A 110,154-nucleotide genomic window follows, 5' to 3' on the forward strand; every position below is an offset into this window, starting at 1 on the left:
ACCTACCAGACTTAAAACAGCCTCCTTGCAGTTCTCCCCAGCTCTGACTGCTTGAGCAGCACACAAGTCACTGCCAATGGTTGCTGTGACGAGCATATTGTCAAAACTGCTGGGTATTTTAAAGCTTCCCTAACCCCTTTCTTCCATAGGTATTTAATCCTTGCAAGTGGGAGAATTTCTTTGTGAGAGTGCAATGGTATGAGAAGTAGAGAAGCAATGGGATTTCAGCTTATGCAAGGCAAAATCCTGTTACATCTCTGTGTTAGGCTTTGGGACACACTGTAGCTGGCTGCCTTGAGGGGAGAAAAAAAAAAGACAGAAAAAAAAATGGCCACTTGGTGGCCTTAACAAACTGCTACTCAAAACATCAAAAGCCAGATCCTGCTGTTAGGGAGCTTGGGAGGAGTTTCCTCCCCGACATCACTGGGGTAAAGTGTCTGGGCCAGGAGTTGCTCTTTGCAGAGACAAGCAGCTCTCATCCTGCTGAGCTGCCCAAGCAGCCGTGAATTATGAAGTTTCCTTCCCCAGCTGCAAGGCAAGGCCTTTTTAAAATGTTTCTTGAATAGGACAGACAGTAGTATTCAAAAGGGATGTGCACATTTAAAGTAGCATTCAAGAGGGATGTGTGTTTAGATTGGACTTTAGGAAGAACTTTTTCACACAGAAGGTTGTTAAGCAGTGGAAGGGGCTGCCCAGGGAGATGTTGGAGTCACCATCCCTGGAGATATTCAAAAGACACATAGATGAGGTGCTGAGGGACATGGTTTAATGATGGGCTTGGCAGTGTGAGGTTAGTGGTTGGACTCGATGATCTTAAAGGTCTTTTCCAAACATAATGATTCTGTGAACAAAATTCCCTGCTGGCACAGTCCTTCCTGAACAATGGTAAATGCTGCCCATTAAAACTGCATATGTGTCAGGACCCCTGAGGCATCTCTCAGGTGAGGACTTCATTGTCCATTTGAATGCCCACTTGAACCAAGATCTCATAATTTTTGTGCTTCTGAGAGGGCTGAAAAGGATCCTTTTGGGAACACACAATCTACACATTTACACTTTAATTCACATTTCCAGAGCACAGAGGTCATTCAAGGAAGGTCTGCAAGGCAGCACAGGGTGTCCCAGCATGGAGAAGTGATAGACAGTAGCACAGAAGCCTCAGAGTCACCTCCAGTTCATGAATGCACAAAGAAGCTACAGTGCACAGGGTCAACAAGAAGTCCACGTGCCTCCAGTGCCTTGGGATGAGCATAGTTGTTGGTGCCACTAAACAGCACAAGCAAAGGAACCAATGTTATCACCTGCAGAAATCAGAACCATCATTCATCTCGGTGCATGCTTGATTAAAGCTACTCAGAGCTTAAGAGAGCAGAGGTTGTCCATCTGCAACATCATCTTCCAGCTGCATATTTGGCTTTCTTTCATCCCTCCACAAGCCAGGCAGGCCTAGCTTCCCACTGCTCAGGAGAACATCAGATGCCAGCATGGGCTCATGTAGTCCAGGCCTGCAAATCCTAATTTTTCCTCTCTGTTCATGCTGTCTCCTCATGTTCCCACTCCTTACTAGAAGCACCACAGCCATGCTGTAACCATTGCACTGCCAAGTACAGCTCACTAGCAGTTTGTCTGTACACTCTAGACTAAAAGCCACCAGTTTGGTTAGTTGTCATGTCAACCTTACTTTTTTTTGGTTCATTGAGATACAGTAGTCCACCAATGTAATTCTTGAAAGACTCCTTCTCCTTTCATTTTCTATTTACATGCAATATTAGCCATCTTTTCCACTCTCACAGAAAATCAAAACAAAACCTTTACCTCACTGCCTCATTCTCAAGAAACAGATGCAGTTCCTGAAAGTTCCTCCTGCTCCCTGGGACACAGCAGCAGGAAACCAACAGACCAGAATCAGAGCCTTGCTTGGCTTTCCCCTAAAAACATCATTATGCTTTTTTCTTACTGAGCCAGGCTATCACAAACCCCATTAAGATCAGATTATCTTGTTATGGCTGTTAGAATTCTGGGTCTTGACAAGCACTCACCGTGACTTGCCAACGCTCCAACAGTGCAAGAAACTGAGAATCCTTGGTGCAAAGCTCTAGAAGACTGTAGGAAAAAGAGAAATGCAATGACTCAAAATCATGCAATGACTGCAAGCTTTCCTTTTCCATTGCATTTTATGTGTTGCTTTCAAACACGATCACAGGGCACACCTGCACAAGTCAAACAACTGTCATGTTTATTGTATGAACTGTCAGATGGCAGGAGGATTTTAAGCACACCACCTTGCTGGAAGTTCTTTTGAAACCTTAAGATTAGGCTATGCCCCATCACTAATGTGGTTTAAATAAATTACTCCTCTCTAAAATGTGACCCTCACCTAATGATTATTGATAGGAGGAAGGGAACGTTTATCACAACAGAGGTCTTCCTTTTTCTGACTGCTGCGACTTCCCTCTGCGAATGACTCTGCATCTGCAGGGCCTGATAAAAATCACCCCTGAAATGTGACGCTCCTGTTTCCTAAGGCTGCAACAACATATGACAGACTGAGAATATTGATCATTCCACTTTGCAGGGTGTCTAAGAAGCAAAACTGCCCAAAGCGTGGTTGACTTCTGAACACGTGCATTAAAGGCTTATCTTAGGATTGCACTCGATGTTTAGAGTTTCCCCTCCAGGTCTTCAGGCTAATCTTCTCCCAAACAGAGCATTTTCAATATTACCAGTGCACAAGCAGCTCCTACTTGGCTGGGCTACAGCTTATCCAGCTGTCCAAGGAACCATACCATGGGGCGGTGCTCAGTTCAGCCTGAGCTGGGCGAGGCTGTTAGCTGAGCCCTGGCCCAGCTCCATGCATTTTACCCAGCTGCACCCAAGTTCACCAGCCCTCTGGGAAGGCAGGGCATACCCTGTGTGGAACAGCAGAGCCAGCTGAGACCCTCAGGCAGGCAATCCTCATCCTCATCCCCACGCAGGTTTTACTCTATGTGATGTAGACATAACCATATTTGTTGCAGTTCCTGAGGAGATGATCCTTACATGCATCTTCATTGTCATGTATTTCCTTCAGGCATCACTTTGGTAGCTTCTGTTGAGTTTCTAGTGTCTCATCCTGTCCCTTCTCAAACAAGGGAGCTCCTCCACCACTATCCAGCTCCTGCTTGAATTGCAACTCCCTGCTTAGAAACAACTGCTGCCCCTTTGGCCTCCCTCTCCGGTGACACACACACGGTGGAAATTCTCTTGCTCAGAGGTTCACAGAACTTCATGAAACGTGAAATTAGAATACGGCTTGGTTAAAACAACTATTAATGCCTTTCTTCTGCAGCCCACAAAGCATTCTTGTAACCAAAGCCACAAAAAAGGAGGTATTTTTAAAAGAGCTGTGAGGATTGATTCACCGATTACGGTCTCTTCCTCCCTATTATTGTTTCCCATCAGAGGTAGCAAATTACCCTCAGAGCACTCACCAACCATGCTCTCCCTGCTCTTACCTCAACTTTTTCCACAGCCTGGTTCCTCAGATGGGTTATTTTACCATCTATTAGTTTCTAATCACCTCGATATACATGCTTCAAGTTAAAAGTGAATAAAACTGTTTGACTTCGTTGAATGAATGCACAATGCAGAGTTCAGCAACTATCTTTGTTCAGTCTTGAAGGGAGGGAAGCAGGCCTGAAGGGACTAAAACAGTCCTCATCACCCAGCTCAGCACTGGAGGCAACCTTGGAAAGAGCAGGAGACCTTGATCTTTAGACCATCAGTAGAAAGATTTCTCTGATAATGCAGTTTAGATCTACTCTGGTTCAAGGTTGAAGGGAGTTTTCCTTTTTACACGATGTGCCCACCCCAGGCACTGCAAAGTCCCCAACCCTGCTGGAAGTTCAACATATTTCAAGGCAGTGAGGCTCCCAAATCACTCAAACTGAGGGAGGGTCAGTTCTCAAAAAGTGTCACTGACTGCAAGTCACGCAACCACTATGCATTTAGAGAAAAAGTAAAGTCAAGGAGGAGTCTCTTCCTCTTCTGCCTGGAGTTTCCAAGCCATCTGTAGAAATGAAGTCTCCCATGAAACAGTTCCAAAGTAGCAGCAGCACCTTGGCGAACAAGACACTAATTTTGTTCCTCCTCCAGTTCTCAGCTGCCAGAGCAGCTTTCACTAGATATATTCTCCATATGCACTTTCTCTCTAGAACAAGCCTAAGGAAAATCAGGACATCCATTTTTTCCTAGCATTGTAACCATACATCCAAAGCATAGGAAACAGCAAAGATTCCCTCTTTTTCTTTTTTTTTTTTCCCACCTGCAGACTGTTTTCAAGTGCCTGGAACATCTCTCAGCACACACAATCATTATGGTTGGAAAACACCTTTAAGATCATGGAGTCCAATCACTGCCAAGTCCATCACTAAACTAAACCATACCCCTCAGCACCTCATCACGTTTCACAGGTCTTTAGCACACTACCTTTGAGCATTCTGATGCTTTCATTTTCTCTATTTGCTATTCCTCTCCCATTTGCCTCCCATCATTCTTGGCATCACAGGTATGTTCCATATCCATACGATTCAATTTTTACCCTAGATTTCGCGTTCACAGATTCACCTACAAGATGAATTTTGCCTAGGACAGTCACAACCAGAATTGCTCTGGTCTTCTGCTTCCCTCCATCTTTTATAGAAACAATGACATCTGCACTTTATGTAATTCACACTGAAATTCAGCAATTGATACCTGGGAAAGCTGACCTGGATTTTTCCCATCGTCACCCAATCACCACCCTGGGCAACACAGCACTTCCTCCTATAGAGATGGATTGGGGTGTTAAGTAAGAGGTCACCACAGCTCATTTCTCAGCTTCAGAATGTCTCTGTTACACAGGTATTTTAACACTTCTCAGGTAGGAAGCTGATCCCCCATTTGACAATATGCAAGATTGATGCAGTACTTTACACTGAGGGCTTCACAGAGCCATACCAGGGAAAGTTGTAACACTTGTTTCTTCGCCATTTTATTGGGAAAACTAAGCAAACCAGAACTGAAGCAACTTGCCTAGTCACACAGCAGATTGTAGGAGATTTGGGAGCAGAAGCAGAGCTGCTTCTCAGTCCAGCATTTTACAGATTGGACAAAAGGTGTCTGTGTCTCAATATGCCTTCTCCATAAGCCAAAACTACAAGATTTTTGAGTCAAGAAGGACTGTTGAGCTTCCCAGCCTGTCTCACTGCATTCTGGGTGCTCTTGTAACCCTTCCTGTGCCATTTTGGAAATTTATGTGCAGGCCAGGGATAGATGATTCTAAGGGAGAAAAGTCCAGCTGGAAATACACAAGGTCTTGCAAGACAAACACTTCCTCCAGTGCACTTGATGTAACGTGACCCACTCCCAGGAAACCACGGTCAACACTGAACATGTGGAGTCACCATCCCTAGAGTTATTCAAAAGACACATATATGAGGTGCTGAGGGACATGGTTTAGTTTAGTGATGGGCTTGGCAGTGTGAGGTTAGTGGTTGGCCCCAATGATTTTAAAGGTGTTTTCCAGCATAATGATTCTACGTCAGAAGCCTCATCTCAGTCTCTGGAAAATACAGTTAAGGAAGAGGAGTATCTAAGATCCTTCCAGTGACAGCAAAGCCTAAAATGCACTTGCAGTGAATTAGTACATTACTACAATACACCCTGATGGATCTTGTCTTGTGACAAACCTTTTACCAGTCCTCCCCCAAACACTGCTGACAGTTAACTTCAGAGTCATACAGACTGACCCAGCTGAGAGACAAGAGAGCGTAACTTGCACAGCCTCCAGGATTTGCAGACATGCAAGCGATTTTCAGTGTTCTCAAACAGAATAGTCATTTTTTTTTCCCAGGGTAAATGCTAGCACTAGCCCAACCAGCTCACTTGTGAGCAACAGAAGCACCTTCTGCATCTTGCAAATAGGCCCAAGCTTCAGATTTCTGCAAAAATGAGGCTTCACTTGGAGGACACACACCATTGCATGACACACACCACCTTCCAGAGGAATGGAGATCTTTATCAGGTATCAGAAGAACCTCATTGCAAAACAGACATTTTCAAGTGAAGAAGCTACCTAAAACCAGAAGAATCTCATGTCTGAAAGGAGCTGAGGATTTGAACAAAGTTTGCATATCACTCAGGTTTGGGTTTTTTTTCCTTTTCCCCTTCTTTTGAGACAACCAGGGTTTACAGAAGCCATTTAGCTTGGAAATTTCATCCTGCAGACTGACTTGCAGACTTCCAAAACACAGTCCTTGCAAAAACATGTAGTGAGCAAGCATATACACAGCTGTAATTCTGACATCTCAAGCACATACTTTCTCTAAACACTGGGCACATTTTTGCCTGCTCATAAGCTTTCAACAAAGTCCCACCTTGCCTTAAAAAGCAAGGAGTAGAGAAAATCGAGTAAAACACTTGTTTGCAATCAGTAAGCTGCATAGGATGCTGGTCCACAGATCAACATGGCTTTTTGGCATCCAAATAAATGTTAAATATCCCTTTTTAATTTTTCAAATGTCAGGCTCAACACTGTCACGGATCAGTGTCACTCTTCCAAAACATCCAGTGCTGCACAGGAGCCAGAACGCCACAGAAGATGACAGCATCCACAGAAGTCACAGCACGCTTGGCAAACAACCACCACCACCAGACAGATGCACAAGCAGTAGAATTGTGTTTGTTAACACAATCAGAGAAATCAGAACCTTGTAACATAAAAAACCACACATTTACAGAAAATAACTTATCTGCAAGCCACACATTGGCACTCACTTATCCTGACTCAAGAGCTCTGGGATAAACAGCAGTTACTTAAAGAAAAAGAGAGAGAGGGGAAAAAGAGAAAATGTTCAAGAAATTGTAACAAAAATCCCATCCACTCTATCCAGTACATTAAAAAAACCTCACTTTCAGAGAAAGAAGGGAATAAGGGGAATTGGAACTCAGACTTTCAAAGGGTCCATTTGTAAACACAGACCTATAGCTGTGCTTTGCTAATATGCTTGTGTGAACACACAAGACAGCAAACACCACTTTGCACATCAAGCTGTTCGGATGTCTTAGTTATGGTCTCTCTGTCATTATTTCATGTATTCATATTCATAGAATGGTAGGGTTGGAAGGGACCTTTAGAGATCATCTAGTCCAACCCCCCTGCAGAAGCAGGGTCACCTAGATCAGGTCGCATAGGAACATGTCCAGGCGTGTCTTGAAGACCTCCAAGGAAGGAGACTCCACACCCTCCCTGGGCAGCCTGTGCCAGGGCTCCCTCACCTGAACAGTAAAATAGTTTTTCTTATGTTTAAATGGAACTTTTTGTGTTCCAGCTTCATCCCATTACCCCTTGTCCTGTTGCTAGATTAAAGGGTATAAACTAGCACATTCATAATTGCCTCAGCTAAAATGGAAACTGGGTGCAGGTTGGGCTGAAAATCCTATTATTTGAGACTGCTTGCAAGTGAATCTTACTCCCAATTTACTGCAGATATGTTTGGCTCACACAAGCAGAATTGAGTCTCCTCCAAGGACTGAGCTACAAAGTTCACTATCCAAAAGGCACCTCCTCCTTGCACATACATTATTAGATGTTTATTCCTAATAATTACACTAGGAACAACATGGAAACTCCAGGAAGTCATCTTGCTACTCACAAGCTACTCACTTTTAGTAAAATGCATCCTGCACAATTCCCTAGACCAAAACACACATTCAAAGAAGTATAAAGAACAATTTGTTCCCTGGGCAAGGGTGGAAGAGCAATATGGGACAGCAAGTGAACGTAGCAATGGAACAGTTAAACACGCAGGAGCTGGGGCACGTGGAAAACAAGAGCCACCTTTAAAGCTCTGCAAGTGTGAGAATAGCCGTCTCTGTCTCACGCTGTGTGTCTCCAGGGATTTCTACAGAAACATTGTACAGCACAAGACCAGCTTCCTCATGCTGTCTAATAGTTTCTAGAGACCATCATCATTTTTCCTCCACCACTACAACCTTCTGGAAGGAGGTGGAAGGACTTTTGTAACTTGCTGGTGAAGCCCAAACTCCTTCCTGGGTTATAAGCACACCTAAGGACATTCTATTTCCCTCTATTTCCCTGAGTTTACTGCATGGTGGAACAGGACAATGGAAGTCAAGTCAAAACTGTTATTTTACAGACCTCACAACAGTTACATCTAATACTGAATAAAACAAGACAAGAGAGTTGGGAGCAGGAGTATGGCACCATATGGCTGCAGCACTATTTTTACATGCAATTTGAGTTAAAATTGCCCTTGAGAGGTGCTGTGTGGTCAAAAGGAAGAGAAAGCAGTGCTGCATTTTTCATTTGGAAACTGCTGTTTTCCTCTGGGGGCAGGGGGAAGCCACTTCTAGAATTTCAGAGAAGTTCCTAGTTCATAAGGGATTATATTTTACACGTTCTCTGTCCCACCAGTGCTATAGCACATACACCTACAACACTGCTGTGGATAACAGGAGAAAGGAGGTAATTACTAACTGAAGCCTCACATAGCAAGCAGCACTGAATTTAAAGTCTGCTTCATAGAAAAATAGGAAGAGGCCTGAAAGACACATTAATAAAATCAGAGCCATCCTGCTTACACTGAAGATGAGCTCAAACCTATGAACAAGGTGCATTCTAGCACACTCAAAGCCACCCACACACACGTTAACTTTTTTCTACGGAGGATGTTATTAATTAGCTGAATTCCTGAGGTCCCATTAGGAAACATCCACACATTCCCAGCAGTCTATAAACTAACAAGTGCTGGAAGAGAGGAGGATAGGGCAAAAAGAGAAGCCCTCAAACCCATGTCTGACCATCTACCTTTGCCTTCATGATGAGAGTCCCACTGCACAAGCAGCTCAGCCTTCTGCAGCAGCTGAAGTGGCCATGAGATCTGGCTATTTAGGCATGACTGGCTATATTTTCAGCAGGTTGGAGGGGTTTTTGGTTTTGATGTGGGATCTGGGGTGGTTTTTTTTTGATTGTTCTAACACCAGAATTACCCTCTTAGCAGACAGTGTCAAACCAGAAAGTCAGTACGTTATCTGTGGGAATTTAAATGGGGCTTTTCCTTACACACACACACGCTAAGTTTGTAATCTTCTTGCCCCCAAGAATCATCATCTATCACTTACATCAGCTTCCTCTGACAACCCCCTGATGAAGGCCTGGAGTCTTGTCAGTCTGTAAACCACTGAAGTTTTACAGCTAACTAAGCCCTAAACCAGTCTGCTGTGGAAAAGAAGGTATTTCAAAGAAATAAAGAGCTATGGATTCACCACATGCCCTGTCATAACGACGGGCCAGGAACAGTAAATTAGAGAGCAACAACCAATATCCTCTTGTGGGACTGCTGTCAAGAGGTGTTTGTGCTGCAGATTTGGGAACTCACCTGGAAGAACGTGGTGAAGAGAGTGGAAGTCTCAAGAAGGCTGTGTACAGGAGGGAAAAAAAGTAATGTAAATACCAAAACGAGTCAGTCTTGCACTTTTACTATACCCATAGGGATTATAAACAGTGAGTAAAAGTCTTCCAGACACTATTACTGATGTCAAGAAACACACAAGCAGATCAGGTGTTAACATTTACTTTTATTTGTAAAAAAATTGTAGAACATATTAAATACAAACATTTGGAAAAAGCAATCAAGGCTTCACTAAGATGCCCAGGAAAAGGAAGACAGAGAATCAAGAAGCTTACCAGGCTTAGAGTTTTTAAACTAGCTGAAGTAATTACTATAATTTTTCACTGACTCCTTTATAGGCAGTGGCCATTATAGCAAACAATGTTATTACTGTCCTTTTTTAAAAAACAGAGATATGATTTGCCATATCTTCCCACTCAACCACAAAATGTAAGGAAGCAACTCTTTCCAGGTTAAAAATCAGAGTAATAAATACTAATTACCTACATTGTGTAACACTAAACATCTGCTTATTACCATACATGGATATCGAATTTAGCCCCCCCCCCCCAAATCATTTATACATTTCAAATCTGGATATCCAATAAGGTATTATAAACTTTATACATTTTCCAGTGAACACCAAAATGAGAACAGTGTTTTAAAGTACAGAAACAAAATAACTGAATGCATCAGCTACACTACAAAGGCCAACTACTAAGAGGTCGACTGGGGTCTGGCCATGTTCCAGATGGCTGGAAAGTCCTACAAACTGCCCCTGAAAGGCCAGTTGGAAGACAAATCTTGTCACATTCTCAGCCTGTGGTAGCTCCTCTCCCTTTATAAAAGGTCCAAAGGTGACATCCTTTGCTAGCTACTCTTTCTTCTGCATCTTGTGGTAAGAAAGAAGTAAGCTACCATTCTGCCCTCTACACTGATAAACTAGACTCAAGTTTCCTTAGATTTCTCTTGCTCTTTTACCACTCCTAAATCCAGTTTATAGACAGCACAAAACAAGATGTAGAAGCAAGAGACTACAGAAAATACCTTTTCTGTGTTTTTTTCGTTCAAAGAGAGCAGCACTTCCACTTGCTGACAATATGGCACTCCCTCCATCTTCCTGCGTTACCCTGTATCTGCTTTTGAGCTGCAGCATAACATACATTGATGTGACTATATGGCCCTAAAGACAAATACAGTTCTAAAAAAGTCCTATTTGTGAGACTGGCTTTTTGGGGATAACAAAACCAGTAAAAAAAAAAACCCAGTACAGAAAACTCTTGGACACATGAATCTTAACAGATATCTCCCATTCTGCCTTGTACTTGTCAGAACAAAGAATTGCCAACTTCCCAGCACTCACAGGGTTACTGCCACAGGGAGGAGAGTGCCAAAAGCATGATGGGGTACTTGGCAGCAGGCTACAGGATGGACTCATTGCGTAACTGCACCAGCACTGGCAGAATGGCTCCACAAAGCTGCCCTTTGGTGATAGGTGAAGTGGCACTACACATCCTATGATAAGTTGAAGAACCAACAGGCATCCTGAACCCGTGTCAGACCCTGTTACCCAGAGCACAGTGGGGACTGCTTACATGGGCACTACTGTGCCCCAGCTCCTAAACAGCCAATTATTTGCAGGTTGAAATCTTCAAGAAGAGCTAAATAGTTCCCTTACCAGGCAAACACAGAACAGTTGCTGGATATACCAAACAGGTAGTAGTGGTTCATTCAGCTACAAACTGGAAAATAAAGTCAATGCTAGCACATTTCACAAATCCAACAGCATCCCTTACTGCAACACAGACATGATTATCCTGCTCTCACTGTGCTCAGTACACTTCAAGCACTTAGTGCAATAAGAACCCTGATGAAGGCTTGGACTCAGATGAAACAGCCAGGCCAGTTACACTCCATTCCCTTTTTTTGCAATTATTGATATGCAAGATTCATCACAAGCCATAAAATTTTTTTGAAGGTGCTTAACAACAGATATTTAGCAGCCAGAGCTCACCTCACCCCAAAAGCCTTGCTCCCATCCCAAAGAATTCACTGCCACCCACAGCAAGCAGGAAATGGCAAGAAGAGGAATCTTGCGAGGGGACAGGAGGTCAGAGCACCAGAGAAATCAAAAGAGACAACAGTTTACTTAGTAGGCTGACTGCTCTCACTCAGTGCTCAGCTTTTAGCACGATACACACCACGTTTGGAAAAGAAAAATGCAGGGTTTGGGTTTTGTTTTTCTACACTGGCTGTTTGGGAGGTATTTATTTTCTGGAATCTTCAAGAAAAAAATAGGCCTGCCTTCCTCTGAGCCAATGATGAGAAATCACAACTGTGGTATTAGTGCCACCTCCCATTACACCACTGGAAACCAACACACTGCCCAGCATCCTTGGTGACATATTTGAAGTTACATTCTTAGAATACACTTGAGCCAGGGTCCATTCCAGAAACACACAACATCAGGTAGAGCGCAGCACGGCCCCTCGTTTTAACGTAGCTTAAAATCTTACAAACGCGTTCCTAAAAATCCCATCACAGCAAAATACACAGTGGTTTCAAAGTGGCAGAAAGCTGAATTCAAACAACTTGGGTTTTAAACCAGTGAGAAACATGGGTGATTCTAAAAGAAAACAACGAGCTTCTCAAGCACAGACATTTGTGAAGCACTCATGCACACACGCACCCTCACGCACACACGCACCCGCTCACTTCATTCGGTGTCAGATTAAGGTTACACAAGGCAATTTTCAAGGTTGCATTTACAACCACAATGACAAGAAGAGCATTTTTTGAGGTAGCTGAAGTCAAAGAGCAAACCACAGCACAAGCAAAGAAACAGGTGCCGGCACTCCATCCGAGCCCACTCTTTGGAGACACGGCATATCGTGTGCACATGGGCATGTGTGGAAGAGGCACGTGTTCCACGGGGAATGAAGTGACCTGATAAACTATTCTTCAGAGAACCTTATGTTGAGGAGAGCAGATGCACCATAGAGGGACTAGACCACAGCTTAAATCACTGCACTTCAGCTGAGCCGTGGTAACAGCCTCGGTGCTCTTGGTCTATGGCGGTTCTACCGACAGCTCTGTCTCACGTGCACTGAGGCAAGTACAACTGTGGCAGTTGAAGATGTTATTACTCAGAGCTGTCTGTCTCACTTCTCTGCTAGATGCTGCTGTTGGTAGAAAGGTCCATGTACCCATATCTCACCTGCTCCAGTTCACAGCCTATAGCGCTTAGGGTCAAGCCCACTGTCATGGGATTACTCACCAATGGACTGTGAGGAGCAGCAGCAGAGATAACAGACTCAAGTCCCTTCTTCAGGTGCTATCACATCTTTGCCACATTAACAGCACAGAGATGTCAAACTGCCACAGCTTGAATCACCAGACTTCATCTCTCAGAGCCCTTTGCTCGCTTACAGAAAAGGAGTGGAGCTAACCTCACAGCAAATGCCAGGCAATGTGGGCATAATGGGATAGGTAGCTGTGGCTGGCTGGCTGACAAACTGGCTCAACCACACTAACTGGATCCTGTCTCTGGGCATACAGAGAGCTTGATCCTGCCCAAATTACAAAACTGTGTGAAACACACTCATACACACACACGTAACGTAGGATTTTCATCAAGAAGCTTTCTACAAATCAATTGTTTGCATGATTACTGCTGAGAGTCTTGAAGATGGGATGGAATTTATGGCAAGATGTTTTTCAAAGGTAGAAAGAAAAAAATAATCAACCTCCTACGATTAGGTCTCTGTTGTGTAGTTGCTGTACGAGAGGGATGGCACAGATGAGAAGTTGTTATTCCACTGTCTTCCTCCAGTATTCTGCTGCAACTCTGCCTGCTCTTTATATTTGCTCAGAAGATTTTTGGCTTCTTGCAGATCCTGAGAAGAGTTTTCCCCATATTCTTCCTTCAGCCACTGCCTGAACTGCAGAAATTGAATATACATATGCAATATGATGAGACCATAACATGAGATTGATACAATACCTTACCTCCCCTAAAAGAACACATTGCGTAACAGCTTGGCTGACTGGAGTAATACAGGGACACTCACTGGGCAAGAACATTCTGGACTTGAAAGCACCCACTCCTATTGCATACCCAACCAGTAAGATAAATCAGTGTGGAAGCCAAGCTGCTCAAGTGACAACAGACTGCAAGAATGTTCAAGATCAGAAAACAAAACACTCATACAAGTTCTTTATCTTGAGCCCACAAACATCAAGTAGTAAAAGAAATGTACTGTAGGTATCAGCAAGGGTATCTTCTAGGAAGAAAAAGTTCTGGAGCTTTAAAAGCTATAGATCAGCAATATGTATATTACTGACATGAATGACTGGATATGGCACATAGTAATAGATGTACCAGGACCAGTTGAAGGTCGGTCCAGCTCTGTATCCTGGTACGAGATTAGCCCAATGTAAATGCCAATCAGGCAATGGCAGGGCAATAACGTTGGGACCTTTTCCCTGGTCATTTCCTCAGCTTCCAGCAATTTTCAGCTCAGGTACTTTTGGAGGCTGGGATGGTATCTTTCTTTCATAGCAACAAATAAGTTTTTCTGCTGAGATCACTTTTTGAATCCACACATTTTTACCCCAAGACATCTGGATGCCAATGAGCTCCATAAGTTCATATTGTATAAAAGTCCCTGCTTTTCCTTGACTGGGACCAGACAATCAATAGCTTCATCTCACACAACAGGGAAGCAGGGAAAAATCACACTCATTCACTTTCTCTATTCCATTCAACTTTACAGACCTTTACCATATCCTTCTCTGCCATTTCTTTGACCAAGTGTGAAGAATTTGAGTCCACTTAGTCACTCCTGACACTTGCTGCTCTTCTCTGCAGGAGCAGCAAGCTGACACAGACCCCAACTGCTGTGTCCCAGTAATAATAATTTTTCAAGCCTTAACTTTCAGAGGTTTGTCCTGCTTGGGGCTCATAGACAGCTTTATCCATAAAGATCATTTCCTAGGACACTGAGAGACAAGACCTCACTGTAGTTACTCCCTTTCATTCCTAAAAGATTGTAAGGTACTGAGTCATATCTGAAGCCTCAGAGATGGAAGTTTGGAATTAGTGCAAACCACGTTGTGACCTTAGTGAGGAAACTTCTTCCTGTAAGACTGAGATCTGAAGGACTCCATTCCAGAAATCTCACAGGATACCACCCTATAATGGCAGAGCAAAACACCCTTTCTGAAATCAGAAAACAGTTCACACCCTTGGCAGATGGCATTATTCCACTGAAATCAGGTGTGTAAACAGACACCTGCTAAGGATGTGGTTGCTGTTAAGAGACAGTAGGAAACTACAGCCCAGCCAGTGACTACAGGTGGATATTTCTTTTTGCAACCTACTGCCTCCCCCTCAGAGAAAAAAAGGCCGAATGTGCCGTCCATGGTGGATGAAAAAAGAGAGACGTTACTGTCTTTGTCAGGCTATTTGCATATAGCCTTAATTGTCATTGCTGTTAGCCCAGACCAATTAGAGTAGAAATGACTGTAAGGGAGGAAGGAGACAAGTCTGGAAAGTCCCCCTTGACTTTTGTCTCTTAAAAATCAGTTACTTTACCTTTACACCCGTCCAAAACGATCCAGGAAACATTCAGTTAAATATTTTAAAAAGCAAATATTTACAGTTGCAAACTGCATCATGCAAAACAAATGGCAATTTCTAAACTCTGAGCTTCCCACAGCAGGATGACAGGGATGGAAGGGGAAAACAAACAAACAAACAAAACACATCCATCCTTTGCCTCCTGTATTTTGCTCTCCAATTTTGATTAGCCTCTGTTGTTGTTGTTGATTTTTAATAAGCACAATAGGTCCAAAAACCCAGAGAACTGCAACGTGCTGAGCAATGGAAAAAGGAGGGGAGGGCTGGAGCAGGTTGTTAACATAAGTGGAAGTCACTGATCACCCACGGGGTGCAGGTCTTTTGCGTGGGATGGTTCTTTTTAAGGGTAAGAAACTAATTCTTGTTTTATGAAAACCACTTTGTAGTCTTGCTGTTCCCTCAATTCTCCCAGTCCTACAAAGCCTTCAAAGGCTAAGAAGAAAAAAAAAAAAGGGTCAGATTTGAGATTGTTTTACACATCAAAAAAATTCTGAAGTCTCAGAACGAGATTGTTCCTCCAGGTAGCGGGAACACGATACAAAAGTCATAATGAGAACCTAGTTTAACTCCTGGATAGCAAAGATTTCTGTTTATCATTTCTCTCCTGCTTACTACTCCAAATAAATGTGTTGGAGGGAAACCCACTGTTTTTATGCAACCAGTACTTAGAGGTTGGTCTTTCTGCTGTGCTTTGGGCAATTCACTCATTAGGTTTTACCCCTCCAGAAGTGTCAGTCTTGTATTGTGATTTAGCACACATGAAGCAATCACTGGATTGAGAGCACAGCTGGGCAGGGGGTGTTTAGGTACTGTGCTTCATCTCTTCTCCCATCCAACCTTCCCTAATACCTTCAGTTCTATCTACAGCTCTCCAGTGGAGCAGGCTTGGCCAAGAAGCTGCTCCCTCAAAGCAAAACCAGGGCATTAGATAAACCACCTGGGACACAAAATTATGAGGAGGAGCCCACAATCTCAGACTCGGGGCTGTGTTTTGCAGCTTATTTGTCTGTAGTTAATTTACCTGATCAACATCATGTTTTTCAAAGTCTTGTAGCTGCCTCTGGAAGCCCATGTTCGGATTGGCACAGGACCTCGCTGCGCGGACAACAGACAGTGCGTCTTCCCAGCCAAAGTCTGTGATGGTCATGATGTAGGCAACCACCAGCGTTACACTCCTGGAGACACCTGCAAGGCTGCATAAAAAAGGAGGTGCAAAAAACTGAAGTAGTGCTGTACTTCATCTGTGACAGTTAAAAGCATCACTTCCCAACCTTACAGCAGACTGCTTGCATTGCAAGCCACCAGTAAGAAACACAACAAGTTAAAATGGTTTGGTGCTGCTTTTTCAAATGCATCAGAACAAATCTATGACCAGATCAAGAAAGTGGGTTGTGAATGGTAATTTCTGAGATTGGGAAGGAATAAATAAGTGTTAAGTCTTCACAAAACCAGGGGACAGTGCACATGTTACATTTGAGTGTTAACAAGCTAGCAATAAGTCACCCACTTTCTTCTGCCTATATAGATCAGAGCAGTGAAATAAGATCATTCCTTCTCCATCAAGAATACAGGCTTCAGCTTCACGGGCTGAAATGAACTGTAACTGAACTATTCAAGCATGTATGTCTGGTTGTTTGAGCTCTTTTCCTCTTTTTGCTATCCATGCACTGGGCAACTTCAACTCTCAAAACTGAAATGCTGGGATAAAGTAAGAATTGGTCACTATTACTGGTTTGATAGCACTGGACAAACACCCCCAAATGTGGCTATTATGTTTGAGTTACATTTGTCCTAGACTCTTTCACTTGGCAACTTGAGAACATCTTATGTTTTTGAAATGCTTCGCAAGTTTAAATATGTGGAGTTTCAAAGCTCTACAGAATTCAGACAAGTTAGCCCTGTTTTAAATACATGGAGACTAACCAAATGACTCGTGCACAGCCCTATCGTGAGTCAGCAGCAGTTATGCTTAGGGCCTGTGTACAAGTCCAGTGCTCAAATCATGAAATTACTCTGATTCCAGATATAGATTCAGATATGTCACTTGGACATACAGCAGAAAGCCTACAACCAATAGCAGAGAGTAAGAAAAAACCCAGGGTGGGATTTCCTTTTCTGCCCTCTACAGTCCCTGGAGCACTTCTCCAATCAGAGCCTTGCTAGTAACAAATGTGACGTTTGAATGCTTCAGCAGTTTAAAGAAAAAAAGATCCCTTTCTGTTCAGAGGAAATTTCTTTTAACAACTCTGAAATCACCAAAATAGCTGTTATGGAAACTAAGCAAATTGTTAGGATAATCTTTAGAAATACAGCAAGTAAAATAATGGGAAATAAATAATATATCCCTAGTCAATACGCATCTCTAGTCAAAAAGGTTTGATAAGAAGGTTTGACAAAAAGGTCTGATAAGAACAGAGCATCCAGAACAACTTCTTGGGCTCCTTTTACCTCCACGCAGCTGCCTACCCCAGTGACTCCAAAGTCCTTGCACGAGGCTTTAATAGTATCTATAAATCTTCTGTGGCTCTTCAAATAAAGGGAGCATTTCAGTCCAAGAGAATTTAGTTTTCAAGCGTAGATGAACACTAAATTATCATTAAAATGCCAAACATTCAAATCAAGGCAGAAAAATCCTTAGGAAGTTTTTTTGAAGTGGCATACATACCAGTGAACTAGGCAGCCTTGGCCCGTAAGCCGGCACTCGTGGATAAATTTGATGCTCTCTCTGAAATGCCTTGCCCTGAAAACAGAAGCAGAAGGGGGATGAAGAAAGTGCTCTATTTAGTAAAATCATTACTTAGAAAGAGAGAAATTTATCCGAAAGCTCACTTCACAGTTTCTAGAATTTAGAACGGAATACAGGTCTTACAAGTTTTACAAGTTAGTGTCTGCCAACAGAACACAACACTAACTGGCAAAGCTGTTCTTCACTCTACCTGCTGAAGAAACTGATGTCTTGGGTAATTCAGTGTGATAAACATTAACAAATGCTTTCTTCTGATGACTCTCAAGTCTCTATTTAAGTTTGTGCTTTATTCCTCTTTAAACCAGTAACTTGATCTCGCATGTCCTTGCATGCTCAGATGTCAGAGCAAACTCAGCAGAACTACATGAACAGTTCTCAAGCACATTGTTTCTCACAAAGGGGCATCCACTACCTGCTGCTTAAACTTCGCTTAACTTTGACTTCACTTGTTCCTTCAAACCATATAGAATCATAGAATGGTCAGGGTTAGAAGGCACCCATAGAGATCACCTAGTCCAACCCCCTGCTAAAAGCAGGTTCATCCAGATCAGGTCACACAGGAACATGTCCCGGGAGGGTTTTGAAAACCTCCAGAGAAGGAGACTCCACACCCTCCCTGGGCAGCCTGTGCCAGGGCTCCCTCATTCCCACAGGAAATAAATTTCTCCCTGTGTTTAAACAGAAACTTTTGTGCTCCAGCTTGTGCCCATTACCCCTTGTCCTTTCACTGGGTGCTACAGAAAAAAGTGTCACTTCATCCTCTTGACCTCTGCCCTTTAGGTACTTATAAGTGTTGATGAGGTCCCCCTTCAGTCTTTTCTTCTCCAGACTAAACAGCCTCAGGTCCCACAGTCTTTCCTCATAAGAAAGATGCTCCAGTCCTCTGATCACCTTTGTAGTCCTCCAGAAGTGACATACAGTCCCAGCTATATGCTAGGACGTGTGTAGATGTTATGACTTCCTTCTTTGCAAAATGAAGTGTTTCCTTTTTGTCCCTGCTATGAAAAAAATCCTCAATTCAAGCCCTGGCTTCTTCCCCTCCTTCCAGTCTCCTCCCCTCAGCATGCAGTATCCCCTCTGACTGCTCTTTTTCAGGGTGTTAAGCCACCCCTGCCTACACCCTACCTTTTTTAAAGAAGTGTGTGTGTGTAGGAGAGAACGTGGAGAAAATAACAATTCGGTTTACAAACTTTAAGGTTTGTGCTCTCATTATCCTTTACATATGTCTCTTCATTGTAAGTGGGGCAAGTCTGAAGGAAAGTAACTGGACAGTTGTCATTCATGGTGAATCTGCAGCATTGCCTCTGCACCTCAGTCCTGAGATGCCCACTCTGCCTCTCCCTTTCAGACTGCAAAGCCTTTGGGGCTGCTTGCAATTTATCACAGGTGCAAGCAGCACCCCTTAGTTCAATAGAGCTGCAGCTCACTGCAGCCTTTGTGTGTTCTTGCAATTTAAGCTTACAAGCAGCAGCAGTGTGTGCAACTCAGAGGGGAGAGCTGCTTAAGGGGCTTTTGGGTTATTGGCAAAGATGAACCTGAAAGCACAATGCGCTCAACACCCATGAAACACAACGTCCTGTATTCAAGATGTTTCCCCTCTCAGGGTGAATATTATACCACAAGGGGGAAAGAAAAAAACCTCAGCCCAGCACCAGCAGCCACACAAAAATTAGGAATACCCACATAAAAAGAAGCTTCCCTTTCTGCCCAGCAGTGCAGCTGCTGAGATGATAAACACTTAAGACCCGGCGGAGGAGAACAGTGATGCAATAGAGTGACCGCGCCTGTGGAACTTGCAAAGGGAATGATGTTCAAACTGAAATATCGAAAAAGAAGGGTCCCAAAGCCCAAGATCCTCTCTCCAAGGCAGCTCTTGCATCATGGATACAACATGGAGAATATAGCTAAAGAAGACATGAGTGACTGAGTTGGAGAATCTCAAGGCATGAGGCAAACCCAACTTTTAGGGCAGCACATCAGCTCTGGATTTTTTATTTCTCAAGAAACCAATCAAGTATGTGGGATAAGGGAAGAAGAGGAATGAAGCCTTACAAATTCCTTTCTACTCAGACTTCCATTCCAACACATTTTCACTTGCCACATTCTAACAAACAGTGGCACTCGGGTCTGCCTGGGGGGAGCACAATCAACTTCACATAAATGAACTCAGATGACAAATGAGATGTTGGGCTATGTGTGCAAGAGGCATTGCTACTGCACAATGGAGGAGCACTTATCCCAGATTGAATGGCTTCATTCAGCTGAAACTTGCTTAGGCCTGGGTTGACAACATCCCAATCCTCGCATACACCCATCTTTTTTGCTCCAAAAATCTGGCCAACAGCACAGTTCCTAAACCACTCAATTCACTTTAATGGTCTAGCTCAAGTTTTGGTTAAACACTTCAATGCTTTGGTTTGAAAAATATCTGCAAATGAGCATAACACCTTTGCAAGGTACTAAATAAAGCTAGCAGTGAACTCTATCCACTCAGTTTTATTTGCCCTTCCTTCTTGCTGACACTCAGTCTGCTGAAAGACCATCAAGTGTAAATGTTTACAGACATTCATGAGATGAGAAGAGAAACTGCCAAGCTTAGACAGAATTAGTGCTGCTCTGTAGAACCATGGCCCCTCCTCGGCTTGAGTCAGAGAAAAGGAGAAACGTACTCCCTCGCAGCTCTGTGGTATCTGGCTCCAGCAGGCAGAGTTGCCTAAACTCATTTTTGAATTTATAGTATAAGCCATACTTGTGCCAGACAAAAAGAAGAGTGGCAAATCTTACATTAACCACAAAACAGTTGATTAACATCTACAACAGGAAAGCACTTGACAAATGCGGTGATCTGCAGCCTGTTTGTTGGACTGAACACTTACTCCATGACAGTTTATTACATGATATCTAGCTTTTACATCTCCCAGTCTAAATCTGGGTCCTGAACTGCCTCATCTTCACAGTGGGAAAACACCACAGGAAGAACCACTGGTACAGTGTTTTTGCCAATATGTTGTAAAAGTTATCTGAACTTACTAGCAAGCTGGATAGTCCAAAAGTAGGCTGAGGGCAGTTATGATACCAGATCTATATATTCATTTGTTGCTAGTCAGACTTCTAAGAACATTATAAAGGTTAAAAAGAAAGCATCCAAATCAGATAAGAAAAAGCATCTTGATGTTCCTTGGCAATGTAAATGCAAAGATCCACCTACGTTTCTTTTTTTAATAGGTTATCTGGCTTCTGTATTATCACCACTAACAGTCTGTCCACTGGAGGTTAGTTCCTTAGAAACACATAGTCTAAGGCAATTAGCTGGAAAGGGACGGGAAGAGAAGATTTGATTTCTAGCTAATTAACTTTTTAGCAACAGGTTCTATAGGAGGCAACGATTCTGGAGAAGTCAATCACCCACAGTAACATTCTTATTACAGCCCAGTGAAAACATTTAACACTCAAGCAGCACCCCAAGTCTTGAAAGCAACTGCTTGATTCCTATGCTTGGTAAAGGTAGAATATGTGAGTGCAGAAGCAAGCTTTTGAGACACTTCAATGCACACCCACATGTTAACAGGGGAATCCCTGCTGTATTTCCCTGGAAATTCATTCCTCTGAGGAAGAGAGCTCCGCTAAACAAGCTTACTAGAGCTAAATGTCAACTACACACATAAGAAACAAGAAGTTTCTCCTCTCAAGAACTGAGCTGAAGTGAATTGAGGGCTCACAGTTCCACAATTCAGTGGGTAAACGCTTTCAGCTGGACAAGCAGCAGCAAAGCTTCTGACAAATTTAATGTTGGGAGAGACAGGTAAGACAGTAGTGTCTATCTGGTCAGTTGTGTCTATCACCCATTGCTAAGAAAACACAACGACCTGCAACACAGGATGCTTAGCTTTTTTTTCCCTTCCTGATGCCACCAGAATCCCTCTTTGGAAAGAAGAGGGTCAAGACCCAAAGATGTTGCAGAGGGACCAATTCTCTTTCCGATTCCCCAGCCATCCTTCTCTCTGTAGAAGGCACAGGCAGGAAACAGCTCCTAGATAAGATTCTATCAAATCCTCACAGACTGAACAAAGACAGCTTCCTCTTGCTCTCAGAGGAGTGTACGTGCAATGCAAGCAACATGGCTATTTGCAAGCATCATGACTTGCTTTTACTTGAAGATCTGGACTGTATGAAGCAAAAAAGAAAAATCGGTTACTCATCAAGTTTTATTTTAAGTGATAAAATGTATCAGTATTAGAAGTAATGACGTTTGCTTGCAACCACCTGATACCAAAAGCAAGTATTTTAGATGCTTGCAGCATAACAGAAACAATACTCATGCAAATATTGTTTCTTCTTACTGAAGCTTTAAGAGCTTTGGTACTGCGCCAGACAGCTCAAGCGCTGGAGGTGGTTTTTCAGTATAACTCCTTGATATTAAACAGTGAGGGAGAGGCTGAACTGTACATCGATTAACGTTCATCACAAACGCCATCCTTTCTCTTCCCATTCCCACTCAATCCAGATCTCCATTAACAAAAGGAAGCAGATTTGCAAAACATTTTCAGAAATGCCAACAATTAATGTAACATGTGAATTTTTTCCTCTAATTTCATTTTTTTCCCTTTCCCAAAAGGATTTTTTTTACATTTATTTATATTTTTAAGTAATAAGGTCACAAAAGTTGTCCAATGCAAAGGCAATTAGTTGTCTGCCTTCTCATTACAGATTTATCTTGAAATTTAAGGGTTTGGGGTGTTTTTTGATGTGGGTTGGGGACAGTGGGTGTTTGTGTGTGTGTGGTGGGTTTTTTCCCCCCTTCTCCCAACAATCAAAATAGAAATGCAGAACAAAAAGGCAAATCACCACACATCAAATGCCACACTGGAATCTTTCTAGGGTACAAGAAACACATGGTCTAAAAATATCTGTCGAAAGCATGAGACAGAATATTGCTGTGATGCGAGAGAAATGCAGTGCTACATTTCCTTCCGTAGCTACCAAGCCTCTTTCAAGTACTTGTTTCTCTACAAAACTTGGTAGCAGGATGTGGCTGAAACCCCCCTCACCTCTCCCCAACATAAACAGTGAACTCTAGAAGAAAGAGTTGGTCACTATCCAAGTTCTCTTATAAAACCTGTTTTGATTTCTCTTTGGAATCAAGATTTGCTATGCTCAATGGTTCAAAACATTAAAACCAAGGGCAAGTCAATTAGTGTTTTATGAGGGTTAGTGGAGATGAGAAAGAGTGAGGCTGGGATACCCTGGTTTCAGTAAATACATGCTCAAGGCAATAGTCACTGCAAGGCAGAAACTCTCTGCCATGCCAGACTACTACCAAGAGCATCTGGGCCTTCGGAGGCAGGTTCATGAAGTCCAGAGTAGACATTTGCAGTGGTAGGTTGCACATTGGGACCTTATCTTGAAGGCCCACTGTGAGGAATTTATTTCAACCCTTGAAGCACAAGGCTGCATACCTCTTTCAAATATTTTCTTTTTGCTAATGGCTGGAGATAGCACTAAGAAAAAAAAAAACAGCCAGGCAAACCATTTACAAAAATGATGGCTAGAATAAACTGGGACTAAGTTATTAGCAGACTTGTTAAGGAAATCCTGAAATATAAGGCCACAAATGAAGAGTATTTACATACTGACCCTTCCACAAACCCTTATACACAAAAAGCAGGATCTGAACCAAAGTGGCTGGAATCAAGTGTTACTGTGTTTTCTTAATGGATCAAAAAACCACGTTTGTGTAATACTTGAGAGACATTAGAATCAGATCTTTCAGCTTGTTGTAAAACAGGAATTATGGTACTGAGAGACTTTGTGATTTATTTTTAAAACAAACTTACAAGTTCTGCGAGGGTGAGTCAGCAGCAGGAATACACAGATACTTCACTCCCTGTGTAAAGAAGCACAAAGAAATTGTAATATCCAAGTTAAATACATTTTAAATACATTTATCTGGCACTGCACAAGTCATGCTCTAGACTGGCACAGTTTTACTGACTTTGAGGGAGGCACATCATCATTCAGAGAAGCAGAGATCATCTCTATGCAGACAGATTTTAAAACAGTTTTTATATCTGCTTTGATGCTAAGACATCAGCAGACAGCTTAGTCATACATATCCCAAGTGATATCCAATAGTGCAAAACAGAAGCATCTTTACTAAAAAAGTGTAAACTTGTTTTTCAAAACCTCATTCTTCTTACATTTCTAGAAAAACTAAGTTGCACCTTCTCCTGCCCTTCCCCTTAACAGAAGCTACAACGTAAAAACTATGATAAGCTATCTCTTTTGATCCCATGAAATCATTTTTACTTATCTAGTTGAGAAACCAAACAAAATGCATTTCAGAAAAGAAATACGTTTGTGGTATGAGTTTTGCTCTTTATTTTTGGGAAACTTCAAGAAATACAATCATAAAATTCCTACTTTTCTTCCACAAAAATAGCCTCCTTTTCTTAGCCAGCTATCCTATAAGTTACAAGATCAATTAGTGAAGTTAGATAACCATTTCTGATGCATTAAAAATGTTACCAGGTATATTAAAACAACACTAAAATCATACACTACTGCTTTGCATTGTCAACGCTCATTTCAACTGTCATTCTATTTTCAAAGCTTGTCACCCCTCTGACTGTTAAGAAAAAGAACACTTCTCAAATAGGACTTCCAAGAACACAGGCTGCAGATCAGACACACATGAACTAAATCATTTACTCGAAGTCTTTTCACACCTCAGATGCAGAGTTATCAATTTTTCAGATGTAAAGATAAGGATTCACAGCAAAAGGCCCACCACAAAACCCACCTTAGGTTATCCTTCTGTAACAACACAAATGCCTGGAAAAATACTGTATGTTTACTGCAACACACGAAAGTCACACATTATCTGTAAGAGACCCTTTGCCAAGAAGGTGAAACACAACATGCATCTACCTGGCATTTCATTCGCCAGTTTACTGCTCAATTGTGGTAACTACCTAAGGCAGTACCTTCTCCCCATCACCTTTGCTTTGCTGGCCCAGAAACACCTTTTTAGTTTCCTCTACATAGACTTTGTAACTTTGCTTCCCACCTCACACCAAAGAGCAATCCTTTTTGCAAGAGGTCCTGACACTGGTACCATGACACACCATCCTGCTAATCCTCTACAAGATGCATGAACTTCACCACTGTGTTAGAAAGGATGCGGTGATACCTCACCCCAACCTCTTCACCTCTACTTACACATGGCACTAGCCATTTTCTCAACCCACCAGAATCTTCTCCACAGCCACACAGAGAGCCTGCCCTGTCTCCACCACGCTTTATCAGACTTCCTCACTCCGACAGACCATCTCCAGCATGCCACAATCAGAGCGGAGATGCTGCTGTCTGGGGCCTTCTGGTTTGGGGAAAGCAGAGTCAAGAGCAGGGAAGGCTCTGAAGACAGTGCTAAGTCTGGAGCTGGAGATGTGGCAGTGCCTGACAGGGAGAAGGCACCATCAGGACCACATCAGGCCAGTGACAGCACATGGCATTTTGTGCAAGAGCTGCATGGCAAAATGCAGCTGAGGGAAGAGAGAATGAGAACAAAGTCAGCTTGCAAAGCAAAGCAGCTTGCCAGAGGCAATGGCATCAACAAGGAACAGTCCTTCCTGCCTTGTATCAGGAGATGGGATGCCTGCTGGGGGAAGAGAGGATGACTCCACAGCCATGAGCTGATCCACAACAGCTTGCACAGATATACTCTTTTAGAAAGACAATATAGCAGTAATATATATATTGGTAGGCTGCTGAGACAAGGATAATTATATTGGGACAGATTAGTTATGATAATAAGCATCTTGTGTGACACATCTGCGAGGTTTATCTGGGACACTAGTATAACTTCAAGTGAATCACTCCAGTAGAACAAGGGCCTGTGACCTGAAAATAAGTTTATATGCTATTATTTTCCCCATACCTCCAGACAACTCCATACCACTAACTGCATCACCAAGGGAAAAAATAGGAAGAAAACTGAAGGCAGGAGATGGGTTAACTCTATGCCAGCAGGTTCAGCTCCTCCAGCACGCACTGACGCAAGCCATCCCGCAGATATCAGAAGCTATAGCACATGCCGAGTGCATTTCACAGGCTGAGTGCAGAGGGGCTTTCAGATCATGTTCACTTTAAAAGCAGAAGTAGCACCAGCACAAGTTTAAGACCCACAATGTTCTTTCTTTTTGTCATGGCTGGCTAGTTCCCGCTACCGCAAGCAAGCGCGAAACTAGGCTGTGAGAGACCGCACGTGGCATTGAACAGCTCCTCCAGAGCCTGATCCTGAGGGCTTCAGCACTTACAACTTTCCAGTGAAGCCCACAGCACACTTTTCACTAGTGCACTCACAAATGCTTGGCATCAGCTTTTTAGCCTTATCAACAGAGCTTCTCGGACAGGAGATGGTTAAAGCTACTGGAATTCTGTATTTTGACTTGTGTATGTGTCACTTGTACAGCATTTTTGGAAGGCTGTGGTGATGGACTCCTCCCTGTGAGGAAATAATCACATACTCAACTCAGAAATAGTTAGAGGTGGGATTTCAAAAGTACTGTGCAGTGACCTAACCCGTCTCCCACAAAAATCAACAATGAAACTCTCAGTGACTTCGACTCTAATGCAGTTTGGCCAGACTCGGTACTTCTTGAGGATCCCACCCTACCATCACATTTTGCCTCTCTTGATTGAAATAATAACAGGATCAAATCTCATTCATCATAATTGGATATCTGAAGTATAACAACAACATAAGATTGTATGGGACAGGTATTCATAAATGAGACTCGAGGGATTTTCTGTGTAGATATTCATGTCAATTGCTGGAATTAGCTTTCCTCACTTGTGCTGGGCAGACTCTTATTTTTAAACATGTTTGCAATAGGAAGATACTTAATGGCTGAACTCTGCTAACTTTTTTAAAAAAACAACCTGAGATCATAATGTTATTTGTATATTTGTGTCTCAAGATGCTGCTGTCCTTCCTGTGCACATACCTTGCAGAGATATCTAAGAACTGTCCCAAAGGGACCTTTCAAAGCAGAACAGTTAATGCCAACTGAACAAATAAATACCTACAGTGTTTTAGATGGGGTAACTAGCATGCAAAAGAGAGAGACATCACTATTTTATTACCCAGCAGTTTGTTTGCCACTCTGAAACTGCAAAGCGTAAGAGGTAAGAAGGCAACAATCACTGAAACAGCAACTAAACCAGAGTAAGCTAAATCAAAAGATTACTGAAGAGCAAAGCAGAACAGTTCGTAGTGAAAATTTCAACAGGCTCCAAACCAGTACCTAGACTGCAGTTTCACTAAATAAACTTCAAGAAAGAGGCAATATCTAAATTGGAATCAAAATTGCTTATTAATAGAGATCAGAAGATACATTTCATGTCACCCATATGGAAGTCTTTAATTTATTAATTTCTTCTGAAAGTAACTCTTTTGTTCCCTAGGACTGACAATTCTCTAAATTATTCAGTGGAGGAAAGACAGAACAACTCAAAATAGGTATCGTATCACTTAATGTATATGCACTGAATTAGATGCCACAGAATGGCAAGTCATCTCATAACATGCCATTTGTTCAAAGCAAACAGAAAAGCCTGCAGTTATAAGAACTGATAAAAAGATAAATATTATTTGAAACCCTACATGAAGCAATACATCCACTTTATTTATTGAATACTTCTGCTTACATATTGTCATTCAAACATTTCTTCAGTTGACAGCTGCATCAGTCATGGCTTCTCTCCAAGTAAACATTTTCACAGATTATCCATTAAAAAAAAAGCAACCCAACCTTTTTAATTAAACAGGTTATGTATGTTCATTTAATATATATGGAATGTGTACAAATCCAAACTCCTAAGTTGATGAGATGCTGAACACAGATTTCTTCTGCTCACCTTGATTCACTACTACTTCCCACTCATTAATTCTAAATTATAGCTTGCTTTCCTTCATCAATGACTTTTATACCTCCAAACACCCCTACCCTCCACCACTCACTCCTCTAGATGCTTTTCCTTATTCACAAGATGATCCTAACCAATGCCGTCAAATAAAAGCAACATTCCCATTTCTTTTGGTGTATTTAACTTGTTAAGATTACCCCCAAAAAGTCTGTAAAAAGATATTTACTTTTCTGTTTTCTGTTTCAGTAGACAACCACCAAAACTAGATTTCTGTCTCTCTTAGGCCCTGAAACTAAATGCTGCAGTTAAACCGATACAGTGAGAGCTAACAAAACTAGAGCAAGTATTCCGATTTCAAGATTGTCAAAGTTGAAACAAGCGAGAGTTAAGTAAAATTTCTAAAATTCACTCTTATTTGACAATGACAACAACACTTGCACCATTTCATCACAGACTCTGGAACCAAGCTCTACTGCAGTGAATATTGAGGTATTAAAACCCAAAAGGTTTAGGCGTGTGCATATATGCAAAGGTTTTACACTACAGCTAACAACATCTACATGGAATTGCAGCCACTTTCAAATTACTAATTATTTTACAGGTCTATCTACTAGGATTGGAACCTGAAGAGTTATATCACACTTGGAAAAGAGACTATAGAATACCTTCCTACTCTTATTAACTTTTTTTTTTAAGGTAATTAAGTCTTTATTATTAAATCCAGTATTTCACAAAGTGCTCAGGAAACATACAAGTCCAGTTGAAGGAACACGCTGTTTCTATTCTACTTACCTATAATCTGTGTCAAAAAACTCTAGCTTCATTTTAACTAAATTTGTAAAAACTTGCATTTGGGTATTTTTGGTAGAACATGTAGAATTTTGCAGTAGTGAAATGACACAGCTACAACTGCTACATGTCAGATAATGGGTTAGTGACTGAGAATAGGATGGCTGAAGCACACGCACAAGTTTAATCACACAATACCAAGAATACTCCGAACAGGATAAGCTGTAAAAAGTACTGAGACACCAACACAGCACCTATATGGATCTTTGTTCCTTTGTCATGATCAAAAAAACGTTCTGAAGTCATTAAGAATGATGCTCAGTTTGATTATACCCTAAATCATACTAATGTACAATTTATCCGTGAAAGAAAACCGTCTGTCGATTTTTATATGAGACTGAGTACTCTTAGCAAGGCAGCATGCATGAGAATAAAAAGGGCTAAAACATTACCCATTTTTTCATGCTCAGTGGCTCTTCCACATAATGTGGGAGTTGATTTTTTTTTACAGATGTTCTTCAGAACATCATCCTCGCCATTGCTGTATATACAGTATTTCTGAGGATCCAGTTAGTACTGGAAACATGAATACAGAACTTCAAGTGTTAAAAGGAGAGGAGATGGGGAAAGAACCTCAGATTACAGAAGTTCTGTTCTCCAAGAGCAAGGAGTGGGGGGAAGGGTTTGTGAAAAAAAAAAAGAGGTTTTAAAAGAGCAGGATTGTATTTTTGGCATTACACCTCTCAATTTAAATTTATGTAAAGATGTCATCAACGACTTCCAAGAAATTTTTTTTAAACCTCAACCCCTAAACTTAAATTTGTGAACCCAGATGCAAATAGAAAACCTCCAGCACCTGGCAAGTTCTTTCAGGTTAGTCAAAAACCATGTGTTAATTTGAGTCGTCGCATCAACAGATGAGGGCAGGAGGACTTATTTTTGTTTAGGGGCATTTCAGCAAAAAAGCTAAAGTGGGAAACAGCCAACATGAAGCTTCCTCATGCCAAACCAACAAGAGTTTTGTCCAGTAATGCACTCAACAGCCTGCCAAACTGAAAACCGTTCAACCGTTTGTTTGTCCTTTCAGTTACTTTCTGTAGCAATCACCATTGGTAGAGATTTTATTAATGACTCAGAAAATGTATTTGTGTTTCAGCAAAAAACAACCACCGATTGACTTTAGTGAACACCACACTCGGGTTTGGTTTTGAAAAGTATTCTAAATGAAATAGAAATGACATGAATTATATGATTGCCATAGAGCAGGATGCTCCTGTAATGGGGTTTATACATTTAGATCACATTGTCTTGAATAATACAATTGTTTTTACAAGTCATGGGGTTTTTTTGCAACATTTGTTCATGGTTCTCTTAGGAAGTAGTCTCAGTGACATTTTTGGAAAATCCATATAATTAAGGCTGGAACATGCCAATCACTAATATGAAGTGTCTTGTTAAAGTCCTCCTTCCTTCATCTCTCCTTCCTATCATCCCTTCAAGAACTATACAAGGGAAATGTTGAAGAGTTAAGGACTTTAATTCACTTTGACAAAAAGCTGCACACATTTCTAACCATGAATTCCAAGTCTAAGCCGGGTCATCCGAAGGCATGCAGAGTGGGAGAAAAAACACTAATGAATTAATACTAAATTATGGTTTCTCTCCTTTAGGACACACCAAAAATAACTACAGAGCTACAGACTTCAGATGAGAGGAAGGACCTTGTTGGTCTGTCTTGACTCTATGGCATCTTCAAACTCCCAGGCACGTCAGAGCATACCTAACATCTGGGCAATACCTGTCACAGTTGGTCCCTGAACCCTCAAGGGGATCTCCAAGTACCACAGTAAAATAATATATCCCCCTTGCTCCTTTCTTTCAGGGAAGATCGAACGTGATCAACCACACCTCTGAAACACGCTCAGGTCACAAACATGGATTAACATTCTCCATACCTCCTCTGCACACAGAGTCAGGGCATTTGCTCTATTCTAGCCAACACTGTAACCAAGCAAGGACAAACACCAGGCATTTACTGGTCTATGCATCTCTTGTGCAAACTGCTCACTACTGAGAGCTTCAAAAAGTCCTCATCCACACCTCCCTGTCATCTGCCACTACAGGAACGTGCTTCCCCTGACACAGTGAGTGTGTGCTGAGCAATTCAAACACTGAACTACTTCAGTTCAGTGCATCACCACAACAGCCTCTGCCAAGGGTACCTCTCATGAGACTGGCCCAGATGACACACTTTAAAAGTCACTTTGTGGAAGTCTCTTGGAGGCTTCTTAGTGGGCTACCGATGACTATTTTTTGCAAAATTAGTCAGAGATCCCAACTTTACAAGCAGACCCAATCCCAGACAGGGCATTTACTTCAAACTAGAGAGAATTGTCTGCTATAGCTACACCTGAAAGAAAAAGGGTAGCTATTTTGCTCAATGTGGTCTTCTGAAACATCTCATGAGGGGAAACCCTTACCATGAAAAGACAGTGAAACATCATAGAAGAAAGTTAAGTTTTTTATTAGAAGAACCGTGCTCGTACACTTCCTCTCAATAGTAGCATAAAGACTGAAAATCAACAGTGTCCAGCACTGGTGATACAAGAGCTTAGTCCTATAGATGGAAAGGCAACAGTCTGACTAAATTAACAATTTGCAGAGCTGACCTTTATACAACAGCAGTGACCTTGCTATATGATATTAGTAACTCTGATTTTGAAGCCTGTCTTGCCATCACTCTCTTTAATAGTTCCCATAAGTCTTTGAGCTGGACCAAAGATTTCAGAGAACTTTTTGCCTAGCCATAACTAGCATCACACCATCAAGAGGCAATTTTCATATATGAATAGCTTCCTAAAGTTCAAGACTCCTGTGTGCTACCCAACATCCTAACACAGTTTTAATAGACTTGTGGTTCTCATTTGCTGAGCAGCATCCATGAAGAATTAGCATATGCTTTTTTCTTTAAAAAAGCAGGGCTGATTGGTTTCCCAATATTTCCCTATTTAGTTATCTCATGTTGAGCAGAAATATGCTCTTGTGTTCAGACAAATGCCTTCTGGACTGGCACATCTGTGAGGATATTCCTTCAGATTACAGAGCCAAAGAAAGCACTAAGGTAGCTTTCAGCACTTCCAGAGTTATCAGCTAGGAGCACAACACAGGATTTTTCTTCTTTTGTTTTAGCCTGGGGTAATCCCTGTTACACAAAAAACGTCAGTCCAGAATGCCTATGAGAGAAAGAAGTTTCCCTAAACTGGTGATGGAAATAAAGAATCTAAAAGGATCTCAGTCTAAAAGAAACTAAAAGGAGATGAGGCTATTCCCTTTCAAAGCTTCAATAAAAACTTCCCCGTAATAAACCTCTTCACATTAAATGGTAACATCAGACATAATAGGTTTCTATAGCAAATCCCAAAATAACTGCAAAAATACTATCCACAAACTATGCTAAGCAGGTTACTTGCATTGTGCTAGAGCTGCTAGCTCAATTCCTCTGTAGCTTAGCTTGCTTTCCTTTTCTAAAAAACTGCACATGTATAGTCTAAAGTTCATCTGTAAACATGAGAGACTATCATGGCCAGCTAAAACTGCAGCAAGATTTACAACATTCAGACAGGCTTTAAAAAATATGAAACAAGATTCCAGATCCTAATGTAAACTGATATGAATGCAATATCTACACTAGGTCTACAGGCTGTGACCATTTCATTTCAGAAACATTTCTCAGTTTTTAATAGGTGCTCAGTCAGCTTTTCATATTCCTTCAAAGGTCTGGACTTACCAGCCAGTCACACACTTTTTTTTTAATTCATAAACTTGATGCAGTACTTCCTATTGCTGTTTCTCCAGCTGCAACTTTCTCATCCTTAACACCTTATAAAATAGGTATATCACAGCATTCAACAGAGAAAACTGGTGCAGAGAACTTACACAGTTTCTCCATAGCATCCTTATTTTTTCTAGAACTATTTCTCACACTTACTGGTTCTGTCCTACTTACAGTATCTTTTTGTGGCCAGTATTCCATTAATGCATTTGACTGTTTACTCAGGGAGTATGAAAGATTATTCTAAAATGATCAGCACAGATTTCTTTTAACCATCCTCTTCCTTTTCAGTTCAGCTTCTTATACACTGAGTATTTGAAACCCTATTTCTACCCTAATTATTTTTTTTTAAATTTGCAAGGAAAACAAAAACCCAAAATTTTTTATAAGATAATCTGGCCTGTAAAGTTTTTCATTTTCAAAGTAACAGTCCATTGAAGCTGTGCTGGCTGCACAAGCTAAGAGACTAGACAAGAAAGACATTTAGTTCGGTCAACAATTAGCTCTTCTCTAGCTCACTCATCTACCAGATCAACACTTATTTAGGGAGTCATCAATTCAAGGAAAAGGGAAGGAAAACCACAGCTCTGGAGATAGCGTGTACCAGATTAAGATGATCTTGTTAATGGCATTAGAATACAAAGAAAAAAAGAAATAAATAACTGTCCTCCATGGGTGCTCTGATTAACTATGCAGAATGGAGGGTAGGAAAAAAACCCATAACCTACAAAGCTAGTATGTTAAGAATGTTAGAGAAATAGAAGACCAAATTTCATAGGCATCACAGAACATTTTCTCAACAACCAAAAAACATTCTTGCAAAACTCAAAAAAAAAAAATCCAAGCAGTACTTTAAGATCACTTTTTGTTTGGAGAAGATGTCCCACCAACAGTAAGATGAGAAACAATCATCTGGTACACGAGGATCACAGGGACACAGGTCAGCTATTTACATGAAGTGGAGATGCCTAAAACTTGTGACACCTTTGGTACTGAGCAGAAACAGATGACAATAACCTCCAAAAACGTGTGTGTTGTTGGGATTTTGTTTACTTATGCTTTACCTAAATGACTTTAATTGAAACTCTCACATACACTGATGTACTCTTCCCTCATCTGAAAAAAAAATAACACTAGAAGAAAAAACAAAACAAATACGCTATAGCAACAGAAAACAAAGAAAGAAGACTGGTATGCAGACAGAAGCAGCACACATGCAAAAGCCTACTCTTAGTGCAACTTGTCATCAATAGTGAACAACAGAAAGCTTTTGTGGCAGATGACAGTACAGGAATGCCCAGGTAAGCTCTATAGATTTAAGATCTACATTACTGTGATCATATGATGTGTCCAAGATGAGTGCAGCATTTAGAGCTTCCTGCAAGGCACCAGCAGACAGTCTGACAATGATAACACCATAAATAAATCAATGCCAAAGGACTCCACAACCACAGGTGATTGGTAAGAGGATTCACACATTTACTAGATCAAACCTCTGATGTGGGGCAAAGGCAACAGCAAAATTACCAGTAACTGACAAATGTGTGGTGGATCGTGTGAAAGAAGCTGGTGGTTTCAGTCCATTTCCTGATTAATGGACAGGTGTCTACAATTCACACAGTAGTCATCACAACCGACACCTCAAAGCATCTCAGAGGGATCAAGGACTGTGAAATGCTCTGTTTATAAAGTGCAAAGCTCAAAGACTTCTGCCTTACCTGAATCAATTTCCACACAAAAAAGCAGAGCATGGGAGAAAATCTACTGCCTCTGGCAACATATTCCAGTGATTACCCTCATGGTTAAAAAGTCTTGCTTACTTCCAGCCTGAATCTGTGTGACATCATCGGCCAGCCACACATTTCATGCTGTTCTCTGAGATGCGTTCTCTGCGTGGAGACCCACAGAATGTCTATTCATCTCTGTCTCTCTCTGCAGATAATCCTTCTCCAGGACAAGGCCTGAGAGACTGTCAGACCTGTACCCCTTCCTCCCCCTGGACTCATGCTACACTCAGTAATCACTGACAAATGCAACAAGGAAGCATTCTTGCTTTTGCTGGTGTTTAAGTGAGTGCGGTTAGGAGAACAGCAGGAGAAATGTTGAAAGGAGTAAGGATACTGCAAGTTCAGCTGCTTGGACCCAACTGTCCATCACAGGATGCACTTTCAGAATGAGATGCAGCTGTTTTCAATCAGCTGCACAATCCACATCAACGTCTTATTTGGTTTGGGCCCAAATTTGTCTCCATGTAACATCCCCCAGTAGAGGGCCAAACACCTGGAAAATCTACAAACATAGCTTCCATAGACCTACAACTAGATTCTTCTGCCAAGATTAACAAGATTTGCCTTTACTTACTTCACTTAGATCAACTGGCACAAAGTTTGTTATGGCCTCAGATCTAATGCAGTAGAGTAACACCTAGCTAGCATCCTCTGAAGCAACATGGGAAAGAATTGCTCAGGATTCATTAAGAATGCTTCCCCATTCTTACTGTAGGTTCTGACTGACTGCACCAGCTTGCTTAGGACATACAAATACCACAAGTCAGACCTTTGGCCTTTTGCTCTCCAATCTCAACAGCTGTTTGTCCTAGTTTTAAAAAAAGTTCTACCAAGAGATCATAGACTCATAGAACAGTTGGAGTTGGAAGGGACCTTCTAGGTCATCTAGGTCAAACTCCTATGCAATGAGCAAGGACACCTTCAAGTAGACCAGGTTCTGCAGAGGCCCATCCAACACGACCTTGAATGTTCCCACAGATGGGGCATCTACCTGGGCAATCCATTCCACTGCTTCATCACCCTCATCATAAAAAAAAAATATAAATCTTCATTTTATCTAGCCTAAACCTACCATCTTTTAGTTTAAAACTATTATGTCTTGTCCTGTTCCAATAGGCCTTGCTAAAAAGTCTGTCCTTGTTCTTCTTACAGGCCCCCTTGAAGTATTCAAAGACTGCTATAAAGTCTCCCTGGACCCTTCTCTTCTCCAGGCTGAACAACCTCAACTTTCCCATCCTGCCTCCACAGCAGAAATGTTCTGTTCCTCTGATCATTTTTTGTGGCACTTCCCTGGACTCACTTCAAAAGGTCCATATCTGACCTGTGCTAAGGACTGCAGGTGGGATCTCACCAGAGGAGAGTCAAGGGGCAAAATCCCCTCCCTTGACCTGCTGGCCACACTTTTGATGCAGCCCACAATACAGTTGGCTTTCTGGCTTGCAAGTGCACACTACCAGCTCATGTCCAGTTTTTTATCCACCAGTACCTCCAAGTCCTCTGCAGGACTGCTCTCAATTCCTTCATTACCCGGCCTGCATCAGGGGTTGCCCTGACCCAGGTGCAGGGCCTTTTACTTGTCCTTGTTAAACCTCATGAAGGCCCAATTCTTGAGCTTGTTCAGGCCCCTCTGGATGGCATCCCATCCCCTGGGCATGTCAACAGCACCACTCAGAATGGTATCTTGTAAACTTGTTGAGGGTGCACTCGATCCCACTGCCTATGTCATTGATGAAAACATTAAACAGTACTGGTCCCAATATAGACCCCCAGAGGACCCCACTCATCACTGATGTCCATCTGGTCATTAAGCCATTGACCACTACCCTCAGGATACAACCAACCAACCATCCTTATCAATGACAGTCTACCCATCAATCTGTATATCTCCAATTTAGAGAGAAAGATGTTGTAGGGGACCATGTCAAAGGCCTTACAAAAGTACAGATAGATGACAACCTGTTGGAAAGATCCAACAGGTCACTGCCAGATACACTATTTTTTTAAAGCAATATGTTTACCCATCCACCTTTCAGTGTCTCTCACATTCTGAACACAGATTATAAAACCTGGACTGGCTGAAAAATAGATTAGAAAGCAGGTGGCAACAAACCTAATTATTCTCCTCTGCATGTAGCTTTTGTGTGGATTTATAAAACATCTGTGAGTGTTCCATGGGCAGCCATCCAAAGTACTCTGGAGGAGCCAACTTGATTCAGAGGCACAGAAGCTATTGCCATTATTGCTATTGCCTCTATAGGAACACACATGATGCTGTTGGACACTGCTCTTCTTCAGAAGATGACTTCTGTGCATCTGAAATGACAAACTTTGCTCCATACAGCATGCATTTCTTTCTCTTGGACACATCACCAGTTATCTACAGTTTTTTGTGATGGAATTATAAGCCTTTATCTTTAAAATACAAAATGCTTACCTAAGTGATTAAGATCCTGTATAACAATAGTGTACCTTACTGCCTCAGGATGTTCTCTAAACAGGAATTAATTTCAGGATTGCCTTTACAAGAGGATAAAATTCCTTGAAAGAGTTTACACAAAAAGAAGGGATAATATTGCAAAACAGTTCATGACAGATTTGGGAAAATTCCTTCCACACTAAAATCACTGGAAGTCTTAGAAAAAAATATCATGTCTTGTACTTAAAGCAGACTGCCAATGTCTAAAGGTATAAAAAGTCTTAGAATGCAATCAATTTTTAAACCTACTTTTTCCTTATTATTCCAGCTTGGAAATACACAATAATTTCCTAAGGCCAAACTTTGATTATGAACCAGCCGTAAATCAGACATCCACGAGGGTTTGTAAACAATCATTGAGATCATATATGAAACCAAATTTCAGTAAGAAAGCTGTTCTAAACTTCATTAGGTTTATTTAAATTCCTTTCTCAACAGGCACACACTATGTAACCTAAACCAGTATCATACTTTCTTGTGAAAGTCTCCAATTGTTTTGCAATAGCTTACTCACTTTAGAGGAACTAAAGCAACATATATATGTGGAGTCTTCTTCTCTGGGGATATTCAAAACTCATCTGGACGAGTTCCTGTGTGACCTACTCTAGGTGGTCCTGCTCTGGCAGAGGGGTTGGATTAGATGATCTTTCAAAGGTCCTTTCCAACCCTTAAGATTCTGTGATTATATGACGTAACCAAATACTGCAGTATATAAAGCAGAGAGGAAAGCACACTTTGTAAAAGGTTCTGTATTTTAAATAATCAAGTAAAAAATGGTCTGTAACATCAGAGGGGTAATGCTGTAAGGTACTGTACTGGAAAATGATTTTACTATCTGTAGCAAGTTGTTGTTCACCACATACAATGACACTTGCTTTTATTTCTTGAGTATTGTGACCGTGACAACAAAGTCAGATCGGTCATTTTCGTTCTCTACCCACCATTATCAGCTTTAAGTGCTGTATCAGAAGTATTATTGCATCAAAACAGCCATCACTGAAACATCAAAATCTGACATGCTAGATGTGGATAATTTGTGACCTCTTTGAGAGCTAAGGTATGCATCCATACTTGCTTTTTTCCACGGTAAAGAGGCAAAACTCTCTTTGATAATGTTAATAGAACACTACTGAGTTCTCAACATCTAAAACCACTTACCTTCCACAGGTTGCACAGAAAGATTTGTTTAATTTTTTGTGGTATTTACTACAGGTTGACTAGCAAATACTTGCGATAAAATACTGTCAGCAAAAGACAAATGCAACTACTGTAGACCAAGAAAAGGCAGCTTTTTACAGATGGTCAGTGTTCACATTAATACACAAAAAACAGGGAATCTCAAGGCAAACAAAAGATTTTTAATATCACTGTCATTCCACACTTAAAGATCTGAATAACTTCAGGTGGATTTCTGAACACCAATGTAAGCCTTCACTTTCCACAAGTGAAATCTGGAGGAAAAGGTGAAGAGAGAGACACATAGTGAAAGCATTCCCATTTGACTTCAGTACATGCCCCAAGCACAATATGGATACACAAGCTGTAAACAAACCTACCTACAACCTGGCAAAGAAGTATATAACAAAGGAAGTAACACAGTTGATACTTTCTAGGCCCTTGTTCCCAAGACCATGAATCATAAAGTAATTAAAAATCACCTCAGCTCCCAAACAAGTGTAACTTGCAATCCTTCTACTACTTTAACAACTGGGGAGAAGTTCTAACAGTTGTTTTCCAGACAGCACATAAAGGAATGTATCGTAAGCCAAGAAGGCACAGTTCAATGAACATTTCTGTTGGAAATAAGGGGGAATAAAGCAAGTCCATCCTCAACCAGACACTCCTTGTTCACATACCATTGTAACTTTTGACATACTATTTTTACCCAGATGAGGAATATATCTGAGTAAATGCAATTCTTCATGTATTTTGAGGGGTAGCTAGAGAAAGAAATGGTGACTCGGTTATATTTAACCCACAAAAGCTCCCAGATCTATTTACCGTACAACCTCATAAACAGATGCACTACCACAAGTGAGATGGTAGTGCGTGGGCTGCCGAAACTACCACCACCAGAAGAAACACTGGCCTGAGGCTGCAGCTGATCTGTGCTGTAATTAGTCTTCCTATTTTTCTAATTGTGACAGTAAGCCAAAGCAATCCTCTATTCATTTTAGAGCACAGCACCCTAGAGGAAACAACACATCTTCCTCACTCAGTACTCTTGTTTATCTCTTCAACTATAAGCACCCTTGACATCCAGTATGTTTCAGGCTTAAGCATCAAACATAACAGAAGTCAAATGGACAGTATAATAAAGGCAACAGTTAAAGCTCTGCTTCAGCTCACTTGTAAGTTCAAGATCAACCCTGTCAACCATAGTCAACCATTCAATGTTCACCACTGAATTTCTTTTAGTTTTAAATGTGACATAGCAGGGACATCTTTTGTTCAGTTTATCTCTCAACTTGCCTGTGAGAGATGGAAATTCTGTAGCTCTGAATTGTACTGAACAAGGACTGAATTCACTAGAGACATTTAACACGAAAAGAATGAAAAGCAGACATTCCCAGCAACTGCCTTACCTACCCTTTTGCCCTATTTCAGGAAAAGTGAAATGCAGGGAAAGAACAAACAAATTTAAGGGGATAACAGCATAAATCAAATAGCAGGATTCTAAGGTGTAGCAAAGCCCAGTCAATCTGCCCTCTTTCCAAGGTAAACTGGCATAAAGAAGCAAGCACAATAATCCAAAACAGAAGACCTGTAGCCTGGTCTCAGCTCTTTCACTGCTCAAGATGACACAGCAAGTCAAGTAATTACAGCTCTTCATATCAGCTTCCCTTCAGAAAATTGTGGAATGGTATTTCATGTTAAAGTGTTAGAGATCTACAGATGTTCTGCTATATTGGATGTATTGTATGGGGAAGCACTGGTTCCTCCCACACTTCAAGCCTAAATAAGGCTATTTTACACAGAAAGGGACTGGAAACCTTACACAACCATCTCCTATAAAGATTCAAGAAACAGGCCCAAGTACAAAGGAGGGATGGCAGGGGTAAAGGGGCAAAAGGAATGATGTTTATGTGATGCTTGAACTCCACACAGAAGGAAACTTACCTTCACTGTTACATGAATATCACAATCTCTTTATTGTTGTATTGATTGACACTATAATTGTCTCTTCCTTTGTCAGTTAGATTACTTGTTGTTGTAACAGCAGCAAAATCTGTGACTGGATCCCAAAACTACAGCTGTCGAACGTTTTCGGAAGAAAATCAGTCTCAAAATGCCAATTGTACAGAACAAGAAATTAACCCCAAGATGACTGTAACAGTCAACTGCAAAGTAAGGATTTACCGTGGAGCCCCCCACACCTCTTACCTCAAGCATAGGGCGGGCACTGTCATGGATTGAAAGAATATGCGTAATGTTATTCTTACTCAACTGCTCTACATCTCGGGCATCTGCAATAAACAGAAGAAAAAGGAAGAGAATTTCTTTAATTTCTTGAAATAGTCCACTCCCTTTTCCATTGTACATGTTTAAAATCACTTATCACCGGTATTGAAGCAAAACCCCAAATGCAGCTGTTCTAGAACACCATCATCAGTGTGGGTAACGGGAAGACACACTTCTAACTCCAAAACAAATTATATGCTATATAAAGAACATGCTTAAGTGACTCAGGAATGTGTTCTTAAGTCAGAAGTTTCATGTATTTTGCATCTGAAATATAAGTCGTGTACGCCTGTGTGCAGGTGATGGCCATCTGAACAAGCAGAGTACAAGCTTAGCTTACCTCCTCTCTACCCACAAATGTCCCTTCAGATGATGTATTTTCACACGGGAGATAGACCTTGTGATAATCAGGTCAGAGATGTGAAGTCAGTTGTATCACTTGAATTGAGACATTAACAGGCAAGCCAACATAACCATATTCTTACTTCCTGGGGACTTGTAGGGAAAAATGTGGATTTAGAGAACACATACATTAAGTCTGAAGAGAGTTCAAGATAATAAGGATATCGAACTTATGAAAAAGCAAAATGCTACAGCAAGGAAAAGGAAAAGCAGTTGTGAAAAGGTGGTTCCTAGACCTGTAACCAAGGGGTTTCAAACATTCAAAACTGGAAAGTAAACTAGGGCGACTGAAAATTTGATGCTAGATATTACAAAAGCATAGGTTTGTTTCTATGAGAAAGAAGGTAAAATAGATTATCTGTCATCAGTGTGCAACTTTCCCCACACTAAACCATCAGCACGTCAGAAAATGACCTCAAAGGACCACTAATACAAGGAAAAGTTATTGTCCATTTACTTTTGACCTTTTTGCTCAAGCACGGCACAGCACACCATGGCAATTACAGCAGTGGTTTTGTGATGTGAACACCTGCCCTCCAAATCTGCCCATACAATCTGTTCACATTAGCCTGGTTGCACACAAAAAAAGGGTGCTGACCACAAAGGTTTCAAACCGGCTCTCTCTAGGTACAAAAATAACAATAGCATCACCTGTACGTTCTTTATGTACGTGCAAGAGTTCAATTAGCATCCCTTGCTTCATCTTACTTTGCTCTATGATAAAGTTTCAATGCCTTTTCTACATCACAAAGAGGAACTGGGCATTTAATTATACTGCCCTGAAGATCAGATCCACGTGAACACAATAAAAGGTGATAAAATTTAAACCTAATTCAATTATGAAAGTTTCTCTAAGGCTAATAAAAGGGAGAGAAGAGTCAAAACTGCATTGATTTCATTTGCTACTGGTCAAGCCTGCACGGTCAACACTGATGACTAATCATTCAGGAGAGAATAGACACAAGTTCCATCTGAAAGAGAATCACAGTCTGGCTTCACAGAACAATTACCATTTCCTAAAAATCTCAGAGTGAGCATTTCAATGAAGAAAGCCTGATGTTTGCAAGGAGAGGTCTTCCATCCCACCTGACCTTCATTTTTTTATTTTTTGTAACACTTTATAGGACAGTCTCGATTCCTCAGTGACTACCAAAGCTGGCAAGGGTTTGGAAGCCCAGAAGTCAGTCTAAGTGTCCCTAAAAATCACTGCTTTCTGTTCTGCAAAGGCTAAGGGCAGATTTCAGAGCCTGCTGTCTGGAACTCACAGTACTAATGCATACCTAAGACAGAGAGACCCCAATCTCTAGTTATCACTGTGATGCATGTGGTAAGAAATGGCTTGCCACACAAAGCAAACAGCTTTAGAAGGAGATATGTTCCAATTTAAACACTGACTGCTTTGAAACGGTGTGTCAGGCCTAATGGACACAGTAAAACTCAAAAAGACTGAAAGATATTTGCTCTTCTGTTAACCAAGGACTTAGGCTAAAGGAATTCCAAGAAATCAATAAGAGAGTAAGATCTCAGATATTCCTAAAAACAAGTTGCAAAAGTCTATCCCAAACCTACATCCTAGGGCAACCAGCAGGTCCTCAATATATTTAGGAAACAACCACTCAAATCTTAAAAGTAGAGGAGAAAAAGCTTCCTAGGCAATGCCTGCATTATCTGGATCTAACCTTAAAACAGTTCAAAAAGGGGAAATTCCCTTGGTTGCCCCTGGCAGCTGCCCTAGGTCTCTACAGACATTTAAATAGCAGTACAAATAAAATATCTTGTCGCTTCCCATCTCATACCATAAAGGGCTTATGTAAATGTCCACCAAGAGCCAAAAGAAACACCATTACCCCAGCCATTCTAACTTCACTACTGTAGCACAGTGCTGTACAACCACATAGAAACATAGAATCATAGAATGGTAGGGGTTGGAAGGAACCTTTAGAGATCATCTAGTCCAGCCCCCCTGCAGAAGCAGGTTCACCTAGATCAGGTCGCATAGGAACACGTTCAGGCAGGTCTTGAAGACCTCCAAGGAAGGAGACTGCACAACCCCTCTGGGCAGCCTGTGCCAGGGCTCCCTCACCTGAACAGGGAAATAGTTTTTTCTTATGTTTAAATGGAATTATATGTGTTCCAGCTTCATCCCATTACTCCTTGTCCTGCTGCTAGCTACTATAGAAAAAAGGGATGTTCCAATCTCCTGACACCCACCATTTAGATATTTATAAATGCTAATAAGATCCCCCCTCAGTCTCCTCTTCTCCAGACTAAACAGTCCCAGTTCCCGCAGCCTTTCCTCATATGAAAGATGTTCCAGTCCCCTGATCATCTTGGTGGCCCTGTGCTGGACTCTCTCCAGCACTTCCCTGTCCCTCTTGAGCTGAGGAGCCCAGAAATGGACACAGGACTCCAGATGAAGCCTCACCAGGGCAGAGTAGAGGGGGAGAAGAACCTCCCTTGACCTGCTGGTCATGTTTTGAAATCGCAGAGTGAAACACCTGATTTGCAAATTTAAAGATTAAATAAACATATCAAAGTCCATCATGTCCATCCTAAAGGGTCTCTCAAAACATGGTCTTATTCTTCCAGTAGGTTATCTAATATTCTGTTTCATACAGCAAAACATCTCTTAGCTGACACACAATTTTGAGTAATGCCCTCAAGAAACAATTTGCTCACACAGGAGGACACAATTCACACTGAGGAAGTCTTCCTCTCTCCCTCCCACATCCATATTTAGCTTCTTTTCCCTCAATTTCATTCTGACTCCTAGCTTAACCTCTACTCACATGCAGAGAGCAGCAAACAATTATAAAAGCAATAGCAAATTCATCACAGTGGGATGGGGTGCAAGGAGTGGTGTCAGAATTTGTTTCCTTGCAGCTCTGGGGAGCTGAGGAGCAAATCACCTAACATACTGTGTTTCCATCTCCCAGATGCAAAAGTGAGACAGTACAGCTCCAATCATCTCCATTAATATTCATATTTACAAATCTCTAAAGGGTGAGTGTCAGGAGATTGGGACATCCCTTTTTTCTATGGTATCTAGCAACAGGACAAGGGGTAATGGGATGAAGCTGGAACACAAAAAAGTTCTATTTAAACATAAGAAAAAACTGAGGGTGATGTAGCCCCGGAACAGGCTGCCCACAGAGTTTGTGGAGTCTCCTTCCTTGGGGGTCTTCCAGACCCACCTGGACACGTTTCTGTGTGACATGATCGAGGTGGACCTGATTTAGCAGGAGGGTTGGACTGGATGATCTCTAAAGGTCCCTTCCAACCCCTAGCATTCCATGATTCTATGATTAAGACACATCAGTGCCTCAAGGACTCCAGTACTAGGATGATGATGTCTCAAATGTACATACAGCCATTCTTACTTTAGTATTTCAGTACCTCCATAGAGATGCAAGGTGAGGAATAAAGATTCCTCCCTTTGTATATTTAGGAAGAAACAATTGTAGAGTCTTTTCCACCTCTGCTGCTAACAACAAAATACAAAAGTGTCTTGCCAGGAAGAGAGGGGGGAAAAAACCCATTACAGTGATATGGGTCTGATCTGCAACATTTAACTGCAACTTGTTTCTGAATTTAGATGATTCAATGTCTCCACAAAAGAAAGGATTTGTTTATTTCCATTTTGTCACCTTTCCTCCCATTTAGCCAGCTATCCCAAGCTACAGACATCATCCCTTCTTCCTCCTCCAAAGCCTGCATTTGGTTGTTAGTCTGCAAAGTCACACATGGTTCTAGAACACAGTAAGCTAGGAAGTTCTCAGTATAAAATTTTAGGTAATGTATACAAAAACAAGTGCTTAGAGAAGGAAAGCCAGTCCAGTACTTAAAACAGCATTAGGTCTCAATCCACAGATGCATAGAGACTACAGTTTCAGCATCATCAGATGATTTCTTTAATAAAGTAACTTCTTGTCTATACTTTACTTTCTGCTTTGGAAACAACTAGAGTTAGGCACCTAAAGGAGAAACTCCTCTCCAGTGGTTGAGAGCGCTATTACTAAGAATGGCTTCCCATCAGCAGAGCTTTGTTCCAAAGTCTAGTGACCTGCATTTACAGAGACACACAGAAAAATTAAGCACGGGAACCAAAGATCTGTATCTCCTGTCCTCACTTCACACTATGTTCTAATATGTATTTTGTCACAGCTTCTCCAAAGGATTTTTCAGGGCAGTAAGACAGGTGTGGAAAAGGGCCCAGTACTCTGTTTAATAGGAGCACCTATAATATGCCTTCCTTCAAAAGATGAACCTGAAAAGGGGAATGGTATCATCACTCTCTCCCGTGTTCAGTACCTGAAATAAAGCCTCAGAAAGGGGAACTTTTCCAAAAAAAAAAAACCAAACCAAACCAAAGCAGCTGATAACAGGAATTAATTGGATCTAGAAACAGCAGAACCACTCAGCAGGCATTGCCTTTTTATACATTTAGTAACAGGAAGGGCAGAAACTTTCCCAAGACTCTCTAGCTCATCCACAGCAACACTGGACTCTTCAGGGGGAATTAAACCTCATATTGTGGCTTTCCCCTTCAAATCAAAAAGCCCCCAAATATTCCATTGGAAAAACTTGAATCTTCCAAATATGATTACAAGCAAGGAAGGGCACAAGCTCTTTAATATCCAAGGTAGAAACACTCATCAGTCTCTGGTGCTCACTACTGCTACACCCTTCGTATTGGAACCAAACACCCATTTAGAATTCCCTGTCAAGGAGAAATTGTGGTTTTTCTATCTGCAGAGAAATAGGGTAAAAAGCCCTGTTGTATCAGTCTCTTTGGGAACAAAGTACTTATTTTCATCATAAGCACAGGTGCCTTTCAAGGGACATCAAGTTTCCAGTGCAGAAGACACATGGGCATAAAATAAATTCTTTGTCTCTAGAGGATTGCATTTCATTTGTAAGTACAACTGGAACAACCCAAAATTTCCCCCCAAGTTAGAGGTGGGAAGAAGAGTCAACTTCCTCTTTCTCTTCCTTCATTTTTCTTTCTTAGCCCCACATCCTCCCATTTGCAAAGAAATAACTCCATTGTAACTTTCACCAAAGACGCCCAAGAGCCCTGTTTCCTTCTGGGCTTTCAGGCTAAACTCACTCTCAGGATTTTGTATGGACATCTGTGGTTCTTCTTGATTTTTTCTGCCCTCTAGCTGTAAAATCTCAAATGCACTCTCTCAGGAATACACCGCAATTTAACGTGCTACTGCTGAGCAGAGTCATGCTTATAGATCTTGTAAGATAACAGCACTTAGACACATGATGAGATCTATGCCTTTTCAGGAAAGTTTTCCAGAGATATACTCAAGTCCTGTGGACTTAGGGGGATTTCAGCACGTTTTAGTGCTTTCCACAATTGGGATCACACATAACTTTCTACCCAAAAGGTCTAAAGGTGGTTCCACAAAGCGCTCTCATTCTATGTGCAGACAAACCAGAAGCAGTGAGCTCAGCTCTTCTTTCTGCCACAGATTTGTTTCACAATTCTTTTCTTGGGCCTCAGTTTATCTTCCAGTCAAATACAGAAGAGTTTGCACTTCCTCTGTCATGGACTGCTTTTAAGTTGATTAGGCCTAAAAAGACAGTAAGAAATCCTATACATAAAGCAGAAATATAAAGGAATATTGAATAATAATTTCCCAATCAGAAAAACTGCTGAATGCCTTCTCCAGCTCACCAGGATTAGTGTTTAACATTGTTACCAACCTGCTTTTGCTCAGTGGGAAGGCTTCCATCTGAAACAACTGTGCCTTTTCCCAGTCTGTCACTCTCCCCAGAGGTGTCTCTGGCAGCAGGGAGGCCAGAGCATGCGTAGAAGCTGTGGAAGCCCTGCCTGTCCAGGCTCCCTGGAGGCCCTGGGAAGGCCATCCTCTGGAGGGCACATCAGAGTCATTCAGAGATTCCCCTGACTCACCTTCTGGACAATCTCCCTCTTCTCTACCCCCTGCTCAGAGACTGAGAGGATGCCATAAAGCCTCAGCCTTGCGCCCAGGCAAGATGCACACCACCAAGGACTCAGTGCTACTCCTCTTATTGAGAAGACAAAACTTTATCCAAGTCAAGTTGTTGGTCCCAAGCTGAAGAAATAGGAGACTGCTCAAAAGTGTATTACAGGAAATTATTTTTTAAACCTGTGTCTTTAAAAGTATTGGGCAATTTCAGCTGCCCAAATCAGGATACTTTAACCAATCCCAACTATATGGGTTGCTGAGCGTCTCAGTCAATGAACCCCTTAAAGGCCACAAAAGAGTGCCACAAATCACAACATGCCCCAAAAACATGGTAATCAAACTCCTCCAGAAAGCTACACCAGTGATTAACCAACAAGCCTGTTCCTGCATGGGATGACTTCGCTGCACAGACAGCTCACTGCATTTACTCTTAAGCAGTGAAGCAGGGAGGGTATTGAGGGGTGGGACATGCAGAAAAAGATGGAAATTTGAGATTGCTCTTGTATCAGTGACATACTGTAACACCAATCTTCTCTCTTCCTCTCCAGGTATGGTAGTTGATTTGAGATTGTAACAACAAATACTCATAATAGTAAAATGTAATCATTAAATGCAGTGGGAGCAAAGGTCATAGCAATAAACACACAAACATTTGGCTTGTGTTTTTAATCACTTTAAAAAACAGACTCCATGAGGCAAAAACTGAGATTAAAGCCAACCCATCCTCACTCTCATTTATGAAGTAGCTGAAGCATTTCAGTCTCTGCTTTTTTTCAGTTAGATTCCCAGAAACACTGCCCACTCATACCACTTGCACACCTCTACATGTAGAAACGACCTGTCATTTCAGGGCCATTTTGCAAGGTGCAGAGCCCAGTGGCCAGAGCAGCAAAAGGGTCAAAGGCCCTGGCATGGGCAGAGATGCTGACTCACTCTGCAACCTTGGCCAGCTCCCCTTAGTTGGTCAAACTGCTCATCAGTTGAAAACAGAAGTGCACCGAGAAACAGATGCTCTGGCTGAGTTTCACTCCCCCGGGTGCACCATCAAGAGCTTACCAGCAGGACAGCCACACTGAGAGACAGACAAATTGAGAGCCTCACTCTCTGGACCCATCTTGCCCAACAGCATGAAACCTAAAGGACTCCACTGTCAAATATCCTTCCATCCCATCCCTCTCCTAGAGTACTTGAAGGGAAAGGAAAAAAAAGATGAAAACAAAAAGAGGAAGCAAGATGGCTGTGACCAAGTTAGTTTTGTCACAGGCCTATGAAATTGTCCATCCAAAGAGTTTTTAAAACTATCCTCTTCCCCTTATTTTCCTTTCTTCCCAATCCCTTTTTCCTCCTTCTCTTTACTCTTTTTATTAAATAACCTACTTCCATCAGCATAAACTCACCTCCATCCTCCCATTTTCCTTACCACAATTAACTCTCTTTCACTCCCTAGCTGTTGTACTTGTATTTGTAAAAGGCAGATTTTAACTCCACATTTCCCCTGGGCTGCCTCTACAGCTCTGCTTCCAGGGTCAAGTAAATCAGGCAAAACCCCAGGAACTCACAGGTTTCAGGATGGGGGTAGGGAAGGAAGGGTGGGCATGAGGCAGAGAGGAGGTGCAGCATCATCTAAGTCCACTGAAGATGTTGTCCAATCTTAACAGACTAGCTGTGATATCAGACAGACCAGAAAGCACATGATATCAGAGTAGCTCCTGTGAGTCCTGCTTTGCTGTTGTACCCTAGTATAGCAGATATAGGGTCTACATCTATCAAAACAACTACACAGGCACAACTGGCTTACTTCTGAGCAGGAACAGTCAGCTGGAACTGCTGCTAACAGAATGCTTTGAGAACAGGTCATTTATTCGAATGTCTACATAAAGTTTCCTGTGTTCTCAAAGTATGGTTCTGTCTTTCTGTGCACAAAATAAAAAAAACTCATGCAAGAAGCAAAAAAAGATCCAGAGAATCTTACACCTGTGACACAGACAGCACGAGTATCAGTGGTCAGACAGCAATCTGCAGACCTATCAGTCTCACAAGCAGTGATAACAGAACTCTTTAGCAGTTGTTATAAATAACCAAAATAATAAAAGCAACAAGCAGGAGGCATACTAAGCTTTTACTTATAAGGAGGGCTTGAAGCAAGCCTTACAAAGAATCTGCCTGGCTCACAGGCTTGCCTGCCAAGCACAGGAATTGTTAAAAGCAGGCCAATGTTTAGGAATTCCAGCTGAAGCACTCTCCAAGGAGATGGTGTTCATTTTTCTCTTCTTCAAGTACTTGCAGCACAGCACAAAGATGAGAGAGCACACAAGTTCTTCAAGTGCAACCAGGTGAATCCAGTAATGGAGCAAGAGGGGGGTTAAAGAAGCAGCAGCGATGTCAGAATTCCGCAGGCCTGCGAAAAAACACCTGAAGAACCCTGCTAAGTAATCCTAGAGATAGATAATGATAAAACTAATCTTACCTTTAAAGTTGCCAATGAACAAGCCAGGCAGAATCTGTGAGAAAGAAATATAGTATCAAATATAGATATCTTGTGGTAAGACAATTTGACAAAGTTCAATTTGCATACAGGATGGAACATACTACTTTAGCAGACTATTGTCAAGTGCAATCTAAAAAGCTGGCAACATTTTGTGACTCTTTGCAGCCTCCTTCAAATAGCTCTAGGTACGTTTTTAAAGCACTCCTTGAGAGCGAGGGGAAGGGAGTGTTTATCATCTAGACTCTCACATAATGGAGGCTCTCCAAGGATAGCTAAAGTGGTTTACAAATACCAAGAGGGTCTTCACAGCGCACCCCTCCCCCTGTTCCCCCACTGCAGGATAAGAGTCTTCCTCATTTAACTAATGATGAAACTTCACACAGAAAAGGTGATTTGCCTAAAGTTGCTAAGCAAGCTGAACAAAGCACTGCAAAACGACATCCTGCAAATCTTTTGCAGTCCACTGCCTTGCAAGTCAGGACTGCAGCACTGCGGGGCTCTCTAATAGAGGAAATCACTGCGAAGAAAAAGTTGTGTATTCACAGAGAAAGGGAATTAATGAAAGTCCACGAGTTGTGTGTTTCTCTCCCAGATCTACCCACTCACCCCAAAACACTCCCAGAAGCCTGCACAGGTCTCAGTTACAGGACTTTCTCAGTTACAGATGAGTTACAGGAGTTTCAAGGTCAGACTGAGGACATGTGCGTACACACACAGAGGCAGGTGACACTGCTGCGCTACCCCTCTCAATCCCCCCCCCAACTTGGGAACAGCAGCAAGGACGTAAAAAAAAAAAAAACAGCCACATCAAACACATGTTTTCTGGCCAAGAATTTAATTCCCTGCCACCTAAAGTCTCTGACCCACACCCACATCCTTCAAAGGGACCAGAACTGTGGTGGTTGAGACCAGACGGTACAATCCATTTTTCTTTGGTGCATGCAGAGCATACCACCAATACAGATATGTCAGCACTGACTTCCTAACGCCTTAGCAACACCCAAGTGTCACCACAACAGCAGCAACAGTCTCTCGGGCGCAACTATTTAAAGGGAAAACTCCACCCATTTTGCTCAGTCCGGCAGCCGCAAAGTTCCGAAAGTCATGAAGGACTTTTCGTCGGGGATTATCGCCCCGGCCTCCTGCTCCCCTGCAGCCTTCCCGCTGAAAGGCAGCACAGCTTACCACACAAAGGTTAGCAGCCTGACAGAAGGGCCTGCAAAATAGCTTCTGACCTGCCTTAACTCCATGGCTCTCATCCGATAAAAACGTCGTGTTCGCTGTTATTATCCAGCCTCACAGAAAACAGAAAGGCTGCAGAGCACGTCTCACACTCCCTGAAGCTTTGGTTTGTGCAAACATTCCTCTCCCTCAGCTTTGCTGGCTGATCTCTCTCCCTGCCATGTCATACCAGCTTCAGTAGCAGGGCTCAGTCTGCCACCCATATAGAAAGACTGCTTCTCTGGGACTTTTGCTGTACCCTGGACTGCTTAAAAATTCCAGGCTGCATGACACCAGCAGCAAGACAAGAACACAGTTCTTTAGTCTAACACAAACAGGTACCTCTAAAGTTTGAACCAATAAGCTCAGGCAGCGCTCTCCCCTTTCCCTGCCTCTTCATCTTTCATTTGTAAAAATCCAACGTTCACACAAAGGCAGCAAAAAACCCACAGTGGGGCAATTGTCAAGACCAGGATTTCAAGTAGGAAAACGATCCCCCACAACAGTCTGCCTTCCCTTTCTGCATGCACAAGACTCATGGCTTCATTAGTTATCTTAAGCACAGTTGATGACTGTGCTAGAAGCACGGCCCAAAGGCTGTCATCCCAGGCTAGGGATCAGAAGCCAGTAGCTGCTCCAGAGAGCAGAATACTCGAGGCCCATTGCTAAAGGCCGAATTCAAAAAACATGCTCTAAAGCAAAAGAGAGTCAAGTTATGAATGAATGTCACCAACCAGACCACCCCAAACAGCTCCCTCAGCTCATGTTGAAAAAAGGGGGGGGAAAAAAAAAAAAAGGAGAAAAGCCTTTCTGCTATTTTTAAATAGCTGTCTACTGTTTCCTATCTGCAGCACAGATCTCAAATCACACCACCACTACCATAGACTACAGCATTTTAGACTCCAGGACATTATTTCTGCATTAAATACTCAGTCAAGAGAGAGGATAAAAGCTTATATTCCAGTCACAGTCATTAGGTTAGACATTATAAATTAAAGATACCAAGAAACACTCAGAGGCTGCAAAAATGAGGCTTCTTAAGATTGCTGTTGGCAAAGGAGGAAAAATCCAGAAGTTTGCATTTGTGCATCACGAAGCAATGCTGCTAGATAGGAAATTAGAACACTGTGCAACCCAGGACAGATGTTACCCCTGTTGTCCTAGTCATTCTAGAAGCAAGAAACATTACTATGGGTGAAAGCTACCTGGAAAGAAGTGAATCTTCATGTCGTGCTGACTAATACTTCGGCACTAGACTACGGCTGGGAACTTTCAGCTGTGTCATCTCACACTGCCTTCAGTAACTGCAACTCTAGGCCACACAAAATGAAGGCTGATGGCTGCCAGGGGCGTGTGAGAGAGAAGGGTTGGGAGTCAGAAGAGGAGAAAAATAAGGTGGTTGTTTTTGTGACCTTTTCAACCCCTGCTTATGAATAAAAACAGTAGCCTCTTTATATCATTCAAAACATTGAGAAAATGACCATGGACTAAATAACAGCTGTAAAAGAGTGCACAAAACCAAGTGACAGGGATGGCAATGCCTGTCTTCGTTTCTATCCAGCATGAGAACAGTTTTGCTCCACCTTGCACAAAGACAGACCCCTGCAGTGGGCAGTTAACGCCTCACATCAGTCCTCCTGAAAATAGATCTCTCTGGAAAACAGTTTGAAGGGCTACTTGGCTGCTGTAGAAAATACACGGGTACATGCTTATAATAAAGTGCCTAATTCCTTGCCTGATGCTGCTTCTAGATGCGCTGGTACCGATGGGTGCTCCGGCCAAGTTCATGGTGCTTCCTACAGAGAGAGCCAGGAGGTGTGGAAGAAGCAGAGGAGCCCACCTCATTCAGCTGTACAGGAGAGTGGCAGGGCTCAAGGGGAGGAATTTGCCACCTCCATGAAGTGGTGCAGCATTACTGGCTTCCACAGAATGGGTTGCATCAGCTCTAACTACCCAGAGATTTACGTGTCTTATGAAAAAGCATGGCTGATCTGCCCTTTTTGCAGAGATAATGCTCAACTCATCCTTTCAGAAGAGTCTGCATGAATAAGGGGCAGTTAACTGTGAGAGGATGAACAATAAGTAAAACCCAGGAAAAACTCTTCACTAAGCACATCCTGTTCACAGATTACCAAAGTACCACAATCTCTTGTCACCATCTCAGCCACTAGACTTCAGGTCCTGGAAAACATCTTTAATTTTCAACCACAGACTTAAACTTTGAATACAAGGCAGAGTTAGGCGTTAGGTATGAAGAGAAATCAGGCCACCCAGACAATTTCCTAAGTCACACCTTTCACTCATCCTGTTCTTAAAAGATGTTAAAAAAAGGAAAGCACTGAAAATTAAAAGTAGCTAAGTTAATGCACATACGCTAGCCAATTCTCCTTCTCTGAGCAGAGTAAGAAGGGTATTCATGAACCAATACTTTCAGTTTAATTTGGAAAAAGTAAGGAGGCTTGGGTGGGCTTCAGGAAAAAACTAAGCATGGCTAATTTTAGAGAGAAAACTAGCAACAAAGACAAAACCCACCTAAAAAAGACTACCAGGCTTCCAGCCCTTGATCAGCACTAATGGCCACATTCAGACAGATGCAATTGCTATTTGCTATGAAATACATCAATATCACGTGACAGAAAAATAGGAGGGGACCATGTCACTGAGAAAGGCTCAGCATTCAAGAGCAGCAACAGCAGCTGTAGCAATCTCTGGAGCTTTTGCTTACCATACCCATTTCAGGTCACCACTAATCCCCCTCCCCTGGCATCAGTACAAAGAGATTCCCTAAATGAAATAATGCACCATCGGATAAGTTGCTTATTTTCTCCTACAGTCCACATATAGCTCTAGCACAAAAAAACCCCCACACTTGAGTTGGAAACTAAGGCAATTTGTAGTGACAGTCTACACAGAGTCAAGCAAATATCTCCCAACATCGTCACTGATGACTCCTGGTCTTCCCTTGCCCCTCCAGTATTCAGTGACTCACAAGATCAAAAGGAACAGATGATCCAGGGGCACATTCTGAAGGTGGCAAGTACCAGACCTATGTGTGAGACCCCTACAAAAATAAATCCTGATGGCTAGTACCCAACATGGTGGTTGCCTACTTAAAGGAGCCAGCTCCTTCGAAACCACTGAACATTTCACCCCCTTGGATAGAAGCATAAGAAGGGAGGAGAAAAATTAAAGTAGCGCTAGGGTTGTTTCAAAAGCTCCAGCTGGTACGTGTCAGGGCAACACTTAACAGAATTAAAGTGACCAAACTGCCCGCAGTCACAGACTGACAGCCAATTCCTGCCCACACAGTACCATACCAAGATAAAGACTGCTAAGCTTCAAAGAGTTGAGAATTGTCCTTTCCCCTCCCCAGACTGCAACTTTAGCATCCCATATCCTATCCCCAAATGTTTTGATCATTTCAAACATTCCCAGAAAAATACTACAAACATACCAGCAGTCTAAAAGAAGTCTATCCAGCTGTGTTTATTCCTAACTGGCTGCTCCTAGAAGGTACCTGCAAGGAGTGGCTACGGATCACAACCTTAACCCAACTTTGAAACCTAAAAAGGAGAGAAGGACCACGGAAGGCCCTACCTTCTACCCGCTAAGTTGGACTAACCAGGCAGATCCTTCCCCTGCCTTAAGTTTCTATTTCAATGTCTCTATGCATAGAACGAAAAGGCTTCACCTCCCAGATAGCACGTTAAGCACCCTACACTGTTGCCAGTCTGACTTCCAGAAGCAAGGATGTTGAGCTCAGGAAATTTATAAGGACTTATTTCTAGCTCTTCTCCTCCACTTTATCGGAGGCCATGCTCTCAGCAAAGCTACTCCCAAAGCACTCAAAGCAGGATGTTATACAGAAGAGATGACTCAACTTCTGTTCCTCATAGTAAGCTATATATAAAAGGCTAGTTACCACCACACTTTCAACCCTGGGTTTAAAACAGAGGTGGAGATACTGAGAAAAATCACAGTTGTCCCTCGACAACCACTACAACATGCCTGGCGAATCGGCACTTACAATAAGCCCCCACTGCCAAGAAGCCAACACCCTTTGCAAAACAGATCCATCTTCCTTCCTCGCTGCCATCTCCACTGGGGCCAAACGCTTTCCTGTCACACCAGCACTGGAGCCAGCCCTCCAGCGACTACCCGTACCCACCGGCCCCGGGGACCTAAGGCAGACCCTCACCATCCTGTTTAGGGGATGCAGAAGTTAAAAATTATTTGGTCCCGTGCTCGTTCGCTTCGCCGAGCTGACAAGCTCCAGGTCCCGCCACATGTCAAGGGGTGCCGGCTCAGCTCCCGAGCCCTCCCGGCGGCGGAGGGAGCCGGAGCCGGCCCCGTGCCGCGGCGGGCCGCGGCTGACTGAAGCCCGGCAGCGGGGGGCACGGCGGCCGTTGGCGACCGCTGGGAACGCGGGGCTCGCTTGGGAAGGGGAAGCCCAGGCGAGCATCACCGAAACCAACCCCCCCTCCCAGCCTCCTCCCTGCCCGCGCTGCGGCGGGGACGGAGGCGCGCCCGGAGGGAGCGGCGCGGCCACGATCTCCTTCCCTCCCCCCCTCGCCCCGGGGCGGAGGGAGAACCCCCAAAGTTGAAGGGGAAAGCCTCCGCTACCCTGGCCTTTGTTCCGTCAGTGGGCTGCAGCGGGCACCCAGGGGCGAGACAAAGGAGAGGACAGGGCGGCAGAGCCCGCGGCGAGGGACCGCCGCCCCGGCCACCGCTGCGCCTCGCCCCGCGCACATGCACTCACACACAGCAACAACGACGAGCGACCGGCGTTACCTTGTTCATCCCATTCCCCATGGCTCAAGCGACCCGCACGCCAGCACCGCGGGAGGAGCCGTGGGCTGCCGGCTAGCGAGCTGCCGGCGGCGGGTCAGCGTGCATGGGACAGTGTTTGCCGGGGGTGACTGGGGACGAGCTAATTGTTAATTAAGGACGGCCGCGGTTTGCCGCTGTTGGGAAGGGTGAGGCGCATCTCCCCCCGACCCTGGCCGGGGTGTTTTCTGCTGGAGGCGGGTTTCCGCTCGGCCGCCCCCGGGAGCGGCAAGCGGCGGGACCACACCACCAGGAACTGCCTCCCGCCGCCCCCACGCGCGGTTAAAGCCCCGGCACGCCGGCCGCGGGCCGCCCTGGGCCTTGTAGTCTGCGCCGCCGCGCCGCCCCGCCGCCTCCCGCCCGACGGAACTACAACTCCCAGCGCCACCCGCGCCGCCGACCTGCCCCACCTGTAGTGGCCGGCGGCACCCCGCGGGCGCCCGGCGCGGCCTCGCCCCATTCCTAAGGGCGTTTGCGGCGGCGACGGGTGGGGTGGTGTATCGCACGGGTCCGACTCCCGCAGATTCCGCGGCACAGACCGCCTGCCACCGCTGCGCCCGGGCCGGGCAGGTGCTCCCTGCCTGCCTCGGCGCAACCGATACCACTTGTGTTTCCCCCTCTGACGGGCCGGGCCGGGCCGGGCGCGCCGGGGCTGCCGCCGCAGCCTCTCGCTTGCCGGGCCGCGCCTCGCTGGTGCGAATTGTGCCCTTTCACAGCGCTGCCTTGGCCTCCTGCTCTTTGATCCCAGGCACGGCGTGTTGGCAAGTACGCAGAGGACATTCGTGTTCTTAGCTGAGACAGAGAAAGCAAGTAGTTTGAAGCAAACATGGCTGAGCCGGGAAGGGCCCTTTGGAGGTCACCTGGTCCAGCCCACCACTTAAAGGAGGGAAGGATGCTCATTGCAGCGTCTTGGCAGGCATAGCCTCTCAAAGCCATGCTTCCTGCTTCCACGCCTTGCTTCTTCCAAATCCATGCCTTGCTCCTTAATTAAACATGACATGATAGAGCCATGTACCTCCAGCCATGGCTTTGTGTTTGAAAGAGGTTTGGTGATGTGAGATTTAGAGGTTAGTAGAGGAAATTTACAGTGAAGGGTTGATATGCAGCGAAATACAGACAAAGGATAAATGCAGGGACAGGATACTACAACACAAGATCTTTCCCATTAACCAGCGCAGTCAACACTCTCCAAAAAACCTGAAATCCTTAATGGCTAAAATTCAAAATGAAGGGTGCTGCTGGGTAGCCACCATCAGGTTCCCAGTGCAGTTATGTGTGCATCAATGTGAAATGTGCATTAAAATGTCAAGATGGGCATACTTAGGTAGGATGGGACAGGTCAGGGCCATCTGCAGCCCAGGGAAGGCAGTGGAACCTGAGAGGCAGCAAAGCTAGGTGTCAGCTGATGGATGAGCTCTCGAATGATGCATGGATCACAGAATCACAGAATGGTAGGGGTTGGAAGGGACCTCCAGAGATCATCTAGTCCAACCCCCCTGCAAAAGCAGGGTCACCTAGATCAGGTCACATAGGAACATGTCCAGGTGGGTCTTGAAGACCTCCAAGGAAGGAGACTCCACAACCCCTCTGGGCAGCCTGTGCCAGGGCTCCATCACCTCAACAGTGAAATAGGTTTTTCTTATGTTTAAGTGGAACTTCTTGTGTTCCAGCTTCATCCCATTACCCCTTGTCCTGTGGCTTGCTCCTATAGATAAAAAGGATGCCCCAGCCTCCTGACACCCACCATTTAGATATTTGTAAATGCTAATAAGATCACCTCTCAGTCTCCTCCAGACTAAACAGCCCCAGTTCCCGCAGCCTTTCCTCATATGAAAGATGTTCCAGTCCCCTGATCATCTTGGTGGCCCTGCACTGGACTCTCTCCAGAAGTTCCCTGTCCCTCTTGAGCTAAGGAGCCCAGAACTGGACACAAGACTCCAGATGAGGCCTCACTGGGGCAGAGAAGAGGAGGAGCAGAACATCCCTTAACCTGCTGGCCACACTCTTCTTGATGGATCCCAGGATGCCATTGGCCTTCTTGGTCACGAGGGCACATTGCTGGCTCATGTTTAGCTTATGCATGTGTATAGGGGTGGTTGCCAGTACAAGCACGCTCTAAGGGAATGATTTCACACTCTCCAGTTGCAATCATTGTCTGTTGCCAAAGAGGCAGTTGCACATCCCCCACGCTACCCTCTGTGCCCCTTTCTGTGAGCAACCTTGACACTTGTCTGACCCAACACCAAGCTTGTTATGAAAGCAAATCCTGTAGAAAGCTTGGAGGTGCCAGTCCAGCCCCATGGGGACAGACCAGCACACACACACAGTCAAGGAGGAGTAGGATTAGACTTCTCAGCAATGGCTTGGCCTTGGATCGCCACATCTTCAGCAACTGGTGCTGTTCCCACAGAAGCCAACAATGCGCTTGAAAGCCAAGAGAAGTTAAGCTGTCAGTTTAACTGCCTATAAATCTGGAAAACCCTTGCCTTGTAAGAGTCTTGTTATCACCACAGATGCTTCAGTTTCAGGGGGAGAGAAGCAGGTCTGCTGGAGGAGCAGCGTGGGGCGACTGTGGAAGGATGGGCTTGTGGGCACTCTGTGTCCGGTGGGCAGTGTAGCACCAGCTTCTGTGACAGTGGTGTCCCAAGTGACCAGCAAGGAGGCAGGGTGCTGGCAAGAGGTTTGCTGAGTAATCTTATCCTGACGTAAGAGGAAAGCAAGCAGCATGAACTGTTGAGGTTAGGCCACTTCTGCTCTACCTGAACTGGGTGGTCCCGGGAGCACTGCCAGAACTACACCTCATCCCAGGTTAGAGGAGACTTGGTGTGAGCTGGCCCCCTCCTTCCTGCCTAACTGGATCTCCCCCATGTTGTGTTGTGCCAGAAGGGCAGGAGGAAGCCAACACATGCTTCAACATGGTATCATTTGGGACCAGGACCTTGGTTTTTCCCTATGACACCCTCCATCTGCCTCTTGGACTTAGCAATATGCCTGGTCCTACCTCAGCTCACAGCAGAATACAGGAACACCAGAGAGATTCTGCTTTTGAATTGTTCCTGAACCTCCTCCATCCTGAGTCTCCACAGAGTTTGACATGTCATCGGAGACCATGAAAACAGCAGAGCCATCTCTCTGTAGGACCAAGAAGGATAGCCACCTGACTGGCTTTCATGTTTCATTGGCAGAACATAATTTACTTTATTCTCATGCCATGCAAAATATGAGGTCCAAAAGGTCCGAATCACAGCTTGCCATACTAGCTACTAAACATATTCTGTCCCCAAAATGAAAGGATTCCTTGTCAGCAACTCTGACGAGTAGATTCCTTTTGAGATCAACAATCCATAATATCCCAGATAACCACAGGGATCTGTGTTGTATTAAAATGTCCACCTTGACTGAAAAGCCTTGCAGTTAGTGTGCTGGAAGTCTGGGCTGGCCAATTCAGTTCTGCATAAGTCAGTTTGTAAAATGCACATAACATTTCTGACCTTTGCAAAGAGCCTTGAAAAGTACTGTGTATGGGCAAGTCACGTGAAATTGTTACACAGACGGAATTGTTGCACTACAGACAGAATACAAGTATATCTAGAACTGAGTCATCTGGCATTTTTTTGAATGGCAAGTGTCAGGCATCCCCATTGCTCTGAATGGGAAGCGTGATTCTCTGTTTTATTCTTGAGCCTCGGGACTCCCTTTGGGATGCCTACTGCAGCCTGCAGTGCTTTCACTGATCAGAATTTTATTGCATGCATGCAGCTGCTTAGAGTGAAAGCATGAAACTTAAAGTAGGAGAGTGTAACATACCAAGATCAAAAAGCAGTGAGGGGAAATCCACTTCTTTCTTAAAATATTTACCATGCTGTACAATGTCTCCCTTTCCTCCTCACAGGTCTACAGAAGGAATCCTGATACTGTTGCCAGACCCGTCTCTCTTGCCAGTTATTCCATGACCTGATTTTTTTAGTTCTTCATCTGTTGTTTAATAAACTAACATGTGATGCGGGTCTTTAGCAAGCATCGGGCTTGTTTTCTAACTGTGCAAAAAGGGAGGTCAATGAAAGGGAAAGAACTTGGGAGGATTCATTGCCCTTTCTTTTAACATTTCCACTGGGTAATAAACATTGCTAAAGCATGTCAAAGCCTGTTTTATGGACAGAATAGCTAGCACCTTGGTTTACCACCATATATCCATAGAGCAGAATTCATTTATCATTTGTCTTAAGGCCAAATTTGTCTTTTATTATGTCACTGTCAATCTGCAGTAACTTCACCAAACTTAATGTTGCAGTGGGCTTTAAGTCCCAAAACTGAAGGGAGTTATCACTGTGGTTTACTTCAGCAAAAAAACAGCTTTCAAGAAGCTGCTGTCAACAGGCAGAGTAGCTGAAGACCATCATCTCCTTCTGCCTGTACTCTCTTGCTTCCCCTTCTATTAACGGATAATATCAGCAGAATAGGGAAGTACACCAGGATGAAAGGGCTGAGCCAGCAGAAGAAGCCAAAGTAGCACAAAGGAGGGCTTTGCAGGAGGCGGTTCCCAAAAAAAGAAAGGAACCGACAATTCAGACAGGAGGAACAATGCTAGAGAATGGCTGAGAAAAGCCTAAAGAATAATTTAGATGTAGGTTAGCTGCCATGGCAACCGTGTACCAAATCACTGCACTTCTGTGTCTCTAAACCTGCCAGCAGCTACTTTTGTTTGGATATACTTCAGGCTCTAAAAAAAAAAAGAGAGAATTTGTGTTATGGAGGGTTGCAAATGAAATGCAGATACTGGGATTGCTGTGGGGTGCTTGGTTTAAACTGTTTAGAAAATAAGAGACAGAAAAAATAATAGGCCTTAAAAATTCTGATTTTACTAAGTGGTTAAAAAATAACACATTAATGTTTCTAGCAGTCAGCTCTAACCCTTAATTTATACTGCTTTCACTTGCACATATTTACTAGGTCTACCTGACACTTTTACCTCCAGTTCATATGTAAGAAAGAAATTGGTCCTAGCAGCAGCTCTATTCATTTTTTACTGTGAGAAACTGTCATGTTATAAAAAGAGTAAGGCATTTTCTTTTAATGCAGGATTCTTTGGAAACATGGTAAAATATTAGATCCCTAAAGAATAGAAAGGAGGCTATCAAAAAGCATGCTGCAAGGCACATGCATATTATTAGTTACTATGAATAGTCTATCGCTGAGTGCAACTGAAAATATCCAAACACGTTCCCTTGATAAGCTGGGTATGTATTCCTTTCTCTGGGCACGCATCAAAGTGTCCTCAAATGGAAAAAACAATGTTCCCATAACCTAACCTCTGCTTGCAGTTCAGATACAGGTAATCCCAGGGGAACACAGCCTTCACAGCACCTCTCTGCCGGAAGCCAATAGACCGTAATATCTATTGGACTTCTCTTGTAGGGTCCATAAAAACTCTTCAGAGATCAGTTTTGAAATTCCCAGTGAAACTTGGTGAATGTTATTGAGATGTTTGGCCATCAGTTGAGAGCCATTAAGGTGCAACCCACCAAAGTCAGTAGGAATCTTTGAATCAGCTGTGCCAGGAGGTAGTTCTCCATCCCTCCACCATCCCACAACACTCAGTGGAGGCTGTGGTATTCACTCATCACTCCCTGCCTCCAACCCACAATGCTGAGCAGCAGTCTTTATTTTGATGATGTTGTCCATAGCTTCTGCTTAATGGGACATGTCATAAGACTTCTTGTGTTTGGAAAACTGAAAACAGTTAAAGCTATGGTTCTCTAGTCCCTGTTTTGTTTTCTCAGACAAAATCTAACATAGTAGCCCTTAAATAGCACTTGTGAAAAACACATTCCAAATGCATTTCCAGCATATTCACTACTATCTCCAAGAACATTCAGCTCCTCTTGGGGCCCTTGCACTGTTGCTTGTACTGCTCTTGGTAGAACAATATTGTCATCCACACTTAGTTATGTAATTTTCCTTGCGAGTTTTCACTTGGTTTGGTTATTTTGGCCTGTTGCATTTACCTATCTGACCATGGCAATAGATTCCCTCCAGAGTTGCTTCCAAGCTGGCTGGTTACCTAGAAAGTCTGGCAGCATGTCTCCAGTGCACCTGGGCTCTGCATGTGGGGACACTTGAGCAAGCAGGCTGTCTGTGGGACAGCTGAGAATGGGAGATGCATGGGAAGCAGAGCGTAGAGCATGCTTACAGCCAAGAAACATGCCTGTTGGTGTATAGATGTAAGTCACTACAACATTCTCAAGTCAAGCAGCAGACTCAGTGCCCCTTGCCTGTCTTTCTTCTGCAAGTTATAATAAAAAAATGTGGTTTCTCTCTTAAGTGTAAGGCCACCTGAGGCACCCCTGATCAGTGTGATTGCAACAACTCTCAGCAAGCGTTTAGTACTTTTGGGGATGTGAATCATGTTAAGATCAGGAAGCAGTAATAACACCAAGACTTCAGATTCTACTGCCTCTATATCTATCTTTCTGTACTTCTGCAAATCCCTGTTCTTCTAATGTCATCTCCTAATGAGCACTGTGCCTGCTGAGCAAATATCAACTGTTGACAAACTGTTCCACTGAGGTGGCCCAGCGAAGAACAGATGGAACGCCTGACGTTGATTTGTAAACCTGTACTCCACTGCACAAGGTGTAAATTCAGGATCAGCAACCTAAAGGCATTTGGAGACATTGTAATATCCTGTATACTTTACCTACCACAACAGGCACAGTCACCAGTAATGTTATGTCACAGTAGAAGTACCAGACTGGGATGGGTCCTGTTTGCTTTCAGTTTGACAGCTTATTGTTGTTCTTTGCAACCAGTGTCTTTTTCCATGGGAAGAACTACTGTAACTGCTGATATTGTCTTTCTTGTATATACTCTGTTCACTAAGCTGTTGTCTTTTTCTTTCTTCACCTCCTGGACACCTTGCAGCTGCAGGACTTACTGCTTACATCTGTCTCTGAGCTCTTCAAGGGTTTCTGTGATGTTTTATTGTGGTGTTTTGGAGTCTCGGTCAATCCCTGCACTAAAGCACTAGCAACACCCAGCGAGCTTCTTACCTCTCAAGGGTTAATTCAAAGCCTCCTTGTGATTTCTTCTGAGGCTTTTTTGTTTGTGCTGATCCTTTGTTCCTTTGTCTGGGATTCATTACATGCAAGACTTGAGACATTGGTTCTCAGGTTGTATACTTCTCTATAGTTTCACTTTCCTTTGTGACTCCAGGTTAGATCTGCTCTCTCAAACAGTCTGTTTTACATAAGGATGTAAGAGCAGCTGTTCTAGGTCATAGCAAAGATCACTACAGCTCCACATCTTCTCCTATGAGTGGCAAGTAGTGTATGGACATCTGTGAGAAACAGGGTGAGTACAGAGGGTTCCTTCCCCTTTTATATCTTTAAGTGTCTGGCAACCAGCAGGTCAGGTTTGTGAGCCAAGGGCACACCCAGTTGCAGGTCTGAACATTAAGCTGGTGTTTTTATGTTAACGTTTACAGCAACTCCAAAATCTCTTTATTGAGTGACAACTGCTCATTCAGAACTGTTTGTATTTCTTAGGGCTGCATTTTTCCTATATGCACTTTTTTGTATTTTACCAGCACTGTGTTTTCTCTGGCAGTTGATAATGTGAGATCTCTGTGCTACTTTCTCAGGCAGCTTTTGTTTTTTATTGTTGGAAACTACTTTGTCTCATCAGCCACCTTGGCTATCCACCACCTCTTCCAGCCCATTTGTGAATGTGTTGACAATGCAGGACCTGGCACGGTCTCCTTCCCTGCCTTCCTCTTGCAACTTCCTTTAATTGTGAAAAATGATCAGTAGCTCCCACCTTTGCTTTTCATCCTCTAACCAGTTACTAAACTACAAAAGGACCTTCCTTCAAACTAAGGCTTTTTAAGGAGCCTTTTAGAGTTTGAGGAATCCTGTGAAATGAGTTCTGAAAAATACCATTATACAAGTGCTGGGGGAACTTGGAATGGGGCTGAGGATGGGAAGCGCAGCAATGTGTTTGTTCCTGAGACCAGAAAGTGTTCAGTCTTCCTTATGCCTAAGCTTCCACTTGACCTGAGAAAGAAACTGTGTAGTTTGCCAGAGCACTGCTTGTGAAAAAAGCAGTATATTTCCACTGAAATCCATCTGGCAATGCTGATGACACAGGCAGAATGTTCTGCTTATCAGTAGACTTACTTAGTTTTGTTTCATCAGTTCATGTCTTTGAACCCGGTTCTGTATGCAAAAATACTTTTCTCTCTTCATTGTGAACAATTGTACTTTGTTCAGAAAGAGTTAAACACACCTGGAAGGAATGCAATAGTCAAAAGTTAGACCTGGGGAGGGTTAAGGCAATTTTATGATGAAGTCCACAAAGGCACAGTGAGGATTTGTATTTTTTTATGCCTCACAGAACAGCTTACGCTGCCAGTGAAGTCCATGAACCTTTGTCATTGATTTCAGTAGGAACAGGAACACCTTTTGTCATAAGAGATTCACTTGGCCTAATCCTTTTGTAAATAAAGAAATAACACATTCCAAGAAATGTCACAGTGTCTTTTTTTCATTTGATTGTTATTTCACCTGCTTTGATGGTTACTTGATCTGTCATCTGGCAGAAAATGAAACTCACTTTATACTCTTTTAATATTCAAATAGAGCTATAAGACTTGTACACGGGCTTGTATTTAGGAGTGGTGCCAACACTGAGTAATTCTAATATGTTATATAGTTGATAATATCTAACCAAATATTCTAGAATAAGTCACTATAGAAATGAAGGTAGGTTTCCTGTGTGGCTTACAATATCATACTAAAATACAAAAGAAACCTGCCTGAGTTTCAGTTATGAAATAATAGATACTGAGCCATTTTCAGATTTGCTCTATATTGCCAAAGTGTTTAAGCAGGTGTGTTTCACAGAGTTTGTGAAACAAAAGCTCAGCTGAAAGCAAATCAACATTAGGAAGCAAAACCAGCGCTGAGTGATAGTGCTTAAAAACTGAGAAACAAGAGTGGTTTTAAACAGCAACTGAAAAGATGCTTTGATGTTTTTTAAAGCACTCCCTTATAGTTTAAAAACACGTTACTGTTTTCTGCAAGTCATTGCATCTTATGTTAGTGTTGATTCTCTGGTTAGGGTTATACCCATCAAACATTAACTTTTTTTCTTGTACTATAAGCATGTCAGCAGTTTTTGAAGATTAGGAAAACATGTTCAAGAATCTAACTGCTAAAAAACATGGGGTTTTTTCCAGGACATTATCTTATGCATACAAACAGGGCAAAATGGCACGAACCTAAAAGCCTGGGTATCTTCATGTGACCAGCAATTCTCCTGTCGGTTTGTAGGAACAGGCAAACCCCTTTACAGCGAATGCAAGGGCAAAGACTGAATGCTGAATTCATTTGATGTCTGTAATTGACACCTTAATTCAGCCTCAGTTGAGGAAGTACCCTTCCCTTGCACCGGGAGATGAACGCCTTGCATTGCTGTGCAGAATGACAAGTAGCCTCCCTCTGAAACAGAGCAAGGCTCAGCAGGAGCACGGGCACAAGTATTTGGGTCAAAAACTGCCAGCGGAGACAAAGGTGGGCAACGTGACCTGAGAAGAAGTTAAGAAAATGTGAAGAACTCTGGCTGATTTTACATAAATCTGTCTCTACAAGCCTGGGATTCAGTTCAATTCACTGAAGGCAAATGCCTTAATGTGTACAGAGGCCTTTTGACAGCAGGGCTTGTATTGTGTAGCTCTCTGACATGACTTAGGAAGATAAGATATGAACAATAGAGAGTTATTAACATGAAAATTTTCCATGCAAATTGGAAGAACAGCAGAACAATAGGATGGCTGTGGCTTAATGGCACCAGGTTGTCTGCAGAGCTGAACATTCAATATTGCAGTAGGAAAGAAACAACAAAGACAAAAGCTGCTAGAACAAAACTGGTTTCAAAAATGAGATGAACCACAAGATCCCTTTTCCTGGAAGTGTTTCCAGAGAATCAGTGCTGGGAAAACATACCTGAAAAGCCAGAGCTATAAAACAATTGCAGATTTTCCAAACCTGAAGACCTCCACAAACCCAACGCATGAATCTAAACATGTTCACCAGATTCACCTTCATTCCACATCCTGGGGTCAGTAGGATATGACATGTCTATTTACAAAAGGCTAGCATCTATATTAGCCAAATGAGTTGTCACCTTCAATACAGGAAATAGAGAAGCAATGTAACGAGATTAGCAAATCAACATTTCCACACATTGCTTTGTGTACTGTCTTTTCTGAGCGAAGAGTCTTTGATAGAAAGGAGGTAGGAAGGAGTCCAGCAGAGGGCTACCGAGATGATGAGGGGATTGGAACATGTCTCTCATGAGGAAAAGCTGAAACCTGGGGCTGTTCAGCCTGGATAAGATCGGGGCAGGGAGGAACCTTATCAATGCTTCTAAATTCTTAAAAGGGTGGGTGTCAAGAGGATGGGACAAGTAGTGGGGTAATGGGCACAAACTGGAACACGGGAAATTCTATGAACATGAGGAGAAACTTCTTTGCTGTTCAGGTGATTCTGTGAGGAGGGTTAGTGAAAGTTGTAGACATTGGGATACATATCACCTGGGGTAGATAGTTGCTGCTCTGACTTTCCCAAGATGTATTTCTGCTATGTGTGTTGCTACGAATCACAGCTGAGCAGCGGAGCTGGTGCTAGTCCAGGTGGCTGTATCTTATATGGTTTCAAATACTAATCCCAACAGGTTCAAGGGAAAAAAAGTTCACACACCAAACAAAGACCTAGCAGCTGTTCCGCTGGTTCTTCTGGCATCTCTTTGCTGAAGCCTCCTCCGCTTGTACATAATTGACACCTATAGGAGTGACTATATAGAAGAAAAGTATTTCCATTTGACATTTCGATGGACAATCTATGTAACAGCAGGATGCTCTCTGAAACACTCAGAATCTCTTGGCTTATTCATTCTGACAGTGGGGGTTATTTTAGAACACAAGTGACAGGAAATACATGTTTTCTGCAGTTTGTCAGGAAATAGAACAAGGCAAAGCACTGACTCTCGAGGAACAGGAGTTATGACATACTGTCCATGCTACACATTCAGTGCCTCTCTGCTCCTAAAAGAAATTTTAAGTAGACCTCTTGTAAAAGAGGTTGGTTTTGCTGAGTCAAATCCAAATTCTGTATGTATCTTCAAAAACTCTCAGTGTAGTTTACGTTCTATTGGAAACCAAAAGGTGACAGTCAGCCAGCTCGAGTCCACCAAGTGAAACATTGACAGAAATCACTAGAGCTGTATCCCTTGCTCCTAAGTCTGAAAGTGTTCCAACAAATTGCTGACATAGAAAAGGTCACTCAAACATTTCTTGTACTGTGGGTAAAAATAAGAAGGAAGGAAAAGGAAGGGAAGAAAGGGAAGGACGGAAAGGAAGGGAGGAGTGATTTCCTCAGAATAAGATTGCTGTATGTCGGTGTTTGGGAAGCTGCTGGCTCTGTCAGCCTTTCTGTGGTTACATAGAGGATTTTGGGCTCTCTGCTATTTGTCTGGCACCTTCAATACTTCAATACTGCCTTCTACCCTCCAAGAATCTGGGCTTTAGACACTGAGAAGGCACCATGCAGAGTAGTTTGGACTTTTTTTTTCAGAGAAGTGGCTGATTTTATCTGGCTAAACTGGTTTACAGTATGAAAGTAAAGTTTGGCTTTAGAGTAAAACAAAATACTTGCTTTCTAAACCAGAATATGGGGAAGAATTGGGATGAGGAGAGATGAGAATGAGTACTGTTAAAACATTAGTGCTTTTACCACTACATTCATCATTTTCCACAGAAATAATATATTATTTTAAATTAATCAACATTTTCTAAGGGGAAAACACATTTCAAGTCAGCAAGCCTTCCTTTCAAACTACTTGCTCATCTGGAAACTTTGGAGCTTGAGAATAATTCACAGGTACATATATTGCCTACAGAAATGAGGCACATGCCGCTGTGTAAGATACAGACTCAGAAGGCTCCATCAGGGAAAAGAGGTGGCTGATGAAGGATGTTTCTAGAGATCTTACAGAGCAGATGGCATAGAGAAAGTGAACAGGTAATAGCTGTCCCTAACCTTTCCTCCAATACAAGAGCTAAGAGGTATCAGATGAAACTTTCATAGACCAGGTTGGAACAAAGGAAGTTGTCCCTTATACATTGAGCTAAACTGTGGAAATCCTTGCTGCAAAAGAATGTGTACAAAGGTGCTGTATGAGCTCAATAAGCAACTGGAAAAATCCATAAAGGATCACTGAATAGGAAAGCCTTTGGCAATGGAAGTTCATGAGTTACACATTATTGAAGGCCAGAAGAAAATTCTGGAAAAGTTTCACTGTATCCTTCCCTTACCTTTTAATTCTCCCTTGGCAGTGATTTTAGCCACCCTTGGAAAAGGACATTCCATCTGATGAGTCTGACCAGGTACAACTGTTTCTTTGTTCTTTAGTTTTAACTCAAAATAAGAATCTTTTATATATACAAATATCCATTGCCTATTGAGCTCACTAAAGGTATTGTTTAGTTTTAGGAATTCAGCCAGATTTAACACCTCAAGGGCTGTTCTGCTCTGCAAAGTGTTTCTAGTAATGGGGTTTCACGTTTGTCATCTTCAGTTATTTCCCATCATAAACATGCTTATTTTCCTGTATAACATGATAGTGTAGGTCCAGGCTGATCTCTAGATCTCATAATGGCTTCTTTCCTTCTCAAAACATTTCTCCAGAAGATTGTATTATGTCTACTATTTACTATGCCAGCTCGCTGCTTTCAGGGGGACTGGAATACAATGTGAAATAAAAGGAGTGCTCCTGTATATATTGAGTCAGAATGTGGAAGTCCTTGCTGCAAAAGGTTGAACTTGTTTTTCACACAGAACTGAATGAAATACCACTTCCTTTAATTGGTCATGACTACAAGCTGGGCAGAGAGAGAATCAGGGGAAAACCCCTTCTCTGGTCATTAACACAAGTGATGTCAGCTGTTCCTACAGAAGGTGGAATTCTTCCATGGTGACTTTAAACAGTCACATTTAAACTGGCCTTTGGCTCTTATTGGCGTTAGACACAGATCTCTCTTTAGTGAGCCTTCAGTGACCGTAGCGTGATGTTAGTTTGGCTGCAGATCAGACAGAAGGTAGCTATTTCAGAAAAAAAATGCAGGAGAAATAGTGACAGTTATGTGGGAAGCAGCAAAGTCAGAAGTCACACCTTGAAAATCAAAGACAAGCCTTGAAGTTACTTTGAGACTAAGAAACAGAAGAAAACTATCCAGTTCCTGAGACTAGAAATCTGGGCAGGTCAGCCATTGAAACAGGTAACATCTGCAAAATCACGTAAGAATTAACTGTCTATCCATCCATATAAATAAAACTCAAATTCTCTTATCTCTACAGCTCATGTTTTTTTTTGAAGAGTCTCGACCTCATTCACTGACAATTTCTGGCACTTTATCCTAATGCTGAAATCATCCTCTTAAAATTAAATGATTGTACCACTCTCCAACATCCAACACGATCCTCTAGAGTTTCACACTGGTCACAGGGAGGGTGGTTAAACACTCAAACAGGTGCCCAGAGAGACTGTGTGTAACCAAAACCCAACTGGGCAAGGCCTGAGCAATCTGATCTGACTGTGACATGCTCTCTGTTTTGGTCAGGAGCTTGGACTGTGACCTCCAGAGGTCCTTCCCAGCCCCAGTTAGCCTCAGACTCAATCAATCTGCTTCTTTTTTTCTTATATTACTTACTGCTAAGGGATCTCACATGAAAACACAGCTATTGTAGCTCTCCCCTTCTATCTTTAGCCTTTCACAGTATTTTTACCTGGACCTTTCCTGCACCATCCTAACGAATACTCTTTTTCAATCTTTTCTCATGATGTCTAGACGTCAGCTTTAAAGAAAACACAGGTAGAACTTTAAGCCTTTCTCCCAAAATACTTTCTCCAAAATCTCAGTCACCAAGATAACACAAACATCTTTAGCTCAGTCCCACTGCTGTGTGCCATCTTTTCCTTATCCAGCTCTGTAAACCTATATATTCAAGCTGTATCTAAACATTGCAGTGTCTTTGTACATCAGATCTCTTACACTCAGCCTTCCCTTTTAGTCATCAGGAATCTAAGATAGGGATCCATAGATCTGAGTTTTTAATTTGGTGTTATATCTTCTTCTTTACATCATTTTGTGTTGGCTGCTTAATTTTTTTCTGCACTCTTTGATGACCTACTTAAGCTATCACAGTTACTGACCCACTACAATATCACAGATTTCTCACTTCCATTATTTTTGCATTTGTTAAAAGAGCTCATCTCCTCAGTTAATTAAAAAAAATAATTTCTGTAAGCTTATCTCTCCATGGGCTTATCTCTCCTTCTAGTTCTTATGTCCCATCTTTGTTATTGGATGATAGGAAGTGGGGAGCAAAGATACTGGATTTGGGATTCATAAAACTTGGAGCTCTTTCTTGCATTTTGGTTAGTCTACAGGGCAGAGCTTCATATGAATTAGTTGAGACAGCAATAGTTCAGTTGGAATATATGAAGACTTTGAAACATCTAATTTGTGAAAGTAGAATTCTTTATTTAAAGCTACCTTTGGTATCTGTTTACCTATTGAAGTCTAAAGGGAAAACATATTCAAAACTGCACTTCAGGAAAATGTGGATAACACTATTTCTTCCCTCTTACCATTCTTCATCTGCTTGTGCTGATTTTAACATCTTTGCAGCTAGGAATGTGTTTGATGTTTCCAAGGCATAACTGGACATTCACTTTTTTGATTGAATGTAGGGATTTAAGCAGAAATGAGAACACCACCAACGGGTTCTACTGTTTCACCTTTTAAAGTGAAACCCTTTAAGAAATGCATCCTTCTTTATGCCACAGCCTTTCAGAAGAGATTCCTACTTTCTAAGAGAACCAATGAGATTAACTTTTTTCAATTCATCTTGGTCCTGCAAGGCATCCTAGTAAGGCTAGGAAATGCAGTTGAAACTAAAATCTTCCATACGGTTTCTGTTTTCTGTGCAGATTTTTGAATATCAGGTGACATATGTGGGTGGGGGAACTTCAAGATTAGCCTTAATCAAATCTCAGCTTTTGCTGGAACTTCCCAAAGCCTTTCTCACCCTTTGCTCCTGACTGAAACATTTTGCTAGTTTTGGGTGCATTCCAAGTATAACTTAAAATACTTGGTTTTGGTTTGTTGTTTTGCAGTGTTCCAAGTACTTCCAAGCTTTGTTTCATCATTCACATCTATGCTTTTAGTCTTCCATTCTGAAGTTAGCTCTAAAATGTTACTCTTGTGTCTGAGGTACAGACCACATTCAAATAAATCTGGTGATTTCCAAAATATTTGTAGTCTGAATAAGGAAGAAAAAATTCATCTTTCTACCACAGGCAATGGAGATGCAATTTACAGGACTGAAGCTGATGAATCCATACTGACAGCAACTTCTTAATTTTTTTCCATTGTAGAGAGAGAAGAAAGATAGCTTCACTGTGCTTCTGTGTAGAAGGATCACTCATTCCAGAAAGTGCAGAAGTAATCCAGAACAAAGTGAACTCTTTTAACCATCATTCTCAGATGAAAAAAAACAACGTTCATAAAGGAAAAAGGAAAGTGTAAGCTTAGAACTAGAATTTATGATCACAGAGAAGATACTTGTGGATAGAGGTTGATTTTACTCAAAAAAGCCCAGTGGGGCAAAAGTACTGAATCCTTACAGCTATCTAGTGCCTAACAGAATGGATCTCCTTTCTGGTTGAGAACTTTAAGGATGTTACAGAAGATGTGCTGATCATACCAGAAATCATCAGTTTCTTTCAAGTGATAACTGATTGAGTATGCTGGGATTTTTACCTTTGGCTTTCTCCTCCTTCTCAGAAGTAGAAATTTGTATCTGCTGTCCTCATTTAACATCTTCTCTTGCCATCACGATCCTGATCTATGCCAGCTCCAGGTCTATTTTACACTTCTTGCATCAATCCCTCTCTCTTTTCTTAACCTTTTCTCCTGTCTCTGGTTTTGGGTTTTTTTTAATTACATCTCAGGCCTCCTCCAGTTCGTAGAATTATAGAATCATGGAGTCATAGAATGGTAGGGTTGGAAGTGACTTCTAGAGATCATCCAGTCCAACCCCTCTGCAGAAGCAGGTCCTCCTAGATCAGGTTACATTGGAATGCGTCCAGGTGGGTTTTGAAGACCTCCAGAGAAGGAGACTCCACACCCTCCCTGGGCAGCCTGTCCCAGGACTCCTTCACCTGAACAGTAAAATAGATTTTTCTTTTCTTATGTTTAAGTGGAACTTTTTGTGTTCTAGCTTCATCCCATTACCCTTTGTCCTGTCACTAGACACAATAGGAAAAAGGGATGTCCCAACCTCCTGACATCCACCATTTATATACTTATAAAGTTCAGGTCCTGGCAATTGAATTCAACTAAACTATTTTCACCATAGTCTCTAGTGACATCTTAAGGGAACCTTACAATTCTAGCACTACAGGCTCCCCAGTGCTGGTCTGTCAGTTGTTCTTGACACAGCTACAATACCATTTCTGAAAATGTGACACTCACTGGCTTCAGTGTCTCTATTCTCTAATTCTCCTCCACTCTCTATAACAGCTCACAAATGAGGTGTTCTGTTAAACCCTGGGTTTGGTTTCCTTTTCTTCTTCTGCCCTTGTTTCTGCATAATCACTCTCCCAGTGCACTTAACAACTTAATGCTCCTTGCTTACAAATCCACATTTCTACTCTAGGCATGAGTCATTTAAGTCAAGCTAACAACTCAGCCTGTCTTTCTGACAGGTCGCTGTGGATGTACAATCAGTGTAAGCTTAATATGGTCAATCATTTTCCCCCAGTAATTTATTTTCCTAGCTTTGGCAACACAGTTCTGTACCAATCAAATGTTTCAGCAAGGATAAACTGTTTACTTTGCTACTTTGATTTAATCTCCTTTCTTGAGACAACTCTTATTCTTGCTTTTTTATCATAATAACTCTAAAAGTCTTGTAGGACCTGTCACAGTCTAGCCCTAATCTACTTACAGCCACCTATCAAATTTTGAGATCTAGATCTTTGCATTTTCTTCTATCCTAGTTACATGTACTCTCACTTTTCCCTTTAAAATGCTCCTTTGTCCTGAAAAATTATGCTATAGAGAGATCTTGTTAGCAGTGGGTTTTGTGGTACTGAGTAAAAAAATCTACTTTTAAGAGAAATAGATGCAAATTAACAAACAAATTAATAAATAATATGTTGTCATTGTATTAATGCTATGGTACCTTACTGTATTCCCAAACACTCTAACACTTCTGTTAAATACATGTTTTCCAAATAAAATCTGCTTCTAAAGTACCCTGGCTGAGACTGGTAAATGCTTGCATCGTGTACATCGTGATTATACATATTAATCCCACTTATTTACTAGAGGAGATGCATCAGAAGCTCCCTTATTCCACCACAGTCAAATAAAAATAGTATACTGTAAAGAATCTACTACAATGACAAAGTGTTGTACAAAGTCTACTGCAAATTTTCAGGCACACCACTGTGCAACATGTATTTTCAGTCTGGACACCCTGGGGAATCAATAAGCAATAAATATATACAGTACAGTTTAGAAGCTCTGATGATGTCCCTAACAATTATATCTTATATGTGAGTGTCAGGTGAGGTGATCATGCTGTTGCATGACCAAAAAAAGGCCTTCTACATACAGAGATTTATTTAACCAGTGCAGATTCTTGATCTAAATATAAGATTTTACAACAGTACCGTTGGAAAGCAAAGAACAACTATAAATATATCATGTAATCACTTACTATACAGAGACACATGTAAAAAAAAATTAGGAAAAAGTGGCAATGATAGAAATAGCCTAAGAAATAGAAACTCTATATATTATACAAACTTCTTCAGAAGCAGAAGTAATTTGACTTTTAGATTTTTTTGTTCTGAATTTAAATGACTGAGTTGCTCTCATTAAATGCTGTGTCACCTGCTATAACTAATGTAACACTACACTTTGCTGAGTGACATACCTGATTTGTTTAAGGAGATGTCAAGGTAAGGAAAATAAAAGAAACCTGTGCTTTTCACTTTTCAGGGAAGTTCTTATGGGATACAAAACTCACCAACATTTTTATCAGCATTTGAATATTTCTTATACAACTTCTGCTGTCACCTACCTTATAGTTTTCACAAGACAAGGGAAAAAAACCCCAGCACTGTACTCTTCTAGTCCTTCATCTATAATCAGATCCAAAGCTTCCACTATCATTTAGCTAGAAAATTATATTCTGGTCTAAAGATCCTGTGAAAGAAATAGAAAAAATTCCATTGGCTTGGACAAGTTCAAGACTGAGGTTCTTTTTTTCTGAATTGTTCTCATAAACTACTTAAATTGAGGCAAATGTATATATAAATTCTCATCCTGAACATAGCGTAGGATGATGCCCATAGTTAACTAGTGATACCTTAGATCAATGGCATAATGTCAATAATCAAAACTGGACCCGAAAATAAATATTGAAAGAATAGGTTTAACTTTGAGATATATTCACCAGCAGCTGAGCCACACAGCCTGCTTCACATTGTACTGTACCTGCCCATGTACTCACATATATATATAGGCATTTTCCCTGCATAACATCCTACCAGCTTGCAACCCAATATGACAGAAAAAATTTCTGCATCCCAACTAGTGAACCTAAGCTTTATTTTTTATTTCTGCAAACATCACAGACCTCCTCTGTTTTCCTTTCATCTGGTGAAATCCTGGCATATTTACTCAGCTTTGCTCCAGTGCTTTATCAGGTAAAAATATCCATCACTTTCTACAACTTCCTTTCACCAACTTTTCAAACTTGACGTTTCCAGGGAGTGAGACCAAGGTGACCGGTTTGCTTCATTACAGAACTAGTAGGCTTTGCTCTCAAGTCTACAGGTCTTGCAAGTCCTCTACTGCTGTGTGCTGACTGTTACCTGTGCAGATGCCCGTGTTTCTCTGGAGCAATTTCATGGTCATTTACACCCTTCTCTCCACTTGTCCAGCTGCCTGGGACTGCCCCAGCTGTGGCGGAATGTGGATTTCCCCTAAACGGGGAAATTCCCCAGAGCAGACAGGACTCAAAGAGAAATGAATGCAAGTCTCCAGTTGTACTGAGCATTGAAGAGATTCCCCAAGGGACTAAATGTGGCACAATGAGTTTTTTCCCTTGAACTACCCCTTCTCTAAATCTTGTGCTCACACATCAGAAAAAAGACAAAAGAATCCAACAAAAATAAAAGACTGAAAACTATGCACAAGAATCATGATAGTCTAGCAGAGGATACCTAGAGAGAAATGGAAGCAGAGATAAATAGTCTCATGCATGCAGATAGGACATTTCTTCTAAATAGTGTTTTTTGAAAACAGCGTGGGGCTTCTGGAAGCTTGAGTCATAGAATCATAGAATGGTAGGGATTGGAAGGCACCTTTGGAGATCGTCTAGTCCAACCCCCCTGCAAAAGCAAGTCCACCTAGATCAAGTGGCACAGGAACGTATCCAGGCGGGTCTTGAAGATCTCCAAGGAAGAAGCCTCCACACCCTCCCTGGACAGCCTGTGCCAGGGCTCCATCACCTGAACAGTGAAATAGTTTTTTCTTATGTTTAAGTGGAACTTCTTGTGTTCCAGCTTCATCCCATTACTCCTTGTCCTGTTGCTGGCTACTATAGAAAAAAGGGATGTCCCAACCTCCTGACACCCACCATTTAGGTATTTGTAAATATTAATGAGATCCCCTCTCAGTCTCCTCCAGACTAAATGGCCCCAGTTCCCGCAGCCTTTCCTTGTGTGAAAGATGTTCCAGTCCCCTGATCATCTTGGTGGCCCTTGACCTCAATAAAGACTGAAGAAACACTGAAGACTATGTTCTGCTCTATCACACCTGAGAAGCAGAGACAAGACCTGAAATTCTCAGGAAAGCTGGAAGATAGAAGGTTGTCACAGGTAACAATTTTCACATCCAGTCCAGGAGGTTTCTGGAGAGGGTAACTCAAAACAAGAGGGCAGGATAGGCCAGTGCAACTGACCTTGGAAAGAGCCGGGCTGTGTCTGCATCTTTGTTGTTAATGATGCTCCTTTTGGGAAAATGCTGCCCTAGTGCTTAGCCTGATAACAACACATGAATCTAGTCCTGCTTCCAGAAGAGGCAATAGGATTTTGACCTCAATAGGATCATGAAAATTGAGATCCATACTGTGCCAGACCTTGGTCTACTGCATTTGGTTTACCACTGAAACATAGATAGGACAGGACATAATATTTTCCTCTAATATCTACTGTTTCAAAACTTCCCCTTTTGTTCCACTCTATACTATGTTCTGTCTTACAATTCACAAACTTTCTATTCTCCACATTCTTCTTCTTTCATTTCAGTTTAAATGATTCACCCACATCTTCTTTAGGGTCAAGAACAGCTTCACATGATGTGTGAAATGTGGGGGCATTTACAGGAACTTGGAAGCATTTCTATAAAAGTTCCTATCAAGAAAGGAGCTTTGTAAATCAGAATTTGGGCATTTTTTTCAGGTAAAGTAGTTTCACGGAGTGTCTTTAGTGGTTTCCCTTTGTAGAAAGAAAGAAACTAAAACTAATCATTATTATATCATAATGGTATGATCAGAATACTTTCAGACCAATCTTTAACTTGCTTGATGCTTTTTTGCATCTGATAGTGACATCTTTTGTTTACTCTGAAGTAGTGCAACTAATACTCTTTGGATCATGTCTTTTAGAGGGTGGATTTTATAGCTGCAGTTCAGTGGATGCACATTAGGATTAATTCTTTCACCCACAATTCCAGTTCTGCCGTTTCTCTTGTGTTAGTGATGAAATAAAGATTCAGAAAAACACTGAAATTCATATTTGGACTTATAATTGAATTAGATCCTGGAGCTTCTCACTTGACATCCCACTTCTTTCCTGTCTCTACACCGCATATTGAGATAAAAATCTCCTATTAGATCCTTATGTCAAAGATACTAAGTTATTACTTTCTTCCCCTATTTTAAGAAGGCATGAGTGAGAAAGAGCCATAAGGAAAAAAATCTGTATTAATAGTTTCCTGTGGGTGTCTGTCAATATACCTTGTCACAATCTAAATCAGGGTCTTTTATGTGGAGAATATGAAAATGTAAGAACTTAAACATGAAGACTATGAAGCTCAACTCTTATATTCTCTTTATTGCATGCAAAAAGATAGCTTAATAGTAGCTTCATTACCAAAGGGAAAAAAAAAAAGAACTTTAATCAAGTATGTCACCAAAAATCTTAGAAGGGAAAATGCTGTTCATTGTAAAATAAAAGAATTTTGCTATTTTGTTCTAAGAAGTTTTTTTAAAGATAATAAAGTAGAATAATGAATTGCAGTTGAATTTCAGAGACTGGACATGACTTTAGTCACACCAAGTGTAGCCTGAAAAAACTTGTCTCCAAATTTAATCTTTCGCAAAATATTATTCTCCCCTTCTCTTCAGTTTGATGAAGTAAGCAGTGAACAAACAGTATAATGAAATATTTTGATCCATGGCAAAGGAACATAACTCTTACTTGTACTAGGTGGTACATCAAGATCAATGCACAGGTATTCACGCTAAGCCTTTTCAAGTGTAACCAGTTTGAAGTCCTTGGAGTCTTGCTCTGTTGTGGACTTGAATGCATTCAAAATCTCAGTGGAAAACACTCCAGATCAAGGTTGAAATTCTGCCAAATAGCCATACTTTGTTTTACTTCAGTGAATGACCCAAATCAAGCTCTTCAAGGGAGTCAGTTATCACAACACACCTTTTGGTTCCTCTGACATATAGCCTGAAGCTATTGTCCACAGTGATCTTTAGTACATAATTTGCCTCAGACTGCTAGGCTGCAAGTCTGGGTACTACAGGCATAGCAAGAGTAAATGCTGCATGATTTTAATCAAATTTGCTTACATTGTAACTTCTAATAATTTCTGCCCAGTGTAGCACAGTTATGGGTGAAACCAGCAACTGCTTCTAGTTTAATACCGCTGCACCAAAATCCCTTGAAAGATTTTACTCTTCCTCTCCAACATACACTGCTTTGCTTTCCCCTCTACAACTCACTCTAAGTGTACCTCTGTTCTCCAGGTTTCTGTTAGTTGTTAGCAACAAATAAGAACTTCTATTCAGACTTCAGAAAGGTGAACCTTTCCCATGCCATGATGTATGGCTTACTCTGGGAAACAAGTAGCTGTGTGGCAGTTGAAAAGAGTCAGCCAGTATTTTTGCCTCTTGAACAAAAGTGTAAAAATGGACACAAGCACCTCTTGTGTGGAAGGCTGATGGAGCAAAGAGTACAAACAACCACCTTCTCCACTTCCCTGAGTGGCCATGCTGGATCTAATAAATGGACTGTTCAAGGCATTTGTACCCACAACCAAAGGACAGATTCCCTCTGAATAGTGCTGGGCAACTGGCATTATTTCTGTGCTTTGTCTACTGCAAGAACAATTTATTCTTCACAAGAGTACGGTAAGGTAATGATATCAAACACTGCTAGTGGAGTCATTCAGATAGCACAAAACAATGTGCTCTTCAAACAGAGAGGCTGGGCGGGGGATACAGGGGTTCCCCTGCATTGGAGGCTCACTGGTAACATTTAAGAGTTTTCTATCTTTAATAACCTCATCTTGATCTCTGAGTTTCAGAGAACACACACAGTGCCTTTATAACCCTCATTACCTGTAGCCTCTCACTTGCAGAGGATGTGGGTGCTGTGGGCTACCAGAAAATGTTGGTAGAATATGTTCCTCTTGCTTGAGAGCAAATTTGACAGTGAAACTAACTGTTTGTGAATAATTCCATACCACAGCCTTCGACCTTGTTTATATTGGGATGGAAGATAGCAAGTGAGCCAAAATGGAAGTGCAATATTGGGACCTCCAGAGGAGCACTCCTGTCTGCAAGTCAACCTACCTTCAGGGACACTGAGCTGAAAACACTGTGCTGTTGCCCTGGGAAGGAAAGTGATCTTCTATCAGTTTTGACAAATGTTGGCTGTAAAGGTCAATGCGGTGGTCAAATTCAAACCATCAGTTATGGATTCCCCGTAGCACAGATTCTAAATGGATCAAATGCTAATTGAAATAAAGTTGAAATAAACCTGAAATTGCATTTCATTTTCATTCATAATTTTATTCTCTAGCTGGTTGGATACCATTTTGATACTTACCACAGTAAATATAATTTTTCATCCTTCTGCATTTTTGCCAAACCTTGAGATCCCTGATAATGAACGAAGCTACATAAATGTCAGATTATTACTTTCAGATTTGCCAGGTAACTCCTAAATTTACATAGCTAATTGACCTTCCTGCATATTTGCAATGTTGTAAAAACTAGTGGAAACTGGGTTACTGAGTGTCCCAAGTGGTATTCTTGAAATTAACTTTTCTAATAATAGGAGATAAAAAAAGGAATTGTTTGGGAAGTGAATTGTATAAGCCCTACAAACAAAAACAGTTCTAGGTGGAAAGAAAACTTCCCCTGCAAAATGCATCTGGGATTCCACTGAGAATAGGTATTCCTATGTCAATGTATTGAGCTTTTGGACCTCCCACAAAGTAAATATGTATTGTATAAATTGCATGGGAAATTACTGTCTCACCTTTGTTAGTTAGTTATGTGTAAATATTTAGCAACAAATCCTACTTTGGAAAAAAAATGACAATTTTGTGCTTTAGTACAGGTTTTATATTCTGTCCTCATTACTTATGTGAATACATGCTTTTCATGTAAGTACATGAAAATGTACATACTTTTAGTGACTAAAAGAAAAAGATCACAGAAAATGAAGGCAAATTTATGTGTCTGGAGATGTACTGGTTTTACTCTTATATACTACCTCATTGGAAATTTAGACCTGGATAAGCTATGCCTGGCACACCACTGAAGCAACAAGGCAAGTGAAGGTGGTTTCTGCAACATACCCAACCCCTAGTTACACTGGGGGAATGGGAGCAATAATGACAGCATGTAATGATTTTCCTGGAGCCAGTATGCTGGGGGAGAAGTTTTTTCACATGCCTCTAAACAAAAGGTGTCTTCAGGGCTCTAGATTTACTTTACCAGAAAGCAGGGAAATCCCCAGCTTCTCTGTCATAGCAACTTTCCAGATGGGTCTGAAAGGGATTAGAGTAGCCCTGATGAATCAGACCCTTGACATTAAGTTGAATGAATTACATACAATTCAGTGCAAAGACTTCTTAGCGTGCTCAATCTATGTAAAAAGACCCCACAAATGGCAGCCCATCAGTACGCTGCTAGTCAATTTCTGATAGACCTTTGAAGCTCAGACTCAATTTGTTACAGTGAGCATACAAGCCATTGGCAGATTGTCAATGATATAACTTCATGCAAAACATCCTTAGCAGACTTTGTTCTAGTAACAGACACAAGTAAGTTGAACTGAGGAAAGACTCAGAAGAGTGGAAATCATATTGGTTGAATTTTTCAAAAGGACAAATTCACTAGAAAATAGGGCTAGTCCTTAATTAACGAACATGGTGGCTTTTTGGTACAATTTTTTACAAATTTTGTTTCAAAGGAAATTACTGACATTTTATTTTCCCCTTTCATCTAGAATTTGGTCATTTTAACCCAGGGCCACCTAGATTTCGAGGAGGCCAGACTTTACACTCAGTGGTAAACCTGAGATGTGCTCCTTTACCAAGAGATACCTTCATACTCATGCAAAGCTCTTCTAAATCAATAGGACAACAAGAAGTTGGTAAATTTGGTGCAGACAATACAATGCAGCCATTCACATTTTTGAAGTAAAGTTACGGCTCTTGGTATTTTCTTAGAAATAAGCCACAAAATCACAAGACAAGCCTGGTTAATTGGCTGCCTATTAGAAAAGCTGACACAGAATCCCAGTGCTGTGCCCATGCTGGCCCCAGTAAGCACAGTTAGGGAATGTAAGAGTAAAATGAGTAGGGAATAGAAGAATAAAATGATAACTGTACAGTTTCACTCACTTTCTGCATAATTAAAGATGGTATGCATTAAGGTCTAGAAGACATAGGAAGGATATCCATATGGCTGAATTTTGTCTTTGTCAAAGCACTGGAAAGCAAACCTGGCAACTGATGAAGGGATGGGTGTACTCAGAGAGGCAGCATCATCAAGGCACAGGGATCAATTCTGGGGCCAGTCTTGTTCGACATCTTCATCAACAACCTGGATGAGGGGACTGAGGGTACCCTCAGCAAGTTCACTGATGACACCAAACTGGGAGGACTGGCTGATTCCCCAGAAGGCTTTGCTGCCACTTAGTGGGATCTTGACCAGCTTGAGAGTTGGGCAGAGAGGAACCTCATGAGGTTCAACACAGACAAGTACAGAGTCCTGCATCTGGGAAGGAACAACCCCATGCACCAGTACAGGCTGGGGGTCGAACTGCTGAAGAGCAACTCTGCAGAGAGAGACCTGGGAGTCCTGACTGATAATGAACTAAACAGCAATGTGACCTTGTGGCCAAGAAGGCCAATAGCATCCTGGGATGCATCAAGAAGAGTGTGGCCAGCAGGTCAAGACAGGTTCTGCTTTCCCTCTCCTCTGCCCTGGTGAGGCCTCATCTGGAGTCCTGTGTCCAGTTCTCGGCTCCTCAGCTCAAGAGGGACAGAGAACTTCTGGAGAGAGTCCAGCACAGGGCCACCAAGATGATCAGGGGACTGGAACATCTTTCATATGAGGAAAGGCTGTGGGAACTGGGGCCGTTTAGTCTAGAAAAGAGGAGACTGAGGGAGGATCTTATTAACATTTATAAATATCTAAAGGGTGGGTGTCAGGAGGTTGTTGGGGTAGCCCTTTTTTCTATAGTAGCTAGCAACAGGACAAGTGGTAACGGGATGAAGCTGGAACACAAAAAATTCCACTTAAACATAAGAAAAAACTATTTCACTGTGGGGGTGACGGAGCCCTGGTACAGGCTGCCCAGAGGGGTTGTGGAGTCTCCTTCCTTGGAGGTCTTCAAGACCCTCCTGGACATGTTCCTATGCAACCTGATCTAGGTGAACCTGCTTCTGCAGGGGGGTTAGACTCTGGAAGTCCAGAGTCTCTCTTAAGCTCCACCGTATCTCATCTCTTAACTCTTCCATGTTTATCCACCTCTACCCAGCCTTGACATCTTTGAGTAAATACTGGCACTGGGTTGGTCCTGACTAACATGCTGCCTCGGTAAGGCCCTACAGTGAACATGATGGCATGATTCCAGCATGAGGCGTTCTGAGCCACCACCAAGGGAAAAGTTTTCTGGACTGGCAAGGAAATGAAACAACATCTAGTCACAGAATAGAAATATAAGGAAACGAAAGCTCAAACAGCTCTCAGAGAGCGGGAGACCCACTGACTAGGTGGTATTTTCATTGCTCATAATGTAGTTTCATTGTGTATATCGTTCCTTTGCTTTCTCTCACAACTTCCTTTTCAAAAGCTTGTACAATACACACACTAAGAGATCATGGTACTGCTGGGAGCAGCCTCCACATCACTGACAGATTCCTCAGGATCTGTCCCTTTCTAGCACCTTCATACAGCCTCCACTATTTTTGTTGCACTTTCTAAGCAAACTCAAAGCTCTTATCTTCTGAGTTCTTCAGCACAAGCCATAACAAGGCAAATAGAAAGTCAAACAAATGCCAAAGCCTGCAGCAGGACTTAAGATACCACTACAGCAGCCCAACAGAGGAAGGAAGGAAGCTCAGGACTTTTAAATAACTTCTCCTTTTTCACAAGGTCTTCCTGTGAGAGCTTTTGCAGGCCAGCACTGTAAAGTGAGTAGCTACAGTATCAGGCTGCAGTTTGATGCAATCAATTCACTACGGAGGATTTTCACACTCATGGGGTTCAGTATTAAGTTAGATAGTATGAAAAGCTTGTTGCTGTAGGCTTTTGGGGTTTGGGGTTTTTTTTCCCCCTAGTATTTACATGGAAAAGACATTCTAAAACAGAGCTGAGCTCAATTCCTCTGCAACAGTTCCTCCATAAAAGTGGTGACTGACAGGTGTGAAATGTCTTGGGTTTGTTTGTTTTGTAATGCAGATCACTACCCAGAGTCTTGTTATTATTTATCAGGAATATTCAACCAGCATGTCTCATGGATCAAATCCTACAGAGCCAGCTATTGGCAGGGTATATCAAACCAAAGTTCGTCACTAGATTCACATCAGGTTTAGTGACAGTGAAGGGTCAAATCACAACAAGATAAGTCCATCCTTCCTTCTTTCAAGATAGAAAAATGAGATACAGATGTGAGACTTTTTCTGAATATTGCTGTATTTCCAAAGAAAAGTTTTGGAATATAGTTACTGAAATGTAACCTCATAAAAACTGGTATAAAATGTTTTGGCTTCTCTTTTAGAGAGGAAGTATCTGTGATTGCAGCTGTGCTTAGGCTGTCTGCAGTGATTACGTATACTGTTGTATAGCTATTTTAATTACTGCTAATCAGGGATCTCTTAAACTCTATGAGAACTTCCAATGTTGAAGAAATTTCCAGTAAAATCAGAGATTTTTATGTGTGTGACAGAAATGGCTTAATAACCACAGGCTATTGAAAAGTAAAAGCTGGCTTTATTTTAGGTAACTCAGCTGACTATTTAAACCTTGTACCTCACCAATGTTGAGTAAGCAAAGAATGATACTCAAGTCAGGGTGAGCCCTCCTGTTGACAAAATAATGATTTATCATTAATAGTAAGATTTACATTTCAGACTCCCAGTCTTAGTTTCATTAAGGTTATTTGGTTTTGATTCTGGATCTTACTGAAGACTTTTTCTCGATTTTCATGCCTACAGCTGTTTTCCTGTTACTTCTGTACAACCTCTGAATACAGTGACAATCGCTCTGTTTGGAATACCAGGTGTACAGGGAAAGGAAGGCTCACTTCTTTTCTTCCTTCAGAGTTGCGTAGTCACTCAGGTACAAACTTTTCTCTCCACACACCCACACTCTCTGTTTAAGAACAGAAATTAGTAAGATTTGGTATGTGATATTGTACAATCCTGGGAATATGGGGACCGAGTCTTTAAAACCCAAGGCCCAAACTCACACATGCTGCAGTTTCAACCCTTGGTGCTACATATTTGTTTGTAACCCTAGGGGAAGCCAGAAGAAACCTTCCCAAGGAGCATGTCTCACACATTGCAGCTATAATTGTCATGACTTCCAGTAGGTGCTGCTGGCTCTGAGGCATCTTCCCCTATAGCATAGAGGAGTTAGGTGTATCATTTAATACCCTTTCAGCATCAACTGTTCTTCTACACAGCCCTCACCCATGAGTTCTGCTGTGGGTGAGGAAAAAGTGATGCACATTTGACATCTGACTAGACCACTGCCATTTCCTTCTCATCACACAGATTCTCCACGTCAACAAGAGGTCTCAGCAGAGTTTAGGGGAAGGCAACCAATAGGTGATGCTAAGTGGTGATGGTGATGATGATGATATGGCCACAAAAAAATTGTCATCAAGGTGCTTGAATAGACGGATCTTGGACACACAGACAAATATGCATTCCTACATCTGTTTCAAACAATGTAAATGGTATTTTTATAGTCTTTTATATGAATCCTAGCATTCAATTGTTAGTGGACAGTTTTCCAAATTACAACTGTATTGTGGAAGTGGGAAAGAAAATCATCCATGCTATGGGATACACAAAGAACTATAAAGACACTGTTCTTCTCCAGAGACCTTTCAGCATAGTAAAAGAATTATTTTGGGTTTTATACTGCTCCAGCTTGGCAAGTCAAGTGAGAAGGCTGGATATGATAATCAAAATGAAATTGAAATTTGTCTGAAAGAACAATACTTTACAAAGTAACATCATGAAGAAAGGACAAGGGCATTAGCAAGTCAAGTATCAACCCACATCATAACCCATAAGAAGAGCTTTAGGAGTATTACCTGCCACGTGCGTGCACACAAAGAAATGAGTCACTACATCACAAAGGATGAAACCATTAGAATTAGCGAACACTGCAGGTAATATATTCACACAGCCTTCCCCCAAGTCATGCCCCAGCACATATAGAAACCTGGCGTGTTTCCAGCAGGCCTGAGAACAATACTGTACTTCTTCAGAACATATTTCCAGGGGAATGGTTTGACTAAATTTCTTTTCAGCATAACCACTGACACCTAGGAGGTTACACAAGCAGTTTGGTATTTGTCCTGTGATTTTTGGTTGAGGAACACTCAGAGGAATCAAAATGAGATCTGTAAGCCACTGTGTTAGATACTCAATATTTTACAGGTCTGCCTGTACCACTACAGATAAAGTAAAAACTCCTGCCATGAAATATAGATGTTTGAAGCAGAGCAGCACAGGCACATTTTGGTCAAAGGTCTTGGCAGATGAACAAAAAAAAAGGAAGAAATTGGTTTCCGTTGGTCCCAGGCAAAATGTTCCCATGCACATAGCGCATGTTCCTGTTCCCATTTCTCTCATGTTTCCATTGATGTTTATCTTTTTATATCCTTTCTTACAGTTAAAAAAGTAACTTGGGTCAAGAGATCACTGCATTGTGTGGCAGCAAGACCTCCTAAGATTAGCTCAAAGAAATCATCATGATTTGCAGCTCTCCCATGAAACAACACCAAATTGGTCAGTCACAGCAAAAGGAAAACCTGAGCAGGGAGCATCCAAGCTTCAGCACACTTAGAACCTTCTCACACAGGGGACACACTGCTGTCAGCCTTTGCACCACATGTGGACCATGATTCCCTAGATCAAGAGCAGCAGCAGGGTAGGTGTCTCCTGCAACCAGCTGGGGCAGAGGGAAAACAGGCATGAAGGGAGGCTGGGAAACAGTAATGGATGTTTGGCTGCTCTTCCTTCTCTCACTCTCCTGGAAGATTCATCTTGGGCACAAGCCTACTTTTTGAAATAAGAATTCATGACAGTTGGCATTTTCATAATGTTAATGCTTTAAAGCCCATTTTTTTTCAAAAGTAGCCTTTCACTTCTGAGTGCCGAACCTGAGCTTGCTTTCAACAACTTCATACTGCCACCGAGTCTCAAAGGAATCCTCTGGAACATGGGCTCTGTAGCCCTTTGACACACCTCACACACACCACCCACACACACCTCCACCTTTTTCAAGATAGCCATCCAAAAAATGAAAGAAATTAAATTATATTATGTGAATGAAAAAGCAGGAGTCTGTGCAACTTTGTCCTAGCCAAAGAGATTGTCTGCAAGAGAGATAAAGTGTTCTTCCTTCCCAGTCCTGCAAATATCTCCCTTATTCTTCTGCCTCCAAACCAAAATAATTTTTCATAATTGTATTCACTACCACAAACATTAATGTACACTTTTTCAGGTAAAATTCTGCTCCCATAGTAGTAGTTACAGAGGGAAAATAAAAGAGATACACATCTTGCTGTGCTATCTCCCCACAAGCTAAAACTGCAGTAGTGAGGGATTCTGCTATGGAACAGAGAAACTCGAAATTTAAAAAAAGAGCATGGTGTCTCTGTTTCCAAAAACGTAGGGAGATTCCTTTAGGTTGAGTGTTTGAGTTTGCAGGGAGATGAGAGGGAAAGGAGTTTATCTCTCTTTCAATTTTCAACTTGAGGTTTTTGTTGTCAGCTTTGACTGCTGTATAGTAGCTGCTACGTTGCTCTTCAGGTTGAGCCCCTGAACCACAGCAATTAATCCCAGAACAAATTATTTGGGTTTGTAAGGTGGTGTGACACAGGATGCTAAATGACAATAGGCCACAGAAAAGGTCAAAAAACCTAGTGGAGGAAGCTTTGCACATGTTGAGTGCTGTGAGAGCTATGCCGAGTAGCTGCACGGATAACTGAGTTTGGGGGATTTCTCAGCTCTGCTCATTGCTCTTGGGGTTTGTGATGCTGCAGGTAGCAAAGAGAAAAGGGGGGAGGGGAAGAGGTGGCACAGATGTACAGTAAGGAAATAATTCTAAACTGACGGCACTGTTGCAGGGGTGGTGGATCTGCACGACTGCTTACAGTGCTGCAGGGAAGTAAATTTGTGCCTGTGCCTTTTGTGTAGGAGGTCCAGGTACAACTGGGGATACCCCACAGCAACGTATAAAAGTTTGCATATAGCTATATGATTAATGCCACTTAGTGCTGGGGACATATCTCTGAACTATACACTTGTCTTTGCCCACTATGTCGTGCAGACCAAGTGGAGCAGCAATCTCTAAAGTCTCTGAAGTCATTGAGGTGATTTTGGTTCACATTACAGCAACGAACTTTATATTTCTCAAAGTAGAACTCTCAAAGAGTAAACATGAAACACATTGCCATGGTGTAACCCCAGACAGCAATTAAGCAACATGCAGCTGCTCATTTACTCCCTGCCTCCACAGTGGGATGGGGAGGAGAATCAGGAAAAGTAAAACGTGCAGGTTGAGTAAAGAACAGTTTAATAACTAAAATGTAATTACTATTAATAATGATTTGTAATATAGTATATTCTGTATAATAATATATATCATGGCATATTATGTATAATATAATAATAGCAATAAAAATTATTATCACAAAAAGGAGATAGAAACAAAAAAAGGAAAAAAACCCAAGTGATGCCCCATGGTGCTCACTACTCACTGACTGACGCCTGAGCAGCCATATCCTCCTCCCCACCAACTCCCTCCAGTTTCCATACTGGGTATGATGCCCTATGGTATGGAATAGCCCTTTGGCTAGTTCAAGTCAGTTGTCCAGCACCCCAGTCCACTCCCTGGCAGGACAGGGAAAGGAGCGGAAGGGCCCTTGAGATTGTTGGCAATAACCCAAACATCCCTGTGTTATCAACACTGTTCTTGGCACAAATCCAAAACACAGCCCTGTACGGGCTAGTAGGAAGACAATTAACTCTATCACAGCTGAAATGAGGACACACATGCAAATCGTTGAATTAACAATTCATACAAATATGTAATTTTACATCACCCTAAGGCATCTCCACTCTGTCATTTGCCAAAGCCTCATATTGCTTGGTCTGTAAGACTGCAACATGCCAACAACTGTAGGGCAGTTTATGAAGCCAGATTCTGCATGTCAGCAGTAACATCTCCTTTTCTGGGAATGTCTTTCTCCCTTCTGTGCATGGGGAGCAGGCATAAATGAGCAGCAGTTACATTTCTGTTAAACTACCCTTTCACACTATCTGATGGCTGCAATCCTGAGAGAGAGGGAGTAGCTATCAGCTATGGGAATGCTCCAGATCTGAAAAGGCTTCTATTATATATTTAGTAGCTTACGGCAGCACTTGGGCCCTGTCCTGGCAGGTGCTTAGAGTTTGGGATACAAGCAGCCACTTTCCTGAGGGTCACTAACTGAACCCCAGCTGCTCCCCACAACACTCCCTTTGATAACTGAGTCAGGACAGTTGACAGAGATGCCCATGATGACATGGACATCCAGGTGAAGAGGCATCAGGCTTGGGAGTCACAGGGCCACAGAAACTCAACAGTAACTCAAGAGCAAGTAATATCATGAATATGTCTTGAATCATCTGCTTCTGAAACCACTTTGGCACATCCCGAGTGAGTAGCTACCCACAACCTTGCACTCTCATACCCAGAAGTCAGCATATATCTTTTCTTGAGTGTGCACGTGCCAAATTTTTATTTTTCCCCCTTCTATGTTATAGGCCAATGATTAAGACTGGAACTCAAACCCTGCCTCGCTGAAGAGGATTTTATCACAGGTTTCACACCTCAGTGCATCTCAGCCATGAAGTCCCATGATATTGCAGAAAAGCAGGAGGTGATGACGGGGAGAGGAAGGAACGTCATCTCCATGCTGAAGAGATTTCAACTGAGCTGAGGAACGAGCAGCTCTCACATAGCAAGGCTGTAGCATGGTGGCTGGCCCTGTTAGTGCAGAGAGAAGTATGCATTCCAGCTCTGGCTCTGGAATCCTTATGTTTCACAGTACACAATCATTACCTAAAATATTCCTGGGCAAATCCTAAATCATAAAGTTTGCTCCAGATAGATATTAAGCATAAGAAATTGTCCAGCAGAACAGCCTAAGGGGCTAAAAGTTTACACATAGGCAGATTGGGGCTGGCTATACCTTTTGTTGAGTCTCCCTTAGTCTCTAATCAGTTTGCCTACCCTTAAAATATAAATTATTATTCTTCATTTATAACAAATACTATGGAAATTATACCTATTCCATGACTAAACTGTTAAATGTATACAGGTGAAACTCAAGATATCTAGAGTCATTGTCTGACATATAAAATGGATCAATAAAGGATGGTGGAGGTAACAAAATTGCTCCATAGCAGAAGCACACAGAAATTAAGTGATGAGAAGGAGATTAATCTGAAAGATGACACATATAGAATGAGCATCCGCACACATAAGGATCTAGGAAACACAAGATAGATTTGTACTAATTCTGTAATTGTTCTGCAGCTTCTGCAACACAGGAGAAAACACATTGGTGTAACGGTGGATCTACTGCCCAGCGTGTCTCAAGTTTAAGGCATACTGGAGTGCCATTCTCGGCTCTCCAGCACCCTCCTCTGGGCTTCGTCCAGATAAGCACCGTCCTCTCTTTTCTGTTGTTCACCGCTGGCTGAACTACTCAGTGTCAGGAAAATATAAAGGCAATTAAACGTTGCTTTGCTCCTGTTGAAGCCTTAAAGAGTCTTTTTGTGGCAGAATTTTAAAGTAACTTCCGCCAAGAAACGCGTCCTCCACATAATTATCCTTTTTAATATCAGCTAAGTAGTTGGGTTTATTTTCAAGCCAATCATCACTGACTTGCTCACTATTACCAATGCCAGGCTGTTAATCTTGAGCCTGGGTAGGAGACTGTGTGTTGAGACATTTTTACTTCAATGGCTTTTTACTTTGATGGTTAACATTCAGATCATGGGATGAGGTGCTCATGTACAGGACCTGATCCCATGTTATAGCTTGATTCCAAGCCAACAAAGGCTCAACAGTAATGGGGAAGAAATCACCAAGTTACAGTCACGGGTAGGTCCCATAATAAACCTTGCCAGGATGAGCTCATGGCACACTGAGCAAGTGGGTGTTCCCTCTCGTTTTCCTTGCTTTCACCCCAGGTGGTTTGTAGCTGCATGGAAGAACTTGTCAGCAGATGTTTCAGACAAGTGATCTAGCACATAAGAGGAACCTGCAAAAATCCTCTTGGAATTATTATCTAAGATAAGTTGCTTCTGAAATATATTATGTCACACATCACTGGACTCACCAGAGGCTGCACTTTATATACCTGCTAACGCCTAACTAGTTTATCAACTTTATGGGACTATGTTCATTCCCACTGCAACAGACTTCAGCTAGGAGTTGGGCTCTTTTACAGCCTCACTTTTCAAGTCCAAAGAAGCATCAGCTTGAACCTGAAAACAGTGTCAATTTGATGTATGACCTTTTCTTCTTAATAGACAAATGTAAATCTTACTTCTAGGATAGAAAGTAACTGTGGAGTGCAAGATTACAGAAATAGGCCTCTCAAGTTTTTGTTTCATCTCAGGGAAGACTTGCTGGTGTAGAAAATTTACTTTCACCCTCCTCTGCCTCTCTCCTGAAGAAATTAAATAAAACAACCAAACAAAAGACAAACTTTAACACTCTGCTTGGAGCTTGTGTTCACAATCAATCAGGTAGAGCTGTAGAATATCAGCAGATTTTAAAGTAGCTTCTCAGAAAACTATGCTCAGATGTATTCAAGTTAATATCCCAGCTAACGTATTGCCACTCTCAGTTCAAATGTACCATAAAGTGTCTTCCCCTGATTATCGCCTCTTTAGGCACCAGTAAATATTCATTCCACTCTCTAATTATATAAACAATTGCACAAGTGGAAGGAGAGTGCAGACACGCCCTGTTGCCTTCTGCAATCACAAAGGAGGCAAAGACAGTCAGACTTGGCAAGGATTCTCATTATTCAGATGTGGAAGCAGAATCTGGATCTGCTGTACTTCACACACAAAGAGTAAGTCTACAGTCAGATTTGAAATTCCAGCCAGCATTAGAAAGAGTATCTGAGGCTAGAATTGTCAATCAAAACATACAGAAGACATGACAAACCTACAAGTAACAAATTTATGGGAACCCAGAATTTAATCCTGAATTTGTACCTGAATGAACTAGTCCCCTTACTTCCTGGCAAAAATCAGCTACCAGAAGCTGACATTAAGTTTCAAACAGATAAAAGCCTTAAAAACACATTTCATTTATACACTTCAGTAGTGTTAAATATTTAACATCACAAGGTTTACAAACAAGCTAAACAACTGATAAGAATTGTTTTCCAGGATACTATTCCTTTTTATGGTTCACTTCTAATTTAGAGATACTATAAACTTGTTAACCTCGGTGGTTACCATTTCTGTTACTCACTGCCAGAGAAACTGAGAAGAAAAAAAGGTCACTATGAGAGGCTGTCACGCAGCCATCCTGCTTCCTTCCTTCCTGTTGTACAAGCTTATCAACCACTGTGCTTTAAGAAGAGAGACTGATATGAGGACAACCGTCATCTTTATTACCTTTATTACCTGACAAAAGAAACCTAGGAATAACTACAGTGTTATTGTGACATATATGGGAGTATAGATTGATGCAAAAAAAATATTTTCTATAGGATACTACTTCTCAATTTCTCTTTTTTTTTTTTCCTTTTTCAGTGAAGACCACAGTACTCACTGGTTAGAACTGGTCTCCCAGTAGCCACATTCTCTGCAATAGTCACAGAGAATGAATATCAAATAGGATTTCTCTTATACTAACAGTTTGTTAGCATCGTTTTCCCTTGCTGATTATCACCACAGAGAACCACAAAGGTTCTTAAAAACATTTCCTCTAGGACGGAACTTGCATTGAAGGTTGAAAACTCGTCCTTGGTGAAGGCCTCACTTATGCTGCAAAGATAACTCTTTATAGTGGGCGCTAGAGGGCACAACAGAGATATTATTTGCATACACGGTATTCTAAAACCTCAACGTAGTACTGCAGAGACAGAACAGTGTGTAAAAGAAATTTTGCATTAATCCCAGGAAAAGACAAAAGGAAAGCTAAAATAGTAAAAAATAATAAATATATTCGAGGATAGATGACCATACCTTGCACCCTAACCCAAATTTTGTAATTTATATGAAGATAAACACACATATACACAAATGTAATATTGCATTTTCACATTAATTTATGCAACAGACATTAAGGAATACAAAATTATGTGGTGTATGGTCCTTGTTGATAATAAACTAAACATGAGCCAGCAATATGTCCTTGTTGTCAAGAAAGCCAATGGCATCCTGGGATGCATCAAGAAGAGTGTGGCCAGCAGGTCTAGGGAGGTTCTGCTCCCTCTCTACTCTGCCCTGGTAAGGCCTCATCTGGAGTCTTGTGTCCAGTTCTGTGCTCCCCAGCTCAAGAGGGACAGGGAACTGCTGGAGAGAGTCCAGCACAAGACCACCAAGATGATCAGGGGACTGGAGCATCTTCCTTATGAGGAAAGGCTGCGGGAACTGGGGCTGTTTAGTCTGGAGAAGAGGAGACTGAGGGGGGATCTCATTAATATTTATAAATATCTAAATAGTGGGTGTCAGGAGGCTGGGGCATCACCTTTTTTTCTATTGTATCTAGTGACAGGACAAGTGGTTAATGGGATGAAGCTGGAACACAAAAAGTTCCACCTAAATATAAGAAAAAACTATTTCACTGTTCAGGTGAGGGAGCCCTGGCACAGGCTGCCCAGAGAGGGTGTGGAGTCTCCTTCTCTGGAGGTCTTCAAAACCCACCTGGATATATTCCTATGTGACCTGATCCAGGTGGACCTGCTTGGGCAGGTAGGTTGGACTAGATGATCTCTAAAGGTCCCTTCCAATCCCTATCATTCTATGATTCTATTGTCTGATAAAGTGGGGGAAAAAAGAAAACAAAATGCTATTCTAGCTCAGTTGCTGAAGGAATCAATCAAACTAAGTACTGTATGTGTTTGTATTTTACACTGGCATCTATAGTGGTTTTGATTGTGTTGATAATTCACTGTTGGCCTGAAGAAACAAACCTATTATTTCAGAAGAGTTTAGTTCTTGAACTTGAGACAGCCTTATTATAATATTCAATAATACATTCTTAGCATGTAGATTTTAAAGTTAGGCCACAAATGGACATAACTTGAGGGCAATAAAATGTGTTTGTTATTTCTGCTCTTTTGTATTTGAGATGCAGGATTTCCTTATCTTTCTCCTATAATCAACTCCAAACTTTTATTTCAATTCTTGTGAGATACTAGAAGAGAATGAATGTAAATAAAAGCACTTTACTGGTTTTAGGTATTCACATACTCCTGGTTTGACCCTTTTTACTTTTTTACCACCAACTGACACCTTGTTTATTTTTTTTTTCTTAAGGAATGCCACTGCAGGAAGTATCATTCAGACACGTCTGGGGAACAAAGGTCTCTCTTCACAAAGCAATATTACCCATGAAGTAGTGACTCAGATATCTCTGTATCACTATGCCAGTATATCCCAGTTTTGACCTGTAAAAACTCATTTCAAAGCATAACCTGTTGGTGCCACACCTGCTTGTGGCTCTACCTAGTTCTTCCTACAGCCACTTTGTTAGCTGCAGTTTCTTAGTCTTCCTCCTGGATCTATACTGTGCTTTGTTTGCTGTATAAATTTTGCTGGTACCAACACAACAATAAGCACTAAGCTCATTCTGAATACTTCCCAGCAGAGGCCCTTGTGGTTTATATGTTCTGACTCATTGTAAACTATTCTACGTCAGGTATTTTATAACCCTGTTCTTACAGGATCCAGTGCCAGGCAGTAATTAGCCTTAGCATGGTAGCGAAATATGAAAATATCCCTTATTTCCTTACCCTTTGACATTATATAGCTGGGATTTACACACTTGGAAAACTCAGATCTTTGACATGCCTCTGACAATAGTTACAGATAATGAGGCTGTGGGAGTCCAAGTATTCTGACATAGGAGGACAACATTCATCTCCCCCTAGCCACCTAGATGCTGCCAGATGTCTGTAAGGCAAGTAAAAGAAACTGTATCTGAGAGCAACTCACTCTCACCTCTAGAAGGAGTTTTGTGTAGATGACCTAACTCACATGGCAAAAATTAGGAGAGAAGAATTCCACTCACATGCCTACCTAAATGGAGAGCAGTTACATTGGTTTGGGGTGGAGTGAGTAGAAAGAGGTTGACTATTCTAGGCCTCACAATTTAAAAAGGATGAGAAGGTCCCTGAATGCACTCAGAGAAAGACAACAAAGATGGTGAAAGGGCTAGAAGGAATGTTCTGTGAGGTGTGGCTAAGGACTTTGGGCTTGTCTAGTTCAGAAAAAAAGGGAGACTGAGGGGCTACCTTATTGCTCTCTACAGATTCCTGAGGTGGGGATGCGAAGAAGGATATGTTAATCTCTTCTCACCATTATCCAGGGATAGATGTGCAGGAATAGTTCAAAGCTGTGCCAGGGGAGCTTTAGACTGAAGATCAGGAAGCATTTCTTTACCAAGAGGGTGGTCAAACACCAGAACAGACTTCCCAAAGAGGTGGTCAATGCCCCAAGCCTGGCTATGTTTAAGAGGCATTTGGACAATGCCTTTAAAAATATGCTGTAACATTTGGTTAGCCCTGAATTGGCCAGGCAGTTGGACTAGATGATCATTGTAGGACCCTTCCAACTGAACTAGTCTATTATATCCTATCCTATCCTCGACTGTAGTCCCCTGATGTTGAAATGTTTGCACCACTACAGCCTCTTTGAAGTGAGCTTCCTAAAGAAATGACAACAATTTAATACCCCGTCACTGTCCAAAGGAACTGGTAGGGGTTCAGGAAGTTTAGTTCTCTGAAAGCATAGCCACTGGACAAGTATTTTAGGTCACTGAGCTGGTTCTCTCCCACTCCCAGCTGATTTATAACACCTTCTGACCACGGATATTTTTTTATTACAAATCTCAACAGCTTCAGAGCAATATGATGAGTAAATATTTATTGCTGAAAACAAAAGTTTCTTGGCAAAACAGAGTGGATTTTAAAAGTACTTTGTAGAAAACAGAGCTTTGTTTATGTGCAGAATATGACTGAGTAACTTAAAATCAGTGATTACTCATGGTACTTAAATGGTAACTGCTAAAAAAAAAAATGTAATGAGCTCATTAAGGACAACAATGGGTTTCAAAGCCACATAAAATACTAGGGAACAAAATAAAGTGCAGATAGAAATGTGTCTGGCTTCCAGAACATTGTTTGGCACCCCAAGACTATCCAAACTGACATCCTACCTGTTAGCTGGTGAAGGAAGAGGAGGGGAAGAGCTTGCAGACAGCACAACCCTACATCTCAGCATAGAAAGGAAAGGAAGAAGTCAGTGACATTTGTCTCCATACTGGGGAAGAGAATAAGGAGTGGGTTTTTTGATTAAAATATTTATTATATGAAGATTGCCGAGAGCATGACCCTACATCTCAGTATAGAAAAGGAAAGGACAAAGTCAGTAACATTTGCCTTCATACTGGGGAATGGAATCAGCAACCAATTTTTGATGAAAAGCTTTATTATATGAATTATTTCTTTTTTAGCTATATGACCTTTCCAATATTGCAAGATACTTCATTTCAACAGGGGACAGAAGTAAGCTGTCTAATATTCCTTGTTATTAGCTAAGAGATTTTCTTGATTGGTAGTTGTTAAGTTTTTGCCTTGGAAAGTCACCTAGGTCAACATCAAACTCCTGATTCCTATTTTGCTATAAATCTCCCTATAACTGGTCATTATCCTGTTAGGGCAACTTTTCCACCTTCCTCATACTTTCTATTTTCTTGGGTGCTTTTTTTCCCTTGGTTTTCGTATCTCAGTCTTGCTTTGTCATTATGGGTCATTCACCTGACCAAACTTTGACAGTTTGGAGGATACTCAATACACCACCATTGGAAGCACAGCAACAGAATTATCTGACCTGAGAACTAAAATGTATCTTAAAAGTGGAAAAGGTAAGGCTAATATACAATGCAAATTCTCAGGCTAAGGCCACTTGCTTGAGATTTCCAGGCATGGTCTCACAGGTTTCAGTTTAAACATTTACCTTGACATGAACCACAGTTTACTTAAGGAGAACTTTCTCTTTTCTTTCAGTTAGTTACGCAAACTGTGCTTCCTTGTAGTAGGAATGAAGGACAACTCAGAGAGAACTGTGACAAAACAACTGGTTTTCTTTCTAGGCCAGATATTTAATTTCTTTTAAAAAAGAAAGACTTGAAGTCACATAAATGACACCTAGGCAAAAATGAGCTCCTGCTACCTTCAAAACTTTCATACAGTTAATGCCTACTCTCTGGTAAAAAGAGCACGGACTTTCCTTTCACAGCACAGCGGAGGCTGTCTGTGTACCCAACTGTTGTTGCATGTTAAAGGTTTCAGTTGTACTTGACACAAAGACTGGAACCTTCATGTTCTATGGTCATCCCAGTGCCTAAGCAACAAAACCATGCCTGTATGGCCATCCAGCTCTTGGACTTCCTAAATAAGTGGCCAAATAAGTAAATACTGCAGCTGTACAAAAAACCAAAACAAAATAGGTATCTCTGCTCTCTTTAGATTTGTGTCCAACCCCCTGCCCCAATAAAATGAACAGAGAATCATGTTCCTTGATTATTTTTTCAGAGGAAAAAAAAAAAAAAAGGTTATTTTTCTAGAACATAAGAGATTCCAAAGAAACACAAGGAAAAATTTCTTCACTGTGGGGGTAAGGGAGCACTGGAACAGGCTGCCCAGATAGGTTGTGGAGTCTGCTTCTCTGGAGACATTCCAAACCCACCTGGATGAGTTCCTGTGTGACCTACTCTAGGTGGCCTTGCTCTGGCAAGAGGGTTGGACTAGGTGATCTTTCGAGGTCCCTTCCAACCCTTAAGATTCTGTGCTTCTGTGATCTTCACTAGAAGGTTCTGGGGCTACAAATCAAGAGTAGAAGTATTTTAGGCAATAGTAGCGAAGTACATTCAGCTCTGGGGACTCCACATCATGTAAAGAGGACACAGAGCTGTTGGAGCAAGTCCAAAGATGATCTAAGGCTTGAAGCACCTCTCCTATGATGACAGGCTGAGAGAGTTAGGGTTGCTCAGTCTAGAGAAGAGAATACTCCGGGGTGACCTTCCAATACCTAAATGGAGTCTACAAGAAAGTTGGAGAGGGAATTTTTACCAGAGCATGTGGTGACAGGACAAGGGGCAATGGCTTTAAACTGAAAGAGGTGAGATTTAGATAAGATGTCAAGAAGTTATTCAATGTGATGGTGGTGGGGCATTAAAACAGATTGCCTAGAGATATTGTGGAAATCCCTCCCTGGAAGTGCTCAAGGCCAGGTTGAATGGTGCTGTGAGCAACCTGCTGTAGTAGAAGGTGTCCCTGTCACTGCCCATGGCAAGGGAGTTGGAACTGCATGACCTTTAACATCCCTTCCAACCCAAACCATTCTAGGATTCTATGAAGTGTACCTAAAGTATATCTGAAGAACAGTATTTAAGCTACCAACTTGTGCCAAATTTCTCCTATAGATGAGTCATCCAGAGAACACAAGGATTCTTTCTGGCCTGTAGGTGAACCAAGATGAGCACAGCATTCTGGATGCTGCTTGGAAGGCCAGGAAATTAAGAGTTATTTTTAGTTTCTGTGAATCTTAAGAGATGTTTACAGGACACAAACAAACCAATATGGCCTCAGATTTAAAATAAAGGGCTCTAAGCTGACTACCAGCATACAATCTTCTAAAACTCTTTTAATAATGACAGACCATTCCACACAGACATCAGCTCAACACTTTGTAGCAGTCAAAAAAGCAAGTTCTGTAGTAGGAATTATTAAGACCACAGAGCAGAAAATTGTTATGCCACTGGATAAGTCCAAGGCACATCCACACTGTGAATACTATATATGGATCTGGTTCTCTTACTTCTAGAAATGATACAGCAGAACTGCAGAAAGAAACACTAGGATGGACTGAAAGTACAGAGTAGTTTCAGAACAGGAGGCACATGATGCAAGTTAACAAAATCACCAACTAGACAGAGGGGATGACCACAGCTTGATTCTTCACTGTCACTCCCAGTACAAGAGCTAAGGAGCATAAAATGAAGCTGATAGGAACCAGATACAAAGCAAAAAAACCCAAAACAAAACAAAACAAAAAAACCCCCAGCAACTGCATCTGTTGAAGCCCTTACCAAGGACAGTGCACATTTAAGGGATTGGCACAGTATCACAGGGAGACAGAGAGATAGACTGGAGATTATTATATGAACAAACTACAACATGCCTGGACCTGAGCTGAAGACAGCTGCACGCTGAGAGCAGTGGGGTCAGTATCTTATGTACTTACCTCCTACTACTCTTCCTCAGGCACCTACTTGTGAACAGGGTTGGAGACAGGGTACTGGGTTGAACAGATCCTTGGTCTCAATCACTACCAGTATTTTAATTTTCTTATACTGTCTGTCTCGTACTAGAGAGATAAGAAATTTCTGTCAATTGAAAGCAAGAGAAACTGTAAATATCCAAGCTTCCTATGAAATACGGCTCACACAGTCAAAGCTCACAAATAGATGACAAAGAGGAGAATTTTCTATTTTAGCCACAGCTTCTTTTTTCATTGCTAATTTACAATGAATCCTTAGACAGAAAAAAAAATATTAATGGGGAAAAAAATCTCTTATTGTAAAAGAGAACTAGAGAGAGGGATACCAAATGCAAGGGGGGCAGGAACGATGAGGATAAGAAGAAACATTCCCAATCTGCAAAATTTAAATTTCAGAGGGTGTTTGAGCTACTGCACACTTTCCTGGGTGCTAATTAACTTTAAATGAGGCAGGGGAAGCGGGAGAGGGAAAAGGTGGCTACAAGAAACTTCACTCTGTCCCACATAGTTGCCCAAACAGCAAAAATAAATGGATTTCTAAAAATATGACAGTTGAGTTTCATAAAGAACTCTCTGATGGGCTCTGAAAAACTACTGGGTGCTCACAAGATTGCTAAGAAATTGCTGAATGTGGATGTTGAAATCCTTGTAATGAGCCTTGGCCAAAGAAAAATATGAAAGTTTTTTTTAAAACTTTGTAAAATTATTAGAGATCATTTCAACAACAGTTGAGAGAAAGGTATTTTAGGAAGTAACACAGGAACTAATCCTGTGAACTTTACAACCTTGTTCAGAAATGGGGTGGGGTGAGTGGGGCGTCACCTGTACAGTGAGATCACTGCTGTCAATCTTATGTGGAGAAATATTTAGCGATGTAATGATCCTCAAATTCATGAAATCAAGGCTGAGACTACAATTTTCTAAAATCACAATGTTTACCTACAGTACTGCAGTATTTTCCAGTTTTAAAATCCTACTGCTTGCTAGCAGTATACTAACAACAGCACTGAGCCATGTAAGCACTGAATGTTTTGTCAGGTCTCATTCTTTCTGTAACTAGAAGGGATGAAAATAAAAAAAAATAAGACATCCTATCTGAGGGAAAGCAAACCTTTAACCTAACTATGGGTTTCTGGAGTCACTGAGCAGTTTTCTGTGACACTACTTCTCATATAACCAGGAGAGCGCCGCGAAACATAACTTAGGCTTGTGTAGCTGTAGCCTTGGCTTCTGGTGTTGCTGCTGCCTGTTTTCAGGAGTTGTCATTGGTGTCTGCAGCACTATGATTGTCACCGTCTCCCTGGGAAGTCAGGGGAAAAAAGCCAAGGGGTTCTTGTCTGCCCTTAGTCTGACAGGACAGAGGGCACTGGGTGAAAAATGTAAATGGTGCAAGATGCACAGGGATTTCTGCTTACCCCACTGCAAGAGGACATAAGTAGCTCGGACATTTATTTCCTAGGCCACTTGGCCCAGTCACTCAACTTCCACCTCAGATTCTCCATTTGAAAACCACACCTGATGGCACTTGGCCCCTGGTAGATACGTGAGGACTCCCTAAATACTCCGAGGCAATGCAGAGGTACCCATCGATGAGCCGCCTCGGTGCCCCTCCGGCGGCACTTGAGGATGAGCAGCCTCTGTTATAGGATAACGCCGGCAAGTACGTATCAGTAACAGCTATCGCGCGTAGTGACAGCAGCAGAACCCCGCACCGAACGGTCCCGCGGTGTGACGGAGCCGCAGCAACGCGCGGCGCCGAGCCCGCCCTCCCCGAGCTGGCACAGCCCTGGGGCTGGGCCGGGCAAAGGCCGCGGGCGGCGAGGCCGCCGGGAAGGTACGAGGCGCAGCGCGCGGGCAGCAGGTAAACCTGGGCCCGGGACGCGGGCAGCGGGTAAACCCGAGCGCGGGACTCGCCCGGCCTGCTCCAGGGCTTGCGCTGGGGCCAGGGGAGCGGGTTTGGAAAGCGGTTTTCAGAGGGTAGCAGGAAAAACGGGAGCGGCGTGCAGGTTCTGTCTCGCCAGGCGGTGCGATGCACGCAGCTCGGCCCCAGGACGACGCGGGTGTGCGGTGGCTGCCGAGGGCCTGGTGAAGACAGACGGTCACTCGTACAATGTTTTCGCTTCGCAGCCCCTGAATAGCCACACCGAAGGGTACATTTCCTATTGAAACAGCAATTTTCCTTGAACCTTTTACCGATACATTTGTCATTGGAGTTCACAGATTCATTTGTCATTGGAGTTCACATTGGAGTTCACAGATTCTCGGGCCAGAAGCTACCACGTACTTCAGAAAATGGCAGGTAAGAATGAATGAAAATGCTGCTCACTGAAGGCCTGAGCACGCTGGTATGTGGTGCACGGGTAGTGTTTACATGGGATACCGAGGTATCACTTTTTCAAATGACTGAAGTTACTTCAGTGATGCCTTTGAAAAACTCCAGTCTTTCTGAGCACTGACTAGGTGCTCTCATCTCCACTGAAACGGCGACAAACCAGCTGCTCACAGAGTTATGTTACCACATCTGCGAGTGTGCATCATCTCTGGCCACAGAACTACCTATTTGCTGAAAGTTTGCAGGAGCAGCACAGAGGTAACTGCTCCTGATAGTCCAGAATAAGTGATGGAGCAGGCGTGTAAATAGTTTATACACTTTACACTTATGATAGTGTCAGAGCACAAATTTCAATAGTTTTTTGGCAAAGCAGCTGTTTCATGGATGCTGTGCACACTGCAGAGAAATAATCACCCCCTATAATCTAGGTTAAAAATGAAGTAGTGTTTCTTCAAGCCTTCATCTTGGACTCTTGATGCTTTCAGTTTACCTGTCAACCTGCTGGTGCTCTGGGTGTTAGAGCTTCTGTGTCCCCTGGAGAAACTGAACTCGGAAGATGCCCAGGTTTATTTGTTGAAAATCAAGAACCACAAGCTGCATGTTTAGTAGATCGGTAATTTTCAATAATCTCTGGAAATTACTTCTCTGCAGCGTTTATGTATAAAATAACTACTACCCCATAAAATAATTTCACCTTTCTCTTGTGCTCAGTGATGGATTTAAGAGAATTATTAAAATTTGACAGCCTGTGTACAGTAAAATTTCAAACAAGTAAGCTCTGATGCACTTTAAGAAATTCTATCCCAACATACTCATTTTCTGGCTCAGCTTACCTTAAATCCACTTTGCCAGCAGTGTGAGATACGAGACAGCACACTGATCTAAGAAAAAAATCACATTGCTTTCTACTGAGGTTGCTGTGGTGATGCTGAAGTGGGACAGTGGCATCTGCCCAGCTCTTGTCACTTGTGCAAGCACTGAAATGGAAGATGAGGAGATGCCAAATTGCAGTAGGGAGTTGCTGTGAGTTCTCAGAACTCATTTCCACAACAGTTTAAGATAATCTAAGTTTGCGCTGCTTTGTAGTTTGTCTGACCCAGCCTAGGGAGCTAAACCAGCGGACAAGGGGTTTTGCGTGAACACCAATGCTGACTCAAGAGGAAGGACTGGTGGTGCTGATGTAAGGCAGTGTGATCTGCTATGGACAGCACCTGCTGCCAACTGAATTACACCTAGGAAAGGCCAGCATAGCACAAAACTGCTAGGTGGGGGGCATTTACTGATTAGTTCCCTGGGAGTCACTCATTACTGAGCAGGAGTCAAATGCTGCCACTGTCATTCTGTTGCCACTTGGACAGCACACTACAGAAAAATGAATGAACAGCTATACAAACTCTTTCATATCTGCCTCCTATACTCAAAGATATATTCTGTTTTTCTTTCTGCCTCCAGGGAAAAAAGTCCTGATAGTCTATGCACATCAAGAGCCCAAATCTTTTAACGGATCTTTGAAGAGGGTTGCTGTGGAAGAACTGAGCAAGCAGGGCTGCAGTGTCACTGTGTCTGATTTATATGCAATGCAATTCGAGCCAAGAGCAACAAGAACTGACATTGCTGGTGAGACTACTCAAAATACACTTATTTTTTTTCCGACAATAACAAGAAGACAAACTTTAACCTTGTCTGTTCTGCTGCAGTAACAATCCAAGCTGTTAGGTGCTCTCAGAAAAACAATCACTATTACTTTGTACAAATATCCCTTAACTAACAAAATCCAGCCTTTTATTTTCTGGTGGTAGTGACTAAGAAATATCCATGTATGATCCCAACAAGCATAATCTTCATTTAAATAAATCCAGTCACTAAAAGTGGCCCCTCAATCAGAAAAATGAAATATCTGTATAGTGCAGAGTTGTAAAAAAAGTGTTTTTCCTTTAGACTAAAGTGAATGAGGGAAAGTTATTATTTTTACAGTATTTACAGTTGACTGAAAACATGTTCTAAGAACCACCTTCTCATGGCAAACAATATTACAAGTAATTTCTGCAAGTTAGCTCCAGACATTTAACTGCTCGGGCTTTTGAGTTGTCTTGGCACCTTCTGATTACCATTATTACTACAAATGACTAGATGGTGCAGTTAAGAGTTGAAAAAAACAGTGAGGCTTTTCTTAGGCTTATGTGATATTTTCACTTTGCACTTAATAGCATTTAGCCCCAGTGTTTTTCCAAGTTAGGAAACACAAAGCTATAAAATAATATAAAACAGATGACACTCTTTCTTAAAACAAGAATCACAGGTTTTTGCAAGCACTAGCAAAAACAGTAAGAAGGTTATTAATGACCAGACATAAGCATTTCTAAAAGTCTCACTCTTGAATATGAATCTTCGCTCTTAGTGACATTACTGGGAGGGGGAAAATGCATTAGGATGTGTCCACAGTCAGTCTCTGAAGTCCATTTATTATGGGCAAGAAATGCCTTCAGATACCATTCTGTGACTTGCTAGGGTTAGTTTGTGAGGCTACTGCCTCTCCTGCAATCATAAACTAGATTTATGATCTAGTTGAATCAGAAGAATGAATGTATATTTCTGTTTCAGACATACTTGAATCAGCTTACCTAGCTGTAGTGAAGTCAGCAGAGCTGGCCAGTACTGATTCCTTAGCGCCCACTGAGCATCCCAGTTAGAGAGGCTGAAAAACAGCTCCGTAGTGCTTGTGGATGCATGGTGGTTTCAATAATCACTAATGCAGAGGCATAGCAATTAGCAAAATTCTTTAAAATCATCCACCTGCATCACCAGAGTATAGAAATGTATAGAGTATAGAACCAAGCTTAAGTCCTCTTATTGTACTTCATAGGTTCCTACAGAAAGACAAAAGTTTTACTACTCTGAGACACTACCTTCCTCTCCAGTTTAAAATCAAATCTCCATCAGCTGTGATGATGCTGAATAGCCACACTGAAAAAAAAAAAAAAAAGCAGGGAAAAAATGGAAAGCATTAACTCAATTTAGAACTATAAATTCCAACGTGCATTTCATTCTTTTTTTGGCTGTGATGCTAGAAACAGTGCAAGGAATGTTCACTTCTACCCACAGGTTGCTTGCACAACTCAGAAGAGTTCAAATATCATGTGGAGACATGGAAAGCTTACAAGAGAGGAGATTTGTCCAAGGATGTGATCGAAGAGCAAAAGAAAGTGCAAGAAGCAGACTTACTGATTTTTCAGGTTATTGTTTTAAATTATATTAAAAAGGGCTTCAGTTGTAATGTAGAGGGTTGAACAAAAGAAAACCAATAGTGATAAGATTATAGATTTCTTTAGGAACGTTGAATCCAAACAGAGTAAAAAGAGGTGGTAGCTTTGCCATCAACATAAAACAGTCTACATCCAGCACAGAAATTTCAAGGTGTCGAATTTATCTGATAGGATGTGGATTTTAGAAAATATCAAAAATACTAGGTCATGTGTAAGCATTATTCCTGCTATCACAGTATGAGTTTTTCACACCGATAATGGCTCCACACTGGCATTTTTGGAGAGCAGGAAGGCGTCTGAAGTTAGAACCTTAAAATACCAGAGTAAAACTCACAGCAGAGCTTCACTTTAACATTCAAAAGGAGTCTGATTGTGTAGGTTTTGTGAAAACTGCTCCTCACACTACCTCCAGAACAACTGCATTGAGCAACTCAGACCAGAAAGTATTGGCTGCAAAATAATACTGTAAGTGCCTATATGAGAACTGTGCCATGTTCTCAGGCAGCCTGATAGCATCCCTTTGTCTTGGACCTCATGCAAGGTAAACACAGATCAACGTAGAGATGTAAGAGCTTAAGGCAGCCCCACCGAGGTTGGGGATATGGTAACACACTAGACCGGCAGCTTTAGGAGTAAACACTTGATCTCTGAGTAATGGTACAGTAACAAATGCAGATCAGTAGTACAATTACCTGGGTCATTACAACAGCAAATCCAGTAATTCAGTAGCCCAATTTTCCAGGTTGAAACAACAGCAGATCCAGTGATTCAACAGGTAGCTACGCTCAATATCTAGATGCACAAAGACACATATGACCACAACTATCAGGCACTCTGGCAGAAAGCAGGGCAATGGTTATTTTCTGGGCAAGCAGCTGGGAGCAGCCAACAGGCCTGGTGAATTTGGACTTTCACCAACTAGACTGCCCTCATTTATTGCTGAGTTGCAGCAGCATTATCTGGACATGCTAACGGATCACTGCACCCCATGCCTCTGCTCCTTGCTGTGCCAGCACTGCCCTCAGTGCCCACAAGCCCCAGAAGTACTGTATAAGGCAATACTAGCCCCACATTTTTTTGTGTGACTCTTGTCCTTGGGCATAACCCGTATAGTTGAATTTTCCACTGTTCAATTCTAGATAAGATTTAGGATTTGCCACATTTCAATTAAGCATTTCACTGTAAGTCTTTATCCACTTTACACTATTACGTCTGATGTAAGCATAGTAAAACATCCCCTGAAGGAAGTTGTTGCTTTCTACTTTATGTCTGAAGAAAGCTATGAAGAATTGAGTATGTTCTGGTGCAGAGAACAAAAAGAAAGGAAAAAAGCTTCCAAAAAGACACCGTAAAGTAATTTAAAATCTGCTACAGACAAAACTCAGCACTTCTAGAGATAGTGGTGATTGCCCAGTTTCCACATTATTTCCATCTTGAATTAAGCCACATATCAGCTTTTACAGAATTACTTCTTCTGTACTACAGTGTGTACAAAGGTTTAGAGACAGTGATGGACAGTAGGACAGGGGTCCATAAAGCATTCACAGTAACACAAACAGGACACGGTAGCTTTAGGCTGTAGCCCCATGGGCTGACTGGAAGATCTAGCAGCAGAGTATCCTACTGTTAAATAAGTTTGCTTCTCAGTAAAGTAATTCAGGGTCACCATGTCAGCAGGAGGTGAAAGTAAGTCTTAAGATCCCATAGTGTTTGTCAGCAGGCTGTCAGATCAGAACTGATCATCAGAAGTTAGTCCTGGTAATAAGGCTCTCTGTGTGCATGTTGGCCACATTCTCCTTTAGACTGTATGTTCCCTTTTGCATTTCAGCAATAGGCGATGCAATTCTGTACAGTCTTAAGCTTGACTTGAATAGCACCTTCCTGCTTCATCACATTCCGACTTTGTGTGGAAGCCCTCACATTCAGTATGATGTTAGTGTGCCCTAGAAGTTCAGGTGTGTGTACCTGAGACTACAGAACAGAAAGCACTTCAGTTATTTTTGCCAAACATAGTTAGAGATAGCATAGCAGAGAGCTGGAAGAAGGCACACACAAGATCTGAAAAGACAGAGAGAATAGGGTTTGGCATGCAGATCAGGCCTATGGATGATGCGAGGACCTCTGTTCTAACAAGACAATTTATTTTTTCCCTAGTTTCCCTTGTACTGGTTCAGCATGCCAGCAATCATGAAGGGCTGGATGGACAGAGTCTTGGTCCAAGGATTTGCTTACGATTTTCCAGACTGCTATGATTCCGGTTTGCTCAAGGTATGTTTTTGAGATTGGTTTATTAAGATCAAGCTTTGCACAATGCTCTTTAGAGCATTGGTCTTTCCCATTATATTTCTTTAAAGGTCTCACTTTATGCTCTCCTGAGATGCTGCTTTGGTAACATCACAGAATCACAGAATCTTAAGGGTTGGAAGGGACCTTGAAAGATCATCTAGTCCAACCCCCCCTGCCAGAGCAGGACCACCTAGAGTAGGTCACACAGGAACTCATCCAGGTGGGGTTTGAGTGTCCCCAGAGGAGACTCAATAACTCATCTGGGCAGCCTGTTCCAGTGCTCCCTCACCTGAACCGTGAAGAAATTCTTCCTTGTGTTTCTTTGGAACCTCTTACGTTCCAGTTTATACCCATTGCCCCTTGTCCTGTCATTGGACATTGAGAACAGCCTGGCTCTATCCTCCTGACATCTACACTTAACATATTTGTAAACATTAATGAGATCACCCCTCAGTCTCCTCCAAGCTGAAGAGCCCCAGCTCCCTCAGCCTTTCATCATAAGGGAGATGCTCCACTCCCATCATCATCTTTGTGGCCCTGTGTTGAACTCTCTCCACCAGCTCCCTGTCCTTTTTGAACTTTGAATCATTCGAGAACAAATTATTCCTTGGCAAATGGTGTGCAAGCCCAAGCTTGAATGGGGACTGTAGCATTGTATTTCTTCATTCAGGAAGGACAACAATAAAGATATTCTAAGTAACACAATGGTTTCCAGACGTAGTTTTCCAGACATTGTGTAGGTGAAAAAAAGGGTCAGCCCTGCTTTATACAAGGGTACCAGTCATACAGTTTCTTTCGGTTTTATCCTGTCTGTGCCCAAAGCCCTGACAACGTAGTCCACTGTCTAGTTGTATGCCATCAGTCTTTGCCTCAGAGCTGCTACTACATGTAAGGTCTGGGAAGGAAGAGGACACCACCTCCAGAAGCTGATGCAGTCCAGATTCCTCTGAATATCTCTTGAACTCAGCCACTCTTCTTTAAACATGCATAACTCAAGTGCTGCTTTCTTAATTCTAGAACAAATTAGCCCTATTTTCTTTCACTACTGGAGGAACTAAAGAGAAGTTTGCAAAAGAAGGTATCAGCGGTGATATTCGGTATATCCTGTGGCCTATGCAGGTATAATATATGAATATTTGGCTGTTGTTTGCCTTATTTTTTATTATTCAATTATTTTAAACAGTTATATTATTGTTTCTTCTATGATATGTAATATACTAAGAAAGAATTGCCGGTTCCAAGGATCTGCAGGTTGTAAATTGGGCCCTAAGACTGAGACTACTTTAAAAGTTCACAGAGTTTTAAAGTTGTTTTGTGCCCATTCCTCCAGGTTGGAATCTGGAGAAAGCTTACACTGTCAGCCTTTTACGCTTCTCTATGTTAGAGGATTTCCTTTAGCCCTAGCGTACAGTATTTATTTTCCCCATGGCTACCTGATTCACGTAGGATGCAGGGCAGGAGGGGAGTCACACATCCTGGCATTAATGATGAGCATATGAGAATTATCATGCCTTTTTTTACTGCTACACTTTTATCAGAAGTAGCAAGCACTCTGAGAAATGTAATTGGTAAGGCAAATTGTGCCAGCTACTTCTGCTCGTTGGTCTTCAACCCGTTGCAATCACTTGCTGTCAGCCCTTGTGAGGCTGTCTGGCTGCGAAGCTCGCAAGTCAACACAACAACGTGCAACACAGCTGTGAGTTCAGAAATACAGAGAGGAGAGAATGAGCTGAAAGGCTCTAGCCTTCATTTAGGGTTGTTTGGCTAAGCTAGAGGCAAAAGGTTGAAAGAAATGCTTGGAAGCTGATAACCAATACACTGCTGTTCAGGAACAATCTGTGGAGATTGAAACAGTACAATGAACTTTAGCCTGCTTCTGACCCTCGCAAATTTAACAGCATACAGCAGCCAAAGAGAACAGTTCTGTGAATTTAATAGCACTTAAATTCCACAGAGCAGAATAGATGAAATTGACCTTATTTTTCAGCATATTGTACATCACCCTGCTTAAAGCCTAGCCTACAATAGTGATTGTCAGGTTAGGTAATGAGCTTTGGCAATTTATTTCCCTTCTCTTGGCAAATGCACAGGTTTAAAGAAAATGAGGTCAGAGAAACGGTTTCAGATTTAAATCTTCCACGTTCTTGAATTGAAAGTGAAATACTATTTCCTGAGGCATTTCTTTCTTTGTTTTTAATCCAGCATGGAATCATGCACTTTTGTGGTGTCAAAGTCCTTGCACCTCACATCTGCTTTGCTCCGGAGTTTGTCTCTGAGGAGAAGAGGAAAGAGATGCTGACTGCCTGGGCCCAGCGTCTGAAGACTCTTTGGAAGGAAGAACCCATAAACTGTTCCCCTGAGTGGTATTTCAAGTAATGTTCAGGTAGAAGGCTACAAAGAGAAGATTTCTTTTACTCCATTCTTTATCTCAATGTCTGAATGAAAAATCTCTTAATTTGAATGTATTGTAAGTCTCTTCAGTACTACAGCCAGCAGCTTAACCGGCAATATAGCATTTATCTTCATTGATTCCTGAGGGATTCTTTACAAAGACAGGTGCAAAACTGTGAAGAATTATCGTTTATGTATGTCCTATAAACAGTAACGTCCTACCTACGTGTGGTTGATAACACAGCGGTATTTAACTGCAGATTATACTGGTGCTGCTTATGAAACAGTGAAGTACATTGCCAAGTTAATTTTAACAGTTTTTGTACCAGCTGACACTTTATCTACCAGGGAATTTGCTGCCCATATTCAACTTTGTTGTGGCCTATCCTGTTCTTTTAAATGAGAACTCTACACTTGTGCTAACTCTACACTTACACTAAGCCATATCATGAATAATGCAAAAGGATGTACAGTTGCATGATGGCTTAGCTGGAAAGCCTTGTGGACAGCCTTAGGCTTTTCCACATATTTACAAAGCATTATTAAAGCTATGACAGATACCAGATAAGTTAAAAAACAAGTACAAATAGCAGTATGTGCATGTATTGCCCTTCTTTATAGAATGTGGATATCATTTGTAAAGTATTTAGTTTCCTAAAATCAAAGGGAGTTCTCTATTTTTGGTACTCTAACTAGATACAAAAAGCAACTGCATCTGTTCCCTACCCCTTCACACCAGTGAGTAGTGCTGTTTGCGTCTGGAGGGCTGAGTGCATCCCCTCCGGCATCAGTATGGTGGGCTTCCTTGGAGACCTCCAGCACCAGCAACTGGTGAGGTAGAACACCTACCTGAAATACTGAAGGAGCACTGTCTGTCTACAAGCCAGGATCTAGTGGGACAAAATTATTGTCTGGCTCTTAATAGCCTTGATTTTTACCTTTAACTTTAGCAGGTTGATTTTTATACTTGAGAGCTGTTAAACTTTTTCATGCGTATGGCAAAAGGTGGGTTTCGCACTTAGCTACAGAGTTTTTTGCTTTGATCAGCTTAGCTAACAGCTGGCTTTGCACTTTGATATTAAAAGAATGTGATCTGAATAAGAAATGGTCTTCTGAGTCACTGTCAAAATACACTTGAGCCTCTGCATATGAAGTGTGCATCTGTCATGTATTCTTTGTAGCAGCCTTATCATACCTCACCCTTACGTTTCTTTAAGGGCTATTTGGGTAATAAACATGCTGAGCTCAGATTCTGGAGGGACTGTGTAAACTGATACACCAGACTGGGAATTGTTACCTCAGGGAAAGAGTCACATGTTGCTGTTGGTCAACATATAAAGAGAAAGGCCACCTCTATCAGAGACAGACCACTGGAAGCATTGCTGCTCTACGCTGTTGCAAATGTCTGCTTCAGAACATGTGAGCCAAAGTCTCATAGGCAAGAAATTTGCCTTGGCTCGGTAACTCTCATAGAGGAGAAAGAAAGTGAAGGAGAAGAAAATGGAAAATGTTATAAGTTGTGGGGAAAGTAGATTCTTGCCTAAAAGACTTAAGGAAAACAACTTTAACCTACCTGAAGAGAGACTGAAGGAGAGATGCAAATATTAAGATGGTGTAGGACAGGAGTCATCCTGTATTCAGTTACCAGACTATTCAAGAAAGAAAGAAATGGATATGAATCCAGAAGTTGCAACTGTCAAAACAAGTGTTACTATATTGGATCAATTGCAGAGCTTAGTGGGTTTAACTGTTCGATAAGGAATCTCAGACTGACCTCTATGATGAAGATACACTTCTCGACACTATTTGGCAGATGCCTGACAGCTCCCACACACAGAGTAGCATTAAGTGCCTGTATTAGACTGGATATACAAGAGTGGCTGTGCTAGGTCAGAAAGATCCTCCAGCCTTGATTTTTTTTCTCCACCATGGTTATAGGACAGAAGGAGCAAGCACTTCCACTGAATACTCTCCTGAGCTCCAACTCTTATTTATTTTGAGGGATTTCCCAAGTTACATGTTTTCTCTTATTTATCAAGCCAAATCAATCTCTGCTCTGAATTTTGCTCAGTCTTCATTGAATTCATGCCAGCATGAAGCAGCCAGTATTTCTTGGCAAAGTTCAGTGGGTCAGCTTTTCCCTTGCTTGAAGTGTTGAAGTGTGGAGAGTTCCCAAGGAGGGTGAAACACCTGGTTCCCAGTAGCTTCATTTGAGTCCTCCCAGTCAACAGTAAATGATCAATCCCATTTCTCATGTCACTTAGAGTTTTGTAGATGTGCATCACCTCCCCTCCTAAATAACCTCCTTCCCAGGCCATAGAGTCCTGTCCTGCTTAGTTGTTCTTCCAAGAGAAGGCGTTGGCCTTTGTTGCTTTTCTCTGAACTCTTCCAGTCTCA

At 42.0% G+C, this 110,154-nt stretch overlaps 2 protein-coding genes and 1 long non-coding RNA gene across 7 annotated transcripts; 1 reads left to right on the forward strand and 2 right to left on the reverse strand.

Moving 5' to 3' along the window:
- Window positions 1–778: 778 nt before the first annotated feature.
- Window positions 779–2,452, reverse strand: LOC133625386 (uncharacterized). Its single transcript, XR_009818692.1, has 3 exons — window positions 2,378–2,452; window positions 2,040–2,103; window positions 779–1,301 (listed from the first exon to the last, which is right to left on the reverse strand). It is a non-coding gene; the product is annotated as an uncharacterized LOC133625386 (long non-coding RNA).
- A 7,146-nt stretch (window positions 2,453–9,598) lies between these two features.
- On the reverse strand, window positions 9,599–55,342 carry DUSP22 (dual specificity phosphatase 22). 3 transcript variants are annotated; one of them, XM_061994421.1, is made up of 7 exons: window positions 54,957–55,342; window positions 48,924–48,957; window positions 40,014–40,096; window positions 23,653–23,702; window positions 17,738–17,812; window positions 16,094–16,265; window positions 9,599–13,372 (listed from the first exon to the last, which is right to left on the reverse strand). In XM_061994421.1, the coding sequence occupies exons 1-7, from the start codon at window positions 54,975–54,977 to the stop codon at window positions 13,187–13,189; spliced, it is 621 nt and encodes a 206-aa protein (XP_061850405.1). In that variant the 5' UTR covers window positions 54,978–55,342; the 3' UTR covers window positions 9,599–13,186. The 3 variants fall into 3 exon arrangements, with proteins under 3 accessions (XP_061850405.1, XP_061850406.1, XP_061850407.1); XM_061994422.1 differs by lacking the exon at window positions 54,957–55,342 and adding an exon at window positions 54,364–54,439; XM_061994423.1 differs by lacking the exons at window positions 48,924–48,957; window positions 54,957–55,342 and adding exons at window positions 40,432–40,586; window positions 45,941–46,078.
- Window positions 55,343–99,296: 43,954 nt separating this feature from the next.
- Window positions 99,297–108,862, forward strand: NQO2 (N-ribosyldihydronicotinamide:quinone dehydrogenase 2). Of its 3 annotated transcripts, none has more exons than XM_061995468.1 (7): window positions 99,297–99,346; window positions 99,613–99,784; window positions 101,270–101,434; window positions 102,920–103,050; window positions 105,235–105,348; window positions 106,384–106,485; window positions 107,569–108,862. In XM_061995468.1, the coding sequence occupies exons 2-7, from the start codon at window positions 99,778–99,780 to the stop codon at window positions 107,740–107,742; spliced, it is 693 nt and encodes a 230-aa protein (XP_061851452.1). In that variant the 5' UTR covers window positions 99,297–99,346; window positions 99,613–99,777; the 3' UTR covers window positions 107,743–108,862. The 3 variants fall into 3 exon arrangements, with proteins under 3 accessions (XP_061851452.1, XP_061851453.1, XP_061851454.1); XM_061995469.1 differs by having other exon boundaries at window positions 99,303–99,346; window positions 99,706–99,784; XM_061995470.1 differs by having other exon boundaries at window positions 99,308–99,346; window positions 99,699–99,784.
- Window positions 108,863–110,154: the final 1,292 nt, after the last annotated feature.

This window comes from Colius striatus, chromosome 4 (genome assembly GCF_028858725.1).
Source record: "Colius striatus isolate bColStr4 chromosome 4, bColStr4.1.hap1, whole genome shotgun sequence".
Classification (NCBI taxonomy): domain Eukaryota; kingdom Metazoa; phylum Chordata; class Aves; order Coliiformes; family Coliidae; genus Colius; species Colius striatus.

Coding starts and splice junctions, on each gene's coding strand:
- DUSP22 (XM_061994421.1), bottom strand. CDS start 54,977: ATGGGGAATGGGATGAACAAG. Junction 23,703..40,013: donor GTGCCCGCCCTATGCTTGAG/GTAAGAGGTGTG, acceptor TTCTTTACACAG/GGAGTGAAGTATCTGTGTAT. Junction 17,813..23,652: donor GACTCACCCTCGCAGAACTT/GTAAGTTTGTTT, acceptor TTCTGTTTTCAG/GGCAAGGCATTTCAGAGAGA.
- NQO2 (XM_061995468.1), top strand. Junction 101,435..102,919: donor AACAAGAACTGACATTGCTG/GTGAGACTACTC, acceptor TTCTACCCACAG/GTTGCTTGCACAACTCAGAA. Junction 105,349..106,383: donor ATGATTCCGGTTTGCTCAAG/GTATGTTTTTGA, acceptor TCTTAATTCTAG/AACAAATTAGCCCTATTTTC.